Source organism: Chelmon rostratus, chromosome 16 (genome assembly GCF_017976325.1).
Source record: "Chelmon rostratus isolate fCheRos1 chromosome 16, fCheRos1.pri, whole genome shotgun sequence".
Classification (NCBI taxonomy): Eukaryota; Metazoa; Chordata; class Actinopteri; order Chaetodontiformes; family Chaetodontidae; genus Chelmon; species Chelmon rostratus.
In genome coordinates this window covers 2,710,332-2,844,173 of record NC_055673.1, presented here as the reverse complement: position 1 = coordinate 2,844,173, position 133,842 = coordinate 2,710,332, and the positions used below count along the sequence as shown (strand labels likewise).

The window sequence follows — 133,842 nt, the reverse complement described above, 5'->3', positions numbered from 1 at the left end:
CTCCATTGGCATCCTCAGGCTACACTGGCACAGCATGTAGTTCACATTGCTGCTCCCTCCAAAGCAGAGCAGTTAATGTATAAGTTGATTTCCACACAGTGATTGGTGTTAATTCATTCCTGCACATCAAGACAAGATATAACTTTATTTGTCCCACACATGGGGGATTAGCTCAAATGGTAGAGCGCTCGCTTAGCATGCGAGAGGTAGCGGGATCAATGCCCACATCCTCCAATTCTTCCTGAATTTCCGTGGCTTGGGATTAATGAATGAATGATGTCTCATCATTGTCACTGGGTTAATACTGACTCTCCTCTGCAAGTTCATCTTCATAGTTTCCTGAAGTGAACTGAAACTCACAGTAGCTGAACAGAAATCAGTCTGGTGATTTTAAATATACTGGTCCTGTTTAACGCATTTAGTTCTGTTTTTAGGCATGAAACGTTTGAAGAAACAACATAAAAACCACCACACAAGTTCAGTTTTCTGAAAAGTAACTCTTTTATTAATATTTTACAATCCTTTATTCATGGTTATGTCATTATTTACTTTTTCAGCGCCACTTTGCAAGTGTCATTACTCCATGCTGTCTGACGACAACAACAACAAAAAAACAAAAAAAAAACAAAGGAGAGGTTTGAAGGATGACAGTCTGTACAACACTTTTGTCAAGGGGCAGAGAGAGTTTCACATTTCGGCTCTCGGATTGACCTCTCGTCTCTTCCTCTTGTCAAAGCAAAGTAAACAAAAGGTTAAAAGCAGGACTGTCAGTCAAGTGAATACGTGTCGAGTTGTCTGTCTGTCTGTCTGTCTGTTTGGCTATAAAAACACCCCACACTCCTGTTGAGAAGTTTCTGAGCTTTAAAAAGAACAGGGGTCCTCGTTCTCCTCTGCGTTTTAAAATGTATTCCCCATCTCTGAAAGAAGAAAAAAAATAATATACAATCTACTACGATTAATCCAACAAATACAAAATATAAAGATGGTCTCTCTTCCAGGTGCTGCTCCAAACATTGGAGGACAATATTCGTATTTTAAAAAAGCTTTTTGTGAAATGAGAAGGGCCACTGGCAGGTAAAGAGAGGGGGGAAACGCTCACGAGCTTCCCGAATGAGACAAATAAAAATTCCAATTTTGGTGCGAATCTGTCGGGGAAGATTATTAAGTCGTCGTTGTTGTTGTTGTGCTGTGGTGACGGGAGCTGCTGGCGGATACATTTCCTCATAAAATGATCTATCAAATACTTCCTGAGAAATAAAGGAAATATCTACCTGGCATGAAGAGAGGAGGGGGGAGCTGGCCGGCTGAGAGAGAGACTGTTTGGAGGGAAAAGAGAAGCTGCTGTGTTGGCAGCAGAGTTCAGGGGGCGGGGGGCAGGGTGTGGGGTGCAGGGTGTGGGAAAAGCTAAAACCATGACTTGTCGGTAGTCAGAACTGGGCAGTGTGTGTGTTTACTGTGGCCCAGTCGGCTCGTTCGAACCCGTCGGTGTGTAAACATGGAGCAGAGAGCTGGAGGACAGAGGAGATGTGGGCAGCAGTGCTGGTGTTGCTCAGTTTGTGCTCTTCAGCACAGAGAGAGGAGGAGGAGGAGGAGGAGGAGGCTGGTGGGAGACTAACAAACTGTCCATCCAGCTGCTGGTAGCATCCAACACCCACGACCCTCACAATGATCACTGCTGGAGCTTCCTGTGTTAAACGATCAGTTCACTAAAACCACATTTTCCCGCTAATGGCTCTGGTAATGGTCATACTCTAATGGCATCTATTCATGCAGACAGCTCTGCTCTCATTGGTCCAGGTTTCACATTTTCAGCAGATGAGGCATCATTTTACTGGTTGATTAACCTCGACATTTCAGGAAATGCTTTTATTTGCTTTCTTGCAGAGAGTTCGATGAGAACATTGATGCCACTGTTCTGTCTGTGCGGTAAATATGAAGCTGCAGTCAGCAGCTGGTTAGCTGAGCTTAGCACAAAGACTGGAAATGGGGCTTAAAAACCAAACTGTTAAAACGATGATTTGTGGTTTTACAGGGAGTTATGTTTTGTCTCCCTAAGGTTACCAGGCAACCAGCAACCAGGAAGTGACTCCCAACCAAGAAACAGTCCGACACAAAACCTCAAGCTGTTGTTCACATCAGTCTTTCCACAGATTGAACAAAATATATAACTTGTTCATCTGAGAAGCTAACTCTGTCACTTTTAGACAGAGCCAGGCTAGCCATTTCTCCGTTTCCACACTTTATGCTAAGCTAAGCTAGCGGGCTGCTGGCTGGACTGTCGTCTGACCGTGCAGACATGCGGGTGGCATCGATCCTCTCATCTAACTCACTAGAAAAAAACTATTAAAACTATAAAACTATTTTCCAAAATGTCGAGATGTTGCTTTTAAAAATGTACTCATGGAAGCCTGGAAATGCAAATAAAGCCAACAATCCTGGCGTGCGTAGCCGTCCTCCACAGCACGAGAGCAGTGGAGATCAGATTTTGGACATGTGGATATGAAATGTACCATCCAGGTGTATTCAGTTGGCTGTTTTGGTGGTCGCTCGAGCTTGTTGAGTGTTTGAATATTGAAATGTATGCCGCCACGTCAGCAGAGTGGAGGTAAACGGAGTTCAGCTTGTGCTCCGTAAAGCATTGAAAAAACTTCAAAGCTGCACCTCTGAATGATCCACAGACATCAGTGGGAGCAGTTTTCATAGCGACTATTTTTAGAGTAGATGCAGTGAAAACTGTCAAAAAGCGAGTCCTGTGTGTTTTCCGGAGTAACGAGCACATCGTTTCTCCTGATAGATGTTGCTGTTTTTCACTGTTGTGAGCACCAATTAACCTCCATTGTGTTGGAGGCAGAAATCTCAAATATGTCAAAACCTGCAAATAAAACCAAAACTATATGAATGAATAGATGCCACAGGAAAAAAAGAGAAATATGTTTGTTTTCTTCTGTAATTTGAGGGAACTGACCCTTTAATTTAAAGACAGAAGGTGAACCATGGAGCCACGCGTGAAAGCTCGAAGGCCAAACGAAGAATGTTAAATGAAATTTGGAAATGTATTCTGATGGTCCCTTTCGTCTAAAAGTGTTTCCAAAGCAAACTGTGATGTAACACTGCCCACCAGGTAGAAGACAGTTACTACCAACACCTCACTGGGTGTGCTGTCACACTCCTCCACCGTGGCGAGATGGGAGTAGGCAGGGCAGGATATTTTTAGCGCACGACGGCTGGTGGATTCACAAAATGAACAAGAATACAACAACAGGACCTCTGAAAGACGCTTCAGACGTTTACCCACATCGGGCAGGTGGTTGTGTTGATTTTCCACCCCGGTGAACGGACGGCTGGGTCGGCGTTAACGTCCACAGCAGTCAGATCAGGTCAAAGCAGATCCGCTGCACACCGGAGGCAGGTTTACTGTGGAGGGGGCAGTTTGTGAGGCGATGAAGCTCAACAAGCATTTGTTGCAGCAGCAGCAGCATCAGGGGGGAGAACAACATCAATTAGCTCCTGTTCTCTGGCAGATGAGTTCATATTAACCAGTCAACAGGGACGTCAAAGCAAAGGTCGCTCGCGTTTTTTACCTGAGTCTCACACAAAACCTCATTCAGCTTGTGGCCAATTCATTCAGAGGTGAAACTCTTCATAAACGACAAGAACTAACTGCTAACGTGCTCAGGTGATTTGCTGCCTCGTTATGTATTCGCGTTATGTTTTGGTAGCATTGGCCAGTTTATTAGGCACACCTAGGTAAAACTAACCCAGTGTAATACAACAGTCCTGCCATAAATCCTCCCTTCAGGAAGGCGTTAATGTTCAGTTTCTGTTGAAGAGAGCTGCTGATTGAACTGTATTATCGTTTATAGGCTGCACTTTGCACTGCTGTTGAAATGTAATGCATTATGCTGGCAGGCGTTCATGTTATTATACTTACACTTCATTTATATCAATGAGGGCAGAACGCTGCTCTGTATGATGCAAAACAATTCAAAATGATCCAAAAAATCAACACCTGTAACCTTCATGAATGGAGGATTTATTGCTGCTCTGTTGTATTAGACTGCCTTGAATTCATCTTGGTGTACCGAATCATTTGTATATCCAAAATGTTCTGGTTTGTAAAACACACACCTAGAACCTTAACCATGCAGGTTCTTACAGGTTCAGGTTATGGTGGGCTGCAGATTACAGGTTGTTAACTTCCTGATCTGATCATTAACAACAACAAAAGTGACACGTTTCATGTGATTCCTGCCCTGCTGCTGCATCACTGCTCCACACCACAGTTATTGGGAGGTGCTTCAGCACTGACACAACACAGATTTAATGTGTGGTTGTGGGTTGAGGCTTCTACAATTGCACCCTCTTTAGGTTTTCCTTTAGTCTGCTGAGAAAGGGGACAGAGGCTGGACTGTGGGATCAACCAATTATCTTTGGTTCTTAAGGGGCAAATATAAGCAAAGGTTTTTAAAGCCAACGTAACAGGATAACATGGAGGGGGAAATACACGATAGTCTGAATATTAGATGTGATTTTTGTGTCTTATCTGCTGTTGTCTTCAAGAGAGTTCCAGTTCAGGAAAAGATGGAAATAAAAGGCCTGATGATGGAGGGGTGGAGAGGAGGAGGAGGAGGGATGACAGGGTGGGAGCACAGGCCTGATCACTGCTGAGGTGAGGACGATGAGGTGAGGTCGGAGGCTCGCCCCCCTCCAGCCCGAACATCTCAAACCCAGGAATGTCAGCAGGTGGACCACCGTTCTTCATTTGTTTGCTCTCTCGTCCGTCCGTCCCTCTCTCTCACTTCCTCGGCTGTCCGGTCGCCTGTCTGTCTGTCTGCTTGTCTTGCCGCTGGTCACTGGAGGTCTCGGTCTTCTAGGTACCGGTACTCAAACGTGAAACCTTCCTTCTTCCGCTGGCCCCATTTCTCATAGTCAAAGTAAATGTAGGTTCCCTGAAAAAGAAGAATTTAAAGCTTAATTTCAAAATAAAGTTTCATTTAATATCTGAAAGTAAAAAAAAACAAACAAACAATCTTTATGCCTAGAACAATAGAAAAACGCAGCACTGTGGTTATGAGTAGTTAGCCGAGTTGTCCAGCGTGTCCAGCAGAAATACTGGTCTGGGTCTTCGATGGTCTTAAAACCAAACAGACGAGGTTAAAGATGTGACACTGACCTGCTCAAACTCATCAGTAATGGTCTTGGGTTCTTCGTGCCTCTGAAACCACATCATGTACTTTGTGTGGAACCTCCATGACTGCTTCTTCAGGGCTTTGGCTGCCAGATACTGGGCCTTAGTGCCCTGCAGAGGAGCGAGAACAGAAGGAACGGAGACAAGACAGAAGACGAGAGATTAAAGCAGGAACTCATCAGATAAGACTACGATCCACATTCGATCAGAACAAAGAAACTCGACACTGGACACGCAGCCTTACCTCCAGGTAGTAAAAGATGAAGAAGAGCGTTTCTGTGGAAAGCCTCTGGTAAAACTCTACAGTGTCGGAGTGGGGGGGTGGCACCTGGTGGTGGAAAGGCAGGGTGGGGCACGGGTTCCTCATCAGGTACTGCCTGTAATATCCACACAGGGGGAGTGTTAGTGGGACATAACTGGGGGAAGGGAGCAGCGACTGGTTCAGGTTCGGGCAGCACGTGTTTACAGTGTTAACTGATCGGTCAATGTGTGTGTGTGTGTGTGTGTGTGTGTGTGTTTGTTATGCTAATAGCGGCTAATCTGGCCCGTAGCAGAGACGAGGAGCCGCTCATGAGCTCTGATCAGCTCACTTCTTTCTAACTTCTCACGAACAGATTTGTTTAATTTTCAAACTTCTAGTCTTTGGCTCTAGCGCTGACTCAAGTGACATCACTGGAGGCACTTTTCACACGGCTCCCTCTGGATGTCTTTTTCCATCTGTTTCACACTTGATTTGCACTTCACTTGAACCTTGAACATTCTGAATTTGCTGGAATCAAGAATAAAACCTCGTACATGTAAAAATAACCGTGGACGGCATGATAATGTAGATGATGTAGCTAGAAGGCGTCAGTTCAGGCTGTAATGTGACGTAGTTCAGCGATCATCATCGTAGGTGATTTACAGTTTTATCATGTCCCCTGTGAATCATGACTGTCAATAGAAACAGATCATTAAAAAATGACAAAGCCCACAGAGACCCAGTGTCAACACACTGGCTCTATTCTGAAGTAAAACAGAGTATTTGCTCACCTAAAGCCACTCATGAAATATCTGTCGGGTGTACTGAAGTACCACCTGAGAGTAGCGAGTCTGCATCGTGACAGACAGAGAGGGCTTTGATTAACCTCTTTTTAGACTAATTAACTCATCCATTAGTCTGATCAATTGACCGATTTGCCTCCCCGATGGTAGGAAAAATAGGAAAATCTGTGCACTCTGCCCAGACGCACTTTTCCATCCAAACCACGTATTTTTAGACAAACCCAGTTTGTCCTTTCTGTTTCCATCAGGCTGTTTCGATGTTAGCCAGGTCAGTGAGTACCAAAAATACTCATCATGTCCCACTAACAGGCAGGAAGTTTGAGACTGACAACACTCCTGGCGAGTTCCAGTGTCTGACTAACACACTCCTCCTGTTCCTGCTTACTGTGGCTGTATAACAACTGTGTGTGTGTGTGTGTGCGCATGTGTGCGTGCTGTAAATGAATTATAAAGAAACAGACTCAGCTGTTGAGGTCACAGTCTTGTTTAACAGACACTAGAGGATAAAATCATCTCTGCTGTGTTTCAGCCTCCTCACTGGTTTCCAGTCAGTTTGAGAATTGATTTCAAGATTTTACTGATTACCTCTGAAGCACTTTATGGTTTAGCTCCCAGTTTTATTGCTGAACTTCTGCTTCCCCATGAGCCAGCCTCAGATCTTCAGACAGGGCCCGGCTCAGGAGCTTCCTGCCTGAGGATCTGAGATCTTTGAATCACCTCTTAAAACTTGTCTTTATCGTTTTAAAAAATCCTTTTTATGAATGCTACCACCACTCTGTTTTATTTCAACATCTTTTATCTGGATTCTTATTGTTGATCTAATCTTTATGTTGCATATTTCATTCCTTTCTATTTTGTATTATTTCATGTGTCTAATTTCACTTGTAAGTACATAATTTTGCATGTAACTTTGCTTTTGAAAGTGCTGTATAAATAATGTTTATGACTGCTGTTTTAAACACAGTAGAAATCCCTGCAGGTGTGTGTGTGTGTGCGTGTGTGTGTGTGTGTGTCGCTCTCCTCCTCTGACTGTAAAACACAACAGGTACTGTGGGACAAGAGGGTTTGAGTGTTTGGATTTAAATGTCAATTGTACCTGTGTGGGCAGACTGCAGTGCAGATAGAGGAGCAGTATAATCTGTTCTCTAATTGCGCCACATTACTCCTCGTATAAATAACTGTGTGCTGCGGCTGATTGGTTTTGTGGATGTTTGATTTAAGTGAGATGACAAACAAAAGCTGCTGAATCTCGACCAAGTTCTTCTCAGTCTTTACACGTTAAAAGCTTTGCCAAACGGAGGAAATTCAACGATCAAATACAAAACACATTTTTTTCCAAGTCGCCTGTTAGATCAGTGACTGAGGCTCGTTTGCCGTGTTTCATTTTTACTTATTTTCAGTAGAAGATCAGTTTAAATTGATTTTTTACTGGATTTTATGCAGTAAAAGCATGAGGCCCCGGCCACAAAAAGATGTTTAAAATGACTGAGTGCTAAACTAGAGACGATGTTTGAGATGCTAGTTTTGTGTTTAGAACCTGTATGTTGAAATTGTTCATATTTCTGTCAGGCTCTAAATATCCCAGAATACAAGATGTTGTGTTTTTCTTTGACGATAAGACAAAGTTGTCCATGCTGCTGTTTGACTGGTGTGCAGTGATGTAACCCTCCCACCTTCCTCTACTCCCGCTGCCCCCCTGGCAATAACCACGACTGGACAATATGAAAATAGAACGATCTCCCAACCCAACTTTACACGACTGCAAAGGAAGCGTAGTGGATGCTGATATTCAAATACAGAATACACAGATCTCCAAAAGTAAAAGTACTCATTATGCAGAACAGCTAACTTCAGAATTACTGGATAAGTTTAATTAGTGATGCATTAAAGTTGTATGTATGCAAAGTAACTAGCAACTAATGCTGTGGTGGAGTAAAAACTGCAGTATTTACCTTGGAGATGTAGTGGAGTAGAAGTACAAAGTAGCTAAAAATGAAATACTCAAGTAAAGTACCTCAAAACTGCACAGTACAGTACTTGAGTAAATGTACTTTGTTACTTTCCACCGCTGGCTACTTATTTATGCATCAATAACAATCATCCACTAATATCTATAATAATACGAGTCCTTTAGTGACTTTTCATACACTTTGCTGATAATTCCTCTGTAACTTGATGTGTAACAGAGTATTTGAACATCATGGTGTGACTCAGTACTTATTCCACCACAACAAAGTACTGAAGGAAGTACAGAGACTGACTCTGAGTGCAGAAAGCAGAATGAAGGTTTTTACGGCGTGCAGCGGAACAAAGTCAAACATTTCACCGCACCTGATCCTCTCGGAGTCGGACGGGTGGGGCATGTGCGTCCACGCCGCCTCCTCCATGGCCTGTTGGTAGAGCTGGTCTTTGGACAGGGGAACCGGCCCCAGTGGGCAGACCCCCAACGAGGGGGGGATGCTGACCTCTGACAGCGAGGGCTGAGGCGCTGACGGGGGGCCGGAGGGGGCCGTAGTGCTGCTGGGGAAGATGTCTGAAGAGAGACGGGAGACAGAATTAAAGCGTGGGACAAAAAAAGCGACGGAGACGGATGATGGTGAGGGAAATTCGAGGACGTAGGGGGGTGAGAGAGGATGTGCAGAAGGGGGAGGGATCCAGGATTTGAAGTCCGAGAGACAAAGAGAGAGAAGTTGAGTCAGGGCTGATAATATCATCAGCAGTTTTTGTTCAGAGGAGGCTGAGAGTGGGAGGTGAGATGACATTTTGTTCCATTAAACTACAGCTTTTCTATTTCTGCTCTGTGGCAACCCTCTATCTCCTTTTACTGAGGTGTGTGTGTGTGTGTGTGTGTGTGTTACCTGGGGTGAGGTGCAGGGAGGGCACGTCTCCCTCCATCCCTGAGCTGAGTGCTGCTCGCTCGGCCATGGACTTCAGGCTGCTCAGAGGCTCCTGGGGCTGATGAGGACAGACAAGGAGACTCATGGGAAAACAGATCCTACCGGACGTGTGCGCACGGTTATCGTACCTGCCCCTACGGAGGAACTCGAGTTCCCGCACCAGTGATAACGTTGTCATGGAAATCGCTTTGGCTTCACTTTTTGTTTGTTTGCTCCTGCCGCCTCCGTAACATCAGGCAGCTGAGGGGGGATTTCAGACCCGAGTGACAAGGAGGAGATCCGGCCCCTTTGGGATGAACTGGAAAGGCGGCTGCGAGCCAGACCTTATCACCCAACATCAGTGTTGGACCTCACTGATGCTGCTGTGGCTGAATGGGAGCAAATCCCTGCAGAAAAAAAAGCTTTCCCGGCAGAGTGGAGGCCGTTACAGCAGCAGATTACAGCCTCGTGGTTTTAGAGTGAGTGGGTACAAGGTCAAGGTGTCCGTATACTTTTGGCCACGTTCAGCATGCCAACAGCAAAATTAACTCAAAGGTCTGTTTTGCCTTTTTATTTTACACATACAGTGGAGGAAATAAGTATTTGATCCCCCCCCTGATTTAGAAAGTTTTCATACTAAGAAATAAATGAACAGTCTGATTTTTATGGCAGCTTTATTTTAACAGTGATTGAAAGAATATCAAAAAAAAAATAAAAAAAAATCGAGAAAATTACATCAAATTAAAAAAAAAAAAATTATTTGCATTTCATTGAGGGAAATAAGTATTTGACCCCCTACCAACCATGAGCAATGTTGGCTCCCACAGATTATTGACATACTCCTAATCTCAGTGAAGTCATTACCTACATGAGAGACACCTGTCCCAAATTGTCACCTGTATAAAAAGCCACATGCCAACAGACTCAGTGACACTCCAACATCTCCACCATGGGCAACACCAAAGAGCTGTCTAATTAATTTTTATTTTTCATTTTCTCAATTATTTTTTTATATTCTTTCTATCACTGTTAAAATAAAGCTGCCATAAAAATCAGACTGTTCATTTATTTCTTAGTATTAAAACCTTCAAAATCAGCGAGGGATCAAATACTTATTTCCTCCACCGTATACACAACATAAGAACTGAAATCCTCCATTCAGCCTCTTTAATGGGTCTGAGGACTGAGCTCAGGTGTTTTCTGTTTGCTTTGATTAATCATGATTTATCTCCAGATGAGAGTTCACCTGCGGCAAATTGTGATTTGGGCAGGCACATCTTTGTGTATGTCGCAGGTTATTTTGTGTGGAATTAGTTGCCAACAACGTCAATTCAGTCCATTTTAAATGTCATCTGTAACACAGTAAAGTGATGGGGTCTGAATTCTTTCCATGGCCATCATAAATACTCTCAGACCATTGTAATTTATTACAAAAACATTACAGATTTTTGTGTAATTTTACAGCCGTTTCACTGTTGAACTAATGGGGACTTAAACGTGATCTCAGATGTTTCCTCAGAGGTCAACTCAAGGTGACTGAAGCTGCAGGACAAACATGATGTTCTGTCTCCTGTTTTTTCATTATTCTCTTCAGTTCGTCGACATCTTTTCACAGCGTCTGAGATAATTTGCCTGAACTACAAAACAGTCACAATGAGACCATAATAATCCCCGCTTGGATTTCACTGTCGGCAGCATTAATTAAATCAGAGTGGAAGCAGAAACAGTTTTGAGTGTGTTTGCCTGCAAATTAACTGTCTGTGGAGGTTTGGGATGTTAAGTTCTCTTTAAAGAGAGAATAACTTGCTAACACCACAGTGTGTCTACAAACTCTCTAATTAAAAAGATAAAAAAAAAAAAAAGATAAACACCTGTTCACCAAGTCCTGTATCCATTGGTAAGATGTGTGTTCGCGTGTTTGGTTAGTTTATGGACATCACACATTTGTGTCTCCTGCTTCCTGTGCTCAGACCAAGCTTGGTCTGATTCCGTCTGGTGGGTTTCTCCCACAGCTTCTGAGTCGGGAATCAGTGGCGTTAACTTTTGTGTGCTGGTGAAAAAAGGTAGTCGTGATTCACTGTAGCACTACAATTAGCCGACTAGGGTTGAGTTAGGTCGGTAATTACTCTTTACGCTTTAGTCTAGTGGGGGTTTATGACTCATTGTTGGGGCCACTGTTCTGTTTGGTGGAGCTGGACCATTTTGCAAGTGGTTTCTGTCAGACAGTCTACAATATTTCTTCTCTGAAATTGAAATACGGCTCCTATCGTGGAGGGTTTGGTGATGTTTCCCTCTGAGGAGCTTTTGGAAATGATCACATTTTAAAGCATCATGTGATTGAGGTCCCTGATAAATGTTTGAGAGACAGTAAAAATAATCTAAAAGTAAAAAACAAATAAATTAGCGGAAGCTGAAATACTGCAATAAACTGAGTTCATCCACCGAGTGAGCTTCTAATGTTACAAATAGAAAATATGTTGAGATCCAAACCTGATGCACACAATCGAGATAACGGTTCATTAATAATAACTTTGATACCAGGTGTCAATACAAAGACCACAGATCAGATGTCATTATCCAGACTTCGTATCCAGACACAGTTCACATGTTCATAGCAGGTGTAAACAGGCCTGAGCGTGTCGCCACAGTCTCACCTTGATGATGTCGGAGGACTGCGAGTAGGACAGCGGCCCGTTCAGCAGGCTGCCGCTCACCGTTTTAGCTTCGCTGTAGAAGGCCGGTGACGGGGAGCTGGACGACAAACTCAAAGAGCCCAGTAAACTGGGACCAGTGTCCTTACTGGGGAGAGAGAAGACGATGAGAGAAAGGATGACAAAGGGGACACATTCACATACCCAGTTAGTCCTAATGAAGGACCACTTCCATGAGTGAGAAGGCCACAACACAGATTTTCTTCCACGTTCCCATAATTCTACAAGATTGGCGACCTGCTCCATCGTACTCACGGCTGATTGGCTGTGGAGGTCAAAGACGAGGGTTGGCTGCTTTGTGATTGGCTGGCACTGTTCAGGGCGGAGTCTGTTGTGCTGTCTGCTACCACAGCACTGTAACCTGTGAGGTCAAAAAGACAAACGGAGGAAAAAGCCAAAATAAATGTCAAAGACACGGCCATCCTGATGAAGATCAGAGGAATTCATGCGAATCTGGAGCTTCCAGAAATCCACATCAAAGACTTGAAGTCACATTTCAATCCGAGCATAGCTGTGAAACTGTAACTTAGCATAATAATAAAAGGATCGCAGGAAATTACTAATTGAAAGCTATGGAATCCGTGTTGTGCGTTATGTAATGTGCAGAACAACCATGATAAAGCATTTGTAATTTTCACGTCATGCAAACATTTAAACTTGTTCTCAAAGGACATTTTCAAAGCTTTTCCAGCCGCAACACTTCTCCAGAAGATCCAGAGAAGCTGGAAAACAGCGAGCGTCGTTCTTCACTCACTGGTTGTTGACATCAGATACTCACTAGTGCTACCGTTCTGCTTCTGCTGGCTCGGCGGCCTGATGGAGAGCGACGAGTTTCCTCCCACCACTCCGCTCCCCGCTGAGCCCGAGCTGCCTCCGTTGCTCCCGATGACTCCTACTCCACTACCCGGCGCTAAACCCCCCACTGGGCTCAGTGACACCAAGGAAGACCCCTGCACCCCCGACTGACCAGAACTCAAACCCAGGATCCCAGAGCCGATGCTGGTCACCCCCGACACCGAGCCCAGCAGACCTCCCGTCGAGGACGTCGGCCCACCGACTGTGATGCTCCCACTGCCGATGGAGCCCAGCGCGCTGTTGGTCGTCGTGGTGATGACGCCGCCCAGAGAGCCCGGCAGGCCGGAGCCGACGGTGCCCGAGGCAGCTGCCTGAGCGTAGGGTGCCGGGGTGGAGCTGGAGAGGAGGCTCGCCATGGTGCTCAGGGACGCCGGCATCCCTGACAGGCCCAGGCTCCCGGACATAGGGCTGGTGGTGATGGAGCCGGACATGCCCCCTTTCCCCAGCGAGAGGCCCAGGCTGAGGCCAAGACTGTTGGAGGTCGGCGGAGGCCCCGACAGAACCTGGGGCTGAGTGTTTGAAGTGAAGAGCCCCTGTGTGCTGACGTTGGGGGGAGAAGAGGTCGACGAGGCTGGGTGGCTATTGGTGGAGGTGATGGAGTTGGAGATAGGAGCTGAGGGGGGGGAACTGACTAAGTTTTTGGCCTGCTGTTGCTGTGCCGACGGGTGCGGCTGCTGCTGGGTGGCGTTGCTGTAGCTGCCAGCGGAAGTGTTGGAGAGGAGACCCCCCGAGCTGCCGTGATGACTGTTGCCCCCAGAGCCGCTGCTTCCTCCCCCAGCGATGGTCGCCATAGAGACCAGTGAGGATGAGGTCAGTCCCGAGACGGAGGAAGAAGAAGAGGAAGAGGAGGAGGAGGAAGAAGAGGAGGAGGAAGAGGATAACGAGGAGGAGGGGTTTCCGTTCTTCACAGGTGACTGGAAAAGAAGTAAGAAGACATTAACACGTTTGTCTGCAGGGGCTCGTTGGAAGTGAAGCTTTTCTACAGGAAACAGGTTAAATATACAAAGAAACACGTAATGCTGAAGAAGAGGAGCAAAAAGACGCCAACCTCTGGCAGACTACAGGTTTTACTTATTCATTTATTCATTAGAAAATTTATGAATGAGTATGAACTTTCCGAAATGTCACAACACAAAAAAGAAGAAAACCGAAACAAACAAGTGACGTGTAAAATCAAGTAAAATTTAAAAACTATTCTTTTAAAAAAACAGAATCTGGATATAAAATCTCATCATTCATTTATCCTGTGAGACATCTGCGTGAAAGTTTATCATAATTAACAAATTAATTTTTGAGTTATGACCCCAGAAAACCTTTGATCACCAAATGTAATGTAATCTTTGGAGATTAATGAAGTATCTATCTATCTGTCTGTCTGTCTGTCTGTCTGTCTGTCTGTCTGTCTGTCTGTCTGTCTGTCTGTTCATCCTTGAGTCCAAGTGGACGTTTGTGCCAAATTTGAAGAAATTCCCTGAAGGTGTTTCTGAAATATCACGCTCAGAGAATGGGACGTACAAAAGGACGAACAACCCCAAAACATAATGCCTCTGACCACAGCTGTCACCGGCATATACAAGAATTGAGAATATTAAAGTATATTATTATTGTATGTCTACTAATATATTGAAGCATTGATTCTCATTATTGCTTAATCTATCTATTATTTTTTTCTTAAATGATTAATTCTTCTCAGAAAATAGTTTCTCCTCAAACATCTTAATTGGGCCCCGAGCCGACAAACATTCAATTGACTTGAATATAAATCTGAGAAAAGCGAAACAATTTAGAGGCGGCAACCAGCAAATGATCGTCTGTTTTTCAGAGGTGACCAAATCAAACAGTTACCAGACAGACTGCTTTACTTATCCACCTGCTGGATCGTCAATAAATGAGTTTATCAGAGAAGCCATCAGGTGCCGAACCTCCTGATGTTGAAATGATCGCGAACTTTCAGCGTCTTCAGCCTCACCTGACTGACTTCGCTGTCTGTTGAACGTCCCCTCTTCTTGTCGTCTTCTGAGTTCTCCTGAAAAACGAGTGAAGAGCAACATGAAGCCACAGAAAAACTCCAAGTTCACGGTGATCGTGTTTAAAAGCTGCACAGGACGGCTGCAGCTGTAAAACAAGAAAAAACTGGAACAAAACAACGAACTATCTTCAGAAGAGGCCGTTTCTGGGACTCGACCCAGACTTCTACCAGTACAGGAAGGCTGCCGTCGCGTTGACCAGCCCTCCTCACCAGTGAAACCACTTCCAGAAACTTTCCTTTGATAATTAAAAGTTACAACAGGCATCGCTGCCTCTTTACATTTCCTTTCACACTTGAGTAGAACTTCATGTCAGCGGCATTTAGCAGAACCACGCCTCCTCTTCAGACACATCGGACCTATAATAACTACTCTCTCTACAAGCTGCATGTGGGTGGAGGGAACAGATGATATAATGACAATAGAGCAGAACAATAAGAGCAGATGGCAGGGCACTACAATAGCAGATACAAAGGCAATTATCTCACATTTACGTTTTAGACACTGACCTGACTTGACTGGAAGTGAAGGCAGCGTTAGGCTTCATTTTCAGGAATTACCAACATTACATCATTAAATAACCCGGTAGATTGTTTGTGTTTGGTGGAAAAGCAGTTTCTTCACCAGTTTGTAATTCTTCAAGGCATTTCAAAGTGAAACCAGTCGTGTCCAAATTATTGTTTTACTTTATTGCGACTGCATGAAACACTTTCTGAATTTCAAAATTGCAAAGATGTCAATTTGCTTGCTGATAAAAGAAGTTTTAAGGAGTTTAGGGTTTAGTTTTATTTGTTTATTTTTACCGTAGTGCAAGTGGCGGGCGAGGGTGGGATGGGTGAAGATGAGGTGGTGGAGGTGGGTGTGCTACTGGAGTGCTGGAAGATCTCGTCCTCCAAGTGTGAGTGTCCCGGCGGGGAGGTGGCGACCAGCGTCTGAGCTGCAGGGAGCAGCGACACAGAGGGAGAGCAGTTCAGTGACGTGCACGGACACGTTTCTTTTCTCTTAAACTGGATTAATCCCAGCCCTCTCTCTACTTACGGATGTCTTCCAGGTCCAGGTCGTCGTACAGAAACTCGTTCTCCTCGAAGTCCGGATCCTGCGACGAGTCGAGATAGTACTCCACATCGTCCTGTACGAAGACAGAAGACATGAAAGAGGAAGATGACGCCTGCAATCATTTCTGCAACACGTTAATATGTGACATTACAAAGAAGAAAGAAATGCTTCACATGCAGGGATACATGTGGCTCAGCCCAGGGGTCGAAAGTAACTCAGTACATTTACTTCAATACTACTTTGAGGTACTTGAGTATCTCAAATGTATGCTACTATACTGTACATCAGCTCTACTACACTTCAGCAGCAAATGTTGTACTTTTTACTCCAGTAGTTACTTTGCAGGTTCTGATTAACAATACAAAATATAATCAATAAATAAATTATGATGTATTTTATATATTGACACAAGCAATATGAATGCAATAAAATCAGCTGCAACATTAATGTGAGCAACATATCAATAATTCTAGTGGAGAATATTCTGACATGGGCCATTCTGCATAAAGAGTATTTTTACTTTTGGTACTTTAAGTATATGGTGATGCAAATGCTTTTACTTGCAACAGAGTACTTCTACACTGTGGTGCTACTTCTTCCACCGCTGGCTTGGTCAATGTGTCAGTATAAATATTAAAAATGATGATGATTCAGAAACTGTAGAAAACAACACTCTCTGATTTTCCATTGAGAAATCATTTTTGAAATGTGACAGCGCAGTTATGTAATTATGAGTCATCAGAGAAATGTTAACCCCTCATTAAAACCACTAAGAGACCAGAAAGCTTTAAACACTCTGATGACTTTGGTTTTTGAAGACTTGAGCGAACCTTGATCTTCCTGACGGCGTCCACCTGCACCGAGTCGTTGTCCAGCATCCTCAGGATGGTCTCCAGCATCCGGATGTGGTACCGATGCTTCTCGATGAACTTCTTCAGCTCCTCGATCCGGTCCTGCTTCTGCACAACGAGAACAGGGTGAGGCAGAGATGAAACAGGGGATCGGTGAGAGGAGAGACGTGTGATATGAAACCTCTCGGTTCCTCCTGAATGACAGCTACATGAAAACAACCGGTTAAAGCTGCAGTTTTTATTTATTCTTTAAGTCTCTCAGTTTGGTGAAGACGGGGGATCAAAGAGCTGCTACCAGTAACAGAGTAATCATTCTGGATCTCTGAAGAATTTTAATGTCTCCCATCAGTTTATATGTTGATTCAGATACTTAACACACTTTTAAATTGGAATATCTGGTATAAAAATGGTCATCTTTAACCTACCAGGGAAATACGCCACCTTATCCAATGCAAAACACAACAAGTTTAATCAATTATTCATTGAAATATCAAAGAAAAACATCTTAAAACAACATAAAGAAAACATGTTAAAATTTTAAAGTAAAACAAACAGAAGTGAGAACACATTAAAGGCAGATACTGCTGCATGTGCACTTTATGGCTTCATGCATCATATAGCACAGCCACAGCACCACTTCACACTTCAATATTTAATTCTCCTCCACAGTTAATTCTGCATGTTCTCAAGCACTTCAATGTCACATATCTCGACTTTGGTCTCTGTTTTTGTTTATCTCTATATTTCAGATTCAAAAGGTGTTCTGTTTGGACAAAGCTACACACATGCGGACGTTTCTTTTGGATTAAACCTTGATAAACAGAAACAGAGCAAACTGTGGATCGCTGGCTGAACTGACGTGATCATTAAAAACATTACGGCCGCTAAAACACAGGCAGAACACTTCAGATGCATGTTGTCGGGCTGCTGCTGGACTGCATGAGCGGAGGCAGCAGAGTGGAACTTATTAATGTGTTTCATCACGATACATATTAATGCTGCACCAGCACATGTCAGGAACATGAGGAAGTTTCTGTGCTGAGTGCATCCAGGCTGCAAAGGCTAAAGATGAAGTCTTAATGTGGCCGCGTGTAAAAAAATGAAGCACTGAGGAGAGTATGGAACTGAATGTACTGACTCACGCTGGCTGAAACGGCATTTAAAGGTTTTATGAGGATCTTTTTAAAAACACCTGGCACCGGAGTCCAAATCCACAAAAGCTTCTAGCAAACAATATCGAGCGCCACAGATTTATTTCTCACCGGTTCAGGACTTATGATCACAGTTACAAGCTTTTTCATCCAGACCGAGCCAATGAACCATTCATCCACCGACTCTAACTGATGGTTAAAATACATAATAAATAAAAAACACTGTGAGCTCAAACACCTCTCGTGGCAGCAGGAGTCCAGGAACAGAAAAAGAAATCCTCATTTATCAAATATGTTGATGTGAAAAACAGTTTTACTCTTTTTTTTCCTACTGTTGATCAAAAGCCTTTGAAGCTCATCTCAAATTTCACGACTTCACGCTCTGAAGACTGAGAAACTCAACAATTTCACTGGCCAAAATGTTTATTACAGAGAACAGAGTCAGTTTATATTTGCTGGAAATGTTGCTCTTTTTCCTCATTGACTTAGAAGTGGTGTCAATGTCAATCATATGTGTTGCTCTATGTTAACAATACCACTCTGCATTAGCTCTGCTGTGTGTGTGTGTGTGTGTGTGTGCGCACATTCAAGTGGGGTTGGGTGATTGTACAACTATGTCGGCTATTGACAGCTGAGGTGATTTTTATCATTTTATTTTGCTAATTTAAATAAGAACGAGCGAGAGCCGCTGCTCAAAGAGCTGACCAGCATGTGGAACCAGAATGTTTTCACATCCAACTCTCTGAATTAAGGGTTTATTTCCACCAAACCAGTAAATAAAGTATAAAGCAGAAAAACTGGATCATAAACAGGCAACAAGTAATGCAAAGCATGAAAGACTAGACACACCTGCAGCACCACAGAGTGTGCCAACATGCTGTTACGTGTATTAAGTGTCACAGAATCAGAAACTCTGATGGGAAAACTAGTTTCAATGCTCACAAAATAAAAGTTGATATAAAACATTAAGGCCCTCATTCCCTCTGTATTATTCTCTTCATGATAATATAATAATAGACATAATATAATGGACCCAACAGTTGACAGTAAATTCAGATTTCACTCAATAATCAGCATTTTTCACTGACAGCTGTAGATGAGCGACTGTATTTTCTGCAGGAAGTTCAACACGCCTGATGAAGATAGTGTATATTACATATGGTATTTACAGTTTTTTTTTTACTCCAAATTTAAATTCAGTGCCACCACATCTTCTGTTTGTGTGATGCATGGCACAACAGCCCCAGTAACACCAGAGGTGTGGTATAAATGTTGTGTGTGCAGCACAGCCAGCCAGAAACCTCTTCTTTTAACCGCTGCAGGAAAACGCGGCCGTGTTTATCTTCCGTACTGCGTATTTCATTTAAACAGGGAACCAATCAGTGTGGTGTGGTTGAGACTAAAAGGTAAGGTTGTGACGGTTGGTCAATGTGTGAAGCTGGACACCAGAAAGTCATGTCAGTCCTTCAGAGCTACATATCTTAGAAGATCCCCACAGAGAAACACAGTCCTACGCTTTTGGCCAGCTAAGCTAACCGCACAGGCAACAGACAGAAATAAACTCCTCTGGGTCTCACTTATAAAAGGTCCTTAAAACAAATACAAGCCAACAACAGAGAAAGTGATCTCCACGCCAAAAAGGACCGGCTGCAAATATTTCCAGTCACATAACAAAAGATGCATTTTTCCAACATTGCGGGCATGAGATACAAAGGCTCTCGCGCTCTTACAAATGACCGCCCAGCCGCCGAGGATAAAGTCAAACAGCTCTTTCTATAAATGAGGCCCCTGGAGAGGAAGCGAGTGAGAAAGTAAAAGAAGCGGTCAGCAAGGTTATCCTCGTCAGCCAGATGCAGAAGATTAATGGAGGACACTGTGCGCGACCTCTCCAACAGAGAGACGAGAGGACATAAAAGAAGAGAGAGGACGGCTGCGAGGCTGAGGGCCAACTGACCGGCCGATCTGTGTCAGCTATAAACAGAGAAGAAGGACCGGGAGGCACAGACCAGACAGCCCGGCAGGATGAATGGATCGCAGAGGAGAACACACTGACCTCCTTGTCGCCTTTCTTTTTTCTCGTCTGGACTGAAAGAGACTCCACTTCACTCTCAAACTGGTCCACCTGCATGTTCAGCGTGTCTATCGTATTCTGGAGGAGACAGAGGAATTCAAAGAGGAAGTTAATATCAGCTGATTAATCATTCAGATCTTTGAGATTTCCTTGATCTTATGTGATAGTGAACTGAAAGGCTTTTGGGCAAAATAAGCAGGTTGAAGACGCCACCAGTAATGTGAAAAATTCTGATATTTCATGACTTTCTGACTGTTTTTAGAACAAATGAGAGAAAAAGAATCAACATGATAATTAATAATGAAAACATCTGTTCGCTGCAGCCTCAGTTATAAGTCGGTCTGGGTAAAATTAAAACAAGATGCTTTGTGCAATTACTTTGATTAATAATGCGACAAAACTGAAAATGACTTTAATGCCAAACTCTCAGCAGTGAGGGCTTGAGATGGGTTAGCACGAGGAGGCATTAAATGACCTTAACGAAGCCTGTGAGACTGTGAAAGGCGACGTTTAATTAAGTAAGTTACGAACAATTATTTTCATGATCATTCTTCTGTTCAACCGGTTCAATCTTTGGTCTATAAACTGTAGAAAACAGTGTAAAATACCCATCAGCCTAAGGTGATGTCATCAAATTACCTGTTCAATTAACCTACAGTAAAAGGCTCAAATAGTCATTTTACACAGAGAAAAGCAGCAAACTGTCACATTGAGAAGGAGGAGCCAGACGCTTGATACATGACTGAAATGACTGATCAATAAATACTGCTCAATGTTATCAATAAAACATAACAGATGAACTTTGGTGCTTTAAAAAGATATTTACACATAAAATGAGGGAGAAGCGATGAACACTAACATGACTCCCATCAGAGAATGCTTTGTCTCGTCGTGGTCAGAGACAGCCGTGATGTGTTCGTGGCTGCCGGTTAACGAGGTTTTCAGGTTTGTTTTTTGTAAAGCGGTTTCTCTTCATTTTGGTTTTGGTTCCACTTTTATCTCCCTCTCACTTCCAGGTTTTGTTAAATGATCAACAACATGCTCAGCATCAGACATCACCGCTGACCTCAGATCACTTTCTTATTTTTTGAGTCAGTCAGAGCTGAACCTGAACCAGTTTATCCCCAAGCTGACCTGCATTTCCAGAAAACTGAGCTTGTTGAAGTTTACAGGCTGATTAAAATCCTCAATGTTGAAAACACATCAGCAGAATATCACACAGTGACCATTTGGAAGCAATAAAACATGTTTTTCTTCAATCAGCTGAAAAAGCAGCAGAGAGACTCCTCACTGGTACCAGGAAGACAGACCAGGTCTTTCCCATTCTGAGGGACCGGGTCTTCCTGGTCCTGGCCTTTCTTCACTTTACTTTGCTGGTTTCAAACATGCTCTATAAATAAATCCACTCTGCTAATACGAACAGATATTCCTCATCCTGACACCACGTACACCACTTAATGACGACGCTCACCGTTAGCCACGTGCCGACCTCCTCCTTCTCCTTTTGGGCCGGGTCCACTTTTTGGGCCAGGCCCAAGCCTTCTTTCGAGTACGCCTTCGTCTTGGTTTCTCTTTCCACTATTTTGAACCGCTCCATTTGCTGCGAGCAAACACACACACAGACACAGAGAAGAACAAATCATGCACCTTTCTTTAGATCGGCTCGTTGCTGCGGTCATCACAGATCACTTGATGCAGCAAAGATACGGAAGAAAAGGATGAGAAATTAAGTTTTGGGAGAATTTCAAAATCAAGGAAATAACAGATTTCTTTCTTTTGTCTTTGCTGCATTGAGTTCTTAAACGATCATAACAATGATGGAGCAGTAAAATAGGAGGACTCATCAATAACAAATGGAAGCTTTGCACTAGAGGAACCATTAAATTCCACTCAGGACGCCAGAAACAGGACAAGACCGCAGGCGGCCTGTTACTGAAAGTTGTTATAAAAACCACAGCAGTGGTTTTAACACCCAGCCTGTATTCACACGTGTCCAAGGCCTTAAAGACCCCGAGGACGAGGCTCTAAACTGAAACACTCATTTTACTGATTCGTCTCGCCACATCCTGAATCTCTGTGTAAACATCCAACAGATTGTGATGTTCCTTTTTCTCGGTCAAGACGTTTCCAACAAACCCCGGCCGCTTCCCGCAGGGCCGAACGTATAATTTCAGGTCAACCGGCGAAGCCGCAGGAAGAGCAGCTTTGGGACAAAAACCAGCTCATCGGGCTCGGAGGGAGCTGGCGAGCCGCTGCCGTCCCTCATTGTGCAGGCAGGTGGCTCACATTCAGTCCATCTCAATGACCCTCATCAAAGGCAAAGTGTTGGAGAGGAGAGCAGCTCTCTGCGAACGGTGCCGTGATGAGCTGCACTTCTTCATTTGAGGGGGGTAATCTGACAAACGATTTTGCAGTCTCTGTATCTTAACTGAAGTGTGAGTTTCTGTAGCTGCGTGATCTCTTTGCTTTATTCTAAACAAACCGCAGCAGAAACTGCTTTAATAAAGCTAATAAGATTTGATTCTCTGTTGCTTCAGAGTAGAGAGATGTGCACCACAAAATGTGAGATTAAAGGACGCTCTGAGATGCAGATGAAGCTCTCGCAGCTTTCTGTGGTGCTGTGAATCCAAGCTGACCGCAGTCACTTCCTCCACAAAGAACAACACTTCTAACTTTTTGCAGCCACCTTTAATCCCACTGATAAAGATGAATCTTATATTATACTGATAATTTTAATTTTTTAACCTGTTTTCTTTTAAAAGTTGTGTGGTTTTTTGGCCACATGACTGTTTTGGTTCATTAATTGTCTTTTTGTATTTTTAATGCTGTTTAAAGGGAACAATATCTGCTGACATATAGCATTGATGCATTTAGACATTACATATGAACACATTTTATCTCTTTTTTTGGTACACTGCAAGAAAAAAATCGAATAATTATATTCTGTTGCAGCAAATGACACCGACTAGATAAAATGCTTTTCAGTTAAATACTGCAATAACTGACTTACTGCAAACATATTTGTTGCTGTTTCCTGAACTTCAAAACTTCAAAATAAGATTTTTTTTTCACAAAAATGTTTCAGGAACATGAAGAACAGATGAATAAAACATCAGTATACTGAGTGCTGTCAGTGGGTGAATCATTAAAACTCATTTACTCCTGGGCCTATGAATTTAGGTAAACTGCTGATCCGTGTCCATCACAGTCCGAGGACAGAATCCGGTCATTTATAAGTTGATGAGTTTGTCAAATACATTTTTTAGACTTTCCAGAGTTCAAAACAAACACAATCCTCCAGAGTGAACGAGGGTCCTGCAGGGAGCGTTATAATGAACATGATGGTCCTACCTCTCCTCTGCTCAGTTCCTACTCACCGTTTCTATGAGTTTGCGGTTCTCTACTAGCTGCCTTTTGTCTTTGATCTCGTTGGATGCCACCCACGTCTTGATCTGGTCTCGAAGACGCTGGGGGACCAGAGGAAGAAGAAGAGGGAGAGAAAGAGAGCGGGGGAGGGAGAGAGAGAGAGAGATACATCAGTGAATGCATGCAGAGACTCGTCTTTAACGGTCATGGATGGTGAACCTGGAGTTTACATGCAGCAAACAGGCTTGGCTTGGAGTTTGGTCCACATGGCAACAGAGATGAAGCACACACTGCCTCCAGCTGACCATGATGATATTTAATATTGACACACACACACACACACACACACACACACACACACACACACACACACACACACACACACACACACACACACACACACACACACACACACACACACACACACACACACACACACACACACACACAATTTCAGATCAGCAAACAATCACTGTCCTTTCATCCAATTTCAGGGCTCTAAGTGGAAAGGCGTCAGGTCAGCTCTGGCTGTTTCTCTCTCACTTGCTGCTTGTTGATTGGCTAGAAATTAGATCCCATTTGCACCTGCTATAAACAGGTAATCTGTATCTGGACATTTTCGCTGGTTTCTGAAAAACATGTTAATCCACACGGAGGGCACTGTAATCAGACAGACTGGAGGTGGTCGAGCTCACACTGTAATCTAAAGCTGAGAACAATTAAATGATTAACTGGTCAGTCAATGAACAGGAAATGAGTCAGCATCGAAGCCATTTCTTAAGATGATACTCGCTGGCTTCTGCTTCTAATGAAGATCTGCCAAAAGACGTCCCTTTGTGTGCTTTAGGAAATGTCATCCAAAGTTCTTTCACTGTTTTCTGACAGAGATTAAATGATTCATCAGAAATATGATGGACTCGCCAGATTGATCTATAATGAAAAGAATCGTGAGTTCCGGCACTAATGCAATCTTTAAGTCTAACCACTTCTTCAGAAAAACACATCCAGATACAGTTCATACAGGTTTACACCAGGTGTGAATGGGGTGTGAAACAGGAAAACAAAGTCACTCAGGTCAGTTCTTTACTTAGATAATCAATATATCCAATTAGACGAAACGTTTATAATCCTAATCGTACTTCTCTGACTTGAATAATTAGCTCACTTTGCCACAACATGCTAAAGAAGATCAGCACTCGAAATGTGTAATTCTTCTCTTTCTTTTGCTTTTCTCCTTCCTAGCAGGAGGGAAATAACACGTAGTTTTATGTCTCACTTTGTATGTTGTTGACAATACACTAATGATGATGATGATGATGAGAGTCAAAACATTAAGTGCATTATTTCTCTGCTGCTATTAAAGAAGGAGGAAAAAAGAAAATGATAGAATTCTGCACTGTGAGTTTGATTTGATGTTGTTATAGGCTATTTATTTAGCATTTTAATCGAATCTGTTCTATAATAAAATATACACGTCGAATGCATTCAAAATAAAACCTAGCTTGGCGTGTTTTCACGGGTTGAATAAGGCTTTGCAGCCAAGCATGAAAAGAACATTTGGATTTGATTGGCACAGCGTGCACGGGCCAGTCGGCAGGACCTGCAGCTGGTCAGTTCAGTCATGCGGTTGGTTTTCTGCTCACATATTTTGGCTTTACCAGCACAGAATTACAACAGTTTCTCCCTCTGGTTCCAGTTTGACATCCCAGTATGAATCTTGGAGGTCAAACTGGAAGCCATGATGAATCAGAAACAAAAAGAACATCTGCAGGATTATCTCATCACCGCTGTTGTTTGTACACAGAGATGATGTGCAGCCTTTTGGATCCGCTCTGTTTGCGATGTCAGAAATCTGTTTCTCAATAACAACATGTGGGAGGTAAAGGTAGTCGGTTCGACAGCTGGCGGAGTTTCAGTGGCCGCGTCTCTCTGAATCTCGCCAGGTTTCAATATGCAAACTCCTGCAGATCACAGGACGCGTGAAGATGCAACTACTGGCGTAAAACAACGATGCAGTGAGGCTCATATTTACATTTACAGACCAATCTTTGTGACGGTGCCTGCCAGCTTTGCTGTTTACAGCTTTTGGGTGTTTTCCCAGTGTCCTCATTTTATTAGTGTTGCTGCACCAGCGCATTAAAAGAAAGGCAGCAGGTTTACAGATGATGAGACTCCAGATGTTCCCATCAAAGCCCACATGTTCTTGTCAGTTACTTATTTTGTTGTGGGGAAGCCCTGAGAGGATTTTAGGCCCATTGACTCTTGAATGAGAAAACATCCTTTGCAGGACTTCAGTTCTCACGTATGAACCATCTCTCTGTATTTACCTGTAGCTTCTTAATCTCTTTCTTGAGGTCTGCTTCATATTTCTCCTTCTGGTTCGCGTTGGCTGCATTGTGAAGCTGTGGAGGAAACAGAGGGTCAAATAAATCAGATCAGAATTCAACATATACTCTGTAATATATACCACAATGCTAATGTAGTCTGTGAAAAGTCTTAGCAGCCTGTCAATGAAATATTTGCTGAACTTGTTTCAGCTCTGTATCGTCAATTCATGTGAGGGCAACTGTGATGATCTCTGTGGGGACATAATAATAATAATACCAATCAGTAGCAAAAAAAAAAAGACACAACATAAGACAAATTGGGTTATAAAATAAGCATAAAGACAATGAAAATAATACAAATAGAACATGATTCATGCAGTTAAACAAGCCTCAGGACACAAATACAACCACAGCAACACAATAAATACAGGATATAAATACAGGATACAGTGAAGAAAGGGGGCCACTGGGATGTTTGCTAACTAAAGCACTGACAATTTTCTGGCTCTTTATTAACTAACCGATTGACACTGTAGGCCTCTGCACTGCTGTTAGCTCATGGCTAAGCACTGTTTTAATAACTGCTGTTTCCACGTCTTGTCTGCATCATGACTTTTGCACAATCTCTCGAGGTAACGGTTGAAGCTAACAGAGAAATTAAACTCGCAGACATTAAGGGCAAGCGTTTATTCCCCATCCGGAACACAAATAACGGCAATTAGGGTGGAAGCAATTAGTCGATTGGCTGAAAATTAATAATCAATTGTTGAATCGCTTTGATGCCAAGATCCTCTGGTTCATGTCCAATATTTGAGTTGAACTTTTTTGGAAATTTTCCACTAATATCTGACAATTTGCAAAGCTCTGGTTCCAGCTTCTCAAAGTGTGAGATTTTTCTGCTTTTCTCTGTTTTAAACCATTGAAAATTGAATATTTTTACGCTTTGGACTGTGGCTCAAACACAAAAAGGCTCTGGGAAACATTTGTGGGTATTTTTGACTGTTTTCTTCTTTATCTAAAGAACAATCTCTAATCAATGATGAAAACACTCATTTGTTGCAGGCCCATTGATGATCCGTCCTCACCTTCTGCCAAATGTCTTCAAACTGTTCCACTCCCTCCGCTACTTTTTTCAGACATCGATCTATTTCACCTGGAAGAGGAGCAGAAAGGCGGAGAGGATTATCGAAACAAGGAAACTTATCTTGTGAAGATGAATATAAACATGTCCAAACACGCAGAGCCAGTTAGAAAAAGGCAGATTATCTGGAGTGAAAATCAGAACACACCTTTTTAAAGGTGACACTCAGCTGAGTAGTTTGGGTAACACATGTAGTAGATCTAAGGTCGCCGGACTGATCCCGTTTTATATGACACGTACACAAAAACTCACACACTCCAGATAACAGCAGGGCATTTGACATCTCATGAAATATGCATGTGGCAAAAAGGTACATAATGCCTGTTAGCCAAAGGTGCGATGCACTCGGCTCAACAAAACTGAACATCAGAAGAACCTGAAGGATTTTTTGCAGGAGAGTTTAGTGCAGGACTGTTGTATTAGACTGCATTAGATTAAGATAGTTGTACTCATAAACCGGAAACAATCCTCACATAAACACCACACACGCTCCAAAATGTTGAAAGTGTGCCTCATGAACAGCAGAGAGTGTATTACAGATGAGAGTGTGACAGGAAGAGATAAACATGTCTAGATTTAGGCTTCGCTATCACCGACATGTCCCAGATTTATGCTTCCCCTCGTCATGTGACACAGATTAGTCGTTCACTGTTAAATGTAAACAGGAAAAAGCTCATTTTAGTGTCTTTTTGTTATTTCTGACTGGACCACATCAAGGCGAGCACAGAGCTGGTGGTTTTAGTGCAGCGTGAAACTGCAGGAACTGGTGAAAATTAGATGGGAAAAACATGGAAGCTAATAACAGAACATCAACATCACACCTCCTAAACTTGTTTATCACAGAAAACCCTGACTTGTTATGTCTCTCACGGCCCCTGAGCTCATAATCCTGATATTTCCGATGGCCCAGAAAGACCTGCTGCTGAAGGGAGACGGGCGCTCTCGAGTCGAGCCTGACCGATATATCACAAGACTGATTATCAGGAGACATTTATCAAGATGTAGAAGTAGATCAACGTTCCACAGGCTTCACATTTATGTGCATATTTTCTTGTATTCTTTGTATTTGTATCTATTATTTCAAATGTTTAATTATCAGTTACACTGACTTTTAAACTTTACTTCTGTGGCACACAAACACACATAAACCAACTGGATAAAATGAAAGTTTTATCTGACATGACAGTAAAAAAAAAAAAAAAACCTTTCTGGCTCATTAAAACCTCAGCTCTCAACATTTCTAACATTATTTTAATATTGACGTGACTGTTTTTTGACCGTCTGTGCGATCGCTGGTGGAGAAGCGAGGAAGGATGCAGCAGCCGGTGTAGTCGAGAACAGACTGCAGCGTCGACCAAGTTGTGTGAACAAACTCTAGTTTGAGTTTGACCTTAAACAGCCTTGATGTTAAGATTCTGCTGCGGGTGTGTTATTTTTAGATGAAAGTCTACCTCCTCTGTAATAATACATTACAATTTGACAGAGCTGAGTTGGTGCTGGTGCTTGATCTTTTCTTCTTCACGAAGACGTTTTACAGGGTGTGTGTGTGTGTGTGTGTGTGGTTTTGTTTTTAGTATGACAGCCGCTCAGTTGGAGATGTCACAGGAGCGCACGTGAAGGAATGAGTGATGCTGCCAGAGAATCCTCAAAAGTCTAAAAACTGCCTTCAGCCTGCGGTGACAGACCAGAATAAGATCAAAGTGAAGGACTGTGAGGAAAGTTTCTGAGGGACTGCAGAGCCTCCAGGTTTTCCGTCTGGGTCGGCTCACAAAGCTCGTCGTGGTGAGTCTCGAACTTTGGACGCATTATCATCCGAGTGCTGCGAGCTGTTCCACACATCAGTCAACGTCAGCCTCACTGGCACGTTCACGCTGTTTAAATTCTTAAAAGAAAAGCTCTGAGAGAAGGGAGGAGCAGGGAGGAACAGCAGAGGAGTCCGATCCTGACTGTTCTCGCTCGAAACGTGAAGCCTGAAACGTGCTCCGGACTCTGTGGAAGTGTGCCAGCATCATGAACAGACTTTTATATCATACTGTAATACTGACATATAACATCATACAGTAAAAGAACACCTGCACAGGAATGTCTGTGTTTGCTTTTCCACCTGACAAATCAAGGCACTTATCACGCTGACACCACAATCATAAAATAATCATACAGCAGTCCTGCTCGCTGGTTTGCATCACTGCCAATTTTTCACTGATTTCTAGCATTTTAGAAACCAAAACAATTAATCGAGAAAATAATCAGATGATGAATAAATAACAAAAGTAAACCTACGTCGCAGCCCTACTTGAACCCTTTGGAGCCAGTGGTGACATTTCACAGTATGTTCACAGAAGATCATGTACCATTCTAGTTTTAGCTGGAGCACACTTCTACTAACGTACTGCAATCAAACGGATGTCGTGTTCAATGTTGGCTGAGCTCTCCCTCTTCTCTGCAGCTTCATACAATGAGGTTCAGCTTTAAAGGACCACGCTGTACTCGTGTGTTTGCAAATTTTAGCTGCTGAACTAAACGTTGTGTATACTCAACACTCTGAGTTCGGACTGAACAGTTTTAGATTTGTTCTGTCTTTGAACAGCAGGGAAAAAAAAGCTAAATTTCAGCTCAGTTGTTCTACCATGTGAGAACATGTGAACCCTGATGGGACCTTCCAGCACACTGAAAATGCAACTATGGTGCATTTTGTTGTGTCATAGAACATAATCCAAAAACAACCCAAAAGGCAACACTTTTAAGGAGATAAATGCAGGAAAAGACAGATACTGACACTGGAAATCAGCATATAGCAAAATCAGATGAGTGCGGCCTGGACCATTGTTCCTGCTCCGTTTCTTTGTGTGTTCAAACATCAAACAGCAGAGAAGGTAAATAAGTGGCAAAGAGCTCAGGTAAATGCACCATGTTTGAGCTGAAGCTACAGGAACCAAAACCAGATTTATCTCCCTCTGGAGCCAAACATCTCGAACCTGGCAGGATGACAGCTTACACAACTCAGCAAACAAGCTACTTGTGAGCGCATGTGACTTTTGTTTACAAGGCCCGCTGCTCTTTTAACCAGGCGGCATGAAGCTCGGCACGGTGCATTGTTCCACTGTATGCCACGTAACATGACACAGAATAACCAGGTAGGAAAGGTGTGATCACACTTAAACAATTTTGAACATTTGTTTTGACCCACTGAGAGGGGCAGACGGGTGGAGTTTATCACAAAGATGCCACGGGGGGACTTTCCAATCACAGCAACATGAATTACTCTGAAATGCTCTTCTGTGACTGTGGTGCTCCCTGTGTTATAATTTGTGGTAAACCTCGCCCACCTGGCACCTGATCCAACTGCAACAAATCCCACCACGAACATGCATCAGCTCAGGTGTTTGACGACACACACACACACACACACACACAGAAATCTCACCTTGAAGTTTCCTTTTATCGGCCATGACTGATGACTAGGATGATGTCTTCATGCCTTCTTTCACTGTGGATAAAATAAAGTTTATTATTTGACAGTGCACAATTAAAAAACTACAAACACTGCTGTACCTGGACATTTGTGACATAGTAACCCCCAGAATATATAAACTAAAACAGTTTTTGGAAAAGGATGTGATGTAAATACGCAGGAGAGAAGGAAGCCAGTTGATCTGCACTGATGGAAGCAGCGATAAAAGATGGGGGGGGGTTATGGACATACAGGGAGAGATGTCATGTTCAACTAGCTGCCCTGCTGAAGTGTCTTTGAGCAACACATTGAATCCCTGCCAGATCCAGAGGTGCTCCCTCACACACTTTTACTCTGTGATGTTCAACGTGACCTCTTTTCCTACACCTGCCTGCTCACTGTCCACCTCACATGATGAGCTCTACTATTTTCTACAACCCAACAGGACAAGTTTGAACCTGTTGGATTTAATGCTCCTCGGTTCAACACACTTCAGCGACACGGTGAGGAGCCAGGTTATGATCTCCACTGTACTGAATCAGCTGATTTTTACGGATTGACACCAAAACCTGACGATAACTTACAGGTGATGAATCCTTTCCAGCAATCAAACTCTGGTGGGAAATATCTGAACATGATATAATCTGTTTGACTAGTTCAGCACAGAAATAACAAATATATATCATCAAACACCAAACTGGACCACAAAATGAATTACCTGCTGCCAGCAGCCGCTGACAGTCTTATGATTGTTTTAGGGTGGAGATTTCCCTTCAGTCTGAGACACTGACATTAGTACTAGTGATATTGTTACAGATTATAGTAGAGCAGATTATAATTAGGTGAGCAGGTAGAAAATGTGTGACAACGGTGCTTTATATGGACATATTTTTAACTTTTATGGTGTCTTTAAATACTTTATAACTCGACTTCCAGCACCATCAAAGTTTAAGAGTCTGCAGGTATTCGTACTGTGCTGTATAAACCCAGTGGAACTTAAGTTGTTCTTCACATTTAATCAGTGCCTTCTTTAAGCTAAATATAAATTAAAGTACCTCAGCCTTAATAAGAACTTCACTAGCGGTTGCAACAGAACAAAACGCATCTTTTCCTACATGCAGCTACATTAAAGCTGCAGGCTGCCTACAGGTGCAGGTAAAGAGCCTTTGCCTGAAGCCAGAGACTGTTTACCTGTAAATAGAAAGGGAGCACTTGATTTGATGCACAAGGGCAGATGCTACGATGACAACATGTGTCAATATTGAACCTGATCAATATCTTATTTAATTGTAAGGTTGGTTATCGTTTTAAACCTTTCCACATTCTTCCGATAAAACGCAAAGCTCTTTACAATAGCCTAGTTTGAAGAGTATAAACTTTCTACAAGCTCTCAATGTTAGACGCCTGATCACGGGCAGCTGTACAAGAACAAAAAAAATGAGATTACAGCAGACAATCAATACCAGCTTCAAGAGGTTTATAAATATTCAATATTCAGTGGTCTGGACACATTTCTGTAGGTCAGCTGTGATGTTAAAAACCCTGAACTGCTTCACTGTGGATGACAAAGGTGTGATACTGCAGCTAGAAGGGAGGAAAGGAGCAAACTTCAGTGACATTTCTTTAGACATAATCTCAATTCTGTTACTGATTTTAACAACAGCAGTTGTCATATCACAACCTCACTATGGCGTCATGATGATTTCAATCAAACATCACAATATTATCACAGTATTCTGAAAGTCACACGCATCAGTCCCGGCTGTGGTCTTAAGAGCATCTACCAGAAAGGATAAAAACTAATATTGGGAAGCGTTTTTCTGATCTCAAAAGTCACCTAGTGTGATTTGTGGACCTCACATGTGCTGGAATGATAAAGCATTGAATAGCATGTTGTTCTATTTAGCATGCAGTGAAGATAAAGCAACAAACAACTGTAAACAGAAGACTACGACTACGACTGTGAACAAATCTCCCAACAAAAACAATAAATAAAATCTAAACTACATGACAATTCAGTGTTGTGAATCTGCATATTATTTTGTGTCCTTATAATACCAGTCGTTTAATATTAATATATATTGTGTATATTTACCCCAATCATTTCTCAAATATTCTGTAAGATTTTTCTTCATTTTCTGAAATGCAACTTGCACAGTGTGAAATCACTCATTGATTTCTGCCTGGGTTAACAACAATAATATAAATAAGAATTGAGGAACAATTACATTTTGCTTCTCCGTTTGTGGTTTAATAAGACTCTTCCGAAGGACAAAAGTCCCTCAAATAAAAACATGGAGCATTGAAAACATGGAGCATTGAAAACATGGAGCATGAAAAACATGGAGCATTGAAAACATGGAGCATTGAAAACATGGAGCATTGAAAACATGGAGCATTGAAAACATGGAGCATTGAAAACATGGAGCATCGAAAACATGGAGCATGAAAATTATGGAGGATGGAAAACATTAGGCATTGAAAAACATGGAGCATTGAAAAACATGGAGCATGGAAAACATGGAGCATGCCTAATGAAGGCTCCTTGCTTGCTGTCTGTGGAAGTTGTTTTCTTGTGATGAGAGAAAAAAAAGCCTTGAGATCTTTAACTGTGCTGACTGTGCACAAAGCTCCTGCTGATGCAGGAAGAATGTGACGATCAACCTGCTTGACTGAATTTAACTTCTGAAATACTGATATTATTTAAACAGAGGAGTCAAATCAGAGGTTAACTCACAATATCAACATTTTTTCACATTTTAAATTTGACCAAAGTCAGTCTGTGTGAGATCATACTCACTCCAGAGCATATACTGGGATGGCAGTTTTTTAGGTCCACTATTGAAATGTGTTGTGTTCTGCTAAAATTTGTTTCTATATTTGTTTTCAACCCATTAACTGCTCACTGATGATTAAATATTAGTCACTTCTCAGTATAAGTAAAGGCATGAGTTACTGCAGGGCTGTGGCATTAGCCTCTTTAAAACATTTTAAACCAAAACATTAACATTATAACTTTCATGAAGGTGGGATTTGCTGCAGGGTTTTAGCTACTTGCACCTGACACACGTGCAACTGAGTGTGAATGCAGATAAATATGTGATTAGTTCAGATCAGCTGATAGTAAAATAGTGTAGTGGGATAATATAATTGCTGAGTTTGCTTTTTCTGTGGGATTTGTTGAGAAGAAAAACGCTGATCATTGTCAACTTTATGCACTAATTTGTTCATATCAAGACATCCTGATGGACCAAGTATTTAAGATGCTGACCGTGAAACTGCAACGTCCCCTGTTCAAGTCCAGTTTGTTTCATGTCCCCGTCACCGCTCTACTGTCCCTGTCAAGTACAGCTAAAAAATGCCCCAAAATATTTAGAAATGTACAAAACACCTTTCAAATACCACCCACCCTGTTTGTTACTGGTATCAATGTGACTGATGACATTAAAATATATATTATAAAGAAATCTATGGCCCTACCTGTAATTATTTAAACCAGATAAAACTACTTTTTGACTGCTCTCACGCACACTTGAGATGATTTGTGTATTTGTCTTTATTATCTATGGTTTCTCTGATGTTTTGTCAATTCTAAACACTGAAGAAACATTATTTTACCTACATTTTGTCAAGTAAACTTGAACTCAGACACAATCAGTGTGAGCTCACCTGCATGTCCGTGTTCTGTCACTGCATCACAGGTTCATTGACACGACTTTCGTTAGCTAAAACCCGTCTAGATTAGCTTTAGCATTACTTTTTCGGACAGGTGCACATATCTGCACTCAGACATCCGTTTTCCTGCAAACACATGTTCACATTGACCCCTTGAGTTTGGACCAACTGGAGACACTTTTACCGTGTTTCTCGAGCTTTTTCTAGCCGAATCTGAGCGCTGGACTGGCCGCGGGAACCGACCGACCAAACAGCCATGCGGTGTTTCCGCACCGAGGCACAAACATTTGTTAGCCCGGGATGTTTATAAACAATGCGGGCATCATTAGTGGCAGCAACAGCCTGTGGGCACCAACATCCGAGCGGATCCACTTCCAAACAAACTCCGTACGCAAGTTCCACACCGCGGCTCAGCAGAGGAAGTTGGGTTTTTCCGTTTTAAGCTAACATACAGACTATAAGTTGGTCTGTTGTCAGTGTAGAGAGCTGCAGTTTCCCACCGGCTGCGCTATTTGATGTGGGAGACACAATTTGGAAAGGGGAGAGAGGCAGAGGGAGAAAGGGGGGGAGGCACATAATTTCATCAGTTTTGGGTCTGCAGCCAGTTTACCTGGATTTTTCCGAGTTCCGATTTCTTCTCTCAGTCGCCCCACTCCGGTAAATCTTCAGTGATTCAGAATAAAGGCTGTTTCTCTAAAAAAAAAAAATGTCAATTCTTCTCGCTAAACAATCACTCCGCACATCCAAGATGGCTACCAGGAACACCTCCTCCTCGGATGCCCTGTTGGACAGGAGTCCCGCCTACCTCTCTTGTGATTGGTCCTCTGCGGCCGCTCCCGTACTTCTATTCGCCGGTGACGGCTGTCTGTCAACAGACGCTAGTTTTACTACTTCCAGGATAACTCCCGCTCTGATTGGACCGACTGAAAGGTGAAAGGGTAAACTGAGTTTTGTTTTACACCTCCTCCACTACTTCCCCCCGCCCTCCTGTTGGTCGCAGGGTATTCTGGGAAATTGAGTTAACCTCTGCCTTATCCTAACGGCTAAAAAGCTCAACAGATTTATGATTAATTAGTAAATTAATTAATTGATTAATTAATAAACTGTTTATTTGAGGAGGTTATCGTTTGTTTTTATTTATTTTTTTCAAAACATTAGTTGATTTTTACATTATCTGCTCTCACTTTCATCAGTGTTTGTGGTTGTTGTTCTGTTATATATGTTATTAGTCTGCTATCATAGTTTAGTGTTTATATTTTGTCATTTGTTCTGCTCTTGAAGACAATGAGATGCAGTTGAAAGCTCCAGAAAAAGCTTGTGGACCTTGCGTTAGAATTACTGCGCTTACATTCACATATTTTTATTCCAGATGAACCATCTGTGCTTTATAAACTTTGATTTGGTGTGATTAAAAACAGAAATGAACGTACCACAAGAGATGGAGAGGGAGGAGGTCAGAGTTCAAGACAAGGAGAAATGCTGAAGTCAATGATCTGGTTTTCTCATCAAATTAAATGATAAATAGTAGCTTCTTTTTAAGGTTTCATTACTAGATAGTCTAAAATTCAAAAATGAATTGCTTGCAAATTAACATTTGTCGTAGTTTAGTGTATTTTTTCCTGACAGATCAGCAGCAAAAATGTTCATTTACTTTGTTTTGTTCTTTTTTATTGTGTATGAAGTGCGTTATTTTTTACCTTTTCACCTACTTACTCTGATTTTAAATAAAGTTTTGTACTATTAACTTTCTATTTTAACCCTGTGTGCTTCAGTGTGGAAATAAAGCAGAACTGCTTACATTTGTAGTGAATGGGGGCATGAGGTCATCCTGCAGAGACTTTGATTCCTGCCTGTAGATACACGTTGCACATTGTCAGCAACACCGTGGTGTTTCAGTTCCTCTCATCCCGAATGTCGTTGTTCTCATGTTGAGACATAACAAAGTCATTTAAGGAAATGAGATTCATAATTGATTGTTTCAACAGTTTGTTGTTTGAGCAGTTTTGAACCTGCAGGCACCGACCCTCATTATGATTCCTGAAACTCACACGTTTATAGTTGACCTGTGTGCTCTGGCTGTCAGGTGGATGTTATAGTGATTGATGAAAACAACCAGTTATTGATCAGACTTTAAAGGTTTCACTGTGCAGACAGATGCTCGACTGACCCCTCCTTTACCCTCTGTGGTTGCTGCACCTCATGCTCTCTCTTTTTCATATATTCCAGTATTGACCCACAGTGTACAGAAAAAGAGTACATTCATGTATTTCTCAATAAATACTAAATGTTACTAATGACAGATTTATCTGCTTTAATACATATGTATTAAATTAGCTTTAACATATTTCAAATGTGTTCAAAGTCTTACTTCAGCAGCATTATTTACACCATATGGTCAGAAGAATGAGGACACCCAAAGATGTGCAGTGGTGGAAACACACATTCAGACCCTTTATTTGAGTCAAAGTACTAATACCACACTGTAAAACACTCTGTTACAACAAGTAAAAGCATGTAAGTATAATCAGGAAAATGCACTTAGAGTATCTAAAGAAAAAACAACCAAAGCAGTAAAATGTCCCTGTGACTGTTCTGCTGTTCTATCTGACCTCATCAGATTACTGTGACTAAGTCTTCATGTCAAAGCAGGATTTTACTGTTGGAGCTGTGAAAATAGTGAGAAATGTGGTGACGATGAGGCCAAAGTGACGCCTTCACAGTGTTTGTTTAGTCCAACCAACAGTCCAAAGCTCCACATTATTACAAATACATTCAAATCATTCAGATCATTCAGAGGAAAAGCAGCAAATCAAACATCTGAGAAGCTAAAACGTCAAATGTTTTTACAGGAAAAACCATCATCAAAACAGTTGATCATTAATTTCCTGTCAGCTGATTCATCAACTGGTCCTTTCTGGAGTACTTGTATAAACTGTTCAGTAGCTTTATTTTGTGCCCCATACTTGTACTTCAGAACAGTACTAGTAAATGTAGTAAGCTACATCCCATAGCTGCATATGTATTAGCTGAAAACCTCATTCCAAACCAAACCATGAGCATCAATCTGCTGCTTTAACAGCCTCCACTCTTCTGGCTTCAGTCTTTGCACCAGATGAACCTGCTTCAGGGATTTGCTCCCATTCACCCACATGATGCCCAGCACTGATGTTGGTGATCAGGTCTGGCTCACAGTCGGTGTTCCAGTTCATCCCAGAGGTTACAGGGCTCTGTGAAGGCCAGTACAGTTCTTTCACACCAAACTGGGAGAAAGCATTTCTTTCTGGAGCTGCACAGGAGAACCGTCATGTAGAAACTGGATGGAGACAAACTGTTGACACAAAGCCGGAATGTCTGCTCACTGTCTGTCTGCTGCAGCATGAAGATTTCCCTTAACTGTCATGACGAGGCCTGAACCAAACTAGGAAAAACAGCTATATACAAATAAACAGTAAATAAATGTATTAAAATCTACAACATGAGCTCTGCATGCCACCATGAATGGAGTGAAATGGTAAGTTCTTCTGGGTCAGGTCTCCTATAGTGATTTATGAACAATTTCATCAGGTTTTATCAGTCCGGTCAGTGAGGAGCTCACTTTCTCAATAGTTTAACAGCTGAACATGTGCAGTACTCATTTCTTCCACTGGATGGCACCACCGCCTGCAAGCTGCTATAAGTAGCAGGATGAAAACTCATAGTACACACCAGTGTTACACTCTGACATTTCTCATTTTGTTCAGCAGATCTTGATCATAAATCATGTATTATCTTAAATCACTTCAGCTGAATTTAATTGGCTCACATTGCTGCAGTTAACGTCATACAAGCATATAAATGCATGAAATGTGAAGTTTATATCATGTCTGAGCCAGCAGCCAGTATGATTTTTCTCATCTTCTCATTTGAATGCACGACTCAAAAGGCTGAATTAATACATTTATTTACACCCTTCATCTTTTCAGCATCTCAAGAATCGAGTCCTGACTGTAATAAACCCCAAATAATCACAGATTTAAGGTTATTTACTCACTCATGAAACAACATTTCAAGCCTTCTAATAACACAGAAAAAAAAATACCATCAGGACACTCAAGGGAGATACAAGACAAAATAAATCTTCTTCAGTCGTACACATTAAATGTACATATTTAACAAAATAAACTACAAAATGCTGTCACATATTAATAATGAAAATAAATATTCTCTCTCTTTTGATGCAAAACAAAGATGAAACTCAAGGCCGGTCATTTTGTGCTCGAGGACATTAGAGTTCGCATTATACACTGAACCTTGTAGTTAATGTGCAATCAGTTAATTCCTGAGGTAAAGCAAAAAGTAACTTCAGCTGCCAACGAAAATCACTGTCGTCAATACAACTGAACAACAGGAAACAATATCCCGCCGACTGTAACAGCCGCACAGGAAATCAAACAAAATATCACAGAGAGTTAAATAAATACAGCAGCTTGTTGGCAGAACTAATCTTTTCATTCTGACATTACTTATGCTTAAAATAAAAGTTGAAAAAGTGCAAAAAAAAGAAGAAAAAACGAAGAGAAAACTCAGTTCAGTCCTTCCTCTTCTCTCCTGCTGCTCAGTTTCTGAATCTGTAGGAGATCGGCAGCAGCTTGTGGGTCTTCTTCATGGTCTGGACTTTGGCGTGCGTCTGGTCGTCCATGGTCTTGTAGCACCGGCGGGCGTAATCCAAAAGCTTCTCCTTCGACGCCTCGAACTCACCGACCTCCGCCACCTGCAGGAGATAAGGCTGTTAACGTGACCTACAATCCTGCGCTGGGCGGACGACACCGAGAGGTGGTGGTCAACAAAATGACATTTTCACTGAGCAGCAGAAACAGGTCAGACCTTCTCTGGTGCCACCAGCAGCAGCTCGGCGATTGGCGAGGTGGAGGCCATGGTGTTTCGGTCAACTCCGTGGATCTGGAAGGCTCGGGACATGCTCCTCACCCGCTGGTAGGTGGACAGGATCTTCTTATAACGGATCAAAACCCCGTCTGGGTCTTTAACTGTGGAGGAGTAACGAGAGGGCAGAGAAAGAGGAGGGTGGAGTACCGTGCATGAGAAAGAGGAGGAATCTGAAGCACGTCCACAGCGCTGCATCAGCACTGGAGCTACACCCATCACCATCCTGCAAAAACACTCTGGCTTAGTCGTATTTATTTAAACTGACCACCAAGTAATTGTTTTGGGTGGTGCAAAGCTCAGGATGCAGCAATGGTGCCCTTGCAAAATAGCGTCTAGGCGGGAGGGACTTGTTTTGGTGCAATATTTGCTCGTGGGGAGGCGAGCCCGGGCATTAAAAGCCCCTGCAAAGGAAAAGGTAACAGCTGCTAGCTTGTTTACATCTGTGTCATTAGCAACCAGGTTAGCATTAGCATAGCAGACAGACGTGCCTGAAGCAGACTGACACCCACAGTCTACACCCGGTGAGTCAGAGTAGAGCACAGACTCTTATCCTGTAAACGCAGCATCTTCCTTTTTGGAGCTTGTTTTCATGCTTTCAATGTTTAAATAATTAACTGCATGTAACAGGTGGAGGAAGGCGTGGTTGTGTTTTCTGCCTCTCACCTCTCTGTCTCTCCCTCCCGTGGGTGATCCTGAAGATCCTCCTCATCTTCATCCTCGGCTCTCCGTTGGATCGCCCTCTGCCCTTCTTCTTTGAGCCCTTCTCCACCGCCGAGTCGTCGTCGTCCTCCTCCTCCTCCTCCTCCTCCACGTACTCGTCCTCGGTGTAGTACTTATCCTCCTCCAGGTGAAACTCCTGCTTGACTGCAGCCGCGAAGAAGAAGAAGTTAAGCAGGAATGAAAACTTTACGTTTACATGCAGGAAATATTCTGCTTCCACAATATTCCTGTTGACATGCAGCGGTGCAGTGAGCAAACGCAGCCTCCTCCTTTCATTCATTCAACCAGCATTGTTATATTTGCACATCAAGTATTTCATGATGTTTTTGTCTTTCTGACCAGAATTGAGGGCTTTTCTTCGTGCATGTATCTCTGCAGCAGCCCTGCAAACCGCTGGTTCGGCAGCACACAGAGCTGATAGTGACCAGGGACGAGGTTGTGTGTTGCAAACTGCAGCAAAAACCTCAAATGAGATGCATATCCTGAACATAAACATGTGCAATGAATGCTCCTCTCAGCACATCCCACATGTCCCAATCTGAAAATGCTCCATTCAGATTAGCCCGAGTTCATATTTCTAACACGACGACGTTCAGCTGCGATATTTCCTCACCGGGGATGGTGGTGCTGCGGCGGGTCCGGGGTCCTGGTCCCTGAAGGCGTTTGAGGGTCATGCCAGACCTGGTGGTCATGGGGGAGGGAGGCGAGGGAGAGCTGGCGGGCTGGACCTTCACACCACGCTGGGGGTCTCCACACCACTCTGTCACTGTGTGGGATTAAATAAACACTGCTGTGAGGTGCACACGTCGCAACCAGATACACACAAAATGATCAATAACAAACTTTATATGAACAACAATGAACAGAACAAATAAACTCTAAATAAACTTGTTAATTTAAAAAAGCGTGTGGACAAATGTTTGACAAATAACATAATAAATGAACTCCTACGCAGGTGTCATTCACAGAAATGTTCAGAATTTCTGCTTTCCTTTGACTTTCACCTTAAACATGTATGATTATTATATTAGTTTAATTAATTATTCTATTATTAGTATTTAAACTCTCACAGCTCAAATGAACAAACAGTGGAAATGATGAAAAGGTCGAAGCACCTGCAACATTAAATTACTGCTGACATCAATAAGTGACTCTTCAAAATGATCATTTCACCTTTGATGCTTCATTAAATTTGATTGTTGAATAAGAAAACCTGCACGCAGGACTTTCAGTTTAAATAAAGAACAAACTTTATATTATTCTGATCTTTTAATAAAGGCTTTAAATACTGTCCTAATATTTCTCTGTACTGTTTGTACTCACTGTAGTTATCTGTATTTCATAATTCCCCAGAGGAATTACATTATTCTGATATTGACGATTTTTTAAAATTTTCTCCGAGTTACTCCTCAACAAACTCAAACACGACTCCTCACCCTCTGGACTCCTCATGCTGACGATGAAACGGTCCAGCTGACAGCGCAGGAAGTTGCGCTCCTCCTCCAGCTCCTCGATGCGCTTCTGCAGCCAGGCGTTCTTCTCCAGAGCGACGTACAGGTGAGCTCGCAGGTTAGACACCAGGAGGAAAGGGCTGTACTGAGAGTGAGGAGGCTCCTGCACCACGGGCTCTGCAGGAGGGGAGGAGGAGAGGAGGGGCGAGGAAAGAAGAGGAAGGAAAAGGAGAAAGGAGAAGAGGAGGAAACGAGGAGAGGAGAGAGGAGAAGAGGAGAGGAAGGAAGAGGATAGGGCAGACAGGAGGAGGGAAGAGAAGGAAAGAGAAGAGAAGAGGAAGGTAGAGGAGAAAAGGAGGAAACAAGGAGGAGAGGAGAGGAGAGGTGAGGAGAGGAAGGAAGAGGATAGGACAGACAGGAGGAGGGAAGAGAGGGAAAGAGGAGAGGAGAAAATAAAAGAGATGAAAAGGAAGAGGAGAGGAAAGGAAAGGAAAGAACAGGGGAGAGGACAGAGGGAAGGAGGAAAGAGAAGGAAAGAGGAGAGGAGAAAATGAAAGATGAGAAGGAAGAGGAAGGGAGAGGAGAGGGGATGAGAGAAGAGGAGAAAATAAAAGCGTTAAGTTGGAAGATAAGGATGGGAAAGCAAATGGAGGAGAGAGGAAGAGTGAGAAGGAGAGGAGGAAACAGAAGGGAGGAAAAGAGGAGAAATAAGAAAGAAAGAAAGAAAGAAACTGTTCTAACACGATTCTACCGAAACCAAAGCTGAACAATTAAAAAATGAATCCAAATATATCATCAAAGTCACAATATGGCCCAACGCAGATCTGATCAGATTTCTGATAAAGAAACGTGATCGTGTTCTCCAGACGTTAATCAATAACACTGAGCGGTGGTCATGTGTCGTAGACGTGGCGTACCGTCCATCATCTGCTGGCCCGGGTTCAGGTGATACACAGGTGGTCTCTCAATGCTCTCCTCCAGAGGAAAAGAGACCTCATAGGCATCCAGATACAGACCTCCACCTCCTCCTCCTCCTGCTGCTGCTAATGATGATGATGATGAAGACTGGGGCATGTAGTGCTCTGACAGTCACACACAAGACGACAGAAATGAGAAATGATCAATTTTTATTGATTTAAAGTCGATGAAACAGGGTTTCCCATAGAGATTTACAGCATGAAGCTAGGACGCCTCCTCTTCAGGCTGCCATCTGCTGATTAAACTGATCACAGAGCAAGGTGTGCTCCTCAGAGGCCACAAATGAGGTTCAAAAACCTAATTTTCTCCTCCCAACAGCCCAAAAATCAACAATATTTAGTTCATTTCAAATAAGATGGAAAATCCACACATGAGAAGCTGGAACCAGAGAATGTTTCACATGTTTTCAGTGACTTAAACTATAAATCAAAGTCCAAAGAGCTGTTTCAGCTCTAATAACAGCTAATAATAAAGTTAATAAAGTTGTAGCTTCGTCAATAAAAACAAAATCCAAGGCAATAAACCAACAAAGCAGTAAAACAGTCATAAAACACAGAAAACAAGATGGAAACTAAAATCGATTGGTTTATCAGTAATAAAGACTATAAAGAGGCCGTTTAAAAGCAGGAAGTGATTGATGAGTGTGGCCTTTTTATCTCTTATTATTGTGATTGGCGGTTATTGATCACAGTGAACGCATGGATGTGCTCAAACAGGCTGTTTACAGGAGCCTCGGCCCGCTGCTCAGCCTGGATTCGCCATTTAAACGTCGCTGTTACCTGGCGGGCTCGCATCGTCTCTGCTGGTTGGAGGATTCATGTCTCAGGTGAGCTACTGATGAGTAATAACTCCGATGTTTGGACGAACTCGTTATTATTTGTCCTCAGCGCTTCTCTGTTCGGTTATACTTCTGTAATACATCCTGAAACGACCCGCAGCTGCTGCTCCACATCTTCAGCCGCAATTACCTGATTATAAGTGGCCTCAACGGGTGCAGCGCGCGCGCGTTCGAGTGGTTCGCACATGCGCACAACGATGGCGCTCCTGTATCAAAAAAAAGACGCTTTTTCAGCGGCTTGTTTGTGACTCCGGAGCCGAGCTGAGACGTTCAGCTGACTCTCACGAGCGTGTTGGAGCGGGTTCAAACAGCCACCGGAAATGTGCCACCTGAGGGCGGGGCGCAGGTGTGGGTGGAGAACAGCCAGGAAGGTAAACGCGGAAGTGAAGAAAAAGTCCGGGGAGAAAGTTGAGAAAGACGATTGATCGAGATTTTTATGCCTCTGGAGGAACTTCAGGAAAAGTGAGTGGAGAGAAACGTTTCCTGTGAGTTTATTCCAGAATCAGGTCGGAGTCTTTGTCGGAAACCGTCTCACCTGGGTCAGGTGGCTCTCTGCAGCGACTCCTTTTCAGGCTAAAGCGTTTGTTTAAAACTCTGCGACCCAGGACTGGAACTGGTTCAGGTCTGAATGTCAGATCACATCCTGCCTGGAAACCGTCTCACCTGGACAGGAACGAAGTACATTTACTGCACCTCAGTACCTGTACTTCATGCAGCTTTATGCTTTTACTCCATTACATTCCAGAGGCAAATATTAGACTTTTTACTTCATTACTATTATTTAACTGCTGTAGTTACTTTATAAATGCATATTTTATTTTATCATCCGCATATGATTATTGTCATTTATTTTGATAATCGTTTGTCATTTTTTTAATGTTAAAACATTTAATGGTTCCAGTTTCTCGAATGTGAGGATCCGCCGCTGTTTCTTTTAACTACTTCAATATTAGAAATGTATTTTTAATAGTTTTGAGGTTTGGCTTAATGTTTTGACTCTGTTAGGTCTGAAGAAATGCTAAAATGAGAAAAATGAGCTCCACCTCCACCAGCTACAACAGCAAAATCCTGCTTTTACATTAACACATGGATCATAATGATATTATTTTATCTTAATAATGTATTTAAAACATTTCTGCATTGAGTACTTTTACTTTGAATACTTTAAGCACATTTGCCTGATTATACTTGTGTACTTTTACTTGAGTAGCGCCTTCAGTGCAGGACTTAAAGTGTGCACATGAGCTGAATTCCTCCTCCACCACTGTCGTAAATGGACAGAACACCGTCAGTGTGTGATCAGCACGGCGTTTCTAACACTAATCATTGATCAATTGATCGGTTTATTGACAGATAATCAGGTCAAAACTTTGAAACTACTGACGCCTTCACAAGCAGACTGAAGATACTTTCAGATATTTTATAGACTAAACAGAAAATAGCTCAAAACTTCATGATCTAGTTTTTAATTAGCTGATTCATTGATCAATTAGGGGTTTTACATCTTTCTATCAGTTTCTTTGCTGCTTGTGTCTGCAGCCTTGACTACCTGCTACTGATTTGAGCTGCATGTTATGATATGAAAGGTGCCTTGTAAAGAAAGATGATTATTCTTGTCTGAGATCAGCTTCATGATGCGGTCTCAGACAGGATTTGGACTGCTGATATTTGGAAAATTCTGGATGTTTCTTGTGCGAGTTTTCAGCCAAATCAGTCAAACTTCATGAAGTTGACTCCATAGCTCATGTTTTGAACTCGTCTTTTGTGCTGAATTTTGACCACTTCTGTGCCAGAAATAACTAAAAACTGTGTTTCTCCCAGCATTTTATTCTGCAGCAGGTTGAACAGACAGACTGAGATATGATGGACAGTAAAACTTGTATTAGCTTCCCTTTAAATCAGGATAAAGCAGGTTTTATTGCAGCTTGTATCGACTGAGCTGATCAGTGCAGTTTGATGATGAGCTCATATTGTCCTGATGAGTTTTCATGTGTTTTTGTGTCTTCGTCGTCTTCTTCTTCTCTCGTCCACAGTTTGGTTATGGCCCTGTGCGACGGCCTCTCCCACTGTAAACTGGCTCTGGCCTTCGCTGTGCTCATGGACTTACTGGGAGGAGCCGCCCTGCTGGTGGGAGTCTTCGCCCCACTGGAGATCAGAGGACAGGACTTTGGAGACTTACTGGTCTATACTGGTATGAAACAACCGTCCCAGTCTCAACTTGTGATCGACACGAGCAGTGGGATGGTTTTAAATATGATGAAAAGCATAAACTAGAAAAGAGGAAGCAGATAAAAGTAGAAGAGAAGACCACATTCAGTCTTTGGAGGGCGATGAGTTTGTTTTTATTGATGCATAAAGTTCACGTGAAGCAGACGGTAAATAGTTTTTGTGACTTCCTTCATTCGATCTGGTGTTTCAATTTAAAATCTTGAAAGCAAACTGTAAAAATGCACTAAAGCAAGAATATATATTCACGTAATACAGGGTTTTTTCTGGGTTTTATTCCCATTAACGATGACACTGTCAACACATTTAGCTCAAACATCAAGTGAAAAGGAATGAACTGTATTTGTGTTTACAGGATGATATAAACATGTGAAAACATGCAAATGAAATCAATCAGGACATAAAATGTGAAACAAGAAAGAGAAAACAGCAAAAATAAGATAAAAATATGTCAGATTAAAGACCAGAACTAGTGGAAAAAGTGAAATAAAGTTATGTTTGAGTTGTCATGGTAATGTAGCTGGGCTGCGTGGCCTCAGACTGATGACTGGTCTCCATGCAGGAGCTCTGTTCGTGCTCACGTCTCTGGCCGGATGGGTGTTGTGGTACAGCGGAAACATCGATGGCCTGACGACGCGGAAGGAGCAGGGACACATCGGCAGCGCCGTCGACCGGCTGGCTCGCAACCTCAGCCGCAAGTTCCGCACATACAGGAGCCAACGCTGAGCCGCCGGGAGGAGGACTTCAACGCCTGGTGATGCCTTCGCTCGTCAGTATTAATATTAGACATAGAATAAAGCTCCTAAAGGTTTACTTACACCTACGACTGAAATTCACAGAACGCTGTTACAAGCACAGAAACGTTTCAGGTCCAGATGTGCACCTGCTGTTCTGTCACATGGGTGCGATTTAATGTCTTAGTATGATTCATGTTTTTATTTGTTGTCGTGTTTCGATGTGACTGACATTCAGTAAAGCAGTGGTCTCATGGTGGCTTTCAATAAAAACCTTTTTATATATGTTCTAAAATGTCTTTTTTTAATCAGATTGATTCACAACCAACTGCACTGTCCCTTTAAAACAGACACATAATCATATCCGTGCACATTATATTCTGTGCTTCAGGAACATCAGCCAACTGTCCTGTTGCTTAATATCTGTTTGTGCACATGTGATGAGGTGGAGATGCATTAATGCAACATTTAAAACAATAAAAAATGAGTTAAAAAAAGACAAAGATGACACAGTTATAGTGTTTTACAGTGAAATAAGGCGATTAAAAGTGCAGCAGAGAAATCAAAGGCAAACAAACTACATTCGTTTACACTGCTGTGCTGTTTTACGATACAGTGTTATAATTTCAGTTTCTTATATAGTCCAATTAAATTTTTCTCTGCATGCTTCATTTGTATCTCTACCTGGTGTGTTTGTTTCTTGTGATGCTCTAACACCGTGTTTCCTCTTGCTGGAGATCAATAGTTATTTTTCTTGTCTCATAGTTAAATTAGTAATTAATTACAACCTGTACTGACCTCTACTGGTGACCAGCGACAACTGCAACAACATTTATCCATCTGTGGCCTGAGTGAAGAGCAGATTTTATTATTAATGTCAGGAGAACAGCTGTCTTTCAACATGAAGCAACACACACAGCTCAGCTGCCTCTGTTGTCCACCAGGGGGCGGCAGAAAGCACAGTGTCAGAGATTTTAGGCTGGTTCATGAACTTCACCTCCACCGAGAAGGAAATTTCACACCCCAGCTAATCTGATTCCCCTCTCACCCTGATGCTGAAAACACGTCAAACACCGGACACGTCCGGGGTTACAGAGTAATGGATTACTCAGTGTGGGATTATCGTAACCTGTTGCTCTACAGTGACAGATCAGTTAATCCATAAAACAAGTCGTTAGATTGATTACTGTAAAACAAACAGTGAACAGATAAGACAGAAAAATTGTGATTTAGCAAATCATATAACAGTTTTGATGTGGTTTCATTAGTTTGTTGGAAAGTGATGTTTAGATTATGACTAATTTTAAAGCAAACTAATAATATAACAAACAATATCAGTTGTAGATGATATTAAAATGTAGAAACTAGAAACATAAACAAAGTAAAACTGAATAGTTTTTTATGAGAAACATAAAATGTATCACAATCATAGTACCTTAAATGATTATGTATGAAATTTAATCTTGATAATCCAGAAAGAGGAGGAAGAAAACACAGAAAACAACATCTGGAGGTTATTTGTTGTAATATTTATCCCCTGTAACCACCAAAAAATGACCAACATGGTGTCAGATGTTGAATTTTGAGACTTTGAGACTTGAAACTGGCATCTGCACATAAATATGTCCAACTTTTATGTGAACTTTGAGTCAGAGACCGGACAAATAACTGAAAGCTGATATCAGATAGAGCTGCTGCACTGATTTAAAGGCTGCTGCACAGTTCACTTCAGTTTATTAATCTCTGCTGGCTTCACTTAAAATTGTCAGATCTAATCTCTGTTCGAGACTTGAGTTTGATTTGTTGTTCTGGGTCTGACAGCCCGCCTTACCTGAACTGTCCTGTTATGTTAAATCCCCCACCATGTGGTTAACCAGATTAAATCTGGACGACGGCAAACAGTTTCTTATTTACTCTTAATTGACTGAGGTTTGATCTAAACTGGCACCAGCTTAATTACAAGCTGCCAGTCGTGAAGACCCTGGTACGGTGGGCGTTCCTCGACAGCTCCGTGACCCCCCCACCCCCCCGGCTCAGCTCTGAATGACGGACCGTGAGAAGGGTGTTTCCCTGCAGACAGTCTGTGCTCGGTAATGGGATTATGAGGACACTAAGCGTGTGCTCTCCAGCCTTGTTTTGAACGCTTGCAGGTGAAGTGAGACCGCTCACCTCGGCGATGTCAAGCCTGAAACTCTGAGAGGTGCAGATGAGGTGCCGACTGTCCTCTCCAGGAATTCAAATGAGTCCACATGCTCGTGTTTTCCTGTGAGTCGTGTAAATGATCAGTGGGACAATGCAGAGAGGAGGTCAGAGGGGGTGACGGCCCCCTGCCCAGTGGCACAATGTAACAGTACATTCACTCAAGTACTGCACTCAAGTACAGTTCTGAGGTGCTTGTACTTTACTCGAGTATTTCCATGTTATGGTACCTTATGCTTCTGCTCCATCACATTTTATAAAGACAAATTTGTACTTTTCACTCAAGTACATTTATCAGAGCGCTTTAGTTCAGATTATTAATACAGAATATGAACCAACAAATTAATGATGTACCAGCTGCAGCGTTAATGATGAACATTAGAATCACTAATTATAATCCAACAATAAAATGCATGTTATTCTGAAATGGGCCATTCTGCATGACGAGTACTTTTGGTGCCTTAAGTATATTTTCATGCAAATACTTAAGATATATATACTTGAGACTTTGAATGCAGGATTTTTACTTGTAACAGAGTATTTCTTTACTGTGATACTGCTGCTTTTACTGAACGATCTGAGTACTTCTTCCACCGCTGCAGTTTCACTCTAATCAAAACCAGTTTGAGTTGTCTGAACCATAGAGGTGGCAGACAACAACTACTTTTCAGATCAATAATATGGATCCGTTTGGAAGTCAAACAACCTGCTACTGAATATGCTTGTTGCATTGACTGATGAAGTTTCATTCACTCAGACATGCTGGTCATGTGACTCAAAAGTTTTGCAGGAATCCTGCAGTTCCTGCTCTTTTTCTTCTTTTGCTTCATATTCTGGCTGACGGATGATCCGACCCTCCTCTGCTCCCTCGACTAGTATCCACACTGGAAGCCATGATGCCCGTTCGGGTGTCTAGATCCTTCATCCTCTCAGAATAGATTCCTCAAAGTCTTGCCAAAGAGCTTTGATAATCAGCTGTGTTCTTTTCCATTCCCTGTATCAACTCTCTGTCTGCTTTGTATCGCTGCCAAATCCTCCTTACACCGCCCGAAAGCACCACCTTCACCGCTTCTCTCTGTCTCTATCTCCTTCTGTCCCTCTATTTTAATCCCCCTCTCCTTTCAATCAAAGGATTCCCTTTCCAAGAACTCAGAGAAACCCAGGTTGTGTGTTAAAGGTGAGATTGTGGCAGGTTTGTCTCAAGAGCCAAGGGACAAAAACTCCTAATCCAGTAAATCCAGACTCTTTAGTATTTGTAGCCTGAAGGGAAAATCCCTGTTCTAAAAGGAGACAGATCTGGATGATAGACAGACGATGAAGCACAACCATCAACCTGGATGCTTCCCAAACCTTTTACATTTCAGCTCAAAAAGCCTGCATTTTGAGAAAAGATCAAAAAACCTTCAAACTTTTGGGACAGAAATTTAAACTTTGTGGAGCGAAGATCTTTACACACCAAACAGACTTTCCATAAACTTTCAAAAAAAAAAAAAGGCAGCGAGGACGAAAAAGAATCAACAAATAGAGCAAAAAGAGAACTTTCCCCAAAAATCTTTTCAAATAGCTCCTGCGTTATTTATTGCTAATTTATTCTAATTGCAGCCTGTTGATAAAAAAATTTAAGTTTTAAAGCCAGATATGAAACTAGTGGAAACAGCGGCCACTGTGGACACAAGTAGCAATTACAGGATGACGGCAAACTGAATTTAACTCTTTTCCACAATTCCCTTGAGTCAGTTGCAGAGAGGGCATCAGTGGGACGTCATGTTGGTCCACGTTATCACGATGTCCCAGTTCTGTTTGCACACTGAGTTGTTCATTTGCTGATTGGGCAATTATTTTGTTTGATTGGTCAGGTAAAAGTGGTTTTGACTGCCTTGTAAGATTTCAAGCAACTTTTTTGTACCATTTGGACGGTTCTGCCCAACGACAAGTAAGATGGTGAAAGAGGAAAAAAAGCTAAAGCTAGGCTAGTCATAAATACAGAAAATATACATCATGGGAGCAGAAAAAGTGTCTCCTGGTGTTTGTTTATTTCTATTCTTGTGATTAAAGGAGTGAAATGTTTATCTGTGAATGGATAAAATGCAGAGAACTGTCTAAATAATGCCTGTTGTCTCACAGCTAACTAAAGCTAGCTAACACTAGCCTGCATTAGCTGTTGTCCAGGCTAAGATTGTGTTTTTTTTTCGCTATTTAAAGCTACATTAAGAAGCCATTTTACCTCAGGGGTGACTTTGGTTTTGCATGTCCTCTGGCAGAGCTCTCCAAAGCCTCTGCAGCCAGATGGCAAAATCCAAATCACCTGTGGGGCCAAGGCTGACGGTGCCAAAAGGGAGTCAGGGTGGCTGAAGTTAGGCCTCAGCACGTCAGCAGAGGAATTAAGTTGTTTTATTTAAAACAGCAGAGAGAAGTCTGCCAAAGTGCTGCTCTATACTCGTCCCGCGATAAAGAATCGATGCAGCCACGAAAGCAAAGCAGTGGGCGTGGAGGATGACTGCGGGCAGTTATGTCATGTTGATCAGGTTGAAGGCACATATAGCGGACATGCTCAGAGTCAGTTGTTGTTGTTGTTGTTGTTGTTGTCGTGACTGTGCTTTGTAATATTATCTAACAGGGGTAAGTTTCTGAGCTGATGGCTCGATCCACAGCAGCCGTCCAGAGTTCAGCTGTCGCTTCGCTTCATGTCGGCTCGTCGAACTGAACAATCCTGCAAGTCTGATGAAACACAGTGAACGTGGCAGCACCTGAAGCCACCACGATAAAACCGAAGAAGAGGATGATTTATAGTAATGGAGACTAAGTAAATATATCTGGAAGTTCTACAACCAACTTCTGCACAGAATTATGATGTTCATGGCTTTCAAACCCGACAAATCCTCCAAATGAAACAACAGAGTTTGTTTATCTTTACAGAAATTACTCATATGATGGCTTTCTTTCTGTTGGGTTTTATTAATGAGTTAATAGTGCTGATAATTTCCTTTGCCTGACTCAAAACAAGAGACGTGTGGTGATCAAAGACAAAGCAGGTGGACAGACACAGTTTAAAGATTTATTGAAGAAGGCGAGGATGCATAAGCTTAAAGAAAACCAGGAAAACTTCAAGGGGAGAGAATCATCAGTCCATGGATCAGGCAGGCCGGTACAGGTTTAAGGGGAAAGGCTTCAGGTAGCAGGTGCAGGTTTTGGGTTCAGGTTACAGGGTACTGTGTGCATGTACTGACAGGGCTGGTGAGGGAAGGTGGGCCGGTAGAGGGTGTGGGGAGGTGGAAATGTGGCTGGAGGGAGCGAGTGTCACAGTCACTGTGGTTGCTTCTCCTCCTTTGATCTTGCAATAGACAACAGTGAGCTGGTGGAGAGGTGAGAGAGGGGTGAGGGCGCAGTCATGATCTCTGAGCCCTGAAGAGTTCAGATTCCTCCTGCCTTCACTCAGGTGGTTTACACCTATCCAGGACCACGCTTCCCTCTACAGCAGGTGTACCGTAGTGGAGGTTGATGAGTCTCAGGCTGGTTTACAGCCGAGCAGATGGGGGATCAGCAGCCGGGGCTCGGCTAAGCACGTATAACATCCCCCGCCGCAGAACCACTCACCGCCGCTCGCTGGATTTAAACTGTTAAGTCGCTGCCTGCGTGACAGTCCAAGGGAGTTTTGGAAGGGACTCACTTTTACTTTGTCACTTCACTTGATCAGGTTTATTTTTGCAGCGGATAAAACCTGCGGCATCGTAATCAGGCAACGCATCACTGCCAGGTTCGGTCAGCTGACTTGTTTTCATCTGCAGGCTGAAACAGGAGTGAAGCTGCAGGGAAGAGTCGAGTCTGACCGCTAACCCGGGTCAGACCTCCATCCTCCCTCCCCATCTGATTGGTCGTCTCACAATAACGACAATTATGACATAACAATAACGGAGAGTTCTTTGAGGCAGACAGGCTTCATATGCTGTCATCTGAAAACTGGCAACGCTGACAACATTTAGATATAAATATTCAACAAATGGACACATGCTGATGAGCAGAAAACCAGAGAACCTGGACCATCAAGTTTCCAAAGAGCGTTCCTGAACAGGATAAAAGTCATTATTTCGTCATATCATTTGTAAAAAGACATTTACTGATGCGAGTGGCCATAATAATGGAAACCATGTGCACTGCATTGTAATCCATCTCCAGTTTTATCCATCTCATATATGCACATATGGAGAACAGAGGTGGAAAAGCATGTAGTCTAAACATTGTGCAGCACAATACAATATATCACAGGATTATTGGAGTGGATTTCTGGTTGTTCTCTGTATATATGAGAATATTGTGTTTTTGGTGTTTCTGGCCTCTACTAAAGAGAAAATATGGCCCTAAAACAACTTCTGGTGAAATACCTTTTGATGTATCCCTCACATTTCAGAATAGATAATGTCATAACAGAGTATGGATAAAGCAAAATAATGTTAAAAAAAGAAGACAACAACTTGTATTAAATTAATCAAATTCTGCATAAAATTGAGACTGATAAAAAACAAAAACAATCACCACATGACCAAATCAGTACATGTTCACTGGTGTTTCCTCTTATTCTTTTTGGTTCGTGTGTCCTGTTGAGCTGAGCTCGTCTGTGATGTGCTTCCTGTTTTTGTCTGCGTTTCCTCTAAATAAATGTGACTTGATCGCTCGGACACATGGAGAAAAAAGGGAAATGTGAGCTCAGGTGTTCACATGGCTGCTGATGTGGCTCCGCCTCACAGAGATCCAGTTTAATTGACTTATCTCAGCGAGAGGAGGCTGATTTCTTGTGCCACTCGCAGTCAGAGCATCACTTTTGGTCCTGGACTCCTCAGCTGGTCACACAGGTAGGAAACACTTGATATATGACGATCCTTGAAGCGCTCACTGACCAGTGGACCTTCTGACTTTATTAGCATGGTAGAATTTATCTGAAACGAGGTTTAAGTGAGATTCTGTCGTTGGTGTTTTTTGTTCTATAAATGCTTCATGCTTCTGCACTGTCACCTTCAATGACACTGTTCTCCATCCACAGCATTAAACCATGTGGAACTTTTTATCGATTAGGTGATGGTGCCATGCAGAAGAGAGGAGTAGAATGCCTTGATAATCTCTTCCTCCTCTAATATCTTTCATTGATATTTAGTTAAGCCAGTGTACAGTGTATGTCTTGCCAGGGAATTTGTGTGTTCATTTATTTATGTTTGCCAAACTGCTTCGCTTGCTCTGCAGGAAATTACCTTGTTTCGTCCTGGTTATATATATGTATATATATTATATGTCATTTTTCTAGAAATTTCCCTGCAGTCAGTGGGAACAACAAACCAGAGCACTGCCTGATTTTTATGGTGCATTCTGGAAAATGCCTACAAAGCTGAACTTCAAGTATGTTTGACTGGTTTTGGTAGAGGGTCACAAAATATTTAGAGTTTCCCTTCACTCCCGACTGAGCTGGAGGCTGAATCCTCTGAAGACCCTGAGTCAGGTGGATGTTGGTAGACACTTACTGCCGCCTGCAGATGCAATGAAAGCTGTGATTACAGTACGGTGTGTCCATTCAACTACCGGGTCACCTTAGCTAAAAATCAAAGCCTTGCAAATCCATTAAAATTGTTGAAGATGGGTGCTCAGTGAAGGAGGTCAATAGGCTAACAGTACTTCACGCTTGGCTGGTGCATAGAAAGCAGGTTTGACTGTTGCTGAGAAAAATCTTTACTATCACTCAAAAATGTGGATCTTCCAGACATCTCAGTTTTCCTTTTCAAACTGAATTTCACTCCACATTGATAATGAGAGAAAACATCATAAAATGAAAGCTGAGATCCATATTTTTAAGAGTCACCAAAGAACTTTTCACAGCTTCACATTGTGGTGGATTGGTGTTTGTCACACTGCAGTGCTCATCAGCTACCACTGATTATGACATCATTTAATGGGCTGCAGAAATTCAATCTGCTGATGCCATAGTACCGACTGTATGGAATGGTACCATGCCATGTAAAATGTGATGGTCACCCCCAACTCTCTGTACAAGACGACACTGACATGAGAGCTGCCATGCTACATCCCACATCCTGCTTTCTGCTGATTTTAAAATAGCAAGCGGGTGGAGAACCTGAGAGGCTGTCTGAGACGCCACACTTTAAATGTTGATCAATAAATTCTTCAGCCTTGGCCTGGCTTGAACCTTGTCCGTGACACCTCTTGTTGGTATTACTGATAGTTGATTGGCTTAATGAGCTTACCAAGCGGCTTCTGCTATTTTCACAGCATATGCTTCTCTGGGCTGAATTGTAGGCCAGGACCTGGATCAAGAGGATACTGCAGCCATACCTCAGGAAAAGTCTTCTGTTTACTACTTAGACAGAGTAGAGGAGGCAACTCCCTAGGTTGAAGCTGTGCATCAACTGCCCCCTAGAAGAGCTCAAGGGCCACAGATTCCCACTTTGATATAGCTCTGAAACATCACCAACACCACCAACAATGGGTAACACCAAGAGCGGCGCTGTGTCCAAGGAGATCCTGGAGGACCTGAAACTCAACACAAAGTTCTCAGAGACTGAGATTGTCCAGTGGTACGACAACTTCAAGAGGCAGTGTCCAACAGGGCGCATCTCGAAACAGGAGTTTCAGGCCATCTACAGCAAGTTCTTCCCAGAAAGCGATGCCCAAACGTACGCCCAGCACGTCTTCCGCTCCTTCGACACAAACGACGACGGCACGCTGGACTTCAAGGAGTACATCATCGCCCTCCACATGACATCAACGGGAAAGACCAACAGGAAACTGGAGTGGGCCTTCTCGCTGTTTGATGTGGACAAGAACGGATACATTACCAAGTCAGAGGTCAAGGAAATCTGCACGGTGAGTTTTGGAGAAAGGGAAGTGATATAGTAGCCTAGAAAAGAACCAGTTCCTGTAGTTGTTCGTTAAATTTCTGGAGGAACAGCTGAGAACTTTGAGTATGGCTACTTCATACTCATTAGCAGGAACAAAAAGCAGCACCAACAACAGTATCATCTGCATAGAAGCTGATATTAGACTGTCCTGGACTGAATCTCTTGGTGGCTTTACAGTGGTTTTACAGAACTCACCAGCGGATAAACTGAATTTAGTGGGTTCAGCCCCCCCCTTCAGAAGCCAAAAAAGTGAATGCCCCCCCACAAGTTTTAACATGAGTAATAATGATGGGGGAGCAACTGATAAAAAGATAAAATTGAATTTCAGTGAAATAAATGTCAGCATGATAGCATCAGCAAACCTTTTCCCCTCATAGATCATTTTCAATCAACTCAGTTTCACTTCATATTCTTCCAGTTCATTTTGTAGATTCCCGTTTTTCTTATTTCTGGTCTCGTCCCGACAAGCTCCCACTCACTCAATGACAGAACCAAACTGTCTCCAAATTTAACTGCAGCATTGAAAAGGCTACTCTGCATCTCATGGGCTTACCCTCGTGTTTTTTAAACACAGGATTAGACTTTAATTGATGCTGATAAACAGTTTAGGATGAATTAAGGGATAAGCCTACAGAGCTTTGGAGTGAGGATGGGAGGATATATATATATATAACTATCTATGTATGCATCTATAGATATACATATATGCAACAGTATCATCTGTAGGATAATTTGGGTCTTTGGGTGTCTTTTGGTGGCAGGCAAAGGTCAATGTTGGCAAATTTGAAGAACTTAATGATACACTGAACGACCATCTTTTCAGTCATCAGATACACCACTGATGCCCCTTTTTGGCTTCTTAACCATTACCAACTTACATTTGCTTCTATGAATTAGTCTTTAGATGCAGAAAGTTATATGTTATATTATATATTTTATTTCTTAGTGTTTCTTTAATTCTTGCGCACTGCAGAAATAGCTAGAAAACACTTTGTGAGGTTAACAGGAAGAGATTCAGTCTGAGTACTGAGTGTTTGAATTGTTACTGATTTGACAGTCTGGATTATTTATTTCCTAACAGGCGATTTTCAAGCTGATTCCTAAAGATGAAGTGGCTGACCTGCCTGATGATGAAAACACAGCTGAGAAGAGGGCAGATAAACTCTGGAAGTACTTTGAGAAGGGTGAAAACGGTGAGATACAACAGTGCAAATGGAGACACGAAGGAATAAATATGAGACTAGCTTTGCTCTGTCCACCGTTCAGTCAACCACTGAAGTCATTTTATCATTTTCCTGATCAGCTCAGTCTCTGCGCATTAAAGCAGACCACAGATATCGAGGCAATGAGGTCTATGTAGCCTCACACAGCCAGACCTGTTTCCACACTTCGTGTCGGCCTTATTCCAGGATCCAAATCTTCATATATTGGTCATTCAGCGTGTTTGTTGCTAGCTCGGGGGCTTTGAATACGGCAGCATGCAGACACAGTATATGCAGGTGCATAGGTCAGATCCTAACCCTAATGGTTCACCTACCACTACGCTGTAGAGCTGCATACATGTGAACAACAAATCAGGTTTCAGTCGGCAAGCCGCTGTTAAACCACCAGCCAACGTCCTGTGAGTCAGGCGACAGTCTATGAGCTGAAAATTGGGATTGCAGCATGCCACCAGATTAATGACTTGTCCATTTCCAAAACACAGCATGCATCCAAAACCAACAGCTTTTAAAAAACTAAAGTAAACTTTGACCAACCGAACCGAACACCAAAAGCAGGAAATGCATTCTGCAGTCAGTCGGATGTAAAGGTTTCCACCTGCCTCCTCTGACTGCTTCAGCCTACGTTCAGACCGTTAACACAATGCAAGAGGCTGCGTGACATCTGACCCAGGAAGTCACTGCTTTGCATTATCACACAGGCACTTCCACCCTTTCAAAACATGTTTTTAATTTAGTTGAATTTTCAGAAACCTGAACTAAACGTCTTTTCTCTTGCTGCTCTCCCTCCAGACCGAGTGGCGGAAGGAGAGTTCATCCAGGGAGTGTTGGACAATGACGACGCCCTTCGCTTGATTCAGTATCAGCCTTCGAAGTAACTCTTCCACAGATTCGCTGTGTCTCTGTCCAGTCCTGTCTTTTCAGCTTCACCCTTCACTCTGCTAATGTAATGACACCTGACCGCACCTTCACAAAGTGTGAACACGCGGCAGGTGTGACCATAACGCCCTCGAAATTACGCAATGACACCGAAAGTTATCTGTGCTGTCTGAACCCTTCTCTTAATCGGACAGCACGTAAAACAAATGTTACAGTAAAAAAGTGGAAAAATGAGCCTCATGCATTACCTGTGATCGCGGTTACCATAGCAACCGCATCCAAATTTGAAGTCTTGACAGGAATTCCTGGTTGACTGCTGTCTGTCCCCCATGTAATGCTCCCTCACACACACGTGAACGACCTGACACTGTCCCTCAGCTTAATAAAAAGTGAATTTCCTGTAAGATTAGCCCAGTGGTTCTCAAACTGGGGGGGTCATAGCGCCTCTGCGGGGGGAGGAGGGAGGGGTTGGGAAGTCCAGGGGAAAAGTGAGGTGTGAAAATAAGTTGAAAAAACATGATTTATGCAGAGAAAATAAACTGGAGTTGATCGTGCTGAACTTTGGGGTGGGGGGCATGAAGTTTTTCAGCTTCTGAAGGGGGGGGGGGCGTGACAGAAACGTCTGAGAATCACTGGATTAGCCGCGTCGTTGACGTTGTAGTGCATACAGTATTTCTGAAACTGACTGTATTTAGCTTACGCTTCTTGAGAGAAGCGAATGATGAAGGTGTGTTTTAGCAACTCAAGCACAGATTTTAATATGATAACATGTCGTGTGCTTTAGTTCAAGTATCACTCCCACGTAATATGTTGTTTTTTTCTCTACTGGGCAGCCCACGCTGCTCTCTGTAGTCTCTCATTCTACCCTGGGATGTTTTTTAACGCCCTTAAATCCACATGTAAATGCAGAAAGGAGTATCTGTAGCCGGGCCCTTGTTGCTGTCTACTTTTGTGTCTTTTACAGTGTTGAATTCATCCGTGTGGCACGATCCTACATGTTTGATGTTCTAGTTACGTGCTGCATATTGGAGAATAGTTTTGTTCATGTATCACAACATGTAAAAGTAAGTGTTGGTCCTGGATTTCCCTTCACAATAAATTCAATAACCATGAAATTGTAATAGAACTGAAGGTGTCAGAAGTCCTTATTCTTATTTTTCAGTCTGTTATGTTGTTGTTAATATAAACTGCGTCTCGGCCGACATCACCCTGTTGACAGAGACCACGCTAACATGGTGATGTTTATCAGGTAATGTTTAGCATTTTTACATCATCTACACAGTTTTAGGTAACTGAAAAAGCTTTCTCTCATGGCTTCAGCTAAATAAACTGTTTAAAAGGCCTCTTGGATCAGCTGGAAAATGCATCTTCACAAAGCTGAAAACAGTAGCAGCAACACTGATGCAGCGGTGATATTAATGCTGCTTTCCGCAGGTGTGAATGACGCAGGTCGACATGCGCTCAGCCCACTTTCTGATCAGCTCATGCAGCGTGGGACTGCTGTCACAGGTTAATCTCTAATTGTCCGCACTGTACTTTCATTTGTGGCAAACAGCAGAGAAATTGCATTTAAAAACTGTTGTCCGCAGGATAATCCACATACCCCACAGCTCTGATTGTGAGCAATTCTCCCTGTTTACAGTGTCGTCTGTGGATTATCCAGAGCAACCAGGACACTCTTGTGAACTGAGTAAAATGAGTTGAAGCGCTGCTTTCATCTGAAAGTGAAATGTTTCGGTGTTGGGAAAGATTGTGGTCTTAGAAATAAGAGTTCCTCCCAGAGTCTCCAGATGGTCGCAGGCGGCCTGTTTCACGCTCTTAAGTAACACAAGACAAACACAGATAATAGCCTCGGTATAAAAGATTAATATTGTTTCATAATGAGAAGACCTAGTTTACTTTCTCGCTCCACTTTCTGGGAGACATCTGCTGTTTTTTTCTTTTAAAAGCACACATGCTGTTTATTTCCTTATGAAGCCAAATTAATTTCAAAGCATCTTTTCACCAAAGAGAGTTCCTTTCAAAATAAATCACCTCTTTCTCATTGAACGTCAGTGAAGGATTCGTGATTGACTTTGAGCTGACAGACGCTGTGATTTACTGTGTTCAATTCATTAAAAGCATTTCATTTAGTAATTTTTTTGTCTGTTTACAGTGAACAAATAAAAGAATTAACTCCTTCCTGTCACATATGTTGGGCGGTTTTTGAGGGAAAAACTCATCCGAAATCACCTCAAGTGACGAGTGGTGTGAGAGGCTCATCTTACATAAACTGTTGTATAATTCAACCTTTTAATTTACATTTTTAATTACTTTCCACATGCTGGCCTGTGACCCGACAACCCTGTTTATCTCTGCTTCCCTGCATATATTATCTCTCTCAGTCTTATTCCCTGACAGGGGAGATTATTGACATAATCTTCTGTGCAGCATTTGAAAGCATCTGCTTTAATGTCTAAATCTCTCTGTTGCCGTAATCTTTGATTCTCGCTTTTCTTCTGTTCTTTCTTTCGTAGATGAATGTAAACAGGCGGATATACAAACACACAGTCAGGACACGCAGGTCGCATGAAAACCAGGTGTTTAGGCTGCAGGTAAACACAAAAATCTGCTGCTTCTTTATATATTGTCTCAGCTGTAGAGAGTTAGAGAGAGGTTTATGGCCGCACAAGACTAACTCAGGTAGCACACCGAGTCATGTGCATTTAAATGTTCACAGATGAAGATGTGTTTTGCCATTTTTATGCCACCTTGCTGGTGAAAGCAACAACTTCAGGGAATTTCTTGTCATTCCTACAACCGTTCTCTGGGCTCAAGCATTAACTGATCTTCACTGAGCTTCTCTGCAGCAGCGTCCATATTTGAAGCACTGTAGTCCACCACAAGCTGCTCTTGATCTTCAGGTGATGTTCGTTGCACCATGTGATAAAGCTCTCTATCTGGACTGCTCTGGACAAATAGCCGCCAAGTGAAGACAACATGTTTCCCCCTGGACATTATTCACTGGAGTCATACATGTCAGTATAGTGAGAACTTCCATTTCACCAACAATACACTGAATACCTTCAATCAAACTCCTCCAAAGTCTTCACTGCAGATATTGTGATGGATGGATGTAAACTGCAGCTTGACTGGTTGGTGGAGGCAAAGAAACACATTCAAATAAAATCTGCATTCCACAGTTTTTGCTCATTTCATGGTGGAATAACTCAAAAGTCTTAAAAATATAAGCATAGACTTGTCTTTAAAGGTGTTTTTAAGCAAAGCTATATATGCATTTTGACACTTTTCTGACTATAATGTAATCGACCATTATTACAAAAGTCTGAATCAGTGATGATTCATGACAAGAAATCGGACAATGTGGTTTGTTTTTATTTATCACTGTACTGGAGGGGATTTTAATGTATTCATGCTAACATAGATAAAAAAACACCTTTTGAATTGCCATTTGAACACATCCTCTCGTACATCTCAAGAGTCAAATCACATGAAATCCATAAAGAAATCACTGTAAGCTTGGATTTACACGAGCAAAGACGACTGAAGTTTGGTTTTCTGTGGTCGGTAACACTGATCTGTTGGGAAATTAGAAATCGTAAGACAATCCCGGAAAAATAAAAGCATCAATGCGGAGCGTCACAAAACCAATGTTCTCTGTGCATCCAGCCTGAATGAGTCCTACAGAACAGCCAGTCCTACACATGATAAAAAAAAAAAATCACTCAAAATGTACTGATACAAGCATTGACAGGATTTCAACAGAATAGAAAATCATACAACCCTGATTCCATAAGGTTGTGAGGCTTTGACCTCATCAGCAGTGCAGCTGGGCGAAAACTGCAGGATTTGAGGGAGCTATTGCAAGAAATCCACACAGTCAGTGCACCTTTTAAAGCTTCATAAGTATCTTTATATGTGTCAGCGTTACCAGCAAAGTCATTACCTGCTGAACTGAATGAGATTCAACACCAAACTCTGTACAGCTTTTAGCCTCTTTAAGTCTTATGTGCTGGTTCTTCTGCTGCACATATACTTGGTGGTAGAGTCTCAATGCTTGTATAGAATAAAAGCAGAAGTTTCTGTTCCAAACAGGCCGACCTGTCTGTCCTCTACCTGCCCAGCGAGAACCATCAGAAAGCAGATTTTTCTGCTGATGGAGACCAAACCGGAGATAAAAGGAGGGTAGATGCTTGACTTCCATTCATCGCGTGGCCAGAGATACGACTGCAATGGGATATCACTGTTGCTCTGTGTGTGCTGGATGTGTTAGGAGGCGATTCTCTGCTAACAACGCGACAAACCAACAGTGAATCTGAGCTGAGTCTTTCTGCCCCCTAGTGGTCAAGAAGTCCAATGATCATTCTGTAACTGCTGCAAACAGTCCAGAAATGCACCGTGCTACAGTTAATATCTGACACTGTTGAAGGTCATATCACATCAAATCAATCTGATCAATCGATCAAATGCTGAGTCAAACCGGTTTGTTCTCTGTCCCCCAAAGTCTCAGCAGAGTGAGTCCTCTCTGTCCTCCTGCAGAGTGTAATCAATCTCATCCATCTCCCGTTCACAGTCTTCACATCCTTCAGCACCGCATCCCTCCACTACCACCACACCGTGATGGTCCACCAGCCGCCCACCTCCGACTCCGCCCAAAGCTCCCGCTGTTCCCAAACCCATCCCCCCGACTCCTCCCATTCCTCCCATTCCACCCAATCCTCCCAGTCCAAGTCCATTTCCTCCAATGCCAAGTCCTCCTACCCCCATTCCTCCAACTCCTGCTGCTGCCTTTCCCATTCCTCCCATTCCAATTCCACTCCCTCCGATGCCAACTCCTCCTACTCCCATTCCTCCCATTCCAACTCCACTCCCTCCAATGCCAAATCCTCCTACTCCCATTCCTCCCACTCCAACTCCTCCCACTCCCATTCCTCCCACTCCAACTCCTCCTACGCCCATTCCTCCCATGCCAACTCCTCCCATTCCCATTCCCATCGCGACACCTCCCATCCCTCCAACTCCAATCCCTCCTCCACCAACAAGCAGCGCTCCCCCAGCGCCACATGCCAGATGTCCAACAGCTGGTCCCACTCCTCTGGGCCACAAAGGGTCCATGAGTGCCCCCTGTTGGCCGAGCTGAATCAGCTGACTGACGGAGTAAACCCCACCGCCGCCGGCTCGGACAACCTCTTCGTACGAGGGGGCACGGGCAGCAGCACGAACCTCCTCCAGCCTCACCCGGGCCCGATGCTTCATTTCGATGATGGTCTTGGTGTAGGAGTTGAGCGTGGCCACGGCGGCCGCCATGCAGCAGCTGAACGACAGCCAGGCCATGCTGGTGAGCACAGAGAGGAGAGGTGTGACCTCTGTCATCAGACCACAGGCTAATGCAATCAGCTGTTTACAGGCCGGTCACACCACAGGTTCATCCACGAGTCATTGCCAAATAGTTGGTGCTAGAAGTTGATGTAGTGATTACTCAAACGGCTGGTTGGAGAGCTGCTGCAGCAGGTGAGCTAATGGCTAACACACTACCAAGTGATGAAGATGCTACAGCTCAGCTGTTAACAGGATGGTCACAGTTTATGCAGAAGGTTTCAGAAGGTTTCATGGTTGTTTCAAAACTGTGCTTGAGGTTATGAAGCAGTTCATGCTCAGAGAAACGAGCATCAAATAAAGTGATGGTGAAAAACTGCTAACGAGCTACGATAGCTTCCTTTATTTTGGTCCCTCGAAAGATCAACAGTGTCAAGACGGTGTCTGTTGGTCAATGTCTCAAACTTGTGAGAAACATTTCACCAAAGTTAGATTTCACCCCTGCAGCAGCAGCATTAAAATGTTTCACAGTTTTAAGGCCGGTGTGACCGAGCGCTGAGGCACATTTCTGTGGTGGCTTAAACTCGAACACACTTACGCAAAAGACCATCCGTAGTCCCACGTCTGTGGCCTCCAGTCTTTGGGCCCAATGCTCACAGTCATCTGAAACACTGTGGTGTACATCATGTGTGCCACCATCCCCATCATACCTGCAGAGCAAGAAAAGACAAAGATTCTGCACGTGCAACTCAGTGACATCCCATTAGTGCACGTAATATGAACAACCACCTCCGCCAGAGTGTGAGCTCAGTGACGTTTTACAGCAACTCAGCACAAAGCGTCCTCACCTGAGAGGACAGTGCACATGGCGGCGAAGGCGTTGATCTTGAGGGCGTTCATCTCCCTCTTGGCACAGAGGCAAATCACTTCCACGCACATCAGCAGGAAGCCCATGGCCAGAAGCCCGATGTACATGAACTCACTGATGACTGAAAGCCAGAGGACGCCTGGCATTGGGAATATAACACATCTTTACAGTAAGTAAGATTTTTAAAATGATGCTTGCTGTTCGTTCATGTGATGTTAACAGGAAATCTTTTCTACACTTCCTGGTTTAGTTTGTGTTGCACCAACCTTGCGTCTCTCCTGGCGTCAACTCAATGAAGCTGCGACACTTCTCCTCCTGATCATTACCTGCAAGAACAACCACGACGAGTGTTGTCAAACGCCTTCATTTCTGTCTTTAACATTAGAATGTAATATTAACCATCATTCAGGGGATTAAATCAAAATGTATGTCTGTCCATCAGTGTTGTGTCAGGATGCTTAGAATCTGCATCTAAAATCATCATAAATCCTGAAAATGTAATAAAAAGAGCTGCTTTAAGCCGAATAGTTCAGCTTCCTATGGGAGGAAAAATTTTAGTGGAAGAATATATGTCAGCGATTGCTTTTTGTCATCTTTTCTGTGTAGCTCACCTACGATTCAGTAAAGGCAGTAAAAACATATTCTGACTCTTTTTTTTCTGACAGACTCGTGCAAATTATCCTGCTTAGTGAGGGTTGAAGAGAGGCTTAACTGTAAATCATCCATGTTGACTAAAACAGCAACAGTAGTTAAAGGGGAACAAAACCTTTAAATAATCCTTTTATTTAAACTTGAAAAGCTTTGAGGGCGGCTCTCGTTCACAATGATGACAAAATATAAGAATAAAATAAGTATATAAAGAGTTCCATGTCGTCGGGGAACAGTAGCTAAAAGTCAGTGACACGCCAACTTACCTACAAAACAGCTTTTTAATATGAGGTGCGATGATGAGTGCTATAAACATCACTAATTATAAACCTCAGAGCAGAATGATAAACAGCATCCACAGGGAGCAGAGACATCAATCAGCATGATCCATAACCATGACAGCCCTTTTCTCTAAGAGCACAGGAAAGTTAGTTTTATTTCTATATGAGATTTCTTTTGTCTGTTTTTACATTTAAACGTATTTATATTCTATAACTAATCCTTGTGCTGTGGAAAGTTTTCACCACCGTTATCTCCAGCTGTAGAAAACAATGTAAACTTGAAGACACATTGAAGATCATTAAGGGGTGAATTTTAAAGATTTAGAGAAGTTTCTGTTCATGTGTTTACAGCGTTAAATAATAGAACGACAAACTGTTCAGATCACTCTCAAACGACTTAATTTCTCCAGTACTCATCACATGACCCCCACAATTAACCTTGTGACCTCATGAGGGACCCGAACCAACTAACTCTATATAAACTAGCTCCACCAGCAAAATGCTGGCATCAAATATTGATGCGTCAGTATTGATAATAATATCAGTCACAGAATGAGCAGTTTTACTTTTGACACTTTAAGTACATTTGCTGATAATACTTGTGTACTTTTTAATGCTATTTTTACACTGTTGTATTGGTTTGAAGTAGTAAAAAACTGAATTTTTCTAATACTTCATAATATTTTCTCTCAGAAGTAACTTACAGCTCAATCAAAACTGCCCATCAATGCTGGTAGTAACTTATCTTTGTAATCACATTACTTCTCCTGCTCGTAAAGTATTTGAAATTGGATTAACAGATTTCAGGTGCTGAACTGATTGATTCCAACAATTCAGATGTATTTTTTTATCACCTGTTTGTTAACTATTTAATGATGTTTTGATAAAAGACCGAACAGGAACCAGAAAAATAAATCTAAAAGTCGTGATTCCAGTTTATTTATGGAGAATAAGAATGAGAAGAAAGTTCTGTCCAACCACAAATCTGCTGCTGATAGATGCAGCATTTAGATTTTTGTGTTTGGAGAGTGACTGACAGTGAAGTGATGAGTGAGTGACAGATTCAGAGCCGCCATCTTGAAGCTTTGGGCGCAAACTGAGCTGTTTAACCTCACAAACATCATCACAAACCTTCGTTGTGCTTCTCGCAGGAGAGCCAGAAGCCGGTGTGGAAGTAGCGCAGCATGTACTTGTCCTCGCCCGTCTCCCAGATGTAATGGACGGCGTTGGCCAGCTGCTTCCTCTTTATCCTGGCCAGCTCCTCCTTCTGCAGCGGAGAGAGCGTCACGTTGGAGACCGGGCTCCTCGGGTCCGGGGTGGGCGCCTCTGGATGGAGAAGGATGGGACACAAACAGTGATGACGGTAATACGAGAGAGAAATATATAAGAATGGGTAAAGATAAGAGGTTTAAAGCGAGGAAGAAGAAGAGGAGAAGGCTGTGGAGTAAATGAGTGCAGAGGTAAAGAGAGCACAGGTGCAGGAGCAGGAGGAAACACTCATGTTTTCCTCAACATGACAGTTTGAGATCCTTTTTTTTAAAGCCCCCATGCCAAGAAACCCCGACATAAATCCTGGAAGGGGTCTCCTGTGGGTCACGGCGCGTAACACAATCCGGCCCTGAAACACTGTTCTTTAGGTAATCTGTCATTTTCCATGTCGTGAAAATTGAATACTACATGGAAACAAATAGGCTTAGTGCTGACAGATAAGACAGCGGGTGAGCGGATCCAGATAGCATGCAGCTGCAGATACAAAGTTCTGAGATTAGCAACAAAGCCGGGATTACGTGAATCTCTGCCGGTCAAGTGTAAAATACTGCAATATTGGGTGCGAGACAAATATTGTGGATAAAAATCCTGCTCTAAATCAGTATTCACCAATAAGTATTTTTGGAAACGCTCATCTCGTTTTTCTTACGTTATCAATATGTTCCCTGACAGATGTTCAGCAGGCCTTCACATACAAAACAAAACATGCAGTAATCGTACATGTCTGTACTCTACATGTGTCTGAACATTCAGAAACGATGATCTAAAAAGATAAAGCTTTACAAAGTCAGACAATGATTTTAGTTTAATGTGAGCTGGCTGCTTAAAGAGGGAGGCAGTGATTGGACTGTTACGCCTTATTTCCTGGTGAAAACATAAAAGGATCAGTTTTCTATCACACAGCTGTTGCAACATCCACAGTGACATAAATGACCCGAGTATGCTGTTGGGGAAGTGTGATTTGGAAAGGTGCAGAAGATGAAGAAACATTAATTAGACTAACGTGTAATAAAGGTGTTTGTTGCTGTTTTGTGCCAATTAAAACAATCTGGACGTCGGAAAATCTTTCACTTTTCTTCTAAATTCAGCCCAGTTTTAACCTGAAAATGCAGGTTTCCAACTCACCAAATCAACGCCTGATGAGTTTTGTGAACATCTGGATCATTATTTCACAGCGTGCAGACAAACATCTGTATCTGTGCACCAGGGCGACCCAGCGACTCCAATGTTATCATTTTCACTTTAAAGGAAAAGCAGCTTTGCTGACGTACTGCAGGTGTTGGCGCTCACCTGTGGTGTACGGCTGGCTGTTGTTCTGCCCACAGTTCTTCATCTTGACAGGTGACAGGCAGAGTGGCTTCACCACCTTGTGCGTTCCCTCGCACCAGTAGGAGGTGCAGAAAGCCGAGACGGACAGGGTGAGAGCCAATGAGGTGAGGGAAAGAGACAGCAGGGAGCGGTTACGCCTGGACATGTTCTCCAACATGGCTGCTGCTCCTCTCGAAGAAACCCGGCGAGAAACGAGACAGCAGCGAGCGAAGAGCGATCCGCGGCCTCGCTTTCAGGTCGGTCCCTGCAGGTCCTGTCGACCAATCAGGATGAGGATCAGAGGAGGGAGACGGTTTCCGTGACGAGCCCAGATGTAGTCAAGTGAGTTGGGTGTGGCGGGGTGTTTGAGATTGATTCATGGAGGATGGTGGGAAAAGCGAGAGGAAGCAAAGGGGATTAGGGATGTTTGAGAAGTGGGACAAAGGTCAGAGGGGAATCTGAAAAGAGGTCGGGTGGAGAGATGGAGGGAGGGTGGGGTTCGAGGAAGGAGACCGGTCGACGAGCGGAGGTCAGAGGAGGGGGGAGTGGAGAAAGATGAAGTGCAGGGATTTAATCAGAAAGGAGACAGATGTGCAGGCCAGAGGTTGCAGGAGGAACTCCAGCTCTCCAGAAAGTAGTTCATCAGATTTAAATTTGGGGAATCGGTTTCTTCTCGTCGTTACGGCACCAGCCAAGCGAGACGTTTGACTCCGCACATTTCTTCTCAGCGGGCTCCACCCCATGTCCCCGCCGCCATCGCCTCTCGCGTCCTTCCCCGCCGGTCGCTGCTTCGCCCTCGGATGAAGATAAACGTCTAATTCTTATCCAGCGGATATTGAAACTAATCAGTCCCGCTCTCAGGGCACATCCCGCTCCTCAACCTGCTCCTCCACCTCTGCGGGAGGGATTGAGCCCGCCAGGCAGTGATTAGTCCTGAATCTCAGGCCTACCTCATGGCCTGGTAATCTGCGGTAATCTTGCAGGGTTAGGTGGATCAGATTAAGTCAACTGACTCTCATGATGTCTTTGTCTGGACGACCACCTAAAAGTAAAGACGGGAGACAGAGACAAGCATCTGGGTTAATGGTGGTTGAGTCATGTTTTCCGACTTTTGTTCAGGTCGCTGCTGTTGCTCTACACTTCTGCTGAGCACCGTTATTGTGTCATCACTGTATTTTGTGTTGTCGCTCCAGAACATGTTGATAACATGGACTTTAGTCAACAAAACTTGAATCTGAATTCTTTGTTCTCTTTGTTTGTAGGAGTCTCAGAAGGTTTGAGACACAGAGGTTCAGGGGAAGTCTTTGGATTTCTAATTACCAGTTTCATTTATCGTTTCGTAACGTGGCCGTTTGCTTCGTTGAGATTTTATCTGTGATTTAGGGTTCAACAACTAAACTCGACTTGTTGCTTTAGACATCAATGTAAAGTGTCACTAACTGTTTCTTCAGTGAATAATGGAGGCCTGCAGGCCCCCCCTGTGCCTTCAGGTGAAGGAGCTCCAGAACACGCACACTCCTGTTTTAACAGATCACGTTTGCTTAAACGCCACACAAAGTGGATTTTTGCACCTCATTTTTACACAGTGATTGTGTGTTGGGTTCTGTGCACTGCTAAAACCTGAACGCATCGTGTGTGGACACAGGTGGAGCTAACGAGCTGCTGCCGCTCTGCTAACGAGCTGCTCATCCTACACCTCCTGTGCAGAAAAACTCAACCATAAACTACAATGTCTCTGGTTTGACTTTGACTTTGTTTCATCTTCTCCTTTTTCTCATCATCTCTCAACTGTCGCTATCTCACAGACATAAAATAGCCTCCCCGAAATTTAAAAGTAGGTCCTGAATGTGTGAAACCTATTACACCTGCACATCACTGCAGCGGGATGAGCAGTCAAACCACTGGAGATCAGCACAAACAAGACTTTCAGAAGGTGAAACAACTCAACAATTTAGAAACTCACACAAAACACTACAAAACGACTAAATAACAACATGACATAACAGCTACGTCACGACTGGCAGCCTGACCTTAAAATGAGTGATGAGATTTAAGATGTGTGAACAGGTGATCCCCCCTCCCCTCCATGACATCACTTTAATCACTCTGATCCTAAATGATGACTTCATGTTCAATCATTGAGGTTTATTTAGGCCGTCCAGTCATGTCGTGGTGTGAAGCTCTAATCCATACAGCAGAGTTTTACTGACTGTACGTGTAGAGGTGATGTCTCCACACACACACCTGTCCATGCTGAGGCTCACAGATTAACAACGGCTTTGAGACATGAACTCAGTCCATCCCAGCCAACGTTATTTTCAGCGATTTTAGCATGGAGTTTGGTGGGAAAATGCTGTTTTCACTGCTCTAAATGTGACTGCAGAGACATTTAATCCTTGACAAGCAGCAGGAGACTGACAGTTATTAAAAACAGAAATCAGAGTTTGTTGTCTTTCTCTGGATCATCTCCTCCCTTCGTGTCGGCTGTGCGATCAGAAAAATCCCGCTCGACTTTTCATCGTGCAGCAGAGTAAAAAGTGAAAAGCAGCTCGACTCACCGTGTTTGACGTGTTTCTCTCACCTCTCCTCCGGCATCGATTCAGCCTCCTTCACCTTCCTCTGCGCTCCATCATCACTCCGTCTTGGGTGAGCTTCCATCAGAAACCCACCCAGATTTCCCTCTAATCCCCACAAGTCCATCTGTTACTTTCCCTCCCCTTTGCTCCCTATACTGTCTCTCCTCATCCATCCCCACAGCTCTCTCTCTCTCTGCCTCTGGATTTCTTCATCTTTCCTCCTCTGTTGCCCGCGACCCTCCTGACCTCTGGTCCTATAGTGATTAATTTGACCGTATGGTATGGAACAGCTTAGTCTGAGATGAGTGTGGCAGTGTTGGGGTCTCACGGTCTGTGCTGCTCTCTAAACTGCGACCCTTCTTAACACAAACCAGTTCAGCTGGACGACATGACCACAGCTGCGGGCTTTAGGCAATCCCATCACTTGAAACCCTTTGGTGTGAATCTCTGATTGGAAATCCAGGAACAGCACGTTTGGCACACTTTGTTCAAACTTTGTGGGTTTTGTTGCTCGGAGAGAGCGATGGAGGATACGACAGAAGGAGAGTTAATTCAAGCGATTTAACAGTCGGTATTTTAGAAAAGTCATTACGAGTATGCTTTTATTGTGTGTTTGACATTTTCTTTTAATATTTTATAACACTTTTCTTTAAATAGAGGCCATTGAGTTCTACTTATGTCAAGTTCTACTTATGTCAAGAGCCACGACACAAATTCAGCACTCAGACATGCAGACTGAGGTCTCCATGGAAACAGAGGTGGTGGAAAATCAATGATCCTTTATTGATCAATTATGTGCAACAGATGATTTCAGGCGCCTGATGGCAGAGCCGGCAGGAAATCCACACAGAGCACTCATGACCAGCAGCACTGGTCATCAGGACCAGGTGGCAGGTAAACCTGGGCAGACGCAGAGACAGGTAAGCAGGCAGACAGGTAACAAGCAAGCAGAGCAAACTCTCAGTCTGACAGACTTGTAACCACGTTGCATCACGGACAATTTGACAAACACAGGAGAGAGAGAGCCACAGAAGTTAACCAGAGACACAGAAGTTAACCAGACACACAGAGAGGAAGAAGAGTGCAGGACACTGATCCTAACAACTTAAAGTGGTATTTCTAAGTACTTATAAAAAGTGTACTTTATTCTAAGTGTATTTTGAATTGTACTTAAGTCTAATTTTAAAAAGTGAACTAAATTACACATACTAAAACAAAGAATAATAAAGCATAGTTATTTAAGTCCTTTGTAAAACACTATTAGCAGCGTACTTTAATTCCACTTCATTTGAAGTATATTTAGGTATATTTCCAATTCATTGGTGATGTAATACACCTGTACTGCAGGTGTGTTTTGATGCTCATGAATCCTGATTTCACTGGTGGACTTCAGTTCACAGTTATCATACTGTTTACACTTCAAGTACGCTCAAGTATTACTCAAGTGGTACTCAGGGACTTCTTGTGTACACTTAAGTATACTTGAGTATTCTTGAAGGCCATAAAAAAAGAATACTCTGGACTCAAGCTGTTTAATTACTTTTACTGATTGTGGTGACGAATGAAAAACATTCACAGCAGGAAGTAAGAACTCTTCAGTTTGTGTTATGTGATCTGAGCATCGTGTCCCAGCGCGACACTTTCTGACTAACTGTCAAATCCCCAATGTGCCCCCTTCTGTTTTTAGACTCTAAGCTCTCTCCTCATGAATGGGGAGGCTCAGCTCCTCTTTTCAACAAATTTTGTAATGGCCTTAACTGACTCGCCCCTAACTCTCCAAAATTAATCAGGAGACACATGAAGAAATAAATGAATGAATGAAAGAAACGGTCAAACTGTAAAATAGAAAGCTTAGTTAAAGACCTTCTACGGTCTTTTAATAAAATTTATTTTGTTTAATATATTTTTCTCATAATTAACTGGTTAAAAATTCTTAAAAGCACATTTACTTCTTCTCCCTCACTGACAAAATGCAGAATCTTTTCTTTCATGTCTCCACCTCACACTTGTTGCATGTTGGACCACAATTTCACAACTTTCAGATGAGCTTCATCATGAATCATGCAGGTAGAAACACTTTAACTTTGCCTCTTCAGCAGATCAATGTTAAAAAAAAAAAGTGTTTCATAGAGCTCTATGTGTGTGTGTGGCCCTCTTGTGGTGACAGCAGGTAAGTTCTTCATGACAAAGTCAAGAAATTCCCCAAAAAGTGCCAAAAAGATTCAGTTTATAAAATGAGATTTAAGAAAATCAGATAAAAAGGGTGAGATGCTGAACAGACGCAGTGAGAACAGACAGCGCTTCACTTACTGAACCATTTTATTTCTCAAATGTACTGTATACTGTCACAGTTTACAACACAGCTTTGAATTTAAATACACAGCAAAATAAATTCATTTCATACAAAATTAAATTTGAGAAATAATAATAACCATGTTATGAACTAGTTTTTCAACCTCATCTTGCTCTGCTGTGACTCCTTGAAGCTAAACTGTCTTTCAGTCAAGTTTTACACCCAAGTTCACATTTAAGGGAGTCAAAGAATACATGAAAGACGTGCACAGACCCATGAAACACAAAGAAAGCTAGCAATCCAAAACCGCGCGACCTCCTCGAAGTCATGTTGGTCCTGTTTGTTTTCAAGGTGGCTTTGATTTGCTGAGCTGGGATGTTTTCTCATCTCATAAACTACGATTAATCCAGCTGCTGTGTTTTCTGAGTCAAAACATGTTCAAACTGTATCGTCAGCCACATCGTCTGTAGACAGCTGCATCGAGACAGGCAGAAAAGGTAAAGTAGAGCCGTTTATACATTTATATTTGCCTTTTCGTACAGGCGGGTGTTGAAATACTTCATGAATCACTCACACACACACACGTACAGAGGAGGATCCACTCAGACAGCATGCACATTAAAGAGGTTGATATGTTCAAATTCGGTTTTTATTTAGCCAACACTGCAGCTAAACATCATACAATAATACATCTGTGTTTCTTGTCTAATGCCAGGAGATACAGCGAAGACATATTCAATTACACAATGAATCCAGAACGACTACAGATCTAAACAGGGATGAGAAAGCCACCATTGGTTACTGACATGATTGATGATGCAGCGTTTGAACAGCCAAGTCAGATTAAAGCCAATCGCTCGACATCACACGTGATCGATACCATCAGGTGAGCCCGTCTGATAATGACACTGCCATCAAAGCTAACCTGAACTTGTCTTTGTTGGAGGCCATTGCTGCATCAATAAATAATCAAGCAATAAATCAATCAATAAATAGATCAATAAATAGTTACTCATGATTGTAACACTCTAATATACAGTATATTTCAAGGTTTATCTGTGATTACTTCCACTATTTACATCAGCACGATACAGACTGCACACACACACACACATTGCGTGCAGACAGGTCACTCACTCACACTCACACTCACACTCACACTCTCACACACACACACATTCTGCCTTGTACAAACACACCTACAGTGACGTCTGTCTCAGATCAGTTCTGTTAATGTTTTATCTCACAACACTCAGATTCACAGTAACTCTGCAGTATTTCACACACAGGTGCTCTCTGTTGCTTGGACTTGTGCATGAAGAAGAACAAGGCTGGATCATCCAGATTTCAAAAGTACAGTTTCACACATCGTCTGTGTGCATTTCTGTTCTGTTTATAATGCTGCATACATTTAAAACATGGCTATAATACGAACCGGACATGTGTAGAGCTCAAGGGAGGCGAGTGTGAGCTGAGGAGGTGTTTCATTAAATGATCATACAGGTGGTTTTGCATGTTTTAGCCTGACCGGTCATATCCATGTAACTACTGTTTATTTTCCAAAAGTAAACCCTACAGGTTTACACTGTTTCTTAGCTTGCAGGCTGGCACTGATTCCAGTCAGAGTGATGCTGTTATCACACGTTACTTCAGCTATGAGCAGGGACGCTCACACCTGAATCAGTCTCATAAAGAGGAGAGTCGCCTGTTGAAAGTAACCTTTAATGCACGAAATGGCCAAATTCACATCATTTTTTCACGCTAATGCTAATGCTAATGTTTGCTGATTGTTAGTCTTCCAAGCACTCTGACGTGCCTTGTTGTTCAGTTTAATTAAGTTATTTGTTTCCTTCACCAGTCTAAAATCCTGCGGCTCTTTGGAAGCATAATGACGCATTTAGAAGGCTAAAACGTGTAAAACGACCCAGTGTGGTCATTTAATATAACACATATATCTGATAGGAACTATCACGTCAATCTGTCAGAACAGGAATGGATTGTTCTTTTTGTTCACCGTCTCCTCAAACACGCTGCCTGAGAGCGACTGTGGCTGGAAGGGGACTCCACCCCCGGCCTGAGGAGTGGATCCTCCCAAGTGAGTCCCTCCTGCTTGGTGATTCCCTCCAAACAAACTGGACTGACCTATTCCCGCTCCCAGTGCGCGGGGGTCTGCCAAAGGATTCCCCATCAGAGATCCAGACTGTACCATGCCAACTCCACAGGGGGGGTTCATGTTAAAGCCCACTTGTGGACTCCCTCCCACCGAAACAGACTGTACCATTCCAGTTCCTGAATATGGAGGAGCCACCTGAGCTACTTGATGCATATTCAAACCAGGATGAGACATGGCAGTTGAAAATTGGGGAGTTTCACTGGAAAGATTAACGGCTCCAAAAGCGCGTGAAGGTGCACCAAAGGAGGGGGGAAGGGTGGAACTGAAAGGACTGCAGTACGGGGCTGACGTTTCAGGAAGGGACACCCCTGCAACAGCCCCTGATCTGGACACAGGGCCACCAAATGTCATGCCCCTGGCTTTAAAAGCACCTGGGAAATTAGGAGGAGTAACAGGAGGATGGAGGGATGAGGGGGCGGAGGGAGTGATATACAGTTTGAAGTATTCCAGCAAAGCAGAGAGAGGGGTGAGAGGAGTTAAACATCTGCTGGTTAATATACACCAGTCTCTATCCTAAGCTTCAGTATGTCACTGCTCACACACACACACACACACACACACACACACACACACACACACACACACACAACATCTATACGCTACAGTGAGACCACAGGGGAGGGGGGGGTTAGCCAAAACACATCATCACAATAACCTATGATAAATATCTATTTGTCAGTCATACTGTGTCCTCTCTCTGTCTGTCTCTGAAGGCTTCAGCTGAACAGAAGTGGAATGCACTGAGACATCACCAGGGAGTTACTGATTATTAGCATCTTAGTGATTTTCCAGTCTTTGAGGTTGATCATGCATCCATCCGAATCAAGCGCAGCACACGTTATCCCACATGAAGCCTTTGTCAAAAATGGCATTTTTCTCCCAGAGTGAAGCATTTTTTCTGTCCTTACCAGTCGCTTGTGTCTGGGCGGCGGGCGTGTTGACCGGGGGGAGCTGTTTGGGTTTGGGGTTAGAAGAAAATAGATCGTCCAGGTCAACAAGCGACGCCCCCACAGCGCCCAGAAACGAAGCAGTCTTTCTACGCGTCTCCTTTTGCTGCACTGTTTGCGGTCCTGCAATAAAATAAAGGTCCAGTTCTACTCTAAAAGGTGTTTTCTTTCGGGAACAGGTCAGGGAGGAAGAGAGAGCAAAGCGGAGAGAAGTTTAATTGATTACGATTGTTAGCCACCTGCTGACTGATGGGAGGATGGAGGTGAAATGGAAGAACATGGTCACACATGCAAATGACCATTAAATGTAGGTAACAACAGGGTATAGTCACACATAAAGGCACATACAGTAAACGGAGATGCAGGCACACAAACAGTTAAGTTGTTAGATTTAACATTCTCAGCCAAGCTCTAAGCCAGCTGGCAAAGACTTCTATTGATTAAAAACAAGCAGAAATTATAGCAGACTACTCAGAATAAAGATTAAATTGATTTAATCAGAGCGGGGCATTTTATTGCTGCGTACAAAGCAGACAATGAGATTTTACTCTTATGAATAATGGATGGATCGCAGAAATATGCATGCAGGCAGAGCGTAAAGACCAATTTACCTGTCCCATTGCTAGGTGCGCTGCTTGGTGCACCCCAGGGATCACCTTTTTTAGATGCTCCGTCTCCAAAGGGGTCACTAGATGGGGAGGAGTCTGAGGGCGGAGCAGGTGAACCCCACGCATCATTCGTGCTGACTGGAGCTGCAGCTAAACAAGGAAGCATACAAAGACGTTAAATGTTTCAGTCTAATGGCTTCGTTCTTTCTGTGATAAAAATACTTTTTATCCTTTTCCAGAGCTTTTGCCCATGTAACAACTTCAGCGACTGGAACCCAGGTATCATCACGTGACCTAAGTAACCCCCCTTCTTGATCTTTGACTCCTGGTCAATGACTTTTCCTGAGCCCTTTCCAGTCGATGCTAACAGATAGCTCATGTCTGCCCTTTAAATTAATACTCAGGGTCTTTGCCATTTCACCAACAAAGTGCTCACAACACAATTCACACATGACACCATGAAGACTTTTGCTTGATATTCCAACAGCCCAACCCTGTCAGTCCCACTGGGCTGACTCCTGTGGCACAGGGGTTACAACCCCCAAATATATGACCACTTGTTATCACATGATTGATGTTCTGATAACAAGTGATTAAGTTGCTTTTTCTAAAGACAGCCATGGCATACGCAGGCAAGCTCTGGAAAAAAGCTAATCAATAAATATTTTATCAGATCAATGTTCCAAGTTCCAAGAATCGATCCTCGTGCTCAAGCATCTATTGGTTTGTTTCTTACCTGGGGCTCCCCATGGGTCATTGTCTGGTTTGGATGCATCCCCAAATGCATCAGAATTATCAACAGGTGAGGTGGCACTTGTCCCGTCCCCCCAGGGATCTCCGCCCTTTGTTTCATTTGGAGCAGATGGTGCCCCCCAAGGATCTGACCCAGTGGCGGGTGGAGAGCTAGCAGGGGCTCCCCATGCATCTGCACTGCCTTGGGGAGAGCTCACTAAGGGCGCATTGAAGGGATCTGAGGCATCATCTTTTGGTGGGCTGGATGGCACTGCGAATGGATCCTCTTTAGGGGGTGTTGTGGGGGCAGCGAAAGGATCTTCTTTTGTAGGTTTGGATGGTGCAGAGAACGGATCCTCTTTAGGCGGTGTTGTTGGTGCAGCAAAAGGATCCTCTTTAGGCGGTGTTGTTGGTGCAGCAAAAGGATCCTCTTTAGGGGGTGTTGTTGGTGCAGCAAAAGGATCCTCTTTAGGGGGAGTTGTTGGTGCAGCAAAAGGATCTTCTTTTGTCGGTTTAGATGCTGCAGAGAAAGGATCCTCTTTAGGTGGTGTTGTGGGGGCAGTGAAGGGGTCGTCTTTAGATGATGGTGGTGCTGAAAATGGATCTTCTTTGGGGGGTGTTGATGCTGGTGCATTGAAGGGATCATCTTTGGGGCTGCTGAATGGGTCGTCTTTTTGAGCACTGAAAGGATCATCTTTTGGGGCATTGAAAGGATCATCTTTTACAGTGTTGAAAGGGTCATCCTTTGGGGTGTTAAAAGGATCGTCTTTTGGAGTATTGAAAGGATCGTCTTTTGGAGCATTAAACGGATCATCTTTTGGAGTATTGAAAGGATCATCTTTTGGAGTATTGAAAGGATCATCTTTTGGAGCAATAAACGGATCATCTTTCGGAGTATTGAAAGGATCATCTTTGGGTGCATTGAATGGATCATTGTTAGATGAACTGAAGGGATCTGGTTTGTCTTTTGGAGCAGCAAATGGATCTTCCTTGTCTTTGGGTGCACTGAAGGGGTCTGAACTATCTTTTGGTGCATTGAAAGGGTCGTCTTTTGATGCACTAAATGGATCAGGTTCATCCTTTGGTGCTGCAAAAGGATCCTCTCCATTCTTTGGGGCAGCGAATGGATCTGCGTCAGTTTTCTGTGCTGCAAATGGATCCTCATCAGTTTTAGTTGGAGCCCCCCAAGCATCACTGCTGGCTGCGATGTCAGGTCTTGTGGGTGTGCCCCATGAATCTGTGGCCACTTTCGGTTCTTTGGGGGCTCCCCATGCATCTACTTCCACCTCCTCCTCCTTCTCTCCACCCCAAGCACCTTCTTTCATGCTGCTCTCTTTGCCCGCATCCTCCCATTTCAGCTCATCTTCACTCATCTTGGCCTAGAAGGTTGCAATTGTAATTCCATTGGTTAGAAAAGTAAACAAAAAAAACCACTGACTAATGGTTTAATGAGTGGTATAAATAAACCACTCCTCAATCAATTGGTATTTGATTACAGGCTTTGATACTCATAGGCAACCTCACATCTGCCCCTGTATCAGTTTTTTGTTAATCAATTTATGATTTAATGTACATATTGGGTGATAAATTGATCATATCTATCGAGAATAAAATGATCAAGCAGGGAAAGGGTTCGTGTCTTAGAGGATATGGTGAAGTTTGTGAGTATTGAGTCTCCTTCCCATCACTTATATAACAGTCTCTTACAATACTCCTACAAAATATGTTTTTTTAATATGTATGAAATATAAACATTGGTTTCCTTGACAGGACTGAAGCCGTATTCCCGGCATTACATTGTTCTGGTATACTGTTGATGCTATTGTGTCCAACTGCTGTAGCTAAGCACTGTACTCGCTATACACTTACCCTCCTTTCTGCTTCTTTCTTCTCAGCTTCCTGTTTAAGACGCTCCTCTTTGCGGGCAGCGAAGGAAGCAGTCAAGTCGGCCACAGAGGGTATGTTGTCTAAAGATGGCAGCCCTGAGGACCCGGGAACGTAGCATGGCTTGTAGTTGGGATCCTTGATGGCATCCGTGGATGAGGCTGATTAGACGGGATTGAAAAGGAACTGAAGGGTCAGGATGCTTCACCCACATCTTCAACCCAGCAGAACAGAAGATCTATACAAGCACCAGTTTCAAGGTGGACGCCCAAGAGTAGTGTAGTGTAAACGACCAGTGAAGCTGACCTTTGACCTATAAAATGTCATCACTTCATTCATCATTCTATCCTATGAGACGTTTGTGTGAAATTCTGTTTTAATTAGCGTGTGAATTCTTGAGTTACCAAAAACGTATTTTGTGTGGTCACAGTCACCTTTGACCACCAAAATCTAATCAGTTCATCCTTGAATCCAAGTGAGTGTTTGAAGAAATTGCCTCAACATGCTCTTGAGATATTAAGTTCACAAGAATGGAAATGACATGAACATTTATCAGTGATACTTCAGGACAGAAGAGCTCACCAGCAGAACTTTTTGACGTCTTCTCTCTGGTCTTGACGGCAAAGTCTCTCTCCTCCTTGAGCTTATCATCGTCCTCCATAAGAACAAGGACAACCTTGGCCTTCTCTCTCACATTTGCACCCTGGGAGACATATGCTTACGTTAGACATTGATTTGCCTAAGACCTTTTGAGCAAAATCCTATCTAATACCTGAAAAACCTAAATCTGAAACATTTTTCCAAAAGCCAACTAAACCTGAAACAAACTCCAAATGGTGCAGGTCTAAAACCAAGGTCTAAATCTGACCAATTAATAAATCAATAAACTCTGACCAAAGCCCACTGGATCTAGTCAAGTCTAAACGTGTCAAGTTTGTTACTCTGCACAGCTTTTGATTCAAGGGGTTCTTAGCATGCACTTGAGAAATCAAACCTAGACTGAATCTTTCTTCACTCTGTAATTGTGCACCTGGCCTAGAGGTTAACAGGACTTTGATGATATGGATATTATAGTGCCAGTAATGGATAACCTTAATGCACAACATGCAGCCTTTTACTGGATGCTAAAGGGTTGCATGCTTTGGGCATTATCAGGAAGCTATGTATGTATGCATCACCTGATCTTTGCCATCCTTTTCTACAAAGCGATACTCTGTGAGAGCTTTGACGATGTAGATGTTGTCTTTCATTTTCAGAAGCACGCGATCGTCACCGGTCTTTAACAGGTACTCCAGCAGCGTCAGGGACTGGTACAAAAAAGCATGACAACGAATAAAAATGTGAAGCAAAAATGTGTATGACTGAAACAAAAAAGCTGGCAATCCATACAGTTTTCAACAGTTTTTTTGTTTTCTATATAATTGTGGATTTCATAGGACAAAGCAACAATGAAAGGACCAAAACATAATCTGTGTAAAATGAAATCACAGATTTGTCAGGAAAAGACAAACAATGCATAAGCTTCAAACCACACAATGCTTGTGGTGGACAGCAGCGTAAGAGATATAACAATACAAAGTCACAAGACTTTCTGTCTTCAGCCTTCCTGTCCTTTTTATCTGGTCTTTACAGAAGACAGATAAATAAGACATGTCATGTGATGGAACAGAGGATTCATTTTACTGAGGATGCTCTGAATGGCAACACATTTCAGTTGTGCTACAACAGCTACAAACTGCCATAAGGCAAACTAAAGTAAGTAAAGATTTTTCCACTTTGGGTATCCCTGTACCCAAATGTGAATTCACTGTAATGCAGAATGTCTTTTGATCACATACTTAACATTTTATTTTAAATCATATGAATTTAACAAAATATGATGGTTATGAAACATCATCCTTCACCTTTAGATATGATCCTCACTGACCACAGCTGAGCAGCCCTTTAATAAATGTTTTTATTTCTCTGCTGTTTCTTCTGAATTAGTACTTCTTTTTTACAAAGCCCGATTTATTCTGGCATTCCTTACTGTACCACAGGTTGCCATGCAGCTGCTAAAGCTTTTGTTGTCTGGGATTGAGAGCAGAGTGTTTGTTTCCCATGACGTACGCACAAGCAACAAGATTGTAGAAACATATTTTGACTGGTTTGTTAAAAAAAATTGTAATTGTTGTTCAGGATACTGAAAGTCAATATAAAAACAGGGAACAGGGAAATATTGACCAAGCTGGTCACAGCTCTTGTTTCAAAAATAAAGCTACAACTGAATTTTTGGGTTACCTTATTAGTCTCAATAATTATTATCTGTGACCTATCCACCTGAGACACCACAGAGGGTCTGACACACCAGGTACTCATTAGTTTCTATAAATATACTGAAATTTCAAGGTTGACACAATATCCACAATAATGACAGTGAAACGGCTGTTAAAGCACAGTCTGAACACAGAGCAGGGGACTTGCTGTGCATTGTTACTGTTACCTTGTGGATGTGTCTCCAGTTCTTGTCATCTTTCAGGCGTTTCCAGAGCATTGTCATGATCTCGTTGCAGGCCACCACGTTGTAGGTCAGATCGGAGATGTCAGCCATCTGAGAGCTGGACGGACCCCATGGGTCATTTGACGTCGCCTCTCTTACCTGCAAAAGAAGCAAAGCAGAAATTGTCAACATGTCGGAAATATTAGATGTCAGCAGTCCACAGCTCAGATATGCCAGCTTGTGACAAAAAGACTCAGCACGGGTTACAGCACACCAACTCTTCCTTCCTTCATCTCATTTCATCATGTTACCAAAAGCGGTAAGTAATCTGTTCTGCCAGGTTATTACTGATCATGTTTCATCGGATCAGGATTTTAGCAAGACACATATCCCCATATTTCCCTGACTCTAAAAACCTGAAGGTTACGATTTGAAAAGTGTGCTGTAGTTTAAATGAATAGATTTCAAAATCTTTCTAACCACAGAACTGTAAACACCATAGGATGCTCAATAACAATGTGTATAAAATTACAGCTGATACATTTAAAATTTGGATACTGGATACTTGATATATATTTTTGTGCTGGGGGCAGCCATGGCCTAGAGGTTGGAGAAGCGGCTTGTGACCGGAGGGTCGCCAGCTCGATTCCTCCCACCGGACTGGCAGAGAAACTTGGGTGTGGTGGAGTATTCACTCCCCCCCCCCCCCCCCCCCCCCCCCCTCATTAGCCATTAGCTGGCTGATGTGCCCTTGAGCAAGGCCCTCAACCCCCCAATATGCTCCCCGGGTGCCTGATGCGGCAGCCCACCTGTGTGTCTCACTGCATGTTGCATGTGCATGTGTGTGTTTCAGTAAATCAGTGATGGGTTAATCCCAGTTTGGGATTAATAGAGTGAATAAAAAAAAAAAAAAAAAATTAAAATTAAAAAATAAAAATTTCAAATGGCATCTTGGGGGTTTAAGTGAACATGCAATTGCAGCACTCCTGGTTTGCACCTGGTTTGCACCTGTCACCTCTTTGCTATCTCCTATCTAATGATTTATGCTTTTCTAATGAAAGCATAAATGTTCCAGAGGGAGAATTTAGCTGGAATAATGGGGATCTTCACATAGTTCTTCATACTTTGATTTCAGTTAGTCTTACCTTAACCTCAGCCTCAGAGTAGTTTTGGACCAGGTTCTTCAGTTGTCGGCGAAGCATAGAGGACGTCATTGTGGCTGGGACGGGGGTGGGAAATCAAACCACCGTGATCTGATTCAGAGAAAACTTGTTAACACTGATGAATGCTGACAGAGATCTGGAAAAGACAGATCCACAGATCTGTATAAGCAAACACAAACACACTCCCATACCTTTGTAAAGACTGTCCGTGCTGTTTATAGACTTAATTCTGTGTTGCTTGATTGCAGTTCTTGGCTCAGTGAGTGTTCATCCTGCTGGTCTCTCTTCCCCCTGACTGCATTGGTTTGTCTCAGGATGTCAGAAACCAGATCCTACAGCTGCAGGAAGAACCAGTCAACAAAAAAAGAGCTGAGCCACGGCTTGGTAACAATGGAAAGCGTACAATAATGGGCGTGTGACTGCAAAGCTAGACTAGAATCGTGCCTACACCTGCTGTGTGTGACAGCTCATGTCAGTTTGTCATAATCACTGCGACAAACACAGACCACCGTCTAGGTTAGCTAACTGGCTAAGCTACAAGCTAGCTAGTTAGCTGGAAGCATCCTGGGGCTGGTGTGGTAAAATATAAGATAAAGCCTCTTTCGTAGTGCAGCTGGGTGATTAGTCTGAGCCACAGCAACTGTAAATAGACGTGCTTGCGAGCAACGTATCTGTCAGGAGTCACACGTCGTGTTTTCAGAACCTCGGAGAGCGACTGAAGACGACCAGCAGCCGTCAATATGGCTAACGGTCGAGCGATGTTGTTACAGCAGCAGCAATCAGCTTAAATATCAGGCTTTAGCGATAAAATGAAGGGCTATACTTTGCGAAACGGTTGCTGATATATGTCAAAATGATCCCCACTGGTTGCGCGTTACTCCCTGTGCTAAATATGCAGCAAAAGGAAGCACGAACCGTTTCACGATCTTCAGGAATCTTCGAGGAGACGACAGGACCGTTTCCGCTTCCGCAGTTTTCAGCACCTGCTAGTCCACGCCCCCCAAAGATATACATATATATTCCCAGTTAAATACACATTTCCGTTAACCTCCTCTGCGTCTTTTATTCTGGAATAGAGAAATAATTTACTTTAAGTTTAGAGAAACTTTGATTTTTGTTTTCAATAAACCGTTTCATGACGGTAAAAGTACCGTTTATAACAGGTCTAACGGAAAGGGTTAGCTAGTTGGTGAGACGCAGCTAACGCCGACTAGCGGTTAGCACGGCCAAACCACACACACACACACACACACACACACACGCACACACACACACACACACACACACACGAACCCCCCTCAGAAAAAAAACTGAATAAATGAGTCACAACCACAACTCCCACATCAATAACAGTGGAATCAAGATGGCGGCCGAGGGCGAGTACGAGTCGATCCTGTGTGTGAAACCCGATGTGAACGTCTATCGCATCCCACCGCGAGCTTCAAACCGCTCGTACAGGTAAAGAAACAACCGTCGGTGTTCAACGGCGCTGTAAAATGCGGTTTAACGGTGTTCGGCGTGGCTCGGTGTGGGCATTTCACTTTCACTGCCCGCTGCTAGTACATGCTTTCAAACCACGAATAAGGGGCACTAGCTTGATGATCCGTTTTTAAAGGAGCGGGGATGAGGATAACGTGTCCAGGTGTGAGGACGCGGTTGAATCCGTTGGCTGTTTTTCTGTGTCGCTTTGTTCTTCAGACCGTTGAGCTGTCAGGGATGTGATAGGGGTGTTTGTCATCGTGCCGGGTCGATGCGGGCGTTTTGCCAGGACTGTCCCGCTCTGTGTGACAGCTTGGATGTCCTCTTTACGCTCAGACCGCTCCGCTGAAAAACACCGTTTTCAGGCTTCTCTGTCCGGATAGTGTCTGCTGGAGGCTGTCGGTACAGATAAAACTTTCTGTGCTCCTGCGGTAGACATGCAGGAACATTTCAAACAGTCTGTAAACACACAGATAATGACGAAGAATCACTGCATTTCCATTAAGAACCTTTACATTGATCCATAAACCCACCAGATCACTAATATTATCAATTTCTGTCTTTGAGATTCAGTATGAGCTCAGAAATGACTGTACCACTTACTGTAAATATATATATTCATGCCTTCAGCACCATGTATGAACAAATAAGTAAGTATTGAACATTTAGTTTAATTTAGTGGTCTCCAACTCCCAAATGGATAAATCTGAATGGACTCCAAACAATGAAAGGGATGAAAGAATAAAGAAATATTCTTCTTATTATATATATATATATATATATATATATATATATATATATATATATATATATATTTGAGCACAAGTATCTTGTGTTTAAATTAATTAACTGTCACATGTTCTCTGAAGTAGACATCAACGTACCTGATGTCAAACAGGTTAGGAGTCACAGGTGTTTTAGAAAAAATTCTAGTTTTAGGCTAATTAATAGCCTCACACATTCTTTCTTCATGGTAATATTGCAACAAAAACACTGTCATATGTTTTCAGTTTCAATTTGTCGGGTCAAATACGACATAGCAGGGCTGCAAGTAAAGATTATTTTCACTGCCTATTCATCTGGCCATTGTTTTCACCACTTATCGATTAGTTGTTTTGCGTATAAAATGCTGAAAATGTTTCCCAAAGCCCAAGATGACGTCCTTTAATTGTCCACAACTCAAAGATATTGAGTTTATTGTCAAAGAGTAGTGAAGAAACCAGAAATATTCACATTTCACAAGCTAGAATCAGAGAATTTGGACTTTTGTATTATTAAAAAAAATGCTCAAATTATTAATCAATCATCAAAATAGTTGGTGATTAAATTGATTACAAGTAATCGATTAATTGTTGGAGTTGATCTACATTGTTTCTGGGAATAACAACATATTCCTATTGAAACAGATCACTTTGTGTGAGTTAAGTGTGAGCCTGACCCCCCGCTTGTCTACAGGGCAGCTGACTGGAAGCTGGATACTCCAGACTGGTCTGGTCGGATGAGGATCACAGCCAAGGGCCAGGTGGCGTACATCAAACTGGAGGACAAGGTCTCAGGTAGGGCTTCATTGTGGATTATGCTTTAAAACTTTATTGCTTGACACTCGTGGACTTTACAGCATTACAACTGAGCCCAGTGTTAGCTCTATGATATATGTGTCCAAGATGTATCCCAGATAGACTCCAGCTCCCAGGGACTCTAACCAGGATAAAGAGTTTGGAAAGCAGTTGATAAATTGGCTGGATGGTTCACTATTTTGCATTCATCTCTTGTTGTTTCCCCTCCTGTCCTGCAGGGGAGCTGTTTGCTCAGGCGCCAGTTAAGGAGTATCCCGGCATTGCAGTGGAAACAGTCAGCGATTCCAGCCGATACTTTGTTCTACGGATACAGGATGACAACGGTGAGGATGTGAATGTTGAAATGAAATGAAAATCCCATTTAAGCTCGTGGATTTCAAGAACTTTCTATTGGCTGTTGATCATGTCAGTCACTGTGACGTCTCCTCGTGTCTGCAGGTCGCAGTGCTTTCATAGGAGTTGGCTTCGGGGACCGAGGGGACGCCTTTGACTTCAATGTGGCTTTGCAGGACCATTTCAAGTAAGCAGCGACGGGGGGGTTTAGTGTAAAGTGCTGATTGAAAAGAAGATGCTGCGTGCTGTTTTTCTGGAAACTGCTGAGATGAGTAGTTTATTTCTGTATCTGTGCTGATGATGATCTGCCTCCCTGCAGATGGGTGAAACAGGAGAATGAAATCAGCAAAAGCGCCCAGCTCGGAGATTCAGGACCCAAACTGGACTTGGGTTTCAAAGAGGGGCAGACCATCACACTCAACATAGGGGTAAGAACCAGTTTTTCACACATCAAAATGTCCAATTTCTACAACATAATCTAACACTTAAAATAAAACGAGACTGTTGGTGAGAGTAGAAAAAAATAATATTCCTTTTCTGTCTCTAGCAAGGTAAAAAGAGGGATAAACCCCGCCCACAAGGCTCAGGTGGGTTTGGACTCCTCCCACCACCACCTGGAGGCAAGATAGCCCCTCCTCCTTCATCAGGCTCATCCAATCACAACATAGTCCCGCAGACGGGAGGCACAGCGACAGGTAGATGGCGCTCTCTGTCTGTCGGCAGACTCACTTTCTGTGCATCATTACTTCACATTATAGCCAGCTTGCATGTTACATTTAGAGCCTTTAACGTCTTTGAGTTTTTCGGTGTGGTGTGTCTGCGCAGCTTTAACCTGCAGGAACGACCTATTTTCTTTATCGCTGTGTTAATTAGTTAAATGAGTCGTAGCGTTATTAGAGCTTCAGGCTGCAGAAAATGAAGTGAAATGTGTGTCAGTACTACTTTTAATGACTTCTGTATTTCTCTCTGCATGTCTGTCAGGCTGCCTGTTGGACCTGGACAGTAGTAACTCCAACACAGTGGTTCAGCCAAACCCTAGTTCAGATCTTTGGGGAGACTTCTCTGCTCCTGCAAGGTACAAAACTCATTTCTTTTAATTTGCACTTTGTGGCTAAAAGTATTTGGACGCCCAAACAGTACACCCATATGTGACTCTTGGAAGACTTTACACAAGGTTTTTGAACTGGGCTGCAGGTGCAACACTGATGACGGGTGATGAAGTCTGGCTCAGTTCATCCTAAAGGTGTTTCATGGGGTTGAATTTAGAGCTCTATGGAAGCCAGTCAAGTTCTTCCACATCAAACAAACAAAGAACAACAAAATTCAGTTGAATGATAGAAATTAAAATGGGCAAATGACTGTAACAGAAACAATAAAAAGATCATATTAATAATTAAGGAGACACATAAACTCAAAAGATGGGGAAGATCTGACAGTGAAGGGTCAACTGTTCTGCAGTGAGTGTGTGTCCATATACTTTTGGCCATATAATGTAACTGCACTTGCTATGTAATATGTTGCATTTTTTAATTTTGTGCATATTATACATTATACACAACAACTTTTGTACATCTCACTACTGATATAAAGTTACGAAAATACAAAGAAACAAAACTAACGTGAATTCATGTGTCTTCAGCTCCGTCCCTCCACCATCACGACCTCAGGACACCGGAAACTGGATCCAGTTTTGAGTCGTCGGCTGCTACGTCGGTTGTGATTTCCATCTCACCTGCATCTGTGTCTGTAGCTTCCTGTGCATCACACCGAGATTAACTCCCCTACACTGATCCCAAAGCAGAGACGTGAAACACCACCGAGCTGTACAAACAACTCATGGCATCACTTCATTCACAAAGACTCATAGTTCTCTCGAATATTCTTGGTCGGAAATGAAGCGTTCGTCTGTTAAAGCCATTATATGATATGAGCCATTTCCAGTAATATTTAAGGGCTATGTGTGATGTCCTGAGCTCCTCTTTTATGTGTCTGCGTAGCCTCCCCAGTAGATGGCTCTCCGAACAGAGCTTCATCTCTGATCTGGCATGTTTCTGTCGCTGCAACAGCGGCCCCTGCAGGCACTGCTGGGTGCTACATGTCAACATGCTCTCTGTAACTTGCTGTGGGTAAAAACCTGCAGAGCTCAGCTTTAGTGAAGGCTGCATTAACTGTTGGACACAAATCAAAGAAGAAAATTAAGGCATTTTCTTTGTTGTTCTGAAATTGGCTCATAAATCTTATTTGTAAAGAACTGGAGATTTGAATAATGTTTGTATTACAGCTGCAGTCTGTCCATCTTATTTGGCTATAAATCCAAAAGAAAGAGCAGTTTAAGACACATAATACTCTTTTACCTCATTTGCAAGACTTTTTAGACTGAATGAGAGTAAATGGCTCGTTCCCACCTCACACTGTGAACTGTGGAGTCGTACAGCCTCGTCCACGTCCCAGAATTTCTGTATTTAAAACAGCTGCTGTCGGTTGAAAGCGTGGTTTGATTGCATAATGATAATGGGAGTAGATTTAAAGATCCAAAATGCTCAGATGAAATTTGCTTGATGGGGTATGAAAACTAAATAGTTCAAATTTCAGATCTAGCAGATTAAATCGCCTTTTTCACGCCATCTACTGGTATTTATCGCCACAGAAACCAGGAGTTATTATTAGTTATGGAAAGTATTCAGAGTGTTTATAGAATCAATAAACTCACTTAAAGTGGGATGAGATACTTTAGGTGAAATGTCTTAAAATATATTCATGGAACTATACGGGGAACCTTAACATTCCTGTCCGGCGTACTAAATCTATAAATTTATGTTTACAGTGTAAAATCATATTTGTGTTCACTACTGCGTGCTTGTTATCAGCAGGTTTACTGTGTTGTATCACTGAAAGCAGGCAAATCCAGACATGTATTCATTACTGTGACTTATTTACCTTTTTACAAACGTTTACTGCATTGTTGTGAAGAATTATAAGCTAAGAGTGAAATAAGATAAGAATTAAATATAGCACATTTTGCTGAATTTGGTCATTAACTCACCCGTTTTCAAAGTAAACTGGAGCAGGAATTAAGGCCATTTTTGAGATCATCAAAGGGAAAATCTAACGTGGAGAGGTTCGGTCAGCACATGTAAATCTCAGCTTCAGTTTTGCATGAAATATATCGTCGACTATTCACGTCCAGCAGATTTACATTTAGACGTTGACACATCAGTCTCGCTGAATCCTCTGCACCCCCCAAACGCTCCTTTTCTGTACCAGCCACTCTAATGTTGAAGAGAAAACTTCACACCTCTTTCTAATGTTCTGCTCACAGAAGACGAGCTTCCTTATGAATGGACGCCATTAACTGTCTGTTACACAGTGGGAGGAGTGTGCTCGTACACTCAATTTACCTGATTTTCCGTGTTTGAAAGGTAACCTGTAAAAACAGCCTGCTGTGAAGCGAAATACTGCTTGTTTTATCAAAGTAAGAATAGTTCTGATATTCAGTGCAGGAATTTAAGTAAACTGAAGCTGTCCGACATGAGTTGTAACAGGGCTGAGGTTTGACAGCAGATTTAGACAATCTGAGGATGTTATTTGGAAGTTAAAGGAGTAGTTCGCCATGATTATTCACCGCCTTGCTGAGAGTTAGACGAGAAGGTCGACACCACTCTCATGTTTGTGCATTTAGTCTGAAGCTGGAGCAAACAGCTGGGTATCTTAGCTTAGCTTAGCTTAAAAACAGCTAGCCTGGCTCTGTCCAGGGGGAACAAAACGAGCCAACCAGCATCTCTAAGTCTAAAAAAAATTAACCTCGTTTGTTTTTATTTCCAAAATGTCAAACTATTCAGAGAATTTATTTTAATAATAGATTATATAAGAAAAGACTTACCTGATCGTTATCCCCATGTGGCAAATCACTCTTTAACTGAAGCCTGTTAGAATATGAACAGACCAGTCTCAGGACTGAGGGCGAGAAAAACAAAATGATTGTCTTACTTCATCTGATGAATGTCTCGATGGCAGCGGATGATATGTTCCTTTTTGTACTGAAAAGGCTTCGGCTGGTCGTGAAGTTCGATGGCGTTTACAGGACTTTGACATGTGAATTGTCGTTTCTTGACTTTGTTTGCGTAGATTTTTTTTAAGGTTTGCTGTGATTAAATCACATGAGCTGTGTTTAATTGGCATTAAGGTATAGGGCTGATTGATATGATATGTTGATATGTGTGTTGTATTTACATTGCTCGTATTGCTGGCAAAAATATAAAAATGTCTCCCATTTCTCACTCATTCCACTCTGGCTGTAAAATCACTGGACTAACACGTTTGATTTATGACCAATTTCATGAGAAAGAGGCAATAAATCCTTTCAAAGGACGTGTGATGTCTTCTTCTTATTTTAAATACTTAAGAGCACTTAAATCAATATAACAATGAGTTAAGCTACAATTAATATTAATATTCCACAATACTCTGAAATCTGATGTCACATCTCTCTTTCTCCAGCTCTGAATCATATCATATTAAAGATTGTTTAGTCATCCATGCTCTAATATCGCCAAGACGTGATTATTGCAACTGTATTTTAGTATCAACAGGCCTCCATTCACCACAACAGGTACAGAATCCTGCAGCCAGACTCCTCTGCAGGTGGGAAAACGGGACACATTACGCCTGCAGTAGCATCTTTGCTCAAATTCCTCACAAGATTCTTCAGTTTGTGTTTGCGTGCTGCAGGGTCTCACTCTGAGCTGCGTCACAGAGCTCCCGCCCCACTACAGTACAGCTGAGAGCTGCAGATCTACAGATCAAGACCTGTCAGCCACGGTAGCTGCACCACGACTCTGGAATCTTCCCTCTGAAAGTTTTAGAACAGCAGAGTCCCATGACTGCGTTAAAAGGTGTCTGAAGACCCTCCTTTACTCCCACTCGGCATGGTCTGCATCCAACATTAATATGCATGTGTAACCGGTGGATTATCGTCGTGTGCGTTGTGTTATGCAGAGAACCAGACCTGGATGCATTTGGAGGTGCTCGCCATTTATTTCTGACAATGAAAGTGAAATAACAGAAGATCCTCCGGTCAATCATCAATATACGTGAGCCCCTACACAAATCAAGGAATGTGTTAGCATGCTACAGCAAAAAGTTTTAGCTAGCGAGTAAGCGAAAAAAAAGTGCTGCATACCTCTCCCACGAAGTACAGAAACAAAAAGGGAGAGGAATATTTTATAGAGGGGGACCGACAAAAACTAACGTAGGGGTACACTGACTCAAAGTCTCAGACGTTCCACATTGACTCTGGAGGCCTAACATGTCAGGTAAGGTTAAAACTAGCTACAAATAATTTGTGTAATTATAACTAAAATTATATGGTGTATGACTCTGTTACACATGAACGTCTATGTCCATACAGGTGTAAGCGTGTACATGTAGAGTATTTGTGCATGTGTTTTAAGTACTCATGTCTAGTGATAATTTGTGCATAATCATGTTTGTGGTAATGCACTTTGTTTTTAAAGCGCTCTATAAACACATTTGACCTTGATCTTGACTTAAAGTAGAGAACTTTTTTTTTTTTTCACTTCCTCCTCACCTGTCCCTGGCTGCTGATTGCAGGGCAGCTGGTTAGTCCGGTAAGAAAGAGGCAGGGTCACAGCAGAAGTGAAAAGTATTGTGAAAGGTCAGGACATGAACTCATTGAGCAGTAGCTTTTAGCTCTGCTGACAGACAGAAGAAGAGCGGCAGACAGCTGGACGGACACACTGAGGGCCAGAAGGGGAAACCGGCGGCGGGTTCGGATCTCTCCGGCCCCTCCCGAGCTTCATCGAGAACGCGATTCGTCTTCCTCTGATTTTGTTGTCATCACGCTGAGGCTCTGAGGTCATTATAGGTATTTTGGTCTGGACTAACAGAGGAACACATCATGCCTGAACTCAGGTCTGCAGGGCCGGACTCGCCTCTGAATGTGTGGATGCATGTTTGTGCTTGTGAGGCAGACTTGTGTGTTTTCTGAATGTGCTGTATGCGGACTTTAGACCACATGCTATGTGTGTGTGTGTGTGTTTGTGCGTGTAATTCCCATTGCACTTTAGATCTGGGTCATCTCCTGCTCTGTAACCCACACCGAGCAGCATGTCGCTCCAAAACACCATCATGTCATTTTGATGGATTCATTTGGATCTGGGTCGCAGCCAGACCATAAATTACAGAGTAATTCAGGACTTTTGATGCACTTGATATCGCTGCATGCTCGCTGAAGATTTTGTTTCCCTTTTCAGAGAACTTTCTCATCTATCATCATCAGTGTGATGAGGCATCACATTTAAAGGTTCAACATGTAACTCAAATGCAAACTGTACGACACTCCCATCAGTTTGGATTAAACACCAGGATGTGTTTTTTAATCTCTGCCACCTCCATCGTTTTCAGTAGAAACAGACGAGTTCACAGCAATGCTCATGGGTCTGTGAGGCTTTACTAAGGCACAGGAGTGCTTTGAGCTAAATGCTAACTCCACTGCTAACATGCTGATTATATGCAGGTATAATATTCACCACGTTCATCATCTTATTTTAGCATGTTAACATGCTAGCATTTGCTAAATAGCACTAAATACAAGTACAATATCACTGAGGCTGATGGGAATGTCATCAGTTTTGGAAGCAGTGGTGTGCACAGACTTTTTGAAGGGCAGGGGCGGAAAGGAAAAAAAGGGCACATATAGTGTGTCCTCGCCACTGAAGAGGGCACTTTAGCACGCGTTTTTGCTCCCAGGGGGCACTTTAGCACGCATTTTGGCGTCCAAGAGGGCACTTTAGAGCGCGTTTTGGAGTCCAAGAGGGCACTTTAGAGCGCATTTTGGCATCCAAGAGGGCACTTTAGAGCGCGTTTTGGAGTCCAAGAGGGCACTTTAGAGCACGTTTTGGCTCCCAGGGGGCACTTTAGCGCATGTTTTGGCTCCCAAGAGGGCACTTTAGCATGCGTTTTGGAGTCCAAGAGGGCACTTTAGCGCGCATTCTTCCAAAACTGGGCCACGAGGGGGGGCACGCCACTGTTTGCAGGTATAAACCAAAGAATTAAAGATATTAACAATCTGACCTGATGATGGCGTGACATGAAGTCTAATGTTTTTCAAAGCAATCTGTCCAATAGTTGTTGAGATATTTCAGTCTGGACCAAAACGACTGACCCACTTACAAGCCACTTCCTACAGCAACATATTCAAACATTGTTTCATGTATTTTTTCTACAATATTGTGCTCAGTAAGCAATTCACCAGCAACAAGAAACAATAAAACTCTCCTCGTCACCCCGCTGCCAGCTACAGAGTTCAGGATTGTGGTTCCATCACAGAGTCCGTCTGTCTGACCGCTCTGCTTGCACACACCGTCAGACTTTACTGGCCAGCACGCTTTTAGAGGACTTAGGTCACTGAATCTAATCTTAGCTTAGCATCGCTTTCAAAGCTACATGCAGCAGCACTTCATAAAATAAATAGACAAGTCATTTTTTATTTGGCTTGAGGTGGTGATGAGAGGAACCCGGAGCAGGTGGCCAGAGACGGTGTCGCCGTCAGAAAACGACATGTTCCCATTACAGGAGCTCTGTTTGCCTCCGTCAGATCCAAATGAGGCACCAGCGTGCGTTCACATGCAGCTCTGAAGCTGCGACGCCATCAGAACTCCGAGCTCTTTTCCAGCCAGGAGGTGAACGACGCTGCAGCGGTGAGCTTTTTAGCCACAGGACTCTCAGGACGGACACATTGGGTGCTTGGTTGGTCAACTTCGGTCCATATTTCAACAAACACTGCATGGCGTGCCATGAAATGTGCTGCAGACAATCTTGGTCCCCAGAGGATGAATCCTTAAAAGGACAACTTCTTACTTCCATAGTTTTGCCCATCAGTTGTACAGCTGACATCGCCACCTGGCCTTGGCTGAAACCCCCCTTACCTTCCCTTGAACCTCTTCAGTACGTGTCTCCTTCTCTATATCCTCTCAGGATTCTCATACCCGCAGCAGGACATGTAAAAACGCTAACATTAACATTGAATTAATGCAGATTTTCTTTGTGTGTCCAATAATACACTCGTCATCTTGACCCAGGTGAAGAAAATACCACGCTTAAATTACACTGTTTGAAGGAAAGTTCACTTTGTGCTATTTCTGTCATCTGCAGGTATACTCAAGTAGTCCCTGAGTACCACTTGAGTATAATAAATAATAAGAAATCAGGATTTATGAGCATCTAAAACACACTTGCAGTACAATTGTATTATATTACCAGTGTGTTGGAAATATACTTAAATATACTTCAAACTAAGTGAAATTAAAGAACACTTTTTTTTCTTTAAGCTGCTAATAGTGTTTTTACAAAGGATTACACTTTATTACTATTCAAAGTATTTATAATTTAGTACATTTTTAAAAGTACTAAATTACTAAGTACTAAAGTACTTTGAAATACCACTTTAAGTTTTGCAGAGTTAGTATATTCATTTAAGACATTTAAGGAGAACATTACATCTATTTAGAAGTATAATTTTTAAAAGTATATGTCAAACATGCTTTAACTGAAGCTTAACGAGTAAAACTGTACTTGTACTGACTTTTTTTAATACTTAAATATTTCTAGCACACTAAAGAAGGTGAAACTACTGTTTCACCTGAGTTACCTGAGTTATAAAATCCTCTTCTAACTTACAGCACTGAAACTTCATGACATCTTTCACTCAAATGTTCTCTCGTACTTTTTATTACTGCGTTACAATTGTGTAGATTTACTTCGAGCTCTTCTTTTCTCACTGACACTTTGGCTAAACAAACACACTTACTGTTACTCAACCCTGGCGTACTTCAGACAGGCAGCGTTGATGCAACATATCAGGTGAAATGTCAGGAGAGGAGGAGTTTGGATCAGAATAGTTCACAGGCCGGCGGCCAGCGTCGCCCCTCGGACCCGTGGACCCGCTTCTCAAATGTGATCCGGTGATCAAACTGTCTCCCTTTAACGTCTCACGTCGCCCTTTAACAAGCTCGCTAATTCATGAGTTTTGGCTGCGGGCGGTTTGTGAGATAACTTGCAGATGATCTCTTTATCTCGACTCGGCCACTTTAATAACACGAAGAATGTGTCGCTGGCTCGAACCAGCGGAGACGCTCTGTTTGAGGCTGGAGGTGTCTGGTGCTGTTAGGATGAGCAGGGAGTCGAACACAGAGTTCAAAGGTCAAAGGTTAGAGTCACTCACGGCCACTTGTTGCTTTGAAGCTTTCAGAGAAACCTGAACCGACACCTTGATGGCATGATTTAGGAGCAAGTTATGTATTTATGTATGTGTGTGTCTGAGCGCAGGTTTGGTTTAATGTGTTCATACAAATGCTGTAATTGAAATTGAAAACCTTGTATCTCCAAAATGTCAGCTTTTCAGGAAGCTAAGAAACCAGATTTGCTTTCAGCAGAGTCTATCCAGGCGATGTGGAAAGAGTTTCACAAGCAAACTTTTATGTGAATTTAAGATATGACTGTGACTAAAAATGGATTTACAAGGTTGCATTTGGTAAAACATGATACGTATCTGTAGGTGTGGATGATACATGTGTATATCTGAGAGGGAGGAGCGGATCAGTCTTTCAACAGAATTTATGTAAAAACTTTAGTTTTTTCTTGCTTTCTAAATTATTGTAAGTTTACTAAATTACAAATACTTTTAACAGTAATAAAATGTACTTATGAAATGAACACAAAGGTGAGATTTATGCTTTATTGAAAGGTTTTACAGGAGAAAAAGAGCCACGTCGTTAAAGAGCAATGTGTAGCAGCCAGGAGTGAACAACATGACACGCTGCTGAGAGAGGATTTTCAGTTATTTATGTTATTCAGTGGCGTGCACAGACTTTTTTGAAGGGCAAATATAGCGTGTCCTCGCCAACTGAAGAGGGCACGCGTTTTGGCTCCCAGGGGGCAATATAGAGCGTGTTTTGGCATCCAAGGGGGCACTTTAGAGCGCATTTTGGCGTCCAAGAGGGCACTTTAGTGCGCGTTTTGGCTTCCAAGAGGGCACTTTAGCACGCGTTTTGGAGTCCAAGAGGGCACTTTAGTGCGCGTTTTGGAGTCCAAGAGGGCACTTTAGCGTGCGTTTTTCAAAAAGTGGGCCATTGGGGGGGGGGGACAACCCCCCCGCCCCCCCCCCCCCCCCCCCCCCCCCCCCCCCCCCCCCCCCCCCCCGTGTACGCCACTGTTGCTATTACAAATATTTCAGCGACATGACGGCTCTATAACATTCAGAAGAAATTCAACAGGAAATACATGACTCATGTTTTAATTTTAAAGGCCATTTTTTTCAAAGCCACCGGATCGATGTGCGCCGAGGCAGGTTTTTTTGTTTTTGTTTTCACCTCGGCGTGTTATTTACGACTCGTCTGGTTTTCATTAGGCCGGGCGTTCTGTCACTGCTCCTTCCCTCCCCCTGACCTCACCGTCCTCTCACTCGGTGCATGCTGCCGACTCGGCCTTTTCCACACGAGTGGGAAGATCAAATGTTTTCTGGCAAACAAATCGCACAGTAGCCGTCGCTGCCAGCGTCGCAGCCTGGGAAAGAGAGACCAGAAGTATGACTACGGATAAACAAACCTGCACGCAGTTAAACATATATGCACATATAAGAAGAGGAAGTCAGAAATAGTGTCGCTGCTAGTTTGCAAAGTTGCAAACTTGAATGACACAGAAGAAACTCAATCTATAAATCACACTGAGGATTTTTCATTCATTATGACCCTGACGTTCATGATCTGTAGAGTTTAGCTTCCTAGTTAGCAAGCAAAGCTCTACACGTCATGGATACTAGGATTTAGCAGTGTTATGCAAGTTCACGCTTCACAAGCTCAAAGTTCAGTTCACACACATTAAAAGGCTGCAGACCTCATGCAGGCTAGTAAAAGTCTGTGTGCCTGTTGCTGAGAACTGCAAAAGGCTGTGAGGTTCACTTGGGTGGAGGCACTTGACTCGGGCTCTTACCCTTTGTTAATGATTTATTGTGAAAGTGACTCACTCGCAGGTATTTTGCTGGTCGGATGCATCGACTCTTTGTCTTTTCCAAATCATTGCTGATGTGGCTGAATGTTAAAACTTGTTTTCTCAGACCCCCGTGAGCACAATTTGCATAAAATGTGAGACTTTATCTGTTGGATGCTCAGAGCTGTGTCTGAATCTCCAGTTGCACTGATCATGTTCAGCTCACCACCAAAAACATGAGCATGAATCAATGAATGTGCTCCTTTAGCGTATTCATGCACAACACTGCAGTCTTGTGATTATGACCTGGATTGGAAATGTGCATAATTCATCCATGTGCAGAGCTCTGGTTTGGTGTCTGATCAGCGAAACTATTTGTTTCAAAAAGCAGTGCTTGCTGTGAGGGGGGAAATCCACCTCTGCAGGAGGCGGGAGGAATCCAGCTGATTGTGTTGGCATGGGAAACAGTGCGTGACTTGGCTGGACCGTGAGGCTGAAGCGTCCGAGTCGTGGCTGCGGCACATACATGGTGCTGAAAGGTTGTAGTGTCAAATTTACGACCGTGGGTCTATTTTTGAAAACATCTGGGGAAGCTCTCCTGCTGGTCTTCACTGTGTGCACGCTGTTCGTGTGTGCATGTGATCTATTTGCAATAGTGTATAATCTTACAAGGACATTATTGAGGTATGAGCATGCTTGGACATGCTTTTTAAGGTGATTTCAAAATCGATGTATTTGCAGAACCCTGCAGAACTTTGCAGAATTTTAGTCTTCATGATGTAAAGTAAAATACGAGATGATTCATTTTTCACACAACATTTCAAGTCATTAAAAAACAATCATTTTATTACATTTGAATTATATTTTGGTAGTATTGTAGATACATTTACATCAATAAACAAGCACTTTACATTGTATACTTAAATTGTGTCAAAAGCATTTGAAAAGCATTGCAGTGTTGATGTTAATAGTGGATTTAATAAATTAAATCATAATTTAAAACACTATATTTAATTAACTGCACTCATTAGACATAATAAGAGAAGGTGCTACAAAAGTGCTACAGCTTCGGTCAGTGCTAACATGCTAATATACAAGACTCACGTTAGCTAAAAGTTGCTAGCTGCCAGCTACGTTTACAGTGCTTCGTACACAAGTGCGGTTAAAATATGCTGCATAAAATATTCACCTGGAGAAAGTATCTCTGAATAGGTTGATATTAACTCAGTATTTCTGGCCTTTGAGACACTTTTTAAAGCGAGTTGTGGTTTTCGCAGCTCTCAGTCAGCTAGCAGACGTGTTTATGGCTGTTAAAAGGCTTCTGCAGTCTATCTACAGGTCATAGCTGTATATAGACTGTATTTTGGCTGTATACTCTGATGTATACAGCCAAAAGTCTCGACCCAAATATAGATGCTGTGCACTAAAGACAGTATCCTTTACAAGCTCACATTACAGCACTTATAAAACATAAATAGTGGCCAGAAATGCAGCTGCTTTCATTTTTAATGTGATATAAAAGGTCCAGGGAGTGCTATAGTAAATATTTTTTAATCAATTAAAAAGATATTAATTAACTGTCTTCCAAAAACAAGGGAGATCATGACTGAAACAACTGCTGGCCTCAGTTTCTCAAAATTAACTGATTGATTAACCACTTAAAATTGTTCTGAGAGCTGGAATTTTTTTTGTTTGAGATATTTAATTTACACTCATAAAAAAGAAAAGCAGGACATTGTCAAATCTTTCTTCTTCATCTTCATCAGTTCCTCATCGCTCTCCTCTCCCCTCCATCTCCTTCATGTTCCTGATGGCTCCTTTCCCTCTGCTCTTCTTCCTCTTCTCCTCCAGCCGCACCCTCTCCTTCTCCATCACCCAGTCCCCTCCGAGGTAACTCAGTCCATCCTCGGGCCGTCCACGAAGCCGCGGCCTCGGGTCGAGCAGCGAGTGGAAGAAGGAGCAGGCCAGTGGGGTGAAACATGCAAACTGGGGCGCGACGGGAGGGCGGCCTTTCTTTCCGCTGATGACATCCTGGGCGCTGTCGGCAGGCGGCTCTGCCCACACGTCCAGCTCATCGTCAGGCCCTCTCGCCCTGTCGAACCATTCCTGATACTTCAGGTATGAGAGGCAGTCGCTGGCTGTTTCGGCCCACGGGTGGGTGCCGGTGAGCATGGCGTAGGTCAGGATCCCCAGCGCCCAGCTGTCCGTGCTGGACTCCACAGACTCCCAAACTCTCGGCTTCGTGTTCTGCTCCTCATCCTCTTTAACGCCGTCGCTCGTGCTTCTCCTACTGTCCTCGTTTCCGCGAGCGACCTCGGCCTCAGGGGTGCAGTACGGAGACCTGTACCAGACCTCTGGGACCCTGGTGCCGCGGGCCTTCACCTGGTGGAGAATATATACAGCAAGGAAACATGTAGAAATCGGCTACAGTAATAAATACATCCACCCACCCTCTATGATAAGGTCACCTGACTTCCAGCTGCTACAGTCACTTCAGCGTGAGTGAGGAACCATTAATGCTGTCGTTCTCTGTATGTTTTTATGTTTAGAATAGTACACGTCTCAAACTGACCATGCCGAAGTCGCCCAGTTTGACCCAGCGGCAGGCGGAGTCACACAGGAAGACGTTCTCCGGTTTGACGTCTCTGTGGACGAAACCAAGAGAGTGCAGGTGGGCCAGCGCTCCACCCAGCTGAGACACCACCCTCTGACAGCAGTCCTCCTCCATACCGACCTGGAGGGTGACGGCAGGAGAAGCGTGTGTGAGCTGTGCTGTTAACGCTGACAATGCAACACATCATCTGAAGTGAGGACGTGACTGCAAACCTGACTACAAACCATAAGCAGGAGCAGTTATTTCTTCGGCTGAAGAGAATCTGTCCCTTCCCACTTTTGCGTTTCACCAAAAGGTAGAAGTCCGACCATAAAAACCACAATAAATCCATGTTGTTTTATTCAGAATAAGCTTATACCTCTGGCAGGATGACGTCGTAGAGATCTCCAAAGAGGCCAGCTTGCTGAGCGAAGACGTAGTGTGAGGGTGTGGAGTAGGCGATTCCCAGGGCCCTGGTCAGGGACGGGTGGGTGCAGAAGGACAGGGAGAGGTTATACTCCCTCAGGAAAGAGAACAGAGAGGTGGACTCACGGGGGAAGAACTTCAGAGCCATCGGAGTACCTGACGGACGCAAGGGAAAGATACTGATGTGGCTCTTTTTTGTGTGCGTGTTGAGGCGATAATGAAGATGTGTGGAGAAGTTCCCCCCTCACCTCTCTTCCTGTGCACGGCCAGCATGACTTTTCCGTACGAGCCTTCGCCCAGGAGCTTCAGGACCCTGAAGTGCTCCGATGTGTCCATCGGCGTCAGAGACTGAGCCGTCAGGTGACACATCTCGTCCAGGAGCTTCGCGGCAGCCTGGACACACACAGAGAACAAAACAGTGACATTAAATGAGTTTCTGTGGCGCAAAAGTTAGTGATGGTGTACAAACTGATCTCACACCTGCCTCCAAGGTGCGCTCATTATAAGTAGACCACGGGAGGTGGCAAGGGTGGATGGTGGACTGTCAGATTGCAGGATTTGGACTCCTGAGTCCAGGTTCACATCCAGACTCCCATTTAAGTTTAAACAACAAAAGCACTTTGGTTATTTTCAGAAAAAGATTTTGGTTTTAGTTGGATTTTAATACAAATATTTTTTTGTGCTTCAAGCCACTGCAGACTTTTTCTGGATTAAACCAACACCACGATCTTTCCCTAACTGTAACCAAGTGCTTTGAGTGCCTAAATATAACCATACAAAAGGTGAGTAACGCTTCAATTAATATGAATAATATTTAACTTATGTCATGCACGTTAGAATCAGTCAACGCTGACTTTAGGTTTCACACAGGAAACTAACTGAGTGGCAACCCAAACCAGGAAGCCGTGATCTTTTCCTAAACCAAACCAAACGCTGACCAGGTGTTTGTGCAGCACACCTGTCGCTGTTCCCTCCAGCGCTCCGTTGTGTCATTTTAGTTGTTAGAAAACCCCCTCCTCTGTTGTTTAGTCTCAGTTTCACTGAATCTTTGATGAGGTTCCAGTCAGTTTGAGAGACGGTTGGGACTGACTCCTCATTCGGGAAACGTTGTTTGCTTACATTCTTGTTTTCGAAGCGTAAAGTGAAGCAGCACAAGCAGCAGAGAAGAAAGGACGACGTCTGGCTGCGGTGGGTTTGAGGACTTTGCCGTTCTAGTTCCTGCAGGTCATGTTTACCCTCACTATTTCCTGCCCCCTTCTGCTGCTGAATGGGAGGCAGCCATGGTTAGAGTTAGACGACAAAAGCCTCATAATAATAAATAAACCTAAAAAAATTACGCTGGTTTGAATCCATTAATTTGGAAAGATAAAAAAACAGCACCATCACAGCTTGGTGACCTTTCTTGTGGTGGACATTTTGACTCATCAAACACAGTTAAAGCTCAAAACCTGAACACTGGCTGCATCTGAGTGAATCAGAGTGTTTCCACTGGCTGCATTTGAGGCGAATACACACATTTGAGGGGTTTAAATGCTTCTTTTCAGAGACGAATTGCTTGTAGCTATTTGGAATGTAGCGCAACTGTTGCCGTGATGATTGTCGTCATGGTGATGCTGGCACCCTGATCCTCGGGTATAAACATGTCTGTTAATAGCCTCATGAAATCCTTTGACACGCACGCACACACACACACACACACACTGACGGTTGTTTTGTCTGGTGGAACGCTGATGTTTCCACCACAGCTGGCCCCGGGGGGTCCCGGCTGGGCTTTGGTGTCGCTGTACATCCAGACATGCTCATTACAGCTCATTAGAGAGCAGCTCAGAGCCGCTGATGTGCTTCACAGAAACTGTGAATTCCTGCCGAGGCTTCATTCACACACACTCGACAACATGTTTGATAAACCTGCATCTGCTTCATGAGGAAGATGCAACAGATTACTGCTGAACAAAGAGATCAAATGTTTGTGTGCAGCCGTGTGACGTCTAATCGATCAGCTCGATGAGTGAAAACATTATTAGTGTGGGTGGTCCGAGTGGAAACCGAACTCTAACCTCTGAGTGTTTGTTCTGAGCTCTAATTACAGATCTATTCAGGCCAGTCTGAGACAAATAGCTAAAATAGAAACTTGAAATATCAGGTTACTATACGGTTCTTAGGTTGCTTGAAATAAAATAGTGACATGCAGTAACTATTTTCATAAGGTTCTTGATGCAAGAAAGTGTTTCTAATGCATCAAACTGAGTCAGATTTTCTGACTTGATGTGATCAAAATAAACTCTGCATCATGTTTCGTTGCTGTGCTTTGAGAATCTTTTGGGGACAACGATGATGGGATCAACCCATAAACGACCAATTAATCATTCAGTTCATCTGAAAAACTCTGGTGAAAGTGGAGCAGGAGCTTAAAGTCCGGCGCCTGCTCAGAGGCGTAGGTGGAAAAATTCAGATTTTGCTGATGGTGTGAATACAACTGGACCCGTGGTGGAGGGTGGGGGGTAAGAAGGTATTCAGTGAGCAGCATAGCTGACGAGCTCAGAGCTGGTCGGGTTTAAACGAGTGTAAGAGGAGGTGACACCGGTCTGAGCCAGCAAAGAACAACTCCGACAGCTTCACAGAGAGACGCCGCGAACGTTACGTAAGACACACACACAAGAGCTGCAGTGCGTGCGTGTGTGTGTGTGTGTGTGTGTGTGTGCGTGTGTGTGTGTGCGTGTGTTTGTGTGTGTGTGGCAGAGATAAATGTCGTGATGATGTCCTTTACATGGAAATGGATCTCTGGATCACAAACACAGTGTGATGAATGACAAGATCTTCTGTGTGTGTGTGTGTGTGTGTGTGTGTGTGTGTGTGTAATTTCTGACATTAATGATCAAACATTTAAGTGTTCGACTTAATGTGTGTGAAGAATTAGTGGTCGTAGACGACTGAACAACTTCCAGGTCACACGTGTTCACAAACAGTATCTTAAATGAGACATCAAAGCCGATAGTCGATATGCATGCAAAACATTATTCATGAATATTTCCATGAGTTAGAGCAATAAGATCTCAATAAGAGCAGAAATCTACCAGTTTCTAGATGAAAGACTTCACAAGCTGGGATTTAACTTCTTTTAAATTATGACATTATTAGGAAATAAAGCCCATTATGGATTTAATGATGACAACACCTTAATGGGAGTATCTACAGTAATGTCATGTTATTAAGGAGAATTTATGTCAAAAATTACACTGTAAGAAATATATTTATGATTCTAAAACAGGTTTAAAATCTGCTTCACAGTAACTTCAACTGAAATACTGCATCAGACATCATGAGTCCTTTAAAAAGTGTTGATTTGTAAATTAAAATCACATAAATACACGTACATCTCTTTGCATTATCTATGGTGAGGAAGTGATCAAATACTCCACATGTGCAACATTCTGCATTTGATAGTTAAACTCGTGTTTAAAGGGTCAGTCCATCCAAATGACAAAAACATATGTTTCATCTCATTTAGCTTGTGTGGTGTCTCTCCGTGCAGATAGTATTTGTCCAGGTTATCACATATCTGTCTCTGCCATCTTTCATTTCATAATAATAATGATAATTTCAGCAACATCTCTCTAGAATCACTGCTGTTCTTACTCTACAGAACACTACTTTTTAAAAAAAAGTAGTTCCCATGAAGACTATTCACAGAGGTGCTCGACACTGTGAGCACCACACATTGAATTCCACCTCCAGTGTATCCAGCAAAGGCAGAAAATCCTGCACAAATATCAGCGAAGCCTCTTGTTGGTTTGGGAGCAGTGAGATAATTCCTGCAGCTGCTTTGACTTACTGTCATTTTGCAGCTGTGGTTCGGTTCAGCGGTCTTCAGTGAGAAATCTGCCGTCCTGCTCCTCATTCAGCAGGTGCACCTGTCTGGAAATCCTTCGCGGATCCTCATCTGCTGGGTCTTGGTTCCACCTGCAGCTCAGCCCGTCGGACCTCAGTCTGCTGCAGCGAGAGTCTGGTCGTTTTCAGTCAGTGGAGAAACTCCACAAGCCGTCCAATGAGCTCGTTGGAGGATTTCATGTCTGCTGCTGCTGCAACTTTTATCCCAAAGTGATATGTCCTCACGTCCACTCCTCCCCCTGTCCTCCCTCTGGACGAGTGTGAGTGAGTGTGTGTGTGTGAGAGAGGGAGAGAGAGAAAGTGTGTGTTCTTACTACTTTTCATCCCTCATTTGGACATTAACTTCTTCCTCCCTTCACACTTTACCTCTGTGTGTGCTCTGTAGAGAGAGAAAGATAAAGAGAGTGTGCTTTTCTGCATGTGTGTGTGTGTGTGTGTGTGTGCTCTTGTACTTCTATGTAAAGCCTTGAGCGTGAGGCACTTTTAGGTTGCATGTCAGCATCATGTCATTAACGGTCTTCACAGGTTAAAGAAAGACATGAGTGATACTACGGCCACTAGAGGGCTCGTCACCGGAGCGTAAACAGGTGTCAGTTCAGGGACCTGGAACAACCGAAGCTGCTGTTCCTCTCGGGAGGAAGTTTCGGTCGTGACAAGCCTTCATCTCCACTAACTGGTGTCACTGACCTGCTGCTATAAGTGTGAAGTGTCGTTCACACTGTTGTGCAACTCTAAGTGTGTCAATGTATTGAAGTCTGCAACACTGAATATTAAAGTACAACTAAAATGATGATCCTTAGTAGTTACTTGTTTGGTCATGAGGCTCATTAAAGCTAATATGTTAGCGATTCATTTTAATCAGTGTATTATGAAATCAGTTATAGTCTTTGCAGACAAAAAGAAGGGGAAACTAAGTGTGTTGTTCCCATTTCTCACCTGTGACATCCAAACAACTTACAGCTGTTGAGCTGTCAGTCAACAAGTTATCACCTGTCACTCAAATATCACATGAAACATTTCTTTCCTTCTTTCTTTACCCCCTTCCTCCCTCCTTCCTCACTATTTCCAGCTAAAGGATTTTCCTCTTGGACCCAGACCCCCCCGGGGGGGTTGTAGCTCTCAGCTGCTACCAGTGACCACAGTCCACGAATACAACAGCAGGATCGCTGGGACGCTTCCTGGAGGCCGGCATTGGTTACAGGGTGAGTCTGTCTGTGCGTGAGATCATCTGTCCGTGGCCACATGTCAACACGCTGACATTATGCAAGTCACTGTGTGAAGCTTCATGTCACTCGTGGCTGAACAGCAGTGGTGTGTGTGTGTGTGTGTGTGTGTGTGTGTGTGTAACATTTACTCTCATTACTTCTGCATCAGTATCAACAGCGACAGACGAGAAAGTGTCGGCCATGCTTTATTTTACTGTTCTGTTATTTCCATTAACAACAATCTCCTCAAAGAACCGTGTAATTTGGTCCTAAACACGGGGTAATTACAAACAAACTGAGACAGATGTGTTGGTTTTTAAAAGCTGCTGATGTTTTCCAGATGACTTTTCTTTTAAGAACAGCTCTATTAAACTCAAGTAAAATCGAACTCTTTATTAATTTCTTTGTATGTGTTAAATTGTACGTTTGCCTGCAGCTTGAATGCACGTTTGTGCTTCTCAGCTTACCTGCTTTGCACTAACCAAGGTTGTGCTATCTCAGCATTTAATTGTAATTACCTAATTGGAAGTGTACCAACAGAAGTTTAGCTTAATTAGTTTCATTTATTTTAATTAAAGTCAAAGTGCACTGTTCTTTACAGTTAACATCCTGATAAATTATTACAAATCCATTGCATTAGCAAACTTCCATTCTTGGAAGCGTTGTTCGGGTTGAGGTTGAGCAGTTTGGGAATGTTAATGATTGAATTTCACTCTGTTGCTTCAGTTTCGGGCTCCTGGTGTTGTTCACGCCGGCTCTCTGCCACTCACGGCTCACTTCATTGGAACAGAGGCGTCGTTATTAGTTATCAGTCACAGCTGTGCTTTTCCTGCCGTCACAAGAAAAAAGGTGTCATCCGAGAAGCTTTTGAATCAGAACTAACCCTCGTCTTGACCATTGAACTACATCAGAAAATGGGAAGAAAAGAGTTTCAGCTCAACCTTTAGGATTATTTCCACCTGCAGAGTTTTTCAGGGTTTGGATCAGATCGCTGATTCAGTGTAACGTGTGATTACATGAGGCAGTAAAGCACCATAAAGCAGTCAGATCTCTGTTTCAGCTGTGACATTTTATTAAAGACTTCATGTAAAACAAAACGTACAAAATATATAAATAGTACTGTAAAGGTCACTATGACAATATTTTATTATTAATATTATTAAATATTACATAATAGATACCCATAAAAAAAGGTGAGATGCCTGCATCTCACTCTATACACTGTCACATACATATTATAAAAAGCACATAAATAGCCTCCTAAATAGTTAATAATAATAGTAAAAAAACAGTAGAAAAATATTAAATGTTCCACATTTGCTTGTCATTTAGCTCATTGAGTAGATCAACACTTTGCAGGCACTGTGAATGTAAACAGTCTCACAGGAGTGGAGGTCACAGGTGGGAGTACCTGCTCAGTGCATTAGTACAGTATCAAAAGCTACGTGGAAAATGTGGTAAACATCTTAAACATGCGGTAAACGTACAGTTTGAACAGATGTTAAACAACCCAACATCTGGCTGTCGTCAAGACAGCTTCAACTCTGCGATTAAAGGCCTCCTGAAGTTCGTCTTTGTTTGGTGATCTGTGCGTCAGATCAGCTGATGTTAGCAGCTCTGAGAGGCTGTATTGCGGCACGCTTTGAGCTAAACGCTAACACCGGCTTGCTAACATGCTCAAAATGACGAGCAGGCGTGATGTTTAACATGTTAACCATCTTAGTATAGCAGTTCTAACATTTGCTAAGCAGCACAAAACACAAATCTGATGTGAAAAGTTTGTAGGAATTTGATCATAAACCAGAAAAGTTTTGGACTAATTTTGGACCAGGTGGTGGCGCTGTAAAGATGTTAAGTCAGGGGATCAAGGAAGTGATTAGAAATGATTCTGGGGAGAACATGAATGTCTGCTTTAAATTCTATGACTAGCGATCCGCTAGATGCTGAAATATTTCATTGAATGAGAGAAAACTTTGACCAGCGGGTGGCGCTACAGGGAAAGTCAGGGGATCACCACAGGCATTAGACTGCATCTGTGCATCATGAATATCCTCACGGCAATCCATCCAATATGTGTTGAGATATTTCAGTCAAGACCAACCGACTGAAGAGATGCTGCTAGCACGGATAAAATCCTTGCTGGGTAAGAATCTGATCAGCTAACGGCGGTTTTCTGGGAAAACATCATCAGCTGTGTGCTGAAGGTGGAGGTTTAATGCCTCGGGCAGCGGGATTGTCTCTGGAGATGCCGTAACAGCCGCTTGGACCAATCACAAAAGGCTTGAAGCTGTTCGGAGATCTCGACGGAGGCCCGGAGCACATCGAAGGTGGTGGAGACGACGGGGAAGGAGGGAGACGGCGACGGAGGAACCTCCTGGCTGATCTGGAGACAGAAGAGATGAGAGAGGTTCAGACAACGAGGCCACAACGAGGCCTTTACCTGCACAATGGAGTGGGATGGGAGCATCACACCTGGACAACAGGAGTCAACAATGACCTGCTTTATATTTATTAAACTTAACTAGAAGTGATGGGTTAAAAATGGGACCATTTTAGTGCATACTGCTTAATTCATTTGAAAATTTAGCTTTTTTTTTTTTGATTGATTGATTGATTGATTGATTCCTTTATTTCGAACATGTAAAAAAACAAAGAAAGACAGAGCAAACAGACAAAAGTGAATAAAGAAGAAAAGAAAAGAAAGAGAAAAAAATAATTAATTAATTAATTAATTAAACAAAAAAATAATCACCTTCTTCAGTGCATGCTGATCTCAGATTACATGAGTGAAAGGGAGTAGGAAGAAGTGTAAACTTATTAAACCCTACCCCTAAAGTACTATTACAGTTTTATCGAGAAAAAAAAAAATAATAAAACAACAACAACAAAAAGCAAAAACTCATGACTGAAACATTATGATTCATCTTCAACTTGTACATGATCCGTACATTCAGCAATTACGATAAATAACTTTCACAAAAACACACCCAAATACCTATTAGTCATGGCTTTTTCATAATTAGTTTTATTGTTTTCATCTTTTTTTAAAATCATTTTGTCCATTTCCTGCTTCAACTTTCCATTTCCAGGTTACTGTTCCATAACAACTTTTTAAAATTTCTTTAGCAAATTTTCCTTTTTACCGATTATACGATTCTAACTTGTGCTGGAATAAAAAGAAATGCATTGGCCGTTCCAGACAGCCTTCTCACCTGGTGAAGAGACGCATTAACGAGGTTGGAAAGCTGCGGGAGGCGAGTGCAGACGGCCTCGGCTGACCAGGACAAACCGACGTCTTCTTTGGCTGTTTTCAACCAGTCAACGTGAAGTCTGAAGGACTGAGTGTACACATACAGCTGAGAGAGGGACTCGTTCACCTGTGGAGACATTACAGGCAGGGGGAGTATTAATTTACCTGCTGCTTATGTTCTTACCTGATGTACACTCACTGCAGAAACACAGCGTTTGGAGAAACTTCACCTTCAGAGAGCTGAAATATCCAGCGTCGTGTTGTATATGAGGAAGACTGCTGAGTCCGTGTTCCACTCCTGCAAAGTTTAAGAGCTCGTCGTCTGTCTGTTGGGAACATGACGAGAAGTGAAGGTTACTTTAAAAACAAAATTATATTTCAAAGATGTTACTGGAGTCTTAAAAATGTTGAAAAAAGGGTGAAAAATTCCACCTTAAATGATCAATTCGGATAAAACATTCAGCTCACCTCTCACCGCCATTTGTCTATATGAGATTTATATGGACTAAAATTTATATGCGGACAATTATATAATTAAATGTTATTAAAATATACTGTACATTCTGTTACTAAACAGGCAATAAACGTCTATTTATAGCAACAGTTAGTGATTTCTGTCTGTTTATCGGTATCTGTATTGATCTGTTCGTTTGTTTAGTGTTCCTTATTGTAAAAGCTGTTTATCTGTTCTGACATTACAGCAGTGAAAGTTAAATTATGGTAATTTTCTACCTGATGGGAAACATTATTATATGAGAAGTTTGCACAAATCCCAGTGAAATCTTACCAAGTCATGGAGCCTTTCGGACAAGCTCATCAGCCTCTCCACCTGAGGCATCATGGCTCCAAACATGCCGCAGAGCGACGGACTGCTGGCGGGACGAGACGACGAATGGACAAACAGCTCAGCCAGCAGCAGCAGGTGGAGGAGACAAGGGGCGGAGTCATGGATCACTGAAAAGACAAGAGAAGGTGTGAGTGCTTCTGTATTTGCATGCGTTTTCTCTACTCAGGGCCACCGTAGCTCGAACCTGTGGGTAACCAGCCCTGCACCTTGCAGCTCCCCGTCCACAGGGAAGCAGGTGATGAACCCTCAGCTGGTCGCTCGCTGCGCTTACAGCTGCACTCACAACCACACAGACAGCCCAGTAACAGGTGGCTACTGGGCTGCGTTCGCTTCCAGCAGATAGCAGCTCACATTGTTCTCCCTCCTCCTGACCTGGACCTGGTGTGTGCGTGTGTGAATCATTGAGAAAACAACAAAGCTGCACATGTCATGCAACAGTAAGCCAGAGGCAGCTGTGCTCTGCTTTTGTCTGCGAGTAAAGAAACAATAAGGCATTTATCTGACATCCTCGACTGGTTACCGAGAAGCAGCCGCAACACAACAAGACAACAAGCTGTTCACATTTTCACAGGTTCACCCTTCAAACTCTGATAAAAATGCCTTTTATTTCAGCATCATTAGCATCAGATAGACGCCGCATCCTGTAATCCAGACGTGAACAGTCATTCAAAGACTCAGATTAGAGCAGCAGCTCAGGCTCGAGGTGAAAGCTCTGTGGTGTGGATGGAGGTTCAGACACCGAAATAGGTCAGATGCGTATTTACGGTTATCTTATCAGTGGCTGAGTGTGATGGGAGGAAATCTGTCTGCAGGCCCATCAGTTGTTTTGTTTCTGGGAAACATTTAAACACAAGGTTAAAAGGTTAGAGGACAGTTCACATATGCAACATAATCTGTTATCTTTTGGCGTAGATATTTTTTATGTCTTAACTCGTCTTGGTTGATGACTCATGTTTATGAGATAAATTGTGGTCCTGCGAATTATCACTGCAGGAAAATCAGATCAGTGTTAGCTGCAACAATGAAGAGAAGAAATAAAGGCAAGCTGTAAAATTATTGGCTACGCAGTCTGTTGCATTACAGGTTGCTGCACTTGTATTCCTGCTGTCATGATTAGGATTATTAATTTAACTGTGAGGGTTCAAGCTTTGATGTTCCTGGATTCAGATCTCAGCTTCAACAAGGTGACGAAGACTTCAGCGAAAGTACGACGAATCAAAAAGACGCTGAAAAACTGATTCATGGCTTTATTTAACGCACTGAAGAGAAGCACTGAGCGTCTTCAGCTCATTCAAAACTCTGCAGACCAACCAGAACCACGAGGACAAAGCACTTCAGTCCAGTTTTAGCTGCTCTGCACTGGCTTCCTGTAACATTTAGTTTACAGTACAAAGCTGTTAATGGGCTAGCATCAAGCTAATCGCTAACTCCCTTGTTCACTGTTTGCCCTCAGGAACTTTACAAAAACACTTGCTCACTTTGAATGAATAACCCTCAGCCTTTGACGACCCCCTGTTTTATAAATGCATCACAGAATCACAACAGTTGTCTCTTTGTCTGAACTCCTCTGTGGTTTGCTTTGCTTTCTTAACCAATGATCATCTCCATTCAAGGAAATCAAGATCATTTCACGTCTGTAAGCAACTTCAAAAAATCCCATAACCCCGGCCAACAAAGAAGCGAGCTGTGCGCTGCTGTGAGGTCACGGTAAAGGAATGAGAGGTATGCCGTGGGTTTTTTTTTTCTTCCCAGCCTGCTCTGGGCCTCCTGTTGGAAAAGGGGGGGGCCGTGACTCAGATCAATCTGTGTGGTGACATCAGCAGCAGACGCCTCAGGCTGCACTCTTTAGAGAGAAAACATCCACTTTACTGAGAGAGTCTCACACTTTAAACACTTTTACTGCCGTTCACACACTCACAGCAGCAATTACGCTCTGTTTATTTAAAAGGTCAAAGGTCACTGTGCCGAAAGTCCAGTCCGCTTCTTGTAGTTTCATCTGTTCTTGACTTTATTTGAGCTAAAAACTTTAGTCAGCCTTTAGTGAAGTGGAGTCTTAATGAAGCTGTAATGACCCTTCATTGTTTCATTCTTACCTCCGATTTGTGCTTATATATATGATGAGTTTACGTTTAACTATGCATAAATTATTTTTAATTGGACTAAAATTCCTATAGAACACAAGTTCATAATTGATGTCTTTTAATTATCAGTGAGTTATCATTATGTAGTTATTCAGATCTCAGGAACAGGTCACAGTCATGCAGATTCCTATAAAAAAAACCCTCACATATGGGGGCACCTGTAGCTTCAGTTCCAACCTGTGTGGCCTTTAGCTGCAGGTCGCCCCCCCATCTCTCTCTGTCTGTCTTATCAAATGAAGCCTAGAAGATCAACATACAGTACACTTCTTTACAACTATTCATAAAAGCATGTAATCAGTAAGGCCTTCTTTAAAGGAACAGCAGTGATCCAAGTGATCTGGAGCCTGTGCACGGTGGCGGACTCCGCCATTGACAATGACCCTTTATAGATACAGAGGTAATTACAGAATCTTAATGTAATGACAGGCTTTTGCTGAAAAATGCAGACTGTGAACACTATTAAAAATGAAGTGTGATTTCATGAAAATATGCAGGATTATGACTTTAACATCTTTGCACAACCTGCATTTTGGTGCCTCAGAGGCTGACACACGCTTTACTTGTTTATTCCTGCATGGGGTCACGTGGCAGCTGCAGAAAACACACAGTACATCTCTGACATTGACTTTCACAGTTTAGTCTGCCTGACTGCATTTCCGCGGCTGGCTGTTGTGGTGAGGTCAGGTGAGGCGAGGTAACATCTGGGAACGAGACCTTTCACTTCTCCTGAATTCTGCTTGATAACGTAAAAAAACTGTGGTTTAACTGAGCCAGTCAGATGATTCCTGTAAGCAGCGTTTAAACAGTCCCATTAGAGTCCTAAATGACAGCAAACAGATGTTCTCTCACAGCTTTCTGCCAAATACCAGCTGTTGCATCACAATTCGTCTACATCCAATAACAGGCTTCGTGAGTTTTCAGTCAGCCAAAGACACAAACAGGAAATTTGGAAAAAATGTCAAAAGGCCGTTGGAAAATGACAAAAGAAGACATCAGCAAAACTCCTCTGTCATGCTAGAAAAACATCCCCCAGCAGTGTAGAGTGCAGTCATGTATCTGGCAGCGTAAACAGCTGTGACAGCATTACAACTCAGCGCAGAAGTGCTTAAGAAGCAGAGTGAATTGGCCCTCTCTGATGCATTCAGCAGCTCGTTTCATCAGCTCACTCACGAAACATCAACACACCCCCACACGCACGCAGCGTCTCACTCACTTCCACGGTTTCCGTTCCAGCTCGTCAGACGCTGCGCAGAAACGCTGGAGTTTCCTGTGCTTTCTGACACAGTGAATGCCTCATGTCCTCAGCCAGACCTCTGACTTTCAAGAACTTCCAGTGAACTTCTGAAGAGATGTGAGCAGCGTCTGGCAGGAAGTGCCCTGAACATGCCCTATCAACTTCCTCCAAAATCAACAAGTTCACCAAGAAACTGTTAACTGCCAAGGAACCGGCAAACCACGTGTGAAGGAATCATTTCCTTCAGAGGTAGAACTAAAAGCTGCACTAATCAATAATCAGAAGAACTTTATACAACTTAATAAAGTGATAATATGTCCGTCCCAAAGTGTTTCTGTTATGTTTTTTTTTTCACCTGGTAACAACAAGAGAAAAGACGTCTATGAATCTTTAAACTAGACGATCAGGGATGTGTTTTGGAATATTGGCAAATGCATTGATTATACTGTACATATATAATTTCACATAACTGTTACTGTTTTAAATTACATTATACATATTATAATTATACATAGAAATGCAGAGGGCTGCTTGCACTGTCATTGAAACGATGACCATGATGATTTTTTTATTTTTTTGCTGCAGTTCCGCTTTTGGCCACTGGGGCACACTGGCATCAACACCGACATCCATCATCCATCAGTGTACAGTGAGTGTGCAGATTACATTACAGTAAGTGCTCTGATGATGTGCAATGATGACATCACCGTCTGACCACCTGACTCATGCTGCAACTCTGAGACACACACACACACACACTCACACGCACACACATTTTTATGGCTTCTGTTTTTTGCCCCTCGTCACCAAAGTGTCTTAGTAATTAATTAGTAACCAGCTCGTTGTCTTCGATTTGATAGGAGTGCTGTGTAATGTCAGAGTCAGACAGCTCAATATCAGCCCCATAAAAACACCTGCGGGGGTGACATCACCATCCACACATTCACTCTACAGGAAATAGCCAGAGCCCACTTTCACTGCCCAGTGACCACAATTGGTTCCAGCTTCACTTTCATTTATTTACAGACACAAACTTTCATGCTGTCAGGTGGAACAAAGAAATCCAGGTGCTCCCAAGCACCTGACGACCGCCATGTAAATTGTGACAGCTCTGATTGGTCGGGGTCAACACTTATGACCTCCTAATCTGACACAAAGTCGATTACAGCAGACAAAAACAGTGTATAGTCTGATCCCGGCATGACACCACTTTAATTTGCCCATATTTGTATGATTATAATCTTTTAACATGCTGAAACAACACTGCAAGCAAAGATGTTACTGCTTAACTAAAATAACTCTGATGCTGCAGGACACAATCAAATCGCTGACGGGTTCAAACTACTCAGGGAAACCCCTAACACACACACACACACGCACACAGAGACACACACACAGGATCAGCCAATCACAGCCCAGCCTGATGCCAAACAGCGTGTCACTTGTAAGATTCAAAAGAAACAGTCATATTTGAACACTTTCTCAGCGAACACAAATGTCATATAGTCACTCACTCACTCACTCATTCATTCACTCACTCATTGAGTCCAGACTCGCTCTAAGTCACTCAGGCTAAAAGTAAAAGTAAAGACCACGTGCAGTAAAGCCCCCCTCCTCCGGTCTCTCTCTCTCTCTCACACACACACACTCACACTCTCGCCAACAGTGTCATGAACAAACTTACATTTCATCTTTCTGCTCCCGCTGAAGTAAACAAACCTCTCTGAGTCCAGTGTGTGTACTGTACGTGTGTGTGTTTGTGTGTGTGTGGACAAAATGTAAAAGTTCCCTTTTATAGCACTGAGTATGACACATCACCTGAGTCATCAGCCATCGTCGCCATTCAAGTGTCGACGCCCACGCTGGACAACCCCCCCCCACCACACACACACACACACACACACACACACACACACACTCACACACACACACATACTCTAACCCCCCTCATTTAACATAGCTTCAAATTTCTTTGCTTGTTGAAGTGATTCAAAATGTAGTAAATGATAAAACAATCAGAAAATACTAAATTGAGCAACTCTCCAGTCTCCTCCTCCCCTCTCAGGCTTCATGGCATCACCTCACTTTCTTCTTTAGCTTCACCAAATTTGACTTTACTTTAATAATTTAGTTTTCTGTCTCTTGCTCGCACAGAAAATAAGAACAAGCACAGGAAAAGTAAACGAACTGAAGCCTCAACAAGGAGAAAAGTGACAAGAAGAAGACATTTCTTATCTCTTCTTGTGTTTTTATTTTTCAGGAAATCATGAAATCATGAGGGATAATGAAAAAAGTGTGCAAATGAACTGAAGGCATCCCAGCAGCACAGTCTATTAATAATAAATGAAAGAGAGACGATAAACCGGAGTAAACAACGAGCCTCTTCCTCCTGCCACAGTGAGGTGAAACACCCACAAACACAATGAATATGCTCTTTTCGAGCAGCTAGTGTGTGCTCACAGTTTGGCCTCCTGCAAATATCAATGAATAAAACGGAGCTGAAAACCAGAAACCAAAACTCAAAAAGAGGAAATGTGTTGGCTTAATAACATTTCACTCACTTCTGTTTTTTACGCTCTCACTGCGCTTGCTTTTGTGGAATTTCTCGAGTTTGGCAGAACAGTGATTTTTGCTTTTTTTAACTCACCGGCTTGCTTTCCAAAGAGAAAAGAAGAAACGTCACCAAAAGACAACTTGACCCTTGTTTTCTGGAAATTGAGGTGAAGCTTGCGAAATTCTGCAGAGTTCAGATTTTGCTCTTCAAAGGATTTTTTTGGGTGATGCATTCAGGGTCGCGTCAGTTCCTCCCAGTGAAAGTCATCTCTGTAGCACCACGAGTGGGAAACTTTCAGCTTCAATCATGCATTACCTTTAGTCTGACTGTGGCCTGATTAAAAAGGCTTTAATCGATATATTTATACTGACAGATGATAATGTGAAAACAGTGGGAGTCGCTCATGGTGGTGAATGTACAGAGAAGTATCAGCAGAAACTTCGGCTCTGCTCGGCTTTACGGAGCTTTACAGTGACTCTCAGCTCATTGTTTAGCTGTATGGTCACAATTTCACCATTTTAGTTGCCTTTAAGCACCCTCACAGGGTCGTTTTTGGACACCAAACAGCAGACGGACACACTTAGAGTCTGACTGGTGAACATTTAGCAGTGAAAGAGTCAGATATTACCCTCAGGAGCTGGTGGAGACCAAACACAGAGCATGTCGCTCCATAACTGCTGGATGTGTAAATAAGCAACTGTCTGCTAATATCAACTTAGAAGGTTTTGATACGTCAGTGTTGTGTTCGCAGCTTGTTTCTGCTGCCCCTCGGTGGACAAAAAGTTATTGTTGCAGGTTTAAATAAAAATGGTCACTCTTCTGATATTCTGCGGTCATCTGGTTTAATGTTTGAAGCATTTTAGAAATGATCTGATGTGTGATTATCTCAGAAATGGGTCAGCAACGGAGCTGTTAGCTGTTCAGGAAAACCAAACTTAATCTGAACTCAGCATCTGTGTCCAAACTGCACAGGCATGAAATATACACAAAGGATGTGCTGCATATACTATGATATGAAAAAGTTTAGCCACTTACCATGTTTATGATTATGGGTGAACCTTCAAAGGTAAAATATGGGACATTTCTGCATTTATGTGTAAAAATGACTTGACATATGCCACATGTTGTACTGAGCTGTGTACTTATATTATATCAAATATTTCCAACAACATTCAAACAAAGACAGATTTATAATCTCATCCAAGTAAAAGGTATGTTTCACTCAGTCGTCTGTCAGTGGTGTCAGATCCCCTTTTACTCCCTCTGGCTGCGATAACTTAGCAAGTTAGCTAACATATGCTAATAACATGAATAAAAATAACATGAATAAAACTTTATTACATTACCGCGTCCGTGAACATGATTTCTGAGTCACGCCAGATTCTTCACGACGTCATCAAAATCCGTCTTTTGTTATTGTTGAGATTCAGAGACGGATCCTGTGTGTTTAAACTTGCATTATCTGATTTTTGACCTCTTGGGGGCAGCAGAAACGAGCTGTGAACGCTGGTAAGCATCGATTGCCTGTGACTTTGAAATGACACATGTGACCTTTGAAGAGTGTCAGCAACAGGCCGGTTTGATGAAGGCCGACCTTCGTTGGTCCTGGACCTTCGTCCTCACGGGGTCAGCGTTGAGAAATAGTCGCAGTTTGCTTGGATTTGGCCACCAAAACTACTTGGTAAGGTTTGTGAAAAGATGATCTGTCTCCTGGGTGAAAATCCTGTTTGTTTGACCCAACCATCCTCCTGACCTCCCTCCAGATGTGCTCTTTATGCTACATCACCTGACTTCCTCCTTTGCTTCATTATTACTACAGAAGGACGCCACCTAAAAGTAATGACCTATATGCTTGTTTTTCTGGTGAGGACAGACTCAGTCGCATTACATGGTGAACATATACGCAAATTAGTTAGCTTTAAAGTTGTGCTTGTATCCACCTGACACATGTCAGGCTCATATTCACTCTTCAGTGATTCTGCAGACCGTCTGGAACTTCTTCACCTTTTTAGCTTCTTCTCAGGAGGGTTGTTTTAAAATGTGTGACAGGATGGATTTAACATTAAATTACTGTCCTCACAAAGCCAAACAAGTTGTTTTCCACTGTTTGCAGAGTATTTTGTTTTTACATGGATTGTCCCAAAACCAGCAGTTCAACAGGGAGTAGGAAACTGTTTTCTACACTCAAGTTGCCAATTAATTAAGTTCATTGAGCTAAAATGAAGTGAGTCTAATACAAAAGTCCTGCAACAAATTATTGCTTCACTTGTAGTTTGTGGTGAGTTGTAATGACAAGTGTTTCTAATATATTGTCCACTCAGTTAATATCAATAAGGGGAGGTGTCCACTGGCATTTTTTTTTAACCCAGAAAGTGTGGTATTGATAAACTGCATGTTTCTGTTCACATGTTTGGATTTAGGCTACGATATCTTCATCATCTGAGGCGACTGAATCACTTGGTTGGGGAGAGATCGTGGTTTTGGTTTGGGTCTTTTCGTCTCGCGCTTCAAGTCAACCAAGATCTTTTCCGAACTTGAACCGAGCGCTTTGAACTCTGTAAACACAAACATGTTGAGATGGTTTATATTGTAGGAAAGCTAATAAATGCATTGATATGTTGCAGGTATGTATGTTCCATGTATACATTTTGGATGTAAGTCAACAGTTTGCAGAAACATTTGGTATAATCGTGTCCTGGTCATGTTGATAAAAGCTAGAATCCTGCAGCATCACTTCAAACTCTAACTTTCACTTCTGCAAATGTTTGTATGAACGGAACTTTTTGGAGTCAAAGCAGGTTGAACTTCTGTTCAGTAAGTCACAACTTACCCAGCTTAAGTCACTCTGGATGAGTGTGTTAAAGTAAAAGTAAATGGTGCATCATTATCTTACGCACTTCATTAAATGTTTTGCTTGTGGGTTCAAACTGAATCTGAGGAATGACGTTGCAGAGTTTCCAAGAAACTGCAAGTTTCCTGCTTCTTATGAAATGTCTCTGATAATAAATCCACCCACCAGGATGCAGCCGACTTCATGAGAGCTGCATCCTGAAATGCTCATATATACCACCTCTCCCCTCCACCTGTTCTGGACGCTGCTGTCATCAGGCCGAGTCGGATCGCAGATGGCATCAAACGCCGAAGCGCTGAACTTTGTGCCAGCGAACGTGATGCATCGAACCAGAGGGAAGCACGTCATAACGGCTGCAGTGCTGACTCGCCCGGCCTCCTTTTGTCATCAAAGATACCCATATGGGGTAATGGAGAGACAGTGCGTCTGTCAGGGGGGGCGGAGGGGGGGGCTTGTCCTCAATAGCGGTTTTCACAGACCCACTAATCATTTCCCCAGCCACCCACGTTCCGGATATCTTCTGCTTTTTTATCTGTTCCTCTCTCTCTCTTTTCTGACCTCTGTTCAGTGGAGGAATGTGAGGAATGCAGCAGTGAATGGGCGAGTGGGGGAGGCAGCATGCAAATGACTGACGGATGCAGGTTTCTCCTATTTTTTTCACACAGGCTCTGACATGAATTAACAGAAAGCATTGAAGGTTATTACCGGCAACAAGAGAGCATGCTAAGAAAGAAAAGAAGACCAAACAGTCCGAACATGAAATGATGCGAGCTAACACCTGCACTGAAGCTTTGGCCTCAGCCGTGAAAAGACCCGTTTTGGCGCTCTGCCCCCGGACGCTCTGACACAGATGGACTATTTTTAGGGATCAAACACGGCCGCATGGTTTCAAACACACAGACTAAACTGCCACCAATTTACAGCATCACATTAGGCAGGAATTCGGCATGACAGCCCGATCGCCCCATTGACAATGACTGAAGCGTGAAATCAAAGCAGAAATCCAAGCGGCCGGCGTGTCGGTGCTTCCTGTGGAGTTTCTTGAGGATGTGGGAGCTTGGCGTTCTGTCTGAGACCCCGACATGACTCTGATCTCACCCTCGGTTCTGCTCCAGGGGCCTTGTATCATCATACATGCACCGTTATGTATGCAGCGCTTACTTTTTCCAACCAGGACAGACGTATGTTATGTTTTCACAGCTGCCTGTGTCTGTGACCAAACGTTACAGCAGATCTCTTTTCCCTGATGCTGAGGGGTTGTTAGGGGCAACACACACACACACACATCTGGTGATGGAGGTCAAAAATAGGGACCAGGAGTGACATGTGGCAGGAGATGGATGCTGCTGCATACCAGAGCAGGTGTTTTATCACACGCATTTATATATTTATATATATATTTTAAAAAAAAGCAGTGCAGCGGTAAATTACACAAGATTACGTGTCACCTTCCAGCTTAAAGGTCCTGCAGCTCTCAGCATTTTGTTTTTGCTTCAGTGGAAACTAACGAGGCCAAAGTGACGTCACCATTTTGTTTGTTGTGCAGAAGAGACTTTGAAGCGGCGTGACTGAGGTCGTGTGTGGAAGCAAGCAGAAAGCGGATGCGACGTTAACGTGAGCACAGCTCGCCGTCCATCGTGGTCTGGAGTCCCAAAATGTCCAAAAACTTCAACATCAGTGCGCAGAGAGGAGAATCTGTGAGAGTCTTTAACCGTTTACAGTCTTTATTTCTCTCTTAGATCTTGAACTCATTGGCAGAGACTCGATACAGCAGAAAGTAAAGCAGCTTATTCACACTTTATCATAAATTCCAGTTTCTGGATAATATATTTTTCTAACATGTGATGAGTAACAGGAAATGTGCATTATATGAAAAAATAACTAAACATAAACATGACACAGCCTTCATTTGACGTTGCCAGACGTAAAATCTAGTTAATTTTAAAGCTTTGACATACATTTTAAGCCACTTTAATGAAAACTGCAGCTCATTGCTTCAGGTCCACTTCAGCTGCTGCTGGTTTTTGAAATTTTTGCAGGTTTTCATAGTTGGGGACATCAGGAGGGGGCATCGTCTTAGGCTGCTGAGGCTTGTTGAGAAAATAAAAACACATAAAAAACACACATTAGAGTGACATGAGTCGGTCTGATTCAAATGTATTTATAATGGCCAAAGAATGATGATAATAATAATAACAGTAATAATAATTATTATAATTCCGCAGGACAACCAACACATAAGCAATAATTCTGCTAAAATAAAATGTAAACGTATTTCATCTGCTACTGTTATGAGATTATTAGGAACTGACTGGTCAGCTGGGGGCGCTAATGTTCCAGTCGGATGCAGGAGAAGAAGACGGAACGAGATGAGCGCCGGTCAAATCTCAAACGGTTCAAAATAATCCCACCTGCCCTGCAGTAACCTTTCCCCATCACCTGACCTTCCCCGCCCACCCCCGTCAGCCCAGTCACACCAGCCCTCATTGCTCTCTGCCTGCCTGTTATGACCCTCTGCTCTGTCTCATCTCCACCTGCCTGCTTTTTTATTTATTTATTCATTTATTTATTTATTTTACCAGCCTGAACTCAGAGTTGTGTTTTTGGGTTCAAACCTGTTACTTTACATCTTGCACGTGTCTATTTTTATGCATTGTTTATCCAGATTCCTGTAAATGGAGCATGTTCAGACATATTCAAACATGTTTCAACATGTCTGAACATGACAAACCCCTGATGTCCACAGCAGGACAACCGTTAGCTCGTGGATACCTGGAGCTGGTCATAGTCAGAGGCAACACTGCAGATCCTCAGATCAGCGTACGTGTTTTCCCCCTTCGCCTCAATCTGCTGAGAAAAAGAGTTTTAATTAACACACATCAACATCCTCCTTCTCATTCAGTTCATTCATTACACATTTAAACTGACATCAACAACCCATGTTGGGCATGTTCTCAGTTTGAGTATTTCAGGATGTGAGGGCGGTATTAGACAACAGGACTGAATTTCACCTCTCGGCACTGCAGAAAGAGTGAAAGGGAAGTAAACTACAACCAGGTTTCCTGAAGTGTTAGTGTGCAGAAGGGCATGCCTGGTACAGACGGACATATGAAGCATCAGCAGCCGCGTTTCCATCTACTGTCGGCCTAATTTTAAGCAAAATTTTGAAATGTTGCACAGGGGAAAGCATGGAAAATGAGAATTAGCTGCATTTCCATAAACTCGTTTGAAGCAAATAAACTTGGCTACACAAAGAGCAGTTTTGCCAGAAGGTGGCGGTATAAGCAATATTATGCATGGCTAGAATAAACAGTAGAAGAAGAAGAATGCTGAGCATAATGGAGAAAAGTCTGCAGGAATTTTGTTCTTTTAGTTTTAGTTAGAATTGTTCTTTAATGTCAGAGTATCGGCCATATTTTCATGTAAATGTTGTTGGTGCAACATGTTTTCACTAATTATGGGAATATCGACCAACAACAGCGGAAACAGCTTCTTCTTCTACTTCTTCTTCTTCTTTGGCTTTTATAGCAGAAACAGCTGATCAGCCATGTGAGTTTTGTTCGCTACGTCGGAACTTATTCTGCAAAGGTGTTTCCATCCATAATGCAGAGTGGTCAGTATAACTGATGCATTACATGTGAGCAGTATTTTAATGCTGGAGCTGGTTCAGTTTCAGTTTCTTTGAACTATTTTAAAAATACATGCATCATACGTGCACATGCATCATGTCTTGTGTAGCAGTAGTGGACTAGAGCCACAAAATGGAAAGTAAAAGTAAAGTAAAAGTGCTTCAAAATTGTACAGAAGTGCAGTACTGCCACAACTAGTGTGGGATCAACAGAGTCTTTACTGAGCTTATCTTAAAAGTATGACATATAACTCTGACAGGGGCCTTTCTACTGCATTGTAAGTATTTTTATTTTTGTTACTTCAAGTACATGTTTCTGAAAATACTTTTGCACTTTTACTTTAATGTTAAGTTATGACTGTAGGACGTGTATTTGGAAAGGAGTAATTTTACATTGTGGCATTTCTGCACTGGATGAAAACAACACAAACGTGAGCTGAAAACCTTCAAGATTTTTCAGAGCTTTCAACTGCATCTCATGGTCTTCATCCAACGAACGGAGCCGACGAGCGGAGCGAAAACTGTTGACCTCGATGCTGAAGAGACTGAACGTCCATACTCAAAAACAGCAGTTCTGTCCTGCACCGGTTTATCTCACGTATGCTCAGAGCACATGCAGTGTATGCAGATTTGTCTTTTCAAGCTGCATGTTTTAAAAATGAATTACACCCAAGTTGCTCATTTTGTGAGGGCTGCAGGGGGAAGACCTGTTCACACAAACGATATCGTATGTCGTCCAAAGGTTAGTCATCCTGACTTCCTGCTTCAGTGAGGATGAGGATGTCAGTGAGACGAGACTCTGACTAGACCGTGACGTGCCGAGGATGTCAGAACTCCTTATCAGATGGACTGTAATAGTATTGGAATAATTTTTCACACTGTCTCACGTCTGGCTGCTTGTCAATGACTCTGACGTGAAAAATTTCCTCTTACCTTCAGCCTCCTGGAAAGACTTGGCAGGAGAGGAAAAACAAACAGAGAAGGAATGATAGGAGGGATTTATTGGCAGCCGTAGATTCACTATCAGCACTTATTAATTAGGCTCCACAATCCTGATATGATATTAAGTAAATGCAGATTTTTATGAATACACAGTGATGCCTGCAGTGCTTCAGGCATGTGGGGGAGGTGATGAAACGAGCATGTTATTTATTACCTTTGATACTTGCACACACTCACAACAACAGTGAGGATGTAGAGGACCAGCATCACTGCACATGTGCTGTAGAGAACCGCTGCAGCTGAACTGCTGCTGCCTGAAAAACAGAATGAAAGCTCGACAAAGCAGGTTCAGAGTCAGCAAGTCGAGGAGAAAAAAATAAATCACAACCAGTCGCAGCTATTTGTTGTGTTTTTCCACTTTCTGAGGTCACATATCTTCCCACAAGTTATTTTGCAATCAAGTACTTTTATTGGTGTATTCACTCTCCATCCGCTTGCACTGTTTACTACAGTCAGCCATTTCCCAGAATTCCTTTCTTTTTTCAGAGACAGTGAATACTAGTGCACATCAACCAGCTTGCCGTATTACTCCTGTATTTAAACACACAGTAACTATAATTAAATATTTTATATCAGCTTTGCCTTTTGTTTAATACTGAGTAGAGATGGGATTTATGGCTCTTTGAGAGGAGCCGGATCTTGGTGAGCCGTTCCTTTCAAAGAGCCGCTCAAAAAACTGGCTCATGGCGCAGTATGCACAAGGTGCCATGATGCTATTTGCATATCTAATAAGCACCGCGCTCCTCCCCATGTAACTCAGAAAAAAAAAGAACGGTTCCCAGCTGCAACTCGGTTCCCATCGTTCATGTTAACGAGCCGTTCAAAAGAACCAGTTCGTTCGTGAACGTCACAACACTAATACTGAGCAACGTGACCGTCCACAGCTGCCACCGCAGCGTCCAGCACCGCTTCACTTTGCAGCTTTACTTCACATCACGCTGCTGATGAGGTGAAGTCAATGATGTGAAGCGTCGTGCAGTCGAGGTGAGAGAAGGTAAAGCTACAAAGTTAAGGGAAATGAGGTGATGTTGGGTGGCGTTGAGACATAAAGTAAACTGCGGTGGCTTTACTTTCCTCACCTCACTTTATTTCACTTTATCACTTCATCTCACTCCCCTCACCTCATTTAACATCATGTTATTTTGTGCCTTTCCTCACTTCATTTGATTTCACTTCACTTCAGCTCACTTTTCAGCGACACTTCACCTCCTCTCATTCACCCACAGCTGTAACATCACTTTACTTTGCTTCATAGCTCCGCCTTTCGTCACCTCACTTCACACGACAGCTTCACCTCACCTTCGTTCACTTTTTTGCTTTATGCCACTTCATCTCACTTCACACTATTTTGACGCTTTAATTCGCCTACAGCTACAGCGCCACTTTACTTTATGTTGGAGCTTTATTTCACCCGACATCGCCTTATGCTTACTTCCTAGTTTAAACCTTTCCTCAACCCGCTTCACTTCACAGCTTCACCTCAACTTCCTTGACTTTTCGGCTGTACCTCACCTCGCTGTCCTTAACTTAAATATAAATGTAGCTTAACTTCAGCCTACCTCACTTAAGCTCTATGTTTGACTTCCTCTTCATCCCTTTTCCCACTTCATTTCACTTTACTTCGAAGCTTTAGTTCATAGCTTTATGTCGCATCACATTATTGACAAGAATTACCATCAAAAAACAAACAAATAAAACCAAACCCGTCTCTGAGGCTTGTTGTTCTGTGTTCTATTGTAGATTTTCCATTGTTTACATTCCCTCATCAGCTGGAGGTGAATCATCGTCCAATGAATTGGATTTCACTTATGAATCATTGTTACTGTCGATGAATCATAAGTCAAGACAGCTCGAGGAAGTGCAGCATGACATAGCGTTATAGACGAGAATGAATAATTCGTCTCTGATGTGCTACCTGTCGTGGCGTTGACCTCCAGAGTCACCGGTCCGGACCTCTGAGAGCCCCTCTTGGACAGAGCTTCACACAGATACGCCCCGCTGTCCCCCTGATCGACCTTCAGGACCAGAATTTGTCCTTCACCCCTCTTAGTCAACTGTAATAATAATAATAATACACTTTATTTCAAAGCGCCTTTCAGAACACTCTACAGAGCGGGTAAAACACAAATAACACAGGATAAATACAAGCACAGTAATTAAAACCCAACAAGTAAAAACATCTACAAGGAGCGACTGAAAGCTCTGCTCCCCATGGTGCTGAGACGGTGGAGAGAGGAGGATGATCTGAGGGAACGAGAGGGGGTGGCTATGGAGAGGAGGTCATAGAGATATGGGGGGGCAAGGTTGTGGATAGCCTTAAATGTATACAGTAGGATTTTGAAAGTGATTCTGTATTTAACCGGGAGCCAATGGAGCTGCTGAAGGACGGGGGTAATATGGTGAGAGGAGGGGGTCTTGGTGATGATGCGGGCTGCAGAGTTTTGAACCAGTTGAAGTTTATGGAGGGACTTGTGAGGGACACCGAAAAGGAGTGAATTACAGTAATCAAGACGGGAAGTGACGAGGCTGTGGACCAGGATAGCAGCGGTGTGAGGGGGGAGAGAGGGACGGAGACGGTTGATGTTGCGTAGATGAAAGTAGGCAGACCGGGTAATGTTGTGGATGTGAGAGTGGAAAGATAGTGAGCTATCGAGGATGACACCCAGACTCGTAACCTGAGGGGAGGGGGACACTGTGGAGCTGTCAAAATCGAGGAAGAAACTGTCAGTTTTGGATAGTGATGCTTTTGTGCCAACTGTGACGAGAAAGAGGTGATACAGTAAATTCTGTGGTTAGAGTAAAGAAAGGGAAATAAACACTGTCTTAATCCAGCAAGAGAAAAAGTGTGTTTGCTGATGACATGTCAGGTGGATTTTTAGGTTTCTGGGATTGTAAGAAAGGAGAGAATCTGGTTTTCATACTGCCTACCGAATGGGACATGGTCTCCAAAATCTAGTTATCTCTCATTATAGTACATGCATACCCTTAAAGTACAGCCAGTTTCTACATTACAAGAAATCAAACTTAACAATAAAACACTACATGGACAAAAGTATGTGGACAGTACACCCATATGTGGGTCATTCCAGAGCCATGGACATTAATCTGCAGCTAGAACAATCTCCACTCCATCTCCTCACTGTACATATACTTTTGGCCACATAGAGGACAGAACAGTACAGTAATACATATTTCCTGAAATGTCATACACATTTAAAAAATAACTGCACACACACACAAAACAAATAAACAGAAGCCAAATAAAGTCGAGTAGATTCAATCTGTAGATCAAACCTGTCCATTGTCGGCTCTGTACCAGGTGTAGAAGCTCACGGGGGGGTTGGCATCACTTGAACATGTAATCGTCACAGTGCGACCCTCCGACACAGGACCAGACGTGCTGAGTGTCGCCACGGTGAATCTGGGACCGTCTGTGGGAAAGCCGACAGTGATGTCTGGTGTTAAAACGGCCAAAACGACAAGCAGACGTTTAGCGATGCGGTTCTAAAGCATGTGTGGAGAATATTTTGGAAGGTCATTTTAAGAACGTTCCCCTGAGGTTCCCTCCTGGTCGCCTTCCAGGTAACTCTCCCACAATGTGCAAAGAATGTGTGGAAATGTTTTTGTTCAACCAATCTTCCCAGAATGTTCTGGGAACATAATAACTTTTAACATCTAGTTGTGGAGGAACATACAATAATAAGTAATGTTCCTGTGATGTTTTGCTAGCAGGGGTGCACAGTGCCACACTGTGATATCTGCACTTTTACTCAAGCAAGAGATCTGAGAGCTTCTTCCACTTCTATCACAATCACACAGCACCAGTGTCTGCAGGACCGTAACAATAGCAGCTTTTACTGCAGCGGTTCATGACACTTCCTTCAGCACCAAGTTAAGACAAGTTCAGCTCTTCAAACACTGACTGGTTAGAGAAACGTTTCCGTCCGCGAGAAAAAATTCCCTTCAGTCAGTCAGACGAAGTCATGTTGAAACAAGTCAACGGTAATCTCAAACTGCATTCTGCTGTGTCTAACAGTCATGAGCTGAAAGGGCCATAAATCAGCGTCAGTGCATCCTTTATTATGAAGGAGGAAGGAAGAAAGAAGAACGTGTGTCACTGAATCAATGAAGGAAGGAAAGCATCAGTAAATCAACCAGTCAGTCATTAATGTCTGAGTATTAAGTTGTTTAAAAGTTAGATGTGGTTTAAAGTGTTACTTCAGTAATTCCTTCAGTGATGCACCGCTGGATTCAGTCTTTTCTACAAATGTATTGTGGAAATACTCCGTTCTTTTGGTGTAATGCAGCAGTTCCCAAACTTTTCTGATCTGTGTCCCTACACTGATTTTCTCTTGTCAGATTGTTTTATTTGAATAATTTTACAACCCAGAGGAGAAATCTGTTGACTGTTTCACAGAAAAACAGCAATGATTTAAAGGATAGTCTGAAAAGTTTTGTTTGACGGGATATGTTTTTGAGTCTTTGTTATTTCATAAATTTTCACGTGATCAGCGATGGAAGAAATACTCAGACCTGTCACTGAAGTAAAAGTACCAAATACTCCATTACAAGTAAATCTTCATTCAAAATCCTACTTAAAAGTGAAAAAAAAACAAAACCTCCTTAAAAATACCAAAACTTCTGTGAAAAAAAGCACCTGTGACTGATATATTATAATTATCCTCTCTGTCATTTTAAGATTTTCAATACTGATGCATCACTGGGTAAGTAGCATTTTACAGTTACTGTTACTTTATTTACTCAACAGTCTGCTAGTTTAGTCCAGTGGTTCCCAACCTGGGGTTCATGCCCCCCCAAAGGGTCACAAAACATGACATGATTAATGGACAAACTAACGGATCGAGACAGCAACAAGCGGCCACAAGCGAGGTAAAATGACTGTTTTTGTCAAAGGAGTCTGGTTTGAACTGAAGCTTATCAACATCTCCAGTTCTGGTCAGAGAGGGATGTCTGCCAGCAAGGTATAATCATGTTTAATGCGAAACTTAAATCTTAAAAGTGAGTATTTACTATATCAGTCCAATAAATGTAGAAAGGTTTCAGAGAGGTGTTTGAACTCTAACAAACCTCTTTTATTTTTAGACAATTTAAAGAAGCTTTTACTCATTTTTATTCGAACAGATTGTGATATCAGGGCTCTTCTTGTACTTCTACCTCAGCAGAGGTCATGTGTGGTCCACCTCTGCATGCTTCATATTAATACACACAAACACTGAGCGTCTCACACTGGACTTTGAGTCTCTGAGTCGCCGTGGACGGCTCGGTGCTGCCCCCTTCTGTCAGCGGGTAGGAGACAGAACAGGCGACGCGCTGGTCGTGATGTTCGGCTGAGGCGAAGAAGGACAGTGTGGACTTCATGATCATCTGTTCGTCTGCACTCTGCTTTTGCAAAAGAAACAGGAAACACTGCATTTATAAAATAAAACACAGCAATTATCCGCAACAATTTCTTTCAGAAAATATGGCAAAATGCATCCCAAACTTTTAACAAGTGTTATGTCTCGTCAAGTCTGTTAATGTGTTTTGTTCACGAGCGTCATGTCTTGTCTTGCACTTCCTGTTTTATTGTGAAACCTAACTCTCCTCTCGTTTCAGGCCCTTGACTTCCCGGTGTGTTTCCCGCCTGTGTGATTGTCTACCCCGCCCTAATTGTCTCCACCTGTTCATTGTTACCTCGTGTATATATAGTCCGCGTCTCCCTTTGTCCTGTGCCAGATTGTCTCGTGCCATGTCTTGTACTGCCTTGCTGTCTAGCTTTCTTGATCCTTGTCTCCTGAGTACCTAGTAAGTCTTGTTAGTAGTATTGAGTCATATCTTTTGTTGTTACTTTTCCTCTGAGTTTAAGTTTTGCCTTGCGCCTTTTGTTTGATACTTTTCTCGTAGTCTATTGCCAAATTAGTTTGCTATTTTTCCATTTTGATCCTTTTGTTTTGCGCTTTTGTTTGTACTTTGATTATCTTCCCTTGTTTTGTTATATCATCCTGAGCAATTTAAGTTAATAAATTATTCTTATTTTGAAACCTTTCGCTGCTGTGTGGTTCTGCATTTTTTGAGTCCTGACATCTCGTGCCTCCGGGCTTGTCAACAAGTACATAACAGAGTACAAAGTGAGCAAAATATCTGCAAAATGTAAAAATATTTTTTTTCACAATGCAGATTATTTTGCTCTTTTGATATCAGTAATATCTCACTCATGTAAAACAGCAGTGGAGCTCTTTTTATATATCTATAATAATGCATCATAATTCATCAACACAATTCTGTGTTGGTTGTAAAAGTAAGTAAAGAAGTGTAACATTTCCTTTCTAAATGTTGTGGAGTAGAAGTATAAAGTAAGATAATTAGAAACTACTCAAACAATAAAGCATTTATTAGCATTACTCTGTATTTGCTTATTGTAAAGAAATCCCTACGAAAAGACCAAAACCATCAGTCAGCTGAATGAGTATCATGTGTGTCCAAAATCTGACACATTTTATTCCTCTTCCACAAAAATGTCTTCTTATACAAGAGAGACACACTGTCCTGCATTTCATTATTAATCCGCAGCTGAAAATAGTCCCCGACAAACGCAGCTTTTCCTCAAGCGGCGTTTGCAAATAGCTGCAGTGACGAGCTGTTTCAGGAAACGGTTTATCTCTTTTAAAATCAAATAATATATGTGTGACCAGTTTTTAAAGATTTATGACCTCAGCAGCGAACAGTCGGCTGAATAACCTCAGCTTTATCCTTTAAGTACAACGCTAGAGTAGCCGACAGTGTGGTGCTCACTGTGTCCACCAGAACGAATAAGCGATGCATCACCTGCTGCATTTGTGTCAGCTCCTCCCAGGAGTTGTCCCGGGGGAACCAGGTGATGGAGGGGGGCAGGAAGGAGCAGGGAACTGGGACTGTACATTGCAGCTTCATCAGGGCTCCCTCTGACACCAGACGCTCAGAGGTCAGCGTGGGAGCATCCGGGGCTGTCGAGCAGAAAACAGTTGAAAATAAAAGAGATGAATAACACACAGTCAGAGGACAGGGAGCCACATTAGTGTCATTGGATTTGTGTTTGTGGCCACTTGAAAAAGAGCTAAATACACTGCGACTCCAGAAAACACAGTCAAATAGACAAAAGACCGTCATCAATTTGAAAGCTTTTTAAAGTTTGCTGCATTTTGTTTGCGTGAACTGACAGAAAAATACCTTTTAACAAGACCAACAGCAATGCTTTGAGCTAAATGCTAAAGTCAGCATGCTAACGTTGACAGCACTGGCATGCAATGTTATATGGTTAGCATGGCCTTAGTGGCACTTGCTAGCATGCTCACTTGCTGATTTACTTTAAACACAAAGTGCAATCGAAGCTGACGTGAATGTGAGTCATTTCGCAGGTGTTTGGTTTCTGACGTTTCTCTGTCACCAAACACTCAAACACACCCCGAAGATTTAACAACAGACTTAAGGTTTGATATTTGTACAACTGAATTTGAAAGAGAAGGACCACAAGTTGCCATTTGTGCCTCTGACCACTTCGCCCATTTGTACCTGACCGGGCAGTAATGCGGACTCCGTTGCTGAAAGAGAACCTGAGGCTTTCTGTGCACTCCAGCCTGTAGAAGTAGTCGTCGCTGTGGTCCTCCAGGAAGCTGTGGAACGCTGTAGTGCAGTTCTTCTTCGTTAAGTCCCCGATTACATTCCCCTGAAAGAGTTTTGACAACGATTAGCACAAAACTTTAAATTCCTGTGAAGATCAGAAGTTTCCGAAGACACCAAACAGGTTCAGCTTTAAAGAAACGGGTACAGAATGATGCACAGGTGCTGATGATGATGAGGATGATGTGGACCACAGACTCATGACAGCTCATTTCCTGTTTAAACACTTCAAGCCTGCAGACAGTAACACGGGACAGTAACTGCTTGTGACTCTCACAATGTGCAACAAGCAGCTACATGAGTATCTTGCATCTGCAAACATCTGAAATACATTTGAATTATTCTCTTAATGCATCAGGTTCCAAACCTGGCGAAGATGCATGGAGAGGGTCGGAAAGGGTTGCTGGGATAAGAAAGACAATACTCCACACAAAGTTATTTTTGACTGAAAATCTTACTGCTTCTGGCTTCTAAAAATCCTCCAATTGGATCAATCTGAGGGGGAAACCAAACTAAATCCAAATACTGTGAAGCTGAGTCACTTTGCTGAACTTTAAGGAGTCACAAGCAAAAATCTGTGTTTCATGCGATGCATTCGACAGGATGACAGAAGTCTGTATTTTACTGACATTAGCCCCCGAGTTCGATCTCAAGGATCTGCATTTACACATTTGCAACTCATTTTTGATCAAGTCACAGATGCCTTGTGGCTGCAGTGTGGTTGATCTGTTGACTGTGTAACAGGCGGACGGAGCAATATGGATGGACGTAAATGCAGACAAAGGCAGGTGGATGGGATCGCTTCAGTCATTTAATCTGGCAAAGGGACAAAGGACGCAGAGCAGTTCACGCAGCGAGTGGCTGATGATGGAATGAGTGGCAGGTGAGGAGATGAGCCCAGGCCACTGCAGAGCAAATGAGGGAAGTGAGAACAGGTGTGCGGTTGGGTGGGGCAGCCAGGTGAGGGGCTGAGGTAAAGATGGGATTTATGGCTCTTTGAGGGGAGCCGGATCTTGGTGAGCCATTCCTTTCAAAGAGCCGTTCAAAAAACTGGCCCATTTGGCTCATTTTTATATTTATTAAGTTTTAAGAAGGCAGTCTGGCCTTAACTCATTTTATCCTGGAAATAACCACTGGGAGGAATGAATTTAGATATCCCACCAATATGAGATTAAATTATTCTGAAATATTGATTATAACCTTATTTGACATTAGATGTGGATTAGATTTTAAAGTCTGATCTGGATTAATTGTAAATATTCCACAGGGTGGCGCCACATCACTCTGCTTTGACAGTGCTTTGCTTTTTTTTTTTTTTGTTACTGGCGCACTCACGTGAAGGCAGCGTGCACAAGGTGGATATTAGATATTTGCATATCTAATAAGCAGCGTGCAGCTGGGCAGCCTCCTCCCCATGTAACCCAGAAAAAAAAAAAAGAATGGTTCCCAGCTGCGACTCGGTTCCCATCGTTCATGTTAACGAGCCGTTCAAAAGAACCAGTTCGTTCGTGAACGTCACAACACCAGGCTGAGGCACTGGCTGGAGAGGAGGAACGGGGAGGCAGGCTGATGTTCAACATATGAGTGTTCAAATCGATCCACATGAGACTAATAATATCACATGACCTCTGCAGGTAATTTGTGCTGGATTTCTGCATTTATTCCAGATTGCTAAAGGCCCCCAGTTAATATTAGTCTCCTGCAAATAGCTCTTAAGACTAGTTTAAGGTTTTACATCCTGTTCTGCTGCATGTCTGCTTGTCTGATTGTGTTTTATACTTTTACAGGTTTATGCATTCAGGCTTCGTTTAAAGCCCCTCCCTATGCTGGTAGAAAATGAGACTTTCTTCATGCCACCACTAGGAGCAGCAATGTAAGACTTTCAAACAGCGACACACGGCAACTTTAATGTCTGTGATCAAGTTGGAGAGTAGCTTCATGGTCAACCAACCTTTATGGTGCGTGCAGTGAAGACGGAAGGACCGGAAATGCTTCCTTTCTTCCAAACACCCTTATTGGTGCAGTTTAGGACATTTCTTTCTTCACTGTTGGGGACCTCGAAGTGACATGGGATGGTGACACAGGAGCCACTGATGGCCACAATTGTTCGGGGCAGCGTCAGATCCCAGGTTTTACAAAAGACACCTGGAGGAGCCAAATACAAGACTTCAAAAGACAGATTTATCCAGATGAGGTGATGTAACACACAAACAAACAGAAACCATACTTCCACCTCTTGAAATATCTCTTACATGTGCAATCAGGGAACTACTGACCTTGCATCAGAGCAACGAGCAAAGCGACAACAGCCGGACCAACACCCATCTCAGCTGGATGAGATGAAGGTGAACAACATTTAGACAACAACAAAACAAACACAAGAAACAAAGAGAAAATAAGTACATCATTTACATGCAATGAAAGAAAATTACTTTACCCAAAGGGAAATCTGTTCTGATCAGTGAGTAAAATCACACACAACCGTTTGTGGGTGCTGGAATCTAATGTAACCTATAACAAGAAGACAAAGAAACTGATGCTCTCACTCTGCCAACATGGAAATTTTGTGTATTTCCATACAGCCAATGCAAACTTTTAGAAGTGAAATATAAAAGCCAGGCTGAGATGTGAGAGACACTGTATAACATTTTTAAGAACGATCCAAAAAACAGCAACTCATTTCCCAGATGAAACAGCATTTTTCTTAACATCTCGACTTAATCAGCAGATATTTAAGTTTAGCAGTAAGGAAATATTAAAGCTAGATAAGTAGTGATTTAGAAAAACCTAATTGCCACTTTTTACTGATGCAAATGTTGTCCTGTGATTTAAGACTACACACTCACATACACACATTCCCAAACTGTATCCCTACCTGTCAAACGATTATGAGCAGTTCATCCAAAGCAGACTTCTGTGTGTTTGTGTACGTTAGCGCGCTGAAAGAGGAATGAACATGTAAAAAAGGAAGCGACGGAGGTCTGTCAAAGCAGGGAGACTTTGTGTCTGTGGTGAAATCTTGACTGTGGGTGTCTGCCGATCAAACGTGACACGAAATGTGAAAGGAAATATTCTGCAATGCATGTTGTCACAGTTGAAGGCACCGTTCTACCCAGATTTTAATTTTCTAACTTGGATTTAGTTGCATCAAGCCAAACAGATCTTTGTGTTTTGCCCTGGTTTTGAGATGACTGCAGGGAGTATTTTATTGTTATTATTTTGAACACTGTAAATGTGTCGTAATCATTGTAGGATTTGGCCTAGTGGTGGCTGAAGGAGACATGGAGTCAAAAATCTCTGCCTGGTGTTTGTTTTATTGCTGCCAGCAGCCAACTGCAGGTGCAGGTGTGAAGTGTTGAGAATAAATAAATAAATACAACAAGAAAAACTCAATATACAAAACTCTTTAAATTATCTCAAGGTAACTCATGCAAAATAAACACACAGCCCCATGAAGACCCTCTACCCATGCCTTTAGACTTGAATCCTCCCAGGAGACAAGACACTATTAATGGAAATCAATCAACCACCATGTGTAAAATTTGGATATAAAAACGTTTCTGTGCATATCAGCACATCGCTCAATCTATCCTGACACAGCAATATCACAGTAACATGATTATTTAAGGCTCACAGAAGCGCATTTCTTCACCAGCCCCGCTGTAGCGGCTGACATATGGTACATTCTGGATTCCCCTTCAATAAATGACTTTGGACTGTTCCACTTCCGGTTTGACAGTCGGAGGAGGAAAAGCTGCTTGAACGCAACAGTAGATTCAAAAAGACAAACAAACCCTTCATACCAAATGAATATTTAATAAATATCCTCGGAGTTGAATAATGTGTTTCTTGATGCTAATTTCCTACACCTGGTTATGATTTCTGTTATGCATAGATCGGCACGCTGAAACAATTTAATTGTTTGCTAATGCTAGCTTACCACGCTAACGCATTTGCTAATGCAGACCTTAAGTGTCAGTGAAATGAGCTGGGGAAGCAGGTTAATGTGGATGCCAGGGTGTATGTGGGCATTTTTAAACTAAACCCAGTCAATGCAAACTGGAACAATCTTTCTAATTTATGAAAAAAATAACTTCTTGTAATGTTTGAACTCAGACTGTAACTTCCAGACAATAATAAATGAACTTTGATAGAGGTTGCAATCTGCAATTTCCCAGCTTGGGATAAATAAAGTATATCTATCTATCTATCTTAAACAGCCAGTCAGCAGCGGTGGAAGAAATACTCGCTTCCGTAAAAGTACAACAGGCTACCACAGTTTCAAAATACTCCATAACAAGTAAATGTTCTGTGTCTGAAACCCTAGGATTATATGCACTTAAAGTATCAAAAGTAAAAGTACTCACTAAGCAGTTAAATGTTCCCTGCGACAGGTATTAGGCATTACATGATCAGATTGTTAATGCTGATGCATCAATGTGAATGCAGCATTTTAGTGAGGAACTCATTTTAACTACTGTACAGTTCAGTCCAGTGGTTTCAAACTTAGGGGTCGACCCCCTCCAAATGATCCAATTTTGAGGGTTGTGAAATGATTAATGGGAAAGTCCTGATTCACAAATTTTTCACTCTTAATCTAATCTAAGAGATCTATATCATACAAATGCAGTGGAGGAACAGGCCCTCATGTTTCCCACTGAACTGTGGTAAAGAAGAAGTATAAAGAAGCATGAAATGGAAATACTCAGGTGAAGCGTACCTGAAAATTGCAGCACTAACGAACCAGGTGGCATCAATGAGCTTGATAACGA

General features: G+C 42.7%; 10 protein-coding genes across 13 annotated transcripts; 3 read left to right on the top strand and 7 right to left on the bottom strand.

Moving 5' to 3' along the window:
• Nucleotides 1-494: 494 nt before the first annotated feature.
• cnot3b (CCR4-NOT transcription complex, subunit 3b) lies at nt 495-34,484 on the bottom strand. Of its 2 annotated transcripts, none has more exons than XM_041955624.1 (19): nt 34,401-34,484; nt 30,089-30,151; nt 26,609-26,676; nt 25,524-25,598; nt 23,208-23,297; nt 21,302-21,430; nt 19,813-19,908; nt 16,588-16,716; nt 15,740-15,830; nt 15,505-15,638; nt 14,644-14,700; nt 12,598-13,588; nt 12,075-12,189; nt 11,763-11,907; nt 9,091-9,187; nt 8,564-8,765; nt 5,433-5,565; nt 5,174-5,299; nt 495-4,949 (listed from the first exon to the last, which is right to left on the bottom strand). In XM_041955624.1, exons 2-19 carry the CDS (start codon nt 30,111-30,113, stop codon nt 4,851-4,853), a joined length of 2,802 nt encoding a protein of 933 aa, XP_041811558.1. In that variant the 5' UTR covers nt 30,114-30,151; nt 34,401-34,484; the 3' UTR covers nt 495-4,850. The 2 variants fall into 2 exon arrangements, with proteins under 2 accessions (XP_041811558.1, XP_041811559.1); XM_041955625.1 differs by having other exon boundaries at nt 12,075-12,180.
• A 3,331-nt stretch (nt 34,485-37,815) lies between these two features.
• On the bottom strand, nt 37,816-42,840 carry LOC121619903 (coiled-coil domain-containing protein 106-like). Its single transcript, XM_041955843.1, has 7 exons — nt 42,642-42,840; nt 41,802-41,966; nt 40,870-41,061; nt 40,047-40,199; nt 39,377-39,577; nt 38,654-38,814; nt 37,816-38,540 (listed from the first exon to the last, which is right to left on the bottom strand). The coding sequence occupies exons 1-7, from the start codon at nt 42,679-42,681 to the stop codon at nt 38,385-38,387; spliced, it is 1,068 nt and encodes a 355-aa protein (XP_041811777.1). The 5' UTR covers nt 42,682-42,840; the 3' UTR covers nt 37,816-38,384.
• A 213-nt stretch (nt 42,841-43,053) lies between these two features.
• Nucleotides 43,054-45,969, top strand: LOC121619919 (transmembrane protein 238-like). Its single transcript, XM_041955860.1, has 3 exons — nt 43,054-43,162; nt 44,734-44,891; nt 45,489-45,969. The coding sequence occupies exons 1-3, from the start codon at nt 43,137-43,139 to the stop codon at nt 45,650-45,652; spliced, it is 348 nt and encodes a 115-aa protein (XP_041811794.1). The 5' UTR covers nt 43,054-43,136; the 3' UTR covers nt 45,653-45,969.
• Nucleotides 45,970-52,654: 6,685 nt separating this feature from the next.
• Nucleotides 52,655-57,301, top strand: LOC121619567 (visinin-like). Of its 2 annotated transcripts, none has more exons than XM_041955368.1 (4): nt 52,655-52,706; nt 54,157-54,723; nt 55,840-55,951; nt 56,771-57,301. In XM_041955368.1, exons 2-4 carry the CDS (start codon nt 54,343-54,345, stop codon nt 56,854-56,856), a joined length of 579 nt encoding a protein of 192 aa, XP_041811302.1. In that variant the 5' UTR covers nt 52,655-52,706; nt 54,157-54,342; the 3' UTR covers nt 56,857-57,301. The 2 variants fall into 2 exon arrangements, with proteins under 2 accessions (XP_041811302.1, XP_041811301.1); XM_041955367.1 differs by having other exon boundaries at nt 54,130-54,723.
• A 4,062-nt stretch (nt 57,302-61,363) lies between these two features.
• Nucleotides 61,364-66,725, bottom strand: si:ch211-232m10.6 (uncharacterized protein LOC572203 homolog). Its single transcript, XM_041955815.1, has 7 exons — nt 66,530-66,725; nt 65,102-65,296; nt 63,308-63,367; nt 63,022-63,180; nt 62,772-62,883; nt 61,921-62,192; nt 61,364-61,515 (listed from the first exon to the last, which is right to left on the bottom strand). Exons 1-7 carry the CDS (start codon nt 66,723-66,725, stop codon nt 61,364-61,366), a joined length of 1,146 nt encoding a protein of 381 aa, XP_041811749.1.
• A 4,739-nt stretch (nt 66,726-71,464) lies between these two features.
• Nucleotides 71,465-82,335, bottom strand: LOC121619611 (epsin-1-like). Its single transcript, XM_041955441.1, has 11 exons — nt 82,318-82,335; nt 81,594-81,740; nt 81,385-81,492; nt 80,243-80,398; nt 78,939-79,067; nt 78,343-78,463; nt 77,746-77,921; nt 75,881-77,255; nt 75,148-75,294; nt 74,498-74,659; nt 71,465-73,960 (listed from the first exon to the last, which is right to left on the bottom strand). The coding sequence occupies exons 3-11, from the start codon at nt 81,451-81,453 to the stop codon at nt 73,398-73,400; spliced, it is 2,898 nt and encodes a 965-aa protein (XP_041811375.1). The 5' UTR covers nt 81,454-81,492; nt 81,594-81,740; nt 82,318-82,335; the 3' UTR covers nt 71,465-73,397.
• A 425-nt stretch (nt 82,336-82,760) lies between these two features.
• Nucleotides 82,761-89,088, top strand: necap1 (NECAP endocytosis associated 1). The gene is made up of 8 exons (XM_041955595.1): nt 82,761-82,860; nt 84,337-84,437; nt 84,677-84,781; nt 84,897-84,978; nt 85,111-85,219; nt 85,339-85,486; nt 85,773-85,866; nt 86,431-89,088. Exons 1-8 carry the CDS (start codon nt 82,766-82,768, stop codon nt 86,483-86,485), a joined length of 789 nt encoding a protein of 262 aa, XP_041811529.1. The 5' UTR covers nt 82,761-82,765; the 3' UTR covers nt 86,486-89,088.
• An 8,477-nt stretch (nt 89,089-97,565) lies between these two features.
• Nucleotides 97,566-100,603, bottom strand: si:ch211-171h4.3 (serine/threonine-protein kinase SBK2). Its single transcript, XM_041955925.1, has 5 exons — nt 100,520-100,603; nt 99,063-99,207; nt 98,768-98,970; nt 98,368-98,529; nt 97,566-98,177 (listed from the first exon to the last, which is right to left on the bottom strand). Exons 1-5 carry the CDS (start codon nt 100,601-100,603, stop codon nt 97,566-97,568), a joined length of 1,206 nt encoding a protein of 401 aa, XP_041811859.1.
• Nucleotides 100,604-106,119: 5,516 nt separating this feature from the next.
• Nucleotides 106,120-113,127, bottom strand: il11b (interleukin 11b). Its single transcript, XM_041956053.1, has 5 exons — nt 113,064-113,127; nt 107,945-108,111; nt 107,388-107,483; nt 107,120-107,284; nt 106,120-106,290 (listed from the first exon to the last, which is right to left on the bottom strand). Exons 1-5 carry the CDS (start codon nt 113,068-113,070, stop codon nt 106,120-106,122), a joined length of 606 nt encoding a protein of 201 aa, XP_041811987.1. The 5' UTR covers nt 113,071-113,127.
• A 5,376-nt stretch (nt 113,128-118,503) lies between these two features.
• On the bottom strand, nt 118,504-132,007 carry si:ch211-171h4.5 (myelin-associated glycoprotein). Of its 2 annotated transcripts, none has more exons than XM_041955604.1 (12): nt 131,946-132,007; nt 131,347-131,400; nt 131,022-131,215; nt 128,963-129,116; nt 128,240-128,397; nt 126,661-126,814; nt 124,709-124,845; nt 123,330-123,468; nt 121,569-121,668; nt 121,346-121,364; nt 119,557-119,634; nt 118,504-118,874 (listed from the first exon to the last, which is right to left on the bottom strand). In XM_041955604.1, the coding sequence occupies exons 2-12, from the start codon at nt 131,393-131,395 to the stop codon at nt 118,773-118,775; spliced, it is 1,284 nt and encodes a 427-aa protein (XP_041811538.1). In that variant the 5' UTR covers nt 131,396-131,400; nt 131,946-132,007; the 3' UTR covers nt 118,504-118,772. The 2 variants fall into 2 exon arrangements, with proteins under 2 accessions (XP_041811538.1, XP_041811539.1); XM_041955605.1 differs by having other exon boundaries at nt 119,557-119,631.
• Nucleotides 132,008-133,842: the final 1,835 nt, after the last annotated feature.

Bases quoted from the DNA above. Each gene is read 5' to 3' on its own strand.
- cnot3b (XM_041955624.1), bottom strand. From the start codon at position 30,113: ATGGCCGATAAAAGGAAACTTCAAG. The intron at 19,909-21,301 runs GTGAGCGTCGTC...TGTCTCCTCCAG, and splicing joins AGGTCGGCACGTGGCTAACG to AATACGATAGACACGCTGAA. The intron at 5,566-8,563 runs GTGCGGTGAAAT...TGGATATTACAG, and splicing joins TCCGACTCCGAGAGGATCAG to GCAGTACCTGATGAGGAACC.
- LOC121619903 (XM_041955843.1), bottom strand. From the start codon at position 42,681: ATGAATCCTCCAACCAGCAGAGACGATGCGAGCCCGCCAG. The intron at 39,578-40,046 runs GTGAGGAAATAT...TCGCGGCTGCAG, and splicing joins CCGCAGCACCACCATCCCCG to TCAAGCAGGAGTTTCACCTG. The intron at 38,541-38,653 runs GTCTGACCTGTT...TATCTCCTGCAG, and splicing joins TGCTGGTGGCACCAGAGAAG to GTGGCGGAGGTCGGTGAGTT.
- LOC121619919 (XM_041955860.1), top strand. From the start codon at position 43,137: ATGCCTCTGGAGGAACTTCAGGAAAA. The intron at 43,163-44,733 runs GTGAGTGGAGAG...TCTCGTCCACAG, and splicing joins CTGGAGGAACTTCAGGAAAA to TTTGGTTATGGCCCTGTGCG. The intron at 44,892-45,488 runs GTATGAAACAAC...GTCTCCATGCAG, and splicing joins AGACTTACTGGTCTATACTG to GAGCTCTGTTCGTGCTCACG.
- LOC121619567 (XM_041955368.1), top strand. From the start codon at position 54,343: ATGGGTAACACCAAGAGCGGCGCTGTGTCCAAGGAGATCCTGGAGGAC. The intron at 54,724-55,839 runs GTGAGTTTTGGA...ATTTCCTAACAG, and splicing joins AGGTCAAGGAAATCTGCACG to GCGATTTTCAAGCTGATTCC. The intron at 55,952-56,770 runs GTGAGATACAAC...CTCTCCCTCCAG, and splicing joins CTTTGAGAAGGGTGAAAACG to ACCGAGTGGCGGAAGGAGAG.
- si:ch211-232m10.6 (XM_041955815.1), bottom strand. From the start codon at position 66,725: ATGTTGGAGAACATGTCCAGGCGTAACCGCTCCCTGCTGTCTCTTTCC. The intron at 63,181-63,307 runs GTTGGTGCAACA...TCCCAATGCCAG, and splicing joins GACGCCAGGAGAGACGCAAG to GCGTCCTCTGGCTTTCAGTC. The intron at 61,516-61,920 runs GTGGCGCTGGGG...GAACAGCGGGAG, and splicing joins AGCTGTTGGACATCTGGCAT to CTTTGGGCGGAGTCGGAGGT.
- LOC121619611 (XM_041955441.1), bottom strand. From the start codon at position 81,453: ATGACGTCCTCTATGCTTCGCCGACAACTGAAGAACCTGGTCCAAAAC. The intron at 77,922-78,342 runs GTGAGCTCTTCT...CCGTCTAATCAG, and splicing joins GACGTCAAAAAGTTCTGCTG to CCTCATCCACGGATGCCATC. The intron at 74,660-75,147 runs GTAAATTGGTCT...ATTTTATTGCAG, and splicing joins CGCACCTAGCAATGGGACAG to GACCGCAAACAGTGCAGCAA.
- necap1 (XM_041955595.1), top strand. From the start codon at position 82,766: ATGGCGGCCGAGGGCGAGTACGAGTCGATCCTGTGTGTGAAACCCGAT. The intron at 84,438-84,676 runs GTAGGGCTTCAT...CCTGTCCTGCAG, and splicing joins ACTGGAGGACAAGGTCTCAG to GGGAGCTGTTTGCTCAGGCG. The intron at 85,220-85,338 runs GTAAGAACCAGT...TTCTGTCTCTAG, and splicing joins CCATCACACTCAACATAGGG to CAAGGTAAAAAGAGGGATAA.
- si:ch211-171h4.3 (XM_041955925.1), bottom strand. From the start codon at position 100,603: ATGTACAGCGACACCAAAGCCCAGCCGGGACCCCCCGGGGCCAGCTGT. The intron at 99,208-100,519 runs GTCAGTGTGTGT...GTGTGTGTCCAG, and splicing joins TTCCACCAGACAAAACAACC to GCTGCCGCGAAGCTCCTGGA. The intron at 98,530-98,767 runs GTATAAGCTTAT...GTCACCCTCCAG, and splicing joins ACGACGTCATCCTGCCAGAG to GTCGGTATGGAGGAGGACTG.
- il11b (XM_041956053.1), bottom strand. The intron at 107,484-107,944 runs GTAAGATTTCAC...TGTTCCCAACAG, and splicing joins CCGAAAGGCTCCATGACTTG to ACAGACGACGAGCTCTTAAA. The intron at 106,291-107,119 runs GTGAGAAGGCTG...TTCTGTCTCCAG, and splicing joins TTAATGCGTCTCTTCACCAG to ATCAGCCAGGAGGTTCCTCC.
- si:ch211-171h4.5 (XM_041955604.1), bottom strand. From the start codon at position 131,395: ATGGGTGTTGGTCCGGCTGTTGTCGCTTTGCTCGTTGCTCTGATGCAA. The intron at 128,398-128,962 runs GTACAAATGGGC...TCTGCTCGACAG, and splicing joins CCGCATTACTGCCCGGTCAG to CCCCGGATGCTCCCACGCTG. The intron at 118,875-119,556 runs GTATCCACGAGC...TTTCTCAACAAG, and splicing joins CTGACTATGACCAGCTCCAG to CCTCAGCAGCCTAAGACGAT.